This window comes from Camelus ferus, chromosome 3 (genome assembly GCF_009834535.1).
Source record: "Camelus ferus isolate YT-003-E chromosome 3, BCGSAC_Cfer_1.0, whole genome shotgun sequence".
In the NCBI taxonomy this organism is placed as follows: Eukaryota; Metazoa; Chordata; class Mammalia; order Artiodactyla; family Camelidae; genus Camelus; species Camelus ferus.
Genome location: NC_045698.1, coordinates 103568880 through 103713058, shown reverse-complemented (window position 1 = coordinate 103713058; position 144179 = coordinate 103568880). Strand labels below are relative to the sequence as shown.

The following is a 144179-nucleotide window of genomic DNA, read 5'->3' as shown; positions in this document are numbered from 1 at the left end:
TCTCAGCAACTGGAAAAATAGTGTTAGCAATGAATGAGGAAGAGAAGGCTCTGGAGGAGCAAGATTTCAGTGGAAGAACAGGAATTCAGTTTTGACACCTCAGTTTAAGATGATAAGAGGGTAGCTGAATATAGAAGCCTATAGATTATAAGAGGGTACTGAATTGGAATAAAAACTAGGGAGTCCTCAGCCTGTGGGTATTATGAGATCATCAGAGAAGTGAGAGATCCAGCTGGAGGTCAAGTAAGATTACAACTGAGTATGGAGCATTGGGTTTAGCAATATGGAGATTATTGGTGACCATGAGAAGAGGAGTTTTAATGGAGTGATAGAGAGGAAAAGATGTGATAGAAAGTTTACAAAGAAAGCCTCTACCACTTCCTTCCTCCTTGTATGGGAAAGTTGTTCTCACGTCAAGAAGGAAGTCTAATACTCCTCTCTTTGAATTTTTGTGACTTTGACCAATAGATGTAATGTCCTGGGAAATTACAATGTACCCAGGCTTCTTCAACACTTCTGTTTGGAATGTTCCTGCTTGGAACCCAGTGACCATAGTGAGAGGAACCCAAGCCACGTGGAGAGGCTATATCTCAACATTCCAGCTGATGGTCCCTGTTGATAGTCAGACAATGGTCAGCTCTGCAAATGAGGCATCATAGATGTTCAACCCAGTCCGTCTGTTAGGTGACTCCTGCCTCAGCCACTATCTGAGTACAACCATGCTGTGGGTTGGGTTCCCCAGAAAGTAGATTCTGAGATAGAGACGTTTCCTTAGGGAGTGCTCTGGGAATGAATACCTATAGAATATATGGAAGGCAAAAGTGGGAAGCAGATTGACGGAGCAGTGAAGTTCCTAAGCAATCCCATCAGAACTTCAACTGACGCTTTTAGGGAGTTCTGAGGATGGGATGGTTCCTTGTATCTGTTCCAAGTAGGGATAAAAGAGTTGTGCTTTATATGCCCTGTATTAATCGGTCCTTGGATACGGGCTATCCTGGGAAGGGTGTGAGACCCTGGGTGAGGTGATTCTCATGAACTGAGGCTTTCCCTGAAAAAGACCAACAGCTGAGGGCTGTCAGCCACACTCCCAGCAACTGCTGTAATGAGTCCTTCATTTCTGAAGCCAGATCTGATTGACATCGCAGGGATCATGACAAACTTCTTGATAGATCCCAAGGGAGAGCTGCCCAGCTGAGCCCAGTCAACCACAGAATCATGGGAGGTGACAATAAATTGTTGTGTTAAACAAGTCAGGGTCTGGGGATGAGAGCTGGTTAAGCAGTCGTGGATAACCAGAAGGGAAGGTGGAACAAGGCCTGAGCTTTGGAGCACCACGACGTTAGGAGTCCGGAGAGAGGAGGGGGAGCCAGCAGAAAGTCAGAGGAGTTACCAGCAAAGTAGGGGATAAAGCAATCTGTTGTGGCAGACTTGGCCCCGTAGACCCTCATTCCACCCCTCAGCCTCTTCCTCTTGGATCTGTATGGCAGTGGCACTGATCGCTGCAAGCTGGTTTTCCAAGATTCTCATGCTAGTTGTTTTCCAGCTGGGACTAGTTTGTGAAGGGCACTGATGGGAAATTGGAGGTAGGGAGAAAAGGGAAACCAGGGATTTTCTTTCTTTCCCTGGTTGTGGCTGTATCTCTTTCCTGGCCCCAGCTTCCACCAGACAAATCCTCCATGCTTCTAGCTTCTGCTGGATCCCTCCAGCCCATGGACTTGTCCCTCCTCTTTGTTCCTCCAGCCTAGCTTGATACTGTGTTTCTGCCGTTGCCAGTCTCTGGTTTTCTCACTTTCTCCTGTTTGACTTTTTAACTCTTTTGTCACCTCTGTTATCAAGCCCTGAATTAAATTCCTCTTGTCAAATACTAAGAATAATTTGCATATTCTTGATTAGATCCTGATTTGATTTGGTCCTGAAAGCCAAGTGAAGAAAGTATGTCAGAAAGGAAGGAGTAATTAACTCTGCAATATGCTGCCGAGAGGTCAAGGAAGCTGAGGGCTGAGAACGGATGATTAGATTTCACAAAACGGAGATCACTGGTGACATGACCAGGGGAGTTTCAATAGCGTGGTCGGCAAGAAAAAGATCACTTAGGTTAAATCAGGGACCACCTCTGCAGCTGTGGTAGGGCCAGTCCCCCGCAGGACCATCGTAGGGAAGACAGAGAATGGATGGGGGGAAATAACTACAGTATCTACTCTCACCAAGGGAGAGGCAGAAGGCTGAGACCACAAGAGGGAATTCATCTCTGTGGAAACAGCCAGCGACCAAAGTCAGGACCTTCCAGCAAATAAACTCAAGGACTCAGGTGCATGACAAAAATACATGCCAAAGCAGGAAGGTAAAGTTACTTAAGGAAAATCCAGAAATTCTGGTTAAAGCACCAGAAAAATTCAGAATCCCTTTGGGGAACAGTGACTTTCTGCTTTCCAAACTTCATTTTTGGAATTGGACAAACCAATTAACAGTATATTGTGGGTGAATTTATTGCAGGAGGTTGTGTAAGTTGATAAAATATGTTTATCTGCAATAAACTTCAGAATACAACATTTTTGAGTAGGGATTTCACTTGAGTGAAGCTTATCTGAAGAAATAATCCAAAAAAAGGAAAATGTTTAGGCATGAAGATGAATACTGAACTAATATTTATTGGAATAGAAAAGTTGGAAGCATAATTGTTTAGGAATCTGGGAATATGTAGTTAAACTATAGAGCATCCACTCAGAAGACTCATATGAAAACCGTTGAAAGTTATGATTCTATACATAAAAAATACAAATAATTTAATGCTCAGCTTTTAGGATGAAGGATGCAGCATTTATATGCAGAGCATAATTATAACTAAGTGAAAATATGCCAACACGTAGCAATGTGAGGATGGTGAGACCCTTAGTCAGCTTTCTACTCTCTTATGCTTTATTCATTGACCATGTATAATTTTTTAATAGTGGGAAAAAAACTCTTTAAAAATAAAAAAAATTCAAGTGATATGAGACAGATTATTTTCTTTGAAGAAATTCTGTATTAAGGAGACACAATAGAGATGGTTTCTTTTATTCTTAGGATAGACCATATTTTAGTTTATCAGAGCCTTAATCTGAGTTCCATTTTCTTTGGTTACTGGTGATCAGAACAATATTTAACTTGTGTCAAAGCTGCCTCCCTTTCAGCCTTTTATATCCCATTACTGAAGTGTTTAATTCACTTGTCATATCATAATACTTGAACTGACAAAATTGCTTATATGCAAATGTCTTGGCCAACTGCTGCAAGTTTCTGGGATCCTAATTACATAGATGAAAGCTTGTGTTGCATGCAAATGGATTGAAAACCTTCACAGAGAGAGGAATAAGAAAAAAATAAGCTGTAATAAAAATATCTTTAACACAATCTTTAGGAGAAAAAAATGGGGGATTGAATCCGAGATGAAATTATGTCTTTCAAATATATTACAAGCTCTCGGTCTCAAATTTGAAAGTTTCTGTCCACAAATCTCCCCATCCAGAACCAACACCCTTTTCAAACCACTCTGTTATTTCAAAACCTAAATGGATAGCTTACGAGTTATGCTTTCTTTGTATTGTTGGAGAGTGTATGCCAACAAAAGATAAGGGAGCTCTCAGACATTAAGCTCAGAAGAATGTCAATGTCAACCAGTATAGTACTTCCAGCAAACCCCAGGAACAAAGAAATATTTGGGATTCCATTGGAAATGAAGAGAATCAGACAGTTCTTTTTGCTTCTTCTTAATGTTAACCAAGAAGCATTAAGCAACATTATCTGCTTGGCTTTGATCATAACAGCAAAACATTCCAGATATCTTATGCAGACAAGGAGTAGAGGTCTAAACTTCAGTTCCCCTTACATTCCTCAAATTATTTTAAAACATGAATAAACAGTGGATATGTTGTTTTGATAACCCAAGAGATTCTAATCAGGTATATGAACTTTTTTCTCCAAAATTTAGTGTTTTTCTTTCCCTCAGGTCAGACACTATGTTTTTTCCCACTCAAAATTGTTCAGATTCCTCCTCACCCACTAATAGGTTAATGACCAGCCTAATCCATTTGAGTTTTAACAGCATCTTCAGTCAAAAACAGGGAATTGTATAGGACAATGGATATAGCATAGCTTTAAAAGCATAGACCTATGGGTCAAATTTCCTGGATTCAGATCCAGCCTTTACCACTTACTAGTTGAGTGGCCTTAGGCAAGGACCTAACCTCTTTGAGAATCATGGGTTCATTCCTGAAATAAGGATAACATGAGTATCTTTCTCCAAGGAATATTGTGAGACTAAATGAATGAATACATTTAGAGTGGCCCTTGGTGCATTGTATGTACTTAATAAAGCATTAGCTGTAATTATAATCAGCAACCTTTGTGTCCGGCTCCAGGAAATTCTTTGGAGATGATTATACCCACCCTTCAAGATAATGTGGTAGGACTGATAATTAATCTCTCTAGCTCATTTAAGTGAACATCTGGTAAAGTTTTCATTCCAAACAGTATCATTTGGAATGACTCGGCCAGACCATGACTAAATAAGGCAAACATTCTCTAATTCTACTGTATTGCTGACCAGAAATGTTTTTCCCCCTCTGCTTAGAGCCAGAGACAATGTTGAGACACGGTGGTAATTCATTTCATTTTACAGACAAGGGAGTGGTTAAGCTAAATACATGGAATCCAACTACAAATATCTGGGTAAAATATTTTTTAAGAGCAGACAATTACAACACCATTCTTATTCTCTGGGAATGTAACCACCAAATCCTGGTTATTTTGTGTAATAATTTCCCTCTTACAGAGAGAAAAGAAGGAGCCAATATAACTGATTAACAAACAGCAATCTTCATCAAAGTTGCCCGCTGCTTTGTAAAATGTAATACTTTGTCCACAAAACCTTTGTGCCCCAAGGATTCTAAAAATAGCAAAGACCTCTTTACTCCGTAAGAATAAGAGAGATGCAGAGATCTTTGAGGTTGTCTTTTGTTCAACCACCACAGTTAAGACTGATAATTTAAGAGTGAAGCAGAAAACTGACTTATTTAAGGCCGTGTGGCAAATTTAGCACAAATCTGGAACTAGGACTAGATCACCTAACTCCTAAAGTAGAACCTTTCACACCTTTCCCATGCTTCCCCAAACTCCACTGCCTGCGATTATGAATGAGAGGGTCTGGGCACCTTCACTTCCGGAGAGATATCAGTGTAGGTTTCCTCCTTCTATTGTGTTTTTTGCAAGTTGCAGCCAAAGTTCTTTTCCATCCTGACCACCTGCACACCATATGTAGCATTTTGGCACTTCAAGTTGCGGGTGTGCCAAAAAAAAATTCCAGTAAGTGATCAACATACATTGTACCTGGGATGATTCTAATGATCTATTATTGAAGACACAAAATAGATTGGGTCCTGGGCTGAATGCTTCATAGGGACGACTTGGTTGACTTCTCACAAGAACCTTATGATGTAGTTAATATTATTAACACTCGTTGACAGATGAGAAGATTGAGACTTAGCAAAGTTAAGTCAGTCGCATAAAGTCTCCCGGGTGTAAAGTATCAGAGTCTATCCACTTTGATAATCTTACCCCTCAAGCTTGTAGGTAAGTTTTTTTTTCTGTTTTGGGACTATCGCTGCCATCCACACATCTATCACTGTCTGATTGTTCTATTTCTTGCTTTAGGTTCGTATGCGTGTGCTCTAGATTTGTTGGCTTAATGCTGTTTTTTCCAGTATCTTACTTATCTAACAAGAGCTTAGATAATAGGTGCCTGGCGTTGTTCTAAGCTATATATATATCACATATATATTTATTTCATCTTTACTGCAACCAAGGGAGTTTGGTAAAATTAGTATCTTCATTTTATAGGCAAGGAAACTCAGGCATGTGTGTAACTTGCCCAAGGTCACACAGCTAGTAAAAGACAGATTGGACCATAAATTTGCATCATTTAATGTTATACTTTTTTCTCTTATTTTCTTTCTTTTTTTTTTCAAGAGCGTATTCTCAAAAGAAAATTTTAAGTAGAAATGTTCTGATAGAAGGAAGATTGGGTTGGCCCAGATTTCCCCTCAACTCTCATCCCATAAGTCATCTTTGGGGTATACCAAGGATCAGAATCTGAAAACCACTGCTTTAGACTGTAAGTCATTTTTTCTTCCTCAGTTATTTCGCATAATTATTATCTGTTCTCAACCCAAAAGAATCGTGTTGCCACAAGCAATAACTTGCGGGTGATGTTGCAACCATTTAAAAAGTGATCTTCATAAGGGCTAAGTAATAACATGGCCAGGTGGCTATACTGCAATATTGAATGGAGCAAAGGAACACAGAGCTGCAGGCATTATGTGGTCACAGCTGTATAAAAATCCACGTGTCTGTACGCCTTTGAGGGGCTGTGTTAGAGTAGTGGGGTTATGGGTGATGTTTTTCTTGTTCAAATTTCATCTGAAGCTATTCTACCACCTAAATGAAAAATGACCCCAGCAACATACCAAAACAAAGAAATATTCCTGAGAAAGGACGTATCCTTTAACCTAAAGGAAAGACTTAGTTGTAGATGAACTATCAGGATAGCCACTTTTCTCCAGATTATGTTTTTGGGATATCTGTCTCATAATGCTTACTAGCATTTGGTAGATTATGTTAAGGGTGTTGCTCTGGAAAGTTAGTCAAGAGACTGACAAATTGAATTGCGCCCATCCTCTTTAAATAGAATGTAGCAATTAAAATTATTATTCACAGTGAGTATGTTATGGCATAGAAGCATGTTCAGGTTAAATAAAAAGCAATATAATATTTAAAAGGAAAGCAAAATATAATATTGTGTGTACAGTGTGATGACAATTATAATAAGGAATAATTTAGAAAAGAAATACACCAAAATATTAAGACTGAGTTGGAGAGAAAGCAGTTGGATCATTTTCCCCCTTTCTTTTTATTTTTCTGTATTTTCCAAATGTTTTATAATAAACACAAACTATTATTATAATGTAAAAGTATAAACTGAAGTTTTAAGAAGAATTAAGAACTCTAAGTAAAAAGCAAGAGACTCAGCATCTTATTTGAGGATTCTGAGAGTAGCAGAAATTGTTCACAGTTCATTTCCCATCTACCCATCCATGAGGGATGAGAGACCGAAGAAACTGGAAGATCATTCGGTCTAAATGTAGCCCTCAGATTTCTCAAAACCGCATAGATAGCTCGTATTTTGCTCTCTAGGGTCTTAGACAAAAGTCAGGTTTCAAAAGCTTATGCACCTTGTGAAATTTTAGGAAAGAGCCTCTTCTCCAAGAAGCCATTTGTTTTTCCTTTTAAATACAGCTCAACTTCAAAGATATTACAAAAATTAGAAAAAGAAAATATTATATTGATTGCATTTTCCATTTGAGACCAACAGAAACACTTCTGTTAAGGAAACATCTGCACCATCTCAGAAACTCGCAAACCTGGCTGGTTACCAGAACCACCTGCGAAGCTTTAAACCTAATAGCAGGTGATGGGGCTCGCAGGAGACTGCGACTCAGTAGACAAGGGATGCGGGTCCTCTCTGGTTTGTTTACGCAAAGACCTGTGACTAAGCTAAAATATATTATCTTCGTGTGACCAGCCACATTCTCATTTTCTCTGGGATGTTCTGATTTTAGCCCTGAACATCCCGCATCCCAGGAAGTTCCTCAGTGCTGAGGAAACAGAGCCAGTTGGTCACCCTAAATCATCTTTGCAGACTCCTAACCAGGACATACCCTTGGATCACTTCTAGTCATTGTGCAAACACAGAGAAATGAAGGACAGAAAGAATGGAGTGAAATCTTTGAAATGTACAACTCATCTTTCTCAGACGTGAAGCCATCAAAATGGTCACATTGGAAAAAAGTAAAACCACTTAGTTTTTAAATCTTCCAGCTTCTTGGATGTTTCTCTTTCCCAATGAACATTTTACTTAAGAGACCATGATGGGGGTTCTTAGCTGTTATGACTCTATTTTAAAATGCCTCTTAGGAAAAAGCCAAAAGAATGACAGTTTTATCCAAAATGTAGGTCCAGTCCTCAACCATCATGGATAAACATTGCCTTTATTTTTGTTTCTTTCTTTTTTTTTCCTTTTTGGAGTTCCAATGGTAAGATAATGAGCTCAAACATTAACTGAAGGGCTTTCTTTCAAAGTTTGAGCTGGAATTACAGCGTCTGGGTCACTTGTTTCATCTGCTGAAGTTGGACTGGGTTGGTGTATAAATTCTTGCACTGTGTTACCCTCTTCAGCCTTTGTTCAATAACAATCTAGTTGGAGGTGTCGAGTAAGACCTCTTGAGCATCAACAATGGGAGGGGTGATGTGTGTTATCATTAGAGATTCATTCTATTATGAGAAGCACACACTGAACCATGAGAAATCACACGACTTTAAGCAAGCCGCTTACAAATGTAGTAAAGAGTGACTTTTGCCCTTTCCACATCAAATCACAGTGTGGAGGCAAAAAGACCAGTTATTGTTCAATCATTGTCCCAAATAAAGAGACACTATTTTCCTAGGAAAAGCAAAACCCTGTTATTCTTACCTTTCTCAACTCTGTGTCAAAGAGAAGGAAATTATATGGATGTTCTAAAAGATATGATTTCCTAACAAGCCCTATTGACATTCATCCCCAGTGCAGAATCTTGGGGAAAGTGGGCTTATAAAATTTTAATAGCTTTGGCTGTGCTTTCAAGTGTCTTATTTACTTTAACAACAGGCTTCCTAACCATGATCCCAGAGCAAGGAATCTGTTGCTGAATCAGTCTGTCATCGAGCTGGGGCCGAGGAAAATCTGAGGGATGGCAATGCTTTGGTGGCCAGCGCGCAGTCAGCAGGCAGTGCTGTGTAGTGGCTTTGCATACCAGTGATCGTGTTCAAATCCAGGCTCTCCCTCTTACTAACTCTGCAACCGCAGGAAAGATGTTTTACCTTTAAGCCTCCGTCCCCACCTATAAAATGGAGCAAAAATTCTAGCCCCAGAGAGCTTTTTTGCAGCTTGAATGAAATAAGCAAGGCAGCAAACACAGAGTGGGATGTGAGGTGTGTGCTGGGTGAGTGCTGGTGGCTGATGTAATTCTGTCTCTCTCATGCTCTGTGCTCCAGCCACGTGTGGTAGATTAGTTCCTACAATGAACATATTCAGTCTCGCCTGTAGGCCTTCACAGATCTCCTTGCACCTGCAGAAGCTCCCCAGCCCCTCACCTTAGTAAATCTCATCATCCTTCCTGCTCAGTTACTAGGGGAAGCCTTCCCCACTCACCTAAACCACAGGCTGGTCATAACATTTTCCTGAACTCTCCCTTTGTTTGTCAGAGCTGTCCCATAATAAGCACTTAACAAATGATAATTATTTACTAACACCATTCTTGTTGAGAAACTTACTGTCAGAAATCAAATAAATGGCAGGGGGAGGGAAAACAGCTTTACAAAAGTAATGGATTCTCCCACCTCTTGTGGCAGGTAACCAGGTTACAGCAGAAGGTATCACGCAGCATTTGCCAAACTTCAGTCATTCTTATGCTAACATCAGGATGTCTACCATATCTGCAATATTCATACTCTGCCCAGAATTTTCTTTATATTGGTTCATTTTGTTGTTGTTTAGGTCGGTCTGTTTTGAAGAAATATTAAATCACAACCCTTAATGAGAAACCAGTCTTTGGGAACCACCTACGTATTTCATCTCTCTCCTTTTCCACATCAGGAGACTGAGGCCTGGAGAAGGGAAGGAACTTTCCGCCAGTCTTTTGCCAAGTATGTCTCAATGGCATATCAACGGAGAGAATTCAGATTTCCCACTTTTTCACCCGCATCCTTTACAGTACTCCCCGCTGCCTCGTGGGAGTTTCATTCTAGACAAGTCCTGTTTTTGTGTGCCTGACACATTTGGAAGGGATTGCAGAATAATCCATACTTACTTTTGCTCATTTATAAAGCTAACTAAGGAACCACACTGGTGGTAGCTGTTTCTGGTATAAAATAACGCCCTAACCCAATGGAGTCATTTATGTTTCAGAAACCATGACTGACTGGTGACTTCCTTCCTAGCTCTTGAGATCCGCTCCAGTAGCTTCTCCCTACTTTACCAACAAGTAAAAACAATAAAGTTAATTCGAACAAACTTCATCATTGCAGTAAAGGTATTGTAATGGAAAAGCTGTTTCTTCTTTATAAAAAGCTTTATTGAGATTAACTCACATTTCATACAATTGAATTACACTATTCAGTGTTTTTAGTGTGTTCCCAGGGTTGTGCAACCATCACCACGATATAATCTTAAAAGTTTTTCCCCCTGAAAGAAACCAGCATCCATTACTAGACAATCTCCATCGCCCCACCTTCCCACTCCCCAGTCCCCTGAACACTAAGTCATCACTAATCTGCTTAATCTACTTCCTGTCTCCATGGATTTGCCTGGACTTTTCATATAAGTGGTCTCATGTAATACATGGTCTTCTGTGACTGACTTCTTTCACTTAGCATAATGTTTTCAAGGTTAGTCATGCTGTTGCATATATCAGCACGCCACTTATTTTTATAGCCAATTAATGGTCCGATGTATGAATATCCATTCATCAGTTGTTGGACATTTGGGTTTTCCACTTTATGGTATCTATGAATAACGCTGCTATAAATAGCCACGTACAAGTTTTTGTGTGGATGTATGTTTTCATTTCTCTTGGGTGTGGAATTACTGGGTCATGTGGCAGTTCTACGTAAAGCTATTGTTCTGCCTGCCCCAAATCCTTGACTCTTCCCTCTAGTAACAGTCTTTCCCACTTTCCATTTTGCTGTGTAATTTCTCCTACTTCAGCTACAGTCTTGGTGGAACTGTTAATCAGTTCATCAGAACCTGCCCTGGCCAAGGGGGGAGCATGTGATCCAAGTCCTGTCAATCAGATGCCCTCTCCCTGAAATTTGGTTCTTTGGCAGAAGGACAGTGAGGCTGAGAAAGGGAGGAACTCATTCATCACTGTCCATTCACCTTCTACATCACTTTCTACCATCTATATCTCAGGGCTGTACTTATGTTTCAACTTTTTCTTCAAGTATCATGTTATACCAAATCCTTCCAAAAAAATTCCTTGATTTTTTTTTTTCCTCTTAAGCAGGTCAAAGGCAGCTTTGTTGCTTGCATCTACCTTTAGCCACATTTTGAATACTTTCTTTGGATAAATAAAAATACATACCTATTTCTTACCCCAAACTAGTCTTTCTTTTGATGCTACACTGGACTCAGTTGACTAACTCAAATCTTTCCCCCTACCCAAGTCCATCATCCAAGAGGGAAAGGAAAAACACTCTCCATTATATGCCCTGATCCCCAAAATGTGGAATTCAAACAAGTCCTTGAATTCGCCCTGTGTTTCAAAGACAAAAATGCTTATACCAGAGCTACCAGCAGTGGTTTCTTCTTTCTTGGTCAAGTTATAATCTCAGGCTTTCACAGCAGTCTGGTCCCTACTCTTTCATGTATGTAAGGAGGATGCAGTTAAGACAAGTTAAAGGTTTTGCATACCTTCATCCTGAATTAAACCACAGGCCCACAGAAGGGTTCTTCAAATCCAGAGAATAGGTCCTGAACTCTTCTTTCCAACTGTGAAAGATAAAATGCATGGGTAATTAAAGAGATGATTTTGTCCCTGCTATTGCAATAAGGAAAATGTTCATTAATGAAGAGCATCTCAAAGGAAAAGACAGGGACCTGTGGTTTATAGAGGGAAGTAGATAAGGCATCATGCGGCAGAGTGGAGATGGGTGATAACTGAGTCATATGGGAAGGGTTGTCCTTTGAGTTTAGATTTTCCTGATACAGTAAAGCTAAGGAACACTTAGGTGAAATTCAGTGTAGTTCCTTCCTTCCTTCCTTCCTTCCTTCCTTCCTTCCTTCCTTCCTTCCTTCCTTCCTTCTTTCCTTCCTTCATTTCTTTTTTCTTCTTTCTGTATTTTTGTTCACTCAGGAAAAGTATCTTCCTTTATGCTGGGACTAGGGCTCTGGGCTTAAGACAGAGGATCCCGCTCTTAGGTTCCTGTGAAAGGAAACAGAGCTTAGTAGGTGTCTTGACCTGCATAGGCTGAGGAAGCACTTGGTTTTGAGGCAGATTCTCTTCCTCCCACTGCCTCATTCTCATCATTTGCCTTCCCATGTCACCTCCCCCTCTTGGTTTCTATGCCTTGGATCAAGATGCCATTCTGTCTGGATAGCACATCCACATTTCCCTACTACCTCTCAGGTCAGTCTAAATGCCTTTTCCACCCAGGAATTTTTCTAGATTTCAAATGAAGTATATGAGTTGGCTTTGATGGTTTCTACCTTCTACCAAGCCCCATGGCATTTCTTACAGAGAGATCTACTTTTTCTTAGTTTTATGTAAGGTGGTATCTAAAAGTAGCTTCAGGATAACCTCCAGTCCCCTCTTCCCACTGAACTGCCTCTCCTAAATGCCTCACACAGAAATTCTAACAGGTTCCCGGAGCTGAATGACTCTCTCCCTCTTTTATTTATATTCTTTAATAATCTGCCTTACTGAAATCATTTGTAAATATCAGCTCCGGTAGTATGTATCATGTGTCTTTCTCCCAGAATGCCTTTCACACCTATTGGGTGTAAGTCTTCCTGGGTTTGAGGAGCAAAAGTGAACTGTACTTATTACAGGGAAAAACTGCGCCTCAGTGGAAAACAATACCTTGTCTACAGTGCATACTTCCAGTGTTGTCTTACTCTGGTTCTATGGGAGTTACTGTTCTGAAAGCTGTGAATAACTGATAGCAAGGTAAAAGAATTCTTGTCTATAGACATGCAAATTATGTCCGGTGGAGGAGGTCCAACTGACTCTCTGCCCCCAATGTGGAAGAGTTCTGTTTAGCCTCCACTTTACATTCATTTGAATATTTCTGATCTATAAGTGTGCTTTTTTTTTTTAGTGGTGCTTTTAACACATCTCAGGTTTCCTCTTGAATGAATTAATATAACTTTTGACATGTGTTCATATTTAGATCTATATGAGAATCATAATTTTACCTTTTTTTGAAAATTATATTTTACCAAGATTGAGTGCAGTAAATTGCTCAGATCATCCAGGTTCATTGAGGAAGCGAGTTCAGGGGAAACAGAGTGTAGTAGTTAAGAATATAGGATTTGCAGTTAGACTCCCTGGATTCAAGGTGTACCCAGATCTACCACTTTTTTTTTCTCCTAAGCTCTGTGACCTTAGGTATGCTGCTTAACTTCTCTGTGCCTCAGCAAACATAACAGTACTTGTATAAGGTTGTAAGGATTACATGAGCTCCTCAATGTGTGGCATATAGTAAGGACTCAGTAAATACCAGCTTTTAATACTATGATTTAATAAGGAGACATGTAAGTAGATTCTGGGCCCCAGTAAATCTTATCAGGTTAAAAACAGCAAAAATTTTCCAATCACATGTCTTAGGTATCACAGTCACAGTTCCACGTGTAGCAGGACAAGTTGAGGTGTCAGAAAGAGGTAAAATCAAACACACTTGAGCTATCATCTGCCACCTAGTCCCACTTTACAAATGCAAATAAGGCATTAAAATGTTAGCCCTGGGATTTTCAAAACAAAGCCTCTTGGTTGACAGACAATAGGCCCTTCCTGTTTCTCTCTCTCACTTTTAGACACCACCTCTGACACCCTCCCAGGATTTCTTACCCATCTCCCCTCTGACTCAAAATAGGAAATGGGCTGGGGCACGACGATCAGGGTTATTTCTGTCTCAGGAGACCCATTTTCAAGGTACCAATTTAGAAACCCTTTCTAGCCAATTCCTGCTAATGTATTGTCTGAGACATTTTGGGGTCCTCTGTGACCTTACATTTTACCATCTCCGTTTCTGGCCAGATGATAACAAAGCTTCTTTGTAAGTATCTCTGATTGGCTGTCAGAAGGACAGAGATAAAAAAGAAGATAAAGAACCCAGAAATGGTAAGTTAGACTGAACTGGAAAGCAGCCTTTATCTTCACACACATGGCAATTTGTGAACTACACTCAGGAGGAAGAAATTTTATCTCAGGTAAACAATCAGAGTGCTGTTTGGTTCAGTTTCTTGTTTGTTTGTTTGTTTGTTTGTTTTAGGAGGAAAGTTTTTTTTTTTTAGCTGCTTTTGTTTTATCTGTATCAGAACAAACTTTTGAAGATTTTGATGCATAGTTTTAGTTTGAAGTGTCTGCTTTTCCACTATGTGATCATCTCCTTAAGTAAAAGATGAGAACCACATCGATTTTTTTTCTTCAAGTGTCAAGATTCTTAATTATGAATTCATAGACCCTTAAGAGGTCAAAATAGCTGAACATTTGAAACATATATATTTTAATAAATTCTTCTGGGGGCTTTACTTTTGTTAGCTATTTGAAAGGGCTAAAGATTAACCCAAATTTATGACTCACTGATTTAGCGGATTTTTTAAAAGATGGAGTAATGTTATCCTTTCTTCCAGTCAGTAGGCAAAACGGACAGGCAAGTGAAGAAGGGATTTTGACTCAGCCTTTGTTCTGCCTCTCCTCCAAGGCCAGCGCTTGGCTTTGAGTGAATGTAATTCAGGGATGGAGAGAGGGATTGCAGAAAGCCACAGAGTATGTGATCATTGCAATTTCACAGACTAGCAGGAGACCACTTTTCAAAATTCTCATTTATTCCGTGCCATCAAAAAATAAAGAGAATTGGGTTCATCTTTCATTTGGGAGAAGTAAGCCTTCAAGGTCAACTAGTTTAGTGAAGTGGACCAAGTTCATTCCAGTGCCAGATAATGTTCTGACTTTTTAGAATGTTTGGAGGGATTTGTTCTCTGACGAGAGTGAAAAGTCACCACATTAAGGCTATCAATGACTCATTGCAAAGGTCAGTGGGGAGAGACTATTCTCTGCCCCTAGCACAGCATAAATGGTTGAATTCATTCTCCCAGTTTCCAACCTGCTTCTGAAATGTCCTGGACTAGAGAAAGCAGAGGGGAACGGGGGATGGGGGAGCTTATTTATTGCTCAGTTTAGTTCCTCAGTAGACAGCACAGCCATATTGAAAAAGTTTTTAATCATGTATTTAGCAAGACTCAAAAAAGGAAGTTGCTTTTGATGAAGGAATTTCATATTTAGGAATCATTTACCTCTGAACAGCATCTTTAGAAGTAGACCTGGACCATCATTAGCTTTAAAAAGTTCTCCAAGTGATTCTAATGTAAAGCCAGAATTGAGAGTCATTGGTTAGAGTCAGAAAAATCTGGTTTTTCACACCGTTTCACTATAAATCACTTCAGACTCAAAGCCTGTTTCCTTATCTCTAAAGTGGGGACAGGCAACAAATAATATGTTAGACTACAATAAATATGGAAAAGGGGGAAAAAAGAAGGGCACACTCTTAAAATGATATGTTAATCCTTTCCCATCCTACAATAGACACTCTCCTCCACAAAGAGTTATAAAAGTGACAAATGTCTCATTACCATATTCAAATGTAATGAATTTTAAATGACTGGGCTTTTTAAGGTGATTAATTCTGACCAAGCACTTTTTCCTCTTGGCTGAGAGAACAATAATCATTAATTTACAGTAAGCAGGTGATTCACAGTCTACTCACACACAAGAGATTTCCTGGCCAGAGCCAGTGGGGAAGATCAAGCCATCTTGGCTGGCTGCCTGTCCTTCCATGGGATTATTATTAAGATGAAGTGTATGCCCAGCTGAGACAGTTGTCCTAATCACCATGCATCTTCTGGGGATGTTCCCCGATCCCCGCCACATGTCCTTTGTCTCCTTTCTAATAACACGAGCAACCATTTTGGAGAGCTTTCTCCCTGCCAGTCAATTTGTGCTAATGATTTTACGTACAGTATTGCATTTAACCCTCAGAACAGCTTTGTGAATGAAGTCTATTATCTCCACTTTACAGACGAGGAAATAAGCTTAGAAAGGTTAAAAACATGCCCGTGGGCACAGAGCTAATATTGAACACACAGATTTGAATTCAATTCTATCTGGCTCTTAACCATTACCCTAAATTTCTTCTTGGCCCAGCCAGATTCTGCCTTTTGTTCTAGCTCAAATCAGAGAACAAGTAACGTATCCATCTCAGAAAACCCATACTTAGTGTTTTTGTTACTATAATAACTAGCATTTTTGAAGGCTTACCAGGCATCAGGTACTTTCAATGCCTTCAGCTTTCCGTTCAGCCACCTCTTCTAGACTTTCTACACAAATTCTTAAATTTGTAAACTAATGAATTTTTTTACACATTGAAAATTATGTATATGTACTTACATATGTATATCATTATCATGTCTATTCACTTTATTTCTCACCCTCTTTGATACCTTCTTCTGCTCATAGGAAACTATCTGCACTTCCAAGAACCAGCCACGCTATCTCCTGCCTGTGGGGTTTTGCATACAGTCTTCTGCAGCATGCTCCTTCAAGTTCACTTTCCTGCTCCTTACTCATTCTTTTTTTTTTTTTTTTTTTTTTTTTTTTGAGCAAAGGTAGATTTATTCAGAGAGATACATTGAAAGGCAAGAGAAAGTCCACGAGGTGTGGGGGTTGGGTGCTCAGATTAAAAGTAGGTATACATTCCATAGACAGAATGTGGGCCATCTCCAAAGAGAGAGGGCCTCATTCTTTAGATCTTGGTTTCCCACACTCTCCAGAGATGGCTTTATGTGCCCCATGTCTGAGCTGATCTTTTCGGTAGCACTAGCGTCATATTTTCATATCCTTTACTCAAAATTTATGTCTTCTCTGTGATGTTGGGAGCTCCTATACCACAATGATTGATTCACCAGCTGTTCTTAGCAAAATGCCTGCGTATTGTAGAAACTTCGGATTTTTTTTTTTAAATTAGGGAATTCACTCCAATTTCTGTAATCTGGGCGGCACCACATGCCACATTTCAGAACCTTGCATTGCCAGCCTTCGTGAGGTGTAACTAAAAGCTATTTGGTACAGCACAGCAGGAACATGTAGACCTATTTTACTTGATCAATGACTTTCTCTTTTCTTTTTCAATTAGCTTTTCCTGAGCCATTCTCAAACTTTGCATTTAAAATTTTTTTTTAATTTTTATTTTACTTTCACTTTTATTTATTTATTTTTGTTTTTTGTTTTGGTGGGGAGGTAATTAGGTTTATTTATTTATTTATTTAATGGAGGTCCTGGGGATGGAAGCCAGGACATCATGCATGCTAAACATACACTCTACCACTAAGCTATACCTTCTCCCCTCAAACTTCGCATTTGACAGACATAGACACATTAGCTAAAATCAGTTTGTTGCAGATTTAGAAATAGGACTAGGGAGCCATTGGAGTAATTAAATTACTAGCCTCATCCAGACTTCTTTTGGTCCTTCTTGATACATGGAACACAAGTTCAGTTCTTTGGAGTTAATGTTAAAATTTAAAGCAGAGTATTTTGGCTTATAAAAAATAGCAAAGTCAAAACAGGATGCTGTACCATAGTGTACAAGATCTTTTTAAGCACCCTTTATAAAGTAAAAAAACAATCTAGAACCAGTCAGAGCGTTCTAGTGTAGGTTAGAAAAGTCCCAGGTTGCATGACTTACAATCAGTATGACCTATCACCATTTAGAACAGAGAATCCTGAGCGTTCTGGGGATTTGCTCTTTGGAAAATTCCATCAGTCGCCAAACTGTATTCAGGTGTGTGAACTGCCCTTGAAAGGACCTATGAGGTGTGGTGCTGAAAGAACAGTTCCCAGGGAAGCCTTTTCACCTACACCAGCACAGACAGGGAAGTGTGACCTGGCGATCTTCTCCAAGTTAGGAAGCACCAGCAACATGAAACAGAGAAAGAGCTTCAGTTGAGATGGTTTCTGATTAGAGATAACAAAGGATACTGTTTCTTAGAATGTGCCCTGACTGAGAGCCACCTGCCGCAGAAATACCTGGGAGATGCATGCAGATTTCTTGAATATATTCAGACTTTTGCTTATCTGTTGTCAAACTGCTGTTTAAAAAAGCTGCACCTACAAATATCCCCAGAGGTGATGAAAACATATTTTACTATGTATTTATCAGCCTGAACTCACTATAAATCAAAGGTTGACAGACTTTTGCTGTAAAGGGCCAGATAAATACTTTCAGTTTTGTGAACTGAGCAGTCCCTGTTGCAATGATTCACCCCTGCAGCTGCAGTGGGAAAGCAGCCATAGGCAATACGTAAACAGATGAGCATGACTGTTTTCCAATAATACTTAATTTATGGACTTTAAAAATTGAAACATATGATTTTCACATGTCATAAAATATTTTCTGGGTTTTTTTTCCAGCTTATTTTTATTTTTTTATTGAGATAAAAAAATCACAAAACATAAAATTCACCATTTACCCATTTTAAAGTGTATAATTCAGTACTTTTTAGTATATGTATTCACAATGGTGTGCAACCATGACCATGATGGAGTTTTTTTTTTTTTAATTGAGGTACAATTGGCATATAACATTATATTAGTTTCAGGTGCACAACAAAATGATTTGGCATTTGTATACATTGTGAAACAATCACCACAATTCTAGTTATGAATATCCATCACTGTATGTAGTTACCATTTTTTCTTTTTTTTCTTGTGTTGAGAACTTGTAAGATTTACTGTCTTAGTTTTTTTACCCCAAGTATTTAAAAATGGAGAAAACATTCTTAACTTGCATGCCACAGAAAAATAGAAATTGAGTTGGATTTGGCCCACGGTCTGCAATTTGCTGACCACTAAGATGGGTGTCATTAAGTTGGCCATAGTAATAATCACAGAAATTACTTTTGGATTGCACTTAACTTTCACAACATGGATAAAAGATAAAACTCCTGAATCTTCCCCTATGCACTTCCACCATTCCCTTCTAAAAGAAGAGAAGAAATTTTTATTTCAACTTAATGGAAAAAGCCCTGCAAGGGTTATCACCTGCAGAGGAGCTGGGAGACTTAGCCACGTGCACATAAATGAAGTTCTCAAGTCTCCAACTTCAGACCACTTCTGAGCCTCATCATGAGAACTTCTGAGGCCACCTAGAGTCGAAGGGGGCTGCTGATTCTGCAGTAGGAGCAGCTGATGGAGGCTGCCTAGCTGGGAGAATCATCTTACTGTGACCACATAGGCAAGAGTCTGCCACTGATCTACCTCACAGGATTTGGCTTCTCCAGCTCAAATATTCGTGGAGGTTCTTATTCAACTAATAACTCATGGAGATATTCCCTAAGACTTTCTCCCTAAATTTAATAAAAATTTCCATTTCACATACACTTCTACAACTATACCATTTCATCCTTACAGCAATCTTGCTGGAACCTTATAGCAACTTTGCAAAATAGATAAATCTGTTAGGTTTACTGTCCTATTGTTCAAATTGTAAAGATTCAGGCTCTCTGCCTAAGAGCCCTCTATTAGTAACTGACGCCGCCTGAAGTAGAATCCCGATTCCCTAATGCGCTCTTCCCACCGCTTCACAAGGACTCTCAAAAAATCCTGCTCAACACAGACATTTTATTTAATTCAGTATATGGTTTGTTGTCTGTTACTAGGCACTGTACTATCATTTTGTGCATTTGTGCTGATGCCTTGAATACTATAGGGCAACATTCTTTTGTTAAAATATAATTTTGAATTATGTGGTCATATCCATGTCCCTATAACCATCCTCAAATATTATACATATAGATATTTGATACTTTGAACTTATTTTGATTCTTTGATATTTTGGTGCTTAGTGTAGTCTCAAGCAGTAAGTGCTAAGTAGGGAAAGAAGTTGTATAGACATGTAAGAAATGGCTAGGCTGGCCCACTTTTCAACAACTTTCCCAATGGAATAAGAGTATTATTATGAAATCCTCACCTATTAAAGATTCTGGCCTATGTCTCTTTGTGGCAAGTAGAATTCTAAGGTGGCCCCCAACTGTCCTGCTACCCTGGTTGTATACACTTCTCTCAGTTATTTAATCAAACATTAATCTAGGTGCTGCTCTGAAAAGCTTTTTCAGATGCAATTAAGACCATTAATCAGCTGATTTTAAATTAGGGAAATTATCCTGGGTGGGCCTTGCCTAATCAGGTGACACTTGGGGGAGGAAAAAAAATCAGTCAGAAACTGAAAGCAACAGAGATTCTCCTGCTGATCTTGAAATTGCACATAGCCATGTTGTGAACTGCCTGGGAAGGGGATCACATGGTAAGGACATTAGGGTGGCCTCTAGGGGCTTGGAGTGGTCCCTGGGTGATAGTCAGCCTGGCTGGTGGACATGTAACTGCAAAGAACTGAACTCTGCCACCAGTCAATGAGCTTGGAAGGGGACCCCAAGACTGAGATGCGATCTCAGCCTTATCTGACACATTGAGTTCAACTTGGTGAGACCTGACCAGAGGTCCCAGCTAACCTCTCCCCAGATTCCTGACCCTTGAAAACTCTGAGATTAAAAAAAAAGTGTTGTTTAAGCTGCTAAATTTGTGGTAATTTGTTACAGAGCAATGGAAAACAAATACACTTTCATACAGAGAGAATGAAATGTTTCTTCAGGTGCCCATATGTATTATTTACTCTGTTATTTCACCCCCTGCCCTGCTCCCCAGTTAGACAGAATTCTGCTTATCTCATCAGCCACAGATCAAAGCTTTGCTATTGAATCACTGGTTTTCCCACAACTGTTCTCCCTTGACAACAAGAGTTCAACTCTCATCTTAAGCACACTGCAGACTCATTTAAAAACTCTCCCTTTCCGTGGTGGAAATTTGTCTCTCAATTCTAAATCTTTCTCCAAACCCTCCTTACACTCCACATTGAGATTTACTGCTCCAGCCTTCTCTTCACCTCCCAAACCACTCAGCAAGGGATGGGAAATCCATATAGTGGGAGCTGGAGGAGTTATCCCTGTCAGGAGAATTTCAGTGCTTTCCTGCAAAAGCATTGAAGTCTTCAGTAGTAGAACAGAAGTGCTAAAAAGGCTTTCAGACAGCAATATGAAGACAGGAGAAATTTTGGTAAAGGGCACATGCAGAAGTGATGGTGACATCTGAAATCATTCCTAGGAACTCATGGCTATCAGTAAGGTTAATATTGCAAAGCAGGTAGGGCGCAGTGCACACTTATTTTCCTAATCAAAAAGTTTCTCCCCTTTTATTCAGGGTCCCCCACATTCAAGCCCTGTCCAATCTTCCTGGACTTACCCATTACTAGCCTGCAGGCCCTGTGCTCTCCAGCCAAGCAGGACTGCTCACTGCTCTCCCCCGTTTCTCAGTCGGCCAGGAATGACCTCACCCATCGTCAAAATCCCACTCACTCTTTATGACTTGCGGTTTGCTTTTCAGAAGGATTTTGCTGATCTGTCATTCTCTTTTCCTCTTACGACACTTATTACAATCTAAGCAGCATTATATTTGAATACTTGTCTTATCTCCTGTATTATAAACACCCGCAACACCTTGAATATTCCCTGGCACAAAATAAGTACTCAATAAATATGTAATGAATTGAATTAATTAAAGAGACTGTTTCCCTTTTGTCACTCCAGAGGGTTCTCCTCGTCCCTTAGCTGAGGGAGAGTGGACTCGACTCAGATATTGTCTCCCCTGCATATTTTAGGACAACAAACAGGGCAGATCTTTGGATTAAAAAAAAAAAAAGAATGAATAGGCTAATTCAAGAATTCACAGTGTTTTACAAGAACAGATTTCAAAGTGGTTTCTTAGATATTATCCAATGTCTTCAAAGGTAAAAAAACAACAAGCAAGCTTAATTTCTGTACCATCAGGTATACTAGAATTTGGGAAAGAGTACACAAAGGTCTACAGAAATAGTTATATATCTAATAAAATTGAATCTGCCTTCCGCATGGGGAGTTTTCATTTATGCCTTGTCCTGAATTAAAGACTTCTCAGGATCCAGATGTAAAAAGCACTGGTAAAAATCCAAATGGTGAAATTAATCATCATTATATGATTTAAGCTTGTATTTTAATTACTGATTATTGAATTTTTCAGAAGTAATTATGTGCTTGCCAGCCAATGTCAAAAATTATATCCGTAACAGAATAATCCAGCTAACAGTATTGCATCCTCACTGTATTTTGTTTCAAGAGTAATTCCCAAGGTCTACATCCACTGGACTTATCACAATACTGTAGATGTTTTATAAATCCTATCCAAATCTTGAGTCACTCAAGTTTTTTAGTTCAATAATGAATTTTAAGTAAAAATTAAGCCATAAAATAAATTATTACATTAAAGATAAAACACTTCACTAGGTAATTAATCTACTGCTATAATTTTTGTGTAGTATTTGACCTCCAACTTTCTTTTGAAAACCCTTCTAATTTATGTACTCAAAAAATATATGTTTTTAAGAATTTAGGTTAGTCCATCTTGATATACTCCAATTATTCCTGGAAAATCAGTCAATCTTATTGCAAAAGACTGCAATATATATTTTTGTAGGTGTAAATTTTATAGCCAAAAAATTCTTTCTGATACAACTAATGATTTTGTAGTATATTATTTGAGTGTAAAGTCATATTGAATAGTTTTTGAAAAGAAATAAACACTTTAGCAAGTTAACATTGTATTTTAAATGTTATAATTCCTAGTGACCAGCCCACATTAAGAAGTATTTAAAAAGTTGTTAGACATCATATAGTCATAACTAAGTAAATTTTAATAGGAACTCTGCTTTAAAATAACCGTCTTTAAAAACTTCTGTATCATTATTTTTAGCATATTTTTATACAAAAAGTTTCACATACACATCTGACTATATCTTTGGTCTGAGATAGCTTTGGAAACCAATGTCTGAGAGGTTTTAGGATTAGAATAGGAAGTAATCTGACTTAGTTTCCCAAAATATATTTGCACTTCAGTTATGACTCAGAGTGATTAGTAATTATTAGCTAGATTTTACATACAGTTCCATCTATAATTAAAAAACAAAAATTAGATACCCTTAGCTCAACACTTGTTTATTTGTTTATCGATTGAATTGCAGAAACTGGCACCAGGCATTGAAGAAAAGAAAACAACAACATTTGTAGAGAACAGTTACAGCTTTGTATGTCACACCTCCCTTTTTTTTTTTTTTTTTAAACACCACAGCCTTTTATTCCCATTTTGTTGATGAGGGAACAGAAATAGAGCATTTATGCAATTCCCCCAAATTCTCTGAGCCCATGGTGGACCCATGATTGTGGTCTGGTTTTGTTGACTACAAATCCCAAGCCTTTGTCAAACATACCACACCCAACGTGAATACTCTGTTATTTCTTCATCAGAAATGGAAACTGGAGCTACACAATTAAACTAATTATCTCTCTACAATGTTTTCCTTCATGTTTCCAATATAAATCACTCTAAGAACTTGAAGCATTGAAGGGATCCTGTTTCCTATCCATTCATCTTAATTATGAAAGATCTGGAAGAATAAGGCGTTCCAGGGAGCTGCCTAAACAAGGAGATATTTATTAACTGAAAAATGAAATCAGACAACAGCCGTGGGATAAGAAGGCATCTCTGATGCATTTGTGTTTTCTGAATCTATATGTAGCAGTAAAATTCTCAATGAAAGAACTATTCACCGTGTTTCCAATTTTTCTCTCCCGTATCTCTGAGTGTATCTGTCATTCATACTCTTGCCTGTCAGCTATTTATGTTGGAGCCAGGATGTTCCCTAGTCTTGTGGAGCCAGCAAATTTCTGTCTGGACTAAAAGGAGCTTCTCTTTTTAGACTGTCATTTTATTTGACTGTCTTTCTTTGTACATTACTTAGTTTAGGCTCAAGGGAAAGCTGAAATAAAGTCATCTTTTTATGTGCTAAACGTACATTTCATGTCTGGGGTCCTTGAGCCACTCAAGGTATGATAATATTTCCAATAAGAGCAAAATGGTTGTTTTTTGAGCCTGTTTCTAACAGAGTTAGTATTGATTGTTTCAGAAACCCAGCCATCTGAAGACACCCACCTTCTGTTAGAGTTTGAGCTGGGTATTTTCTGCCCTCATACATGAATTCTGATTGCCTTTATTTTAGCAGAAGATACCCTAATGTTATTCTGCAAACCTTGGTTTTTTAGGAGTGAGGGGCTTCTGTCTACTATCCCTGACCAATGGGTACTTTTAAAAGAAAGTAATTAAACTAAGACAGTATAAGACAGTAGTTTCTTTGATAAGAAAAAGAGTTTAAAAAATTTTTTTATTTTTTGTTGGGGAAAGTAATGAGTTTTTTTGTTGTTTTTTAATGGCAGTACTGGGGATTGAACCTGGGACCTCGTGCATGCTAAGCACGTGCTCTACCACAGAGGTATACCCTCCCCCACATAAGCCTTAATTAAAGGATCAGGTTCCAACAGATAGCAGACCCTAGAAGAGTAAGAGAGATTACTAGAGATCAGTGGTTCTTTTTCTGTTGGAGGAAGAGACACCTAGGGCACTGCGACTCCACTATGGTTTATTGCTTAAAAAATGTAATTAAAATATGATGAAAAGTAAGCATTTACAGATTCTAGACAGTGAGTACATAGGCACTTGTTAAATTACCTTCTGCTTTTCTGTAGTTTTGAAATATTCATTGAAAAGGAAGGGAGGGAGGGAGAGAGAAACAAAGGATTCATTCCTGTTACATTTTTCTCTGCATGGCAAAAGGTAAGGGAGGATTATTTTCATTCTAAGTAATCAGAATAAGATTGTTACAACAATAATGTAAAACCAGTGAGATTCCTTTCGTAAATGAGCAAAAAAACAAAGAGTAACTGGGAAAAAAATAAAATAAGTACATTTTTTAAAACCTTGGAAACACATGATGAAGCATTGTGGCTGGTTTTACCCAGGCTGGACAGGTTCTAAGTTTTGTCTGTTTGTTTTTTTCTGTCTCATCCTTTAACTGGATTTTATGTCTGGCCCAGACTTCGAGATTTTCATTGAGAGGATTAAGTTGTACCTGTGGGCCCTCATCAAGGAAGCCAGAGAATTAGAGCATTTGAAGTGAGCTCTGTTTCATTTTAGTCAGCAGCTACTTCCATATGTCTCCTTCACACTCAAGGCAGAAGAAAAGTCTGCGATTGAAAATGCCTTTCAAGTGTTTGAGAACAGTAATTTTGAGAGCAGTAACATTACAGAGAGATGCTTTATGTCTAAAATGGGGAAGGCAACCCCAACAACTCCCCACAAGTGAGGTGATTATGTCTTGTCTTATTAACTAATCCTTTGGTGGAAAGGATTTGCCTGGAGGACATTTTATAAAGCCCTCATTTCACACCCTCATCATTTTCTCATCATTTTCTCACTTAGCTATCCAACTGCTGGGAGGCTTTGCATGAGGTGACAACTTGACTCTGATGAGGAACCTAATTTTCCTTTATTTTTGGTTTTCATCTTAGATAATAGGTCTTCATAACAGAGCGCTAACAGCTTTGAAAATTCTCCATCAGCAATTGTCAACATGCTCAATATGTGCATTTTCATCTGAAATAACATCCTGGACACACATTTAAAAATAACAAACTATAGTTATAAAAAGTTAACTCACACTTATTATAGAGATTTTGAGATTTTGGAAAATAGAGGAATGTTTGAAAGAAGAAACTAAAAGGTACTTGATCCTGCAACTTATCCTTTATTAATATTTTTACATATATCCTTATCGTTTCCCCCTAAACGTATAGATTCATGAAATAGCAGGAATTTTTTTTTTTTTTGGATACAGTTGGGATTACTAAAAATACTTTATAAGCTGGCTTTAATATGAATACTTTGGTCATCAAATATTGAGGTGAAACCGAGTTGTGATCTGTCAGGAAAATTTTTAGAGTGTGATGGAGGTATATTGGAAATTGCAGTCATTTTTAGACATATATACAGACATTATTACAGTGTCAATTTGTTCCTTAAAACCCTGCAAAGCTAAAGTTACAGGGCATGGTCAAGCTCATTATTACAAACCCTCTGTGATATAACTGATATATGTAAATATACTCTGAGGAGTCTGTTTCTGTTTTGTAAATAAGTTCATTTGTCTTTTTTAATATTCCACATGTAAGTAATGTCATATGGTATTATTATTTCTCTTTCTGACTTACATCACTTAGAATGACAATCTCCAGGTCCACCTATGTTGCCGCAAATGGCATTATTTTATTCTTTTTTATGGCTGAGTAGTATTCCATTGTATAAATATACCACAGCTTTATCCAGCTATCTGTTGATGAACATTTAGGTTGTTCCATGTCTTGGCTATTGTAAGTGGTGCTGCTATGAACATTGGGGTGCATGTGCCTTTTCAAATTAAAGTTTTCTCTGTATATATGCTCAGGAGTGGGATTGCTGGATCATAGAGTAAATCTATTTTTAGTTTTTTGAGGAATCTCCATGCTGTTTTCCATACTGGCTGCACCAAACTACATTCCCACCAACAGTGTGGGAGGGTTCCCTTTTCTCTACACCCTCTCCAGCATTTATCATTTGCGGACTTTTGAATGATGGCCATTCTGACTGGCGTGAGATGATACCTCATTGTAGTTTTGATTTGCATTTCTCTGATAATTAATGATATTGATCATTTTTTCATGTGCCTGTTGGCCATTTGTATGTCTTTACGGGAGAACTGCTTGTTGTAGGTCTTCTGCCCATTTTTGGATTGGTTTTTTTTAGTTTGTTTGTTTGTTATTAAGTTGTATAAACTGTTTATATATTCTAGAAATTAAGCCTTGTCAGTCTCATCTTTTGCAAATATTTTCTGTCATTCTGTAGGTTTTGTTTTGCTTATGGTTTCCTTTATTGTGCAAAAGCTTATAAGTTTAATTAGGTCCCATTTGTTTGTTTTTGCTTTTATTTCCATTGCCTGGGTAGGCTGCCCTAGGAGAACACTGCTAAGATTTATGTCAGATAATGTTTTGCCTATGTTTTCTTCTAAGAGGTTTACAGTGTCTTGTCTAATGTTTAAGGCAACAAACTTATGGTTACCTGTGGGGGAAGGGGATGGGAAGGGATAAATTGGGAGTTCAAGATTTGCAGATACTAACTACTATATATAAAATAGATAAACAATGAGTTTATACTGTATAGCACAGGAAACTATATTCAATCTCTTGTAGTAACCTATAATGAAAAAGAATATAAATACAAATATATGTATGTATTTGTATGACTGAACTATTATGCTGTACACCAGAAATTGACACAACATTGGAAACTGACCATACTTCAGTTAAAAATAAAATAAAATAAATATACTCTGAGAAAATGGTAGACTGATGGTTATTGAGCACCTACTGTGTGTCAGGCAGAGTGCTGAATATTTTGCAAAGATTGTCCCATTCATATACTGCATTTATTGGGTGAAAAATGAGATGTCTAACGTGTGTACTTACAAAGTAGGAAAGAGATAATGTAAGCTCAAAACCCTGCACTTCAAAGAAGGAAAAGACAGAGGGTGGGTTTTGATCAGAAATACTTAAATTCACCTGAGTCAAGATAAACTGCATAACTCCTCTATTTCCTCCTTGTTTTGAGCATGGAGGCACAGCCTTAGTGTGTATTCAAACTTTATCTTCTGTTGGGTAGATTTTTGCCTTACAAGAATGCAGTGCAATGTACTTTGCATAAGAGAGAGCCTGGGCGCCTGCTGTATTGGGATTGCTCTGCGCATGCTTACTGCTGAGGAGTCTCTGCCTTCCTCTTTCTTATCAGTAGGTAATAGAAGATGCCTCTGGAGTACATTTCCCTAAAGTTATGATCGGATATGCACTGGGCTCACAACACAAGCCATCTCAATGCAAAGTGGCAAGTCATTTGCTACAGAGTTACAGGAAATGCAAATTTGACCTGGTGTGTGACAAGTTGAAAGCTCTATTTTGTTGCTCATGTTATAGAAACAGCACACGGTTTTGGATAACTTTTTCACTGGGAGGTGACCTAAGATGGCCATAGACATCATGCTGCTCTTACGTTTGTGACTGTCCTAAGTAAGATATCCCCTGCCTTAGTGGGGAGAGAGGTGAGAAAATCGGCATGTGTTGATGGAAGTAATGCCTTTGCTAGGAGGACACTGGTAAGAAATTTCCTTTTTAAATTAATTAAATTTTAAAAATTGAATTATTGTCATTTTACAACGTGTTAATTTCTGGACTACTGTATAGTGATTCATATATATATATTCCTTTTCATATTCTTTTCCATTATAAACCATTACAGGGCATTGAATAGAGCTCCCTATACTATACAGTAGGACTTTGTTTATCTATTTTATACATAGTAGTTAGTATCTGAAAATCCCAAACTCCCAGTTTATCCCTTCACCCACCCTTTTCCTCACAGGTAACCATAAATTTGTTTTCTATGTTTTATGAATAAATAAGTTCATTTATGTCATTTTTTTAGATTATGTCATTTTTTAGATTCCACATATAAGTAATATCATATGCTATTTTTCTTTCTCTTTCTGGCTTACTTCACCTCGTATGACAATATCCAGGTCCATCCATGTTGCTGCAAATGGCATTATTTTCTTTATTATGGTATTCCATTGTGTGTGTGTGTATATATATACATACACACATATATAAAACAACTTCTTTATCCAATCATCTGTCTATGGACATCTAAGTTGCTTGGTAGGATATTTCTTTATGTTTGTATTTACCTTAAAGTTAACCTCTGCCCAAGAACAGCTGGAGGCACTTAGAATAATCTCCTTTGTTAACATCTTACTTTTGGTCTCCCCTTATGTTATCTCTTTGGAGCCTTAGAGCAGAACTCTGTCAAGGGGCAGTTTTTAAGATCAGTGGCTCTGAATTAGCTAGTAGAGGATTTAAATTCTAACTTGGAGTGCCAGCTGTGATACTTTGGGCAAGGAACTTAACTTGCCTAGGCCTCGTTTTCTCCACTGGTAAAATGAGACAAATAATCACACCCAATTTATGGGGTTGTCATGAAGGCTAAGGCAGTGCAGATGGAATTCGCAGGACAAAGTCTTACTCAAGGAATGAAGTCCTTAATAATCCTGTTAGGTGGGTCAGACAAATACGAAGGAGAAAGACATCCAGAAGTTAAGTAAGTTGCCTGGCCCAAGTAAACATGGTTGTAGAGCTGGAGTCAGATTAGCCATTCCTATTTCAGTCTTTGTTGAAAGGCTGCTATGCTTTCTTCATCAAACACATGTGTGTCTATGCAGCTGTTGACTCTTAAACATGATGTTTTGTTAACAAATATAATTACGAAGCATCTACAGTGTAACAGAGTGGTGACGCAATGTGGCTGTACCAGCAGGGCTCCTCTACACTTGTGCGCCCACACGCGGGAGCACATACAAGCCTGCATCTTCGGTCAGAATGTGCTCCAACCCTTGGACTCTTTGCACGTATCTTGCTTCTAGTTATGATTCTGTCATAAGTTGGGCGTTTACTCAGAGCCTTAGCTTCTTTGCTAGGAAAATAATGGTACCTGACTTGTAGTGTTTTTTTAAGATTAATCAAGACACTGTATGGAAGTCCTTAGCACTGAGCCTGGCACAGAATAAAATCCTAAGTCTCAGCGAATATCTTTATTGTTGCCCTTGCTGGTGGTGCCGGGGCCAGTGGTATTTACAGAAAGTCAAAGGGGGAAAGACTTGAAGTCTTTCCTGACCAGTCAATTAAAAAGTGGGCTATCTTATTTTCTTCATAGCTCTTGTGACTATCTGACTTGACCCATCTTATTTACTGTCCGTTCCCATCCCACCTAGAATTATGTTCTGCAGAGGAGGGAACCCACGACATCGATGGCCATATATAGTAAATGTCTCCCTAACAGTCTGTAAATGATTAATGACTGGAGGAGAGGTTAAGAGCAATGGGAAAGAGGAGGGAAGAACCTAGAGGAGCAAACAGAGAGGGAATGGCCTGTTTTACTGTCTTCTCACATGAATTTCTGGGTCCATCCCCAACCAGCATTGGTTTAAAAGGAGCAGCTGCCCAGAGGAAGTCAGCTTAAGAAATCACGAGTAATTTTGTTAAAGCAGAGGCAGTTTTGCAAGTGCCTTTCTCCTCACTGGGGTTAAGTATAACTTGTGTCAATATTCTTGTCTTTGTCAGGTCAACTTCCATCCCTCAAACCTCCAAGGCTGTCACAGACCTGTCACTGAGATCCCATTTTCCAATAGCAATTCCCCCCGAGACTGGAGTTCAGAGTTTCAGTTCATCAACTTCGGTGCAGATGCCTTCAGAGAATGTGTCTCTGTACACAGAGAAGCCAGCTCCGGGGCATTAAAGGAATTCATACGTATGTGTTAAACAGTTACACTAATGAGTGGCACACAGCAACCTCACTATAAATGTTCCCTGTTGTCACTGTTATTACTATGATTGTTATCCCTTCATTCAAAAAGGATTTTTGGACGTTAACTTATATGTCTCTAGATGTTCTAGACTCAAGATATTCAAGGGTAAACTCAGCAGACCAGGTACCTGCCTTCATGGAGCTTATGTAGTAGGGAATTCAGAAAATGAAGTTGAGTATGTCTGTTGGGCAGACCAGTTAATGACTGGACTACCTCAATGGGTGATTGTAGACTATACTTTCCGTGGTGGGGACATGTCCCCAACTGCCTTGGTTACCACTCCAGTATCTCCTGAAGAGCACAGTAGGCACCCAGTTCATGTTGGATGTCTAAATAAATGCATGAGTGAATTTCCGAGAGGGGTGGGTTTAAGGTGGGCATCACAGGTTCTGGGTTTAGGCTGTGTGTGCAAATGCGACACAGGCCCTGCACTTTGCGGACTCTGTTTACGAGGCAAAGTCCGGCTTCGAGTGTATGTGGCTGGATGTGGGGAAGAGGATGAGGTAGTGAGAGCATGCCTATGCATGTGGAAAACCTGTGTGTGTGTCAGGCAACAGGAAAGGCAAAGTCTTTGGTTGTACATTTTGGAGGTAAATCTGGACTTGTGTGTGTGGCCATGTGTAGGGTTCTGACCTCAGTATGTCAGGCATCAGCCAGGGGGTTGTTGTATGAGGACAGGGTATTAAGAGTACTTTGCAAGGCCTGTCTGTGATCTGCAATGTAATTGTGTATGAGGCAACTGTGTATACGTATGAAGGGTGGGTAAAAAGCAAAGTCTAGGGTGGTATACAGGAAGTAAGAGTGGGTTTAAGTGTGTGAGTCAATTATAGGCTTTTGTGATGGTCAGTGAAGTAAGAGGGTCTGTGTGTGTGTGTGTGTGTGTGTGTAAACCAATAATCCATTATAGTTCATTATGTGAGGGTGCAGGTTTGCGAGGCAGATTCTAGAACGGGGAGCAACTGTGAGACAAGTCTAAGATTAGGATGAGACAAGTCTGGGATTATGGGTAAACAAAGTCTAGGACTGTGAGTCTGGTAAATCTGAGTTTGTGTGTGTGTGTGTGTGTTGTTATAAATCAGGAAGGACTTGGCTTTGAAATCAACCCACCTGAGCGAACAAGGTTTCCATGCCTGAGCAGGGCAGAGAGATTTGTGTTCGTGAGGCCAACTCGGGAGTTGGTGTGGGGAAAGCAGGCTTTGTGCGCACGTGTGAGTGAGGCAAGTTCTCTGAGTGTGAATTGGGGGTTGTTGGGCGAGCGGGAAGAGTGTGTGTGCGCGCGCGCGCGCGTGTGTGTGTGTGTGTGTGTGTGTGTGTGTTTGTGTGCGCGCGCGCACGCGCGCGCGACGGCGCCAAGTTGGATTTCTCCTTTGATGGGCAACAGGGATGCGTGATCGCGGCAGGACACCTTAGGGTCCGGGCGCGCTGGGTGGTGCGGCCCGCGGGGCGGGCGGAACTCGCCGCCGCTCCGGCCCCTGCGCCGCGCTCGCTGGCTGGGGGCTCGCCGGGACTGGCAGGAACCGGAGCAGCACTGCCGCCTCTGGCGCGAAGGCTCAGGCGCCTCCTCCCGCCCCAGTCACTGTGGCTCGGCGCGCGCTGCCGGCAGCTGCCCTTTCCGCCTCTCGGGAAGAGGACCCGCGGGCCGCGGTCGCCATCCAAGCATGGCCTCGGGCCGCAGAGGCTGGGACAGCTCCCACGAAGATGATCTGCCCGTGTACCTGGCCCGGCCGGGCACCACCGACCAGGTCCCGCGGCAGAAGTACGGCGGCATGTTCTGCAACGTGGAGGGCGCCTTCGAGAGCAAGACGCTGGATTTCGATGCCCTGAGCGTGGGGCAGCGGGGCGCGAAGACTCCCCGGAGCAGCCAGGGCAGCGGCCGCGGCTCGGGGGGCCGCCCCGGGGCGGAGGGGGACACCCCACGCCGGGGCCCAGGCCGGGAGGAGAGCCGGGAGCCCGCGCCCGCATCGCCCGCGCCCGCCGGCGTGGAGATCCGGAGCGCCACCGGCAAGGAGGTTTTGCAGAACCTCGGGCCCAAGGACAAGGTAAGGGGGCTCCGGTCCCTTCTCCGCTGCCCTCGGTCCCTTCCCAGCCCGGGGCCCTGTGGCCCGGGCACAACTTTCTCCCGCTCACTTTGCACTGGGATGGAGGACTAGGGGGAGGAAAAGGGAACCCTCCGCTGAGTGCACTGAGACCTCCCAGCCCAGAGCTGCATGCCTGCAGCATCTTCGTGCGTGCGGGGCCAGGGTGCCTGGGCCCCCCCGCCTCCCTGCCGCACCCCCGGGCCATCGATTCTCAGTGGGTGTGTCAAAGCCGTTAGCCCAGGAAGAAGAGTGATTTCCAGCCCTTCTCTCAGTCTGAGTATCTACCAGCACGATTTTCTTGGTCTCCCCTCTGACCCCAGATTAAATCTCAACTTGGGTCAAGGGGGCAGAGGGCTAACTGGTGCTGGAAAATGGGGTCATTTCCACAGTACCCGGATGAAAGTGCAGGCTGGGCCGTCTCACTCTTCAAACATCAGGTCTGCCCCTGAAACTTTTGGGTGTGGAGCCAGTAGACTAAACACCCGAATCTCCATGCCTCTCTTCTGTCCTAGGTCAACATTTCACATCTGTGTTTGTAAAATGTATATTTGTGTAGGTAGTTCGGCCCCATACTGGGTACCACGGGGATCCTGCCATCTCTGGAAGAGTATTGTTGTATTTTTGAAAACAGGGGAGCGTGTTAAGCGTGCACATTACACTCGCACGAGCTACAAGTTCCCTGCTGCTCTTCCATGTGCCAAAGCCAATTTCTTCTGTATGTATGTTTTTGAGAAACTCATGTCATATTGAGCTGACTTAAGATGTGGCACTGAAATCCAGCCTGCCCTCATTTATTTGTTTATTTCATAGAACATGGAGACCATAGTTCAGAAGATTTAGGGCCTGGGCAGGGTTGGAGTATTAAGAGTTCAAACGGTCGCTTTTGAGTTGGGGAACAGTAGTAATTAGATACCTCACCCTTGTCTAGATAATGACTGCAAAATCTATCTGCATATATTATACTAATATATTATGAATACTACTGCTAATAATATTATGAATGATAACCTGAAATGGAAATGTTTGCCTCAGAGCAATTACAGTTAAAGCTTCCCTTCAGATGTTTTTCCATTAAAATGCAATGAGCCAATCAAAGGACAGCACATCTCTGCACTATTTGATTTTTGGAAGTTTTTTTTTTTTAAACAAAGCTTTCTTTAACTATTGATAACAACAGGGAAAGGACTGAAATTAGTACTGTTTAAAGGTGCCTTGGGGAACTTGGTCAGTGTGCCCTAGAGTCACTGATTTAGTTTGTGATTTTCACATCATCCTTAGAGTATGGGATTCCTCTAGGCCCTGCTCAAATACCCTTTTAGGGAATACTGCTGATATTTTGGAAAGGGTTTCCCAACTGAAGAATGGCCTTAGGGAAAGGTTATTGGTTCTCTTTAGGTCTGACTTTGGTAAGTATTGAAATGTTCCCTTCCTGACTCTCAGGGGTGGGAGAAGTGATGGAAGAGGTCGGTAACAATTGCTGTGAGTCAGTGCTATTCCCTTTGCTGGAACACCCCTGATGTAAGCCAGATAATATGCCTGCTTTGCAAGATTTAAGAATGGTAACTAGAGAAAGGGAAAATGTTCCTCCTTTAAACCCAACAATTCTCTCGTTTTCCTTCCTTTTGCAAACCCTATACTTTGGGCTCCTAATTGAAAAATAATAATATAACGTAAGCATCAGCAGGATTTCTGGTGCTACATGGTTATTTCTAAGTTCGGGCTTGCTGTTGGCTTCATTCAGGCCATGTTATTTTCTCTAATTTGGTTGACTCATGCTGTTAGAAGAGACAGCCGAGGTTATCTACTTCTGAACTTGATTATCCTTGAGAATAAGGATGTGTGTTCAGATTTATCTTTGTGGCTGAAATGCCTGGTGTGTTGGAGGTGCTGGATGAAAGTTTGATACATTAAACCTCCTTAATGAAGCCCATCTTTTTTGCTACATAGATGCAAAATCATCATTTGGCCTCTGTTTAAACACTGCCATTTTCAGGGAGCTCACTACTTCAGGAAGCAATTTTGGATGACTTTCCGTTAAAAAAAAAATTAAATAAAGCCCAAATCTGTTTGCCTATAATTTATACAAACTGTTCTTAGTTCTGACCACTGGAAATATATGAATAATTATGTTTCCTTACTCTGAGTTATTTTAATGAGTTTCAGCACGTGGGCTCGTGAATCTGTCAGAAAAGGTGAGGTAATGCCACAGTAACAAACAGTCCCCAAATCTCAATGGCTTAATCAAACAATAACAGTTTATTTTTTGCTCCTGCTTCTTGTCCATCATGGATCTGCAGGGCAGCTCTGCTCATCATTGTCCCTCAGAGACTTAGATTGATGGAGATTCCATGTCCTCACATCCATGGTGGGAACAGCATGTGGCGAATTGCACACAGACTCCTAAACTCCCACACTAGTCATGAGTATGATTTATGCTCATATTTCATGGGCCAGAGCCAATCATTAGACCATGTCCAACTTTAGAAAAATTGAGAGAGTGCAATCTTACTGTGATCGTGTAAGACAGTGGTTAGAAATATTTGAGAAATAGCTTTAATATCTCTCCCAGATCTGGGGATGGATTACTGGGATGAAAACTGGCTCAACTCTTACAAATTATATGACCATAAATGTGTAACTGATTCTCTGCACCTCAGTTTTCTCTTTTGCAAAATGCAGATAACAGTGACTACTTTGTACAGGGTACTCAATACATGTTAGTTATTATTACTCTTTGATTTTTACTGCCCTTCATATGTTTTCAGGGCAATTATCACATTCTCCCTAAAATTCTCTTTTTTAGCCTTATTCCTAGCTTCTTCAGCTCTGCCTTGTATGAGCCTTTAGCCATTTGGGTTTGCTTTTTAGGTTATACTATATTTTGTAAATATCCTTCTGAAACTGTGGTGCCCAGAACTGAAAACAGTGTTAGAGATGAGATACAGCTGTGGCAGAGTGCATTAGGCTAGTTACTTTCCGTGATTTTTACACAACATATGCTTCTGTAGTAAAGATTACAGATAATAATTCAGCAATCCATGTCCTGCTATTGTCTCCGTAGTAAACTTCATGTCATTCAAGCCTTTAGAAACTTTTCCACATAAGTCAGGATATCTACATACTATGCTGGTACCATTGAACTTAAAACAAAACCAAAAGGAAAAAAAAAATACTTTAACTGTAAGATTCTATTTTTTGTCCTTCTATAATATTCCTTACCATCTTAGCTCATCTTTCTATTATCATGATAATGTTGAAGCTTAATTCTGTGATACAATGTCCCTTACCCCAGCTTTGGACTGTCTGCAGATTTGATAATAAGTATCTCTTTTTGAGCACTTTCCTTGTTCCTGACATAAATATATATATATATTTTTTTTTTTTTCCTTTTTTCTCTCACAGAAAATGATTTTAAGGAAATTGAAACCCAGAGAATCTAAGTGTTTAGCCCCAAATCACATGGATAGTAAGTGGGGAGGCAGAATTCAAACTGATTTTTGTGATTCCAGAGGCCATCCTTTTTCTAAACTGGGAGGTTGCTTCATTATTTTAATTCAGTGAGCCTGACCATTGTCTGTTCCTGACATATTACTATAATATAGAGCAAGGACAGATCTTCCCTCCACACCTAAGAGAACTTCCTCCTCTCCCTGCCAGCCCTTTATTCAGGATGCTTGGTGATCAGTTTTGCTCAGTCTTTAAGAAACAGTTGCTACAAAATCTTTATTCTTCCAATTTGATTCCAAAGCTATCAAAAGAGTTGTGTTAAATATCATGATACAATTAAAACATGCTTTGTCTCTAGCATGCCTAGTTATTAATTCCCACCTTAAGAAAATGAATTTAGTTAATAAACGAATAAATTGTGAAGGGGTTAAATAACAAAAGTGTTGGCACAATAAAAATGTAAAAAAATGTCACTGAATTATCTTCCAAATGCCAAGTGCCAAGTTTGAGGTGTCACTGGGTGTGGTTGAGGTATCTATTGTGGTTCTGGACCTATTTGTAAACACCTTGTTAAATGACGTATTTACATTTTTTTTTCTCATGATAGGCACTCATATTGCCAAAGTTCTCCACACAACTTTTTGTTTATAATGTTTTGACAGTCAGTACATAAAAAAGCAATTGTAAGTGAAAAGTAAATATTTTTTCACCATTTGTCGAGCTGGTTTCTATGCATGCAGAATTTTTCCAGCAGAGAGGAAATTACTAAAGGGAAGAGAATTATGATATGTGGTCTGCCAAGAGCAAATAATTCTGCAAAGACTCTATCATCCAGTGAAAACAAAGTAATGACATCATGGTTACATGGGTCCATTGATAACTGCCTTTTGGGAGCTGGAGATCATCTCTAGTTCCCTGTTTCTCACATGGGCCACTTCTGTGCAAGATGTTTGTGTGTGAAATCAGCAGGGCTTCTGGGTCTCGGAGGAGAGAATTTGAAACAGATGAGATGTGGCTCTTACTTTTTTACCGTTTGCCATTAGTCTTTTTTCTTTTCTTTTTTTTTTGTCCTAGGCGATGATTTTCAAAATGATTCAGAGAAATCAAAGTTTTCCTCCTTACCCTAGACAAGAGAAGACAGCTGGCGATAGATTCTAGGCTTGTAAAAGCCTCTCTAGTCATCAGAATCCAAACCCCACAGTGTCAGTGAATTTTACAAGGCTGCTCTGACAAACTAAAGTGTGCACTCAGGCTAGGAGAAAACAACTCTTACTTACCTGGCCCTTGGGCCACACTTGAATCTGGGAGTATATTTACTTAGCCAAACTTGGAAGTGTTTGAAACCATTCAGAACTTTAGTTTAGTTTGACAGGAGGCATTTGAGGAACATAAAAAAAAAAATGTGCCTTCTAAGTAATGCTGTGATTGGCAGAGTTCCCTCCAAGTAATGGTTCCTGGAGACAGGGTTTTTGCTGACAGCTCTTGTAAGTAATGTTTTAGAAGGCTGGAGGACGGTCTGTGATGCTTTCCTGAGTGATTTCTGTAGCTGATTCTCTGTATGATTAGGGTCCACTGGGCATTATCCCTACAAATAATGTTCCTGTGAGACAGTGGATAACGCTTCCTAGGAAGAGGAGATCTGGCCGAGGAGAATGCAATCCGTAACTGGAAGTTCAGCCCTCCTTTTGCAAGAGGAGGTCGAAGGTCCATTTGGGTGGGGAAGCACTTTTTAAAAATTAAACTTTTAGGGAAATGTAATGTTAAAATGTATCTGCACTCTTTACATGGACTCACATAGCATTCAAAACACAGTTCTACTCTGTCAAAACACAGAGATGAGGCAGAAAAAAAGACAAGTGGATAAAGCATTAGCTTCCTTTAACCAGCTAGATCTAAATTGTAGGCAAGTTACCTCCTTTCTGAGTTTTAGTTTCCTCTTTTCTAAAATGAAGGGGCTGGACCAGATGGTCACTGCTGTGGTGGTCTGTAAGCTTTTCTGATGGTACACCTTCATGCAAAAATTTTTTGAGCATGCTCCCTTTCTATATATGTGTATATATACATATATGTACACAGCACATGTATAATTACATATATGTATATATTACATAATATGTGCGTATATATACATACATCTCTGTGTATATATATGTATATACATTCATATGTATACACATGCACATATATAAAAATTACATATATAAATGGTGTAATATCCTATGACATAAAATACAAAGAAAAAGTACAAATTAGAAAAGAAGCAATATCATCATGAATACAAATATAAATCCTACTTTTTTTTTCTTGTATCCTGGTGGCACATCCCGCCGACCCAGTTGGTGAGTGCTTGTATTTCTAGGATCTTTGGAACAAAGCCACACCAGTCAGTGGTTCTAATATAGCCACTAAAGAGTTCATTGTCAGTCTGAGTTCCTCATGGACATACCCACCTTTGTGGACTGGTGTCTAAGAGAAAAGTTCAGAACTGTTGAAGGCTTGTGAGGAGGCTGCAGACTGGATGCTAGTTAGTGCTCAGTGTTTTCCTTCCAGATGTATATGTGGGTTTGGGCCAGTGAAGTGTGGACAACAAGGGTCCCCATAAAGATAACGAGGAGTCCCCAAATCTCCCTTCATGCACTAATTTTCTCTTTTCCCTTTTATTCAAAAATATTTACTAATCACCAGCTATGTAGGCACACAATCAAAGACTCATATTGAAGGAACAAAGGTGAACCCAATAGATAAGCATTAGGGAAACATAAACTGCCTTTCTTTATAATCTTTCAGAGAAAACGGCCATTAACACAATAGTGTATTTTTTTACTCCAAAACAGAAGTGGGAATATGCAGTATTCTCTGTTTTTAAACTGTTTTTTCCCACCACTTTTAAAAACATTTAATAAACTGTATTTTTGAGAGCAGTTTTAGGTTCGTAGCATAACTGAGTGGAAAGTATAGAGATTTCCCATGTATTTCCCACCTCCACGCTTGCATAGCCTCCTCCATTATCAGCATCCTCCACCAGAGTGGTGCTTTGTCACAATTGGTGAACCTGCGTTGGCACATTGTTACCCAAAGTCCAGAGTTTACACTAGGGTTCAGTCTTGGTGTTGTACATGCTGTGGACTTTGACAAATGTATAATGACACGTATCCACCATTATAGTATCATACAGAGTATTTTCACTGCCCTGAAAATCCTTTGTGCTTTGCGTATTCATCCCTCCCTTTCTTCTGACCCCCGGCATCTACACATCTTAGTACTGCTCTACAGTTTTGCCTTTTCCAGGAATCGTATAACATCTAACCTTTTCCAGGAATCGTATAACATCTAACCTTTTCCAGGAATCGTATAATATCTAACCTTTTCCAGGAATCATATAATATCTAACCTTTTCAGAGGGCCTTCTTTTACTCAGTAATATGCATTTGGTAAACCAAATACATCTTTTCATAGTTTAATAACTCATTTCTTTTTAGCACTGCATATTCCAGCGTCTAGATTGACTACAGTTTTTTTGTCCATTCACTTACTAAAGGACATTTTGATTGCGTCCAAGTTTTGGCAATTACGACTAAAGCTGTTGTAAACATTCATTTACAGCTTTTTTTTTTTTTTTGTGGCCATAAATTTGCAATTTGTTTGGATAAGTTGAGTGTGATTGCTGGATCATATGGTAAGAGTATGTTTAGTTTTGTAAGAAATCTCCATACTGTCTTCCAAAGTGGCTGTAACATTTTGCATTCCCAGCCTCAGTGAGTGAGAGTTTCTGTTGCTCTACATCCTCACCAGCATTTGGTGTTGTCATTGTTTCAGATTTTGGCTGTTCTAATAGTGTGTAGTGGTATTTCATTGTTGTTTAATTTGCAATTCCCTAATGACATACAGTGTTGGACATGTTTTCATATGCTTACTTGTCATCTGTATGTCTTCTTGTGAGGTGTCTGTTCAGGTCTTTTGCCCACTTTTAGATTGGGTTGTTCATTTTTTTATTGTTTGTTGTTTTAAGAATTCTTCCTTTGTATATTTTGAATAACAATCCTTTATCACGTGTGTCTCTTGCAAGTATTTTCTCCCAGTCTGTGCCTTGTCCTTTGATTCTCTTGACATTTTTTTTTTCTTTTTTGTGGAGAAGTCTTTAATTTTAATCAAGTCCAGCTTACCCATTATTTCTGTCATGAATTGTACCTTTGATGTTGTACCCAAAAAGTCATTGCCATACCCAAGGTCATCTAGGTTTTCTTCTATCTTATCTTCTAAGGGTATATAGTTTTGCATTTTACATTTAAGTTTGTGATCCATTTTGAGTTAAATTTTGTGACAGATGTAAGATCTGGATTCATTTTGTTGCATGTGAATATCTGGTTGTTCCAGCACCATTTGTTCAAAAAAAAAAACTGTCTTTGCTCCATTGTATTGCCTTTGCTCCTTTGTTGAAGATCAGTTGACTATATTTATATGGATCTTTTTCTAGGCTCTCTATTCTGATCCATTAATCTATTTGTTTATCCATTTACCAAAACCATACTGTCTTGATAACTGAAGCTTTATATTAAATCTTGAACTTGGATCGTGTTCGTTCCTTAGAGTTTCTCACCATTAGGTCTTCAGATTGTCCATTGCTTCTTGTGTGGGTTTTAACAGATTGTGTCTTTCAAGGAATTAGTCCATTTCATTTGGGTTATCAAATTTATGGGAATAGAGTTTTTTTGTAATATTTCTTTATTATCCTTTTAATGTGCATGGGAATCTCTAGAGATGTCCCTTCTCTTATTTCTGATATAAATAATTCATGTCTTCTCTTTTTTTCTTAGTTATCCTGCCTAGATGCTTATCAATTTTACTGATCTTTTTGAAAAACCAGCTTTTGGTTTAATTTTCTTTATTGCTTTTTTCTTATCAATTTAATTGATTTAGGTTCTAATTTTTATTTTATCTTTTCTTTCACTTACTTTGGATCTAGTTTGTCTTCCTTTTCTAGTTTCCTAAGATGGAAGCTTAGACTGTTGATTTTAAATCTTTCTTCTTTTCTAATATATACATTCAATGTTACAAGTTTTCCTCTAAGCATTGCTTTAATTGCATCCCACAGATTTTGATATGTTGTCTTTTCACTTTTATTTAGATCAAAATATTTTAAAATTTCTTTGGAGATTTCTTTTTTGACCCATGTGTTATTTAGAAGGATGTTGTTTAACCTCCAAGTATTCTGGAGATTTTCCAGCTATCTTCCTCTTTTTGATTTCTAGTTTAATTGTTTTGTGGTCTGAACAGATATTAATGTGATTTCTTTTCTTTTAAATTTGTTAAAGCATGTTTTGTAGCCCAGAATATGATCTATCTTGGTGAATGTTCTATGTGAGCTTGAGAAGAATGTATAGTCTTTTGTTGGATGAAACAATCTGTAGATACCAGTTATGTCTACTTTATTGATAGTGCTGTTGAATTTAACTGTGTCCTTATTTTCTGCCTGCTGGATTTGTCCATTTTTGATAGAAGGATATTAAAATCTCCAAGTATAATAGAGGATTTATCTATTTCTCCAATTCTATCACATTTTGCCTTAAATATTCTATTTTTAGGCACATATACATTAAGAATTATTGTGCCTTCCTGGAGAATTGACCCTTTTATCACTATGTAATGCCCTTCTTAATTACTGATAACTTTTCTACTTTGAAGTCTGCTCTATCTGAAATTAATACAGCTACTCCTGCTTTCTTTTAATTAGTGTTAACATGGTATGTTTTTCTCCATCCACTTTTAGTTTGTATGTACCCTTATATCTAAAGTTGGTTTCTTGTAGACAGCGTATAGCTGGGTTATATTTTTTTTATCAACTCTGACAGTCTTTGTCTTTTAATTGGTACATTTATTTAGACCATTGATATTCAGAGTGATTATTGATGTATTGGGTTAATATTTACTCAATTTGTAAATGTTTTCTACTTGTTGTTCTTGTTCTTATTTTTGTCTTCCTTTCTTTTCCTGCCTTTTTTGATTTTAATTGAGGATTTTATACGATTCCATTGTCTCTCCTTTCTTAGCATTATCAATTATACGTCTTTGGTACTTTTTTATTGTTTGCCCCTGATTTTGTGATATACATTTACAACGAATCCAAGTCTACTTTTCAAATAACACTGTACTGCTTCACAGGTAGTGCAAGTCTCGTTAATAACAAAATAGTCCCAATTCCTCCCTCCTGTCCCTTGTATCATTGCTATTATTCACTTCACTTATGTGTAAGCCTAAATAAGTCAATAAATAATTGACTGCATTTTTCCTATTATTATTTTGAACAAACTGTGAACATATTAGGTCAATTAAAAATAAGAAAATTAAGTTTATTTTATCTTCACTTGATCCTTATCTAGTGTTCTTCCCTTCTTTATGTAGATCCAAATTTCTGACATATATCATTTTCCTTCTCTCTGAAGAACTTTTAACATTTCTCAGAAGGCAGATCTGCTGCCAACAAATTCCCTCAATTTTCCTTTGTCTGAGGAAGTTTTTATTTTCTCCTTCACTTTTGAAGGATATTTCACAAGGTCAGAGTTGTAGGCTGTTTGTTTTTTTCCCCTCTCAACACTTTAAATATTGTACTCCATTCTCTTCTTGCTTCCTTTGTTTCTGAGAAGTCTGATGTAACTCTTACCTTTGTACCTCTATAGGTAAGGTGTTTCCCCTCTCTTCAGCTTCTTTCAAGATTTTTTTCCTTTATCTCAACTTTGAATATGATATGCTTAGCTGTAGGGGTTTTGCTGTTGTTTGTTTTTGGCTTAGCATTCTGTGAGCTTCCTGGATTTGTGGTTTGGTGTCTAACCTTAATTTGGGGGAAATTCTCAGTCATTCTTTTTTTTTAAAATTGAGGTATAGGCAGCTTACAATGTTGTGTCAATTTCTTGTATACAGCATAATAGTTCAGTCATATATATACACAAGTATATTCATTTTCTTATTCTTTTTCATTATAGGTTATTACAAGATACTGAATAGAGTTCCCTGTGCTATGCAGTAGAAACTTGTTTATCTGTTTTACATAAATAAAATAGTATCGGCAAATCTCGAACTCACAATTTATCAGTCGTTATTTCTTTAAATATTGCTTCTGTTTCTTTTCCTCCTGATAGTCCCATGTGTGCACATTACACTTTTTGTAGTTGTCCCAAAGTTCTTGGATATTCTGGTTTTTTTCCAGTCTTTCTTTCTCTTTTCTCACTTTTGGAAGTTTCTTTTATTGTAAGTGCAAATTCAGAGCAGCTTTCCTCGGTTGCATCTAGTCTTCTAAGGAGCCCATCAAAGGCATTCTTCATTTCTGTTACAATGTTTTTGATCGCTAGCATTTTTCTGATTTATTTGTTAGGATTTCCGTCTCTCTGCTTACATTGTCTATCTGTTCTTGCATGCTTCTGCTTTTTCCATTGAAACCCTTAACGTATTAATCATAGTTTTTCTAAACCCCTGGTCTGGTAATTCCAACATTCCTGCCATATCTGACTCTGTTTCTGATGCTCATTCAAATCTCTTCACACTGTGTTTTTTTTTTGCCTTTCAGTATGCCTTGTTATTTTTTGTTGAAAGCTAGACACAATGTACTGAGCAAAAGGAGCTCCAGTAAACAGACCTTTATTAACTTGGGGGTAAGATGTGGACAGAGGGGAAGCATTCTGTAGTGCTATGATTAGGTCCCAGTCTTTGGGTAAATCTGTGCCTCTAAACTGTGAACTTCACCAACATCTTAATCCTTCCTTGACACCCAGTAGGATGTTTGGAGGGGGCTGGAGTTGTATATTTTCCTTCTAGAGGTGGCTAGTGCAGGGTATTGCCTCCTCTCCACCCCCCCCCCCCAGGTAGGTTAGGCTCTGATGAAACCCCAGCAGGTTGGGCTCTGGTAAAATGGTTTCTTCTGAAGGCTGGACTCTTTAAGAAGAACAGAGGCCCTGATGTGTTTCACAATGGTTCCTCTTCCCCTCTCGCTGCCAGAAGCAGCAGAGGATTTTTCTCTGATGTTCCCTGTGAGGTCCAGGTAGGGCTCTTGGAGCTAAAAGGTGCAGAACTATGAGGGCCCTCTGATAACTGGGTAAGTGGGCTCCCCTGGGGCGTTTACTTCTCTGTTGTCCACGCTGCGCCTCCAGCTACTGTCAGTCCCAGTTCAGGTTTTCCTGCCTCAGCACTGGTTCCTGTGGGAACAAACGTTTGCTTCTGATTTTCTGTTCAGGTTGGTTGTGATTCTTCTCTGTATTCACTTGTCTGTTTCTCCACTTTGGGGGGCAGTGGTTTTCCCTGTGTCCTCCCCGTTCTCCTGGGTCTCAGAGTTGTTGGTTTGTTGGTTTGCTCAGCTTTTTACTTGTGGTTAGGATGGCGTGGAGACTTCTTAGCTCCTTACGTGATGGACCAGGAACCCTAAACTATTCTATTAAACTTAAGTTACTATGGCATCTTTAGAGCACCAACAGTTTTCCAAAATATAATTTACAATAGCTGTCTAGTACTCTGTTGTGAGACACCACCCATTTAATAATGTACTCCCTTTAATTGGGCATTTATTTTACTTTTACTTCCTCTTCTTCTGCTGTTGTAAATAAGGAAGGGGTAGACCTCCTTCTAGCCAAATCTTTTTGTGTATTCATTTCGTTACCATTTCTCAGTGGAAAATTCCCAGCAATGGCCACCTGTGATTGGTCATTTTCAAGCTGCAGGAACATTGAGCGTGGGATGGTTGTTTCCTATGTGAAACTTCACAGGCAGGGCCCTACAGTGTGTAAAGCCAGGGAAGTGTTTTGTGTAAATTTTATAAGAAAGATGGGCACAGCCTGGACCATATTGCTCAACAGCAGATGAGATTAAGGGGCTGCAAGAGTCCGGTAAATGGGGACAAGGAAAAAGACAAGGGAAGAAGATTTTAAGCCTTAACTGGAGAGAAAAACATAGGAAGAAAGATAAATTTGTAAAAGGAAATCCGCTAAAAGAACAGATTTTTTTTTCTCTACCAAAGTAATTCCCACCATAATAATCTCTGGGAATTTTACTTTTCCTTGGGTTTAGGTGCACAAATACCAATTTCAAGATGTGTTCTAATGAAAAGCCCCATTTGTGGAGTACCACTTTATGCAAGGCACTGCTGTCTCTATTCCTCACAATAACTCTACATAATAGGTATGAAATCTGCAGAGTCTGGAAGAGAGACTGGATCTCAGAGCAGGTACTTGACTTCCTATAGTCAGGCAACTGAAAATGGACAGTCAGGATTTAAGCTCTAGGAGTAGGATGGTCTGATTGCTTTTTCTATACTATTTTGCTGTTCTCCTTACATCCAGTGGCAGGTAAACTTTGGAATTGAGTGTCCAGAGCCTAGAACTGGCTTGGTTGAGAGGATTATCTAAAAGAAAAGGTCTTCTGGGAGGTGAAGGGATGGGGCTTCCAGAATTAAAATAGGAAAGCAGAGTTTGGTCAAGTCCAAAAGTGAACTCAGTGGCTAAAACAGAAAATATTGGAAAATAGGAGGCCCTGGAAAGGGACAGGAAATAGAGCAAGGGAAGGAAAAAATAGAAAGGGACGCTGGTAGTTGTCATGAAATACCTCAAATGCTTGATAATTATTTGTATTGGGTGCTGTGGCTTGCTAGTTGGTTGACCTGATTTAAAGGCATCTGCTAAGGGCAGATGGTTTTCGAAAGATGGTGGCTGAAATGGAGCTCAGATCCAGGCCTGCAGGACCCCAGAGCCCACACACCACCATTAAAGACAGTCTCTTTGGAGGGCAGAATCACTTGGTTTATTTCCAAGAAGCTAGACTATGTCCATAGAGAAAAGATACAGTGCTTACATGGAATTGAAAGTGGGCGGGGGAGGGGCTGTTTTCCTCTGACTCCATCCTGTCACGTAGAAATAAATAAAGCCAATGAAATGGAAAGTTGTGTGATAAATGGATACTGAGTGAGACGGAAAAAAAATACAGTTGATGGATGATGGTATTTCACACAGTTGGTAAGAAGGGAAAACCTTCCCAGAGAGATAGGAAGCCAGTGAGATTACAGGTGAGGAGTGGGGAGTTTCAAGTGGAGGTGATTTGAAATGAAGGCAGTATCTGGCAATGCTTGGTTTTGGCTAAGAGTTTGCAAATAAAGGCTGAGGCATCCCTCAGTTGTCTACAGCAGGAGTCTGTAAAAGTCCAGATAGTTAATATCTTAGGCTTTTCAGGCTATAAGGTATCTGTCCCAAGTACTAAATGCCATGCAACAAAGCCATCCACAGACCATATGTAAATGAATGGGTGTGGCTGTGTACCAATAAAACCTTATTTGCAAAATCAGGTGGTGCCCTGGATTTGATCCAAGAGCAAGAGTTTGCTGATCCCTGATCTTGAATACAAGAAGGGGCAGGTGTGTGTGTGTGTGCGCGCGTGTGTGTGTTTGCATGTGTGATGGAATGGCAGAGTGAGTCATGGCCACTTGTCAATATGAAAAGATTTAGAATTTGATGTAGATATGGGAACTATGCAAGATAATCTAAAAGGCTCAGAAACTCCCCTCCCCTTTTCAGGATGTCTGAGGTTGGAGGAGGATATTAAAAGTAAATTCATATATGGCAATGAAGGGGTGAACAATGCAAGATATTTTAGAGAATGAAATAAGAAGTGGAGGCAAGGCTTTGTCAAGAACAGAGACTGGGGAAAGGGGGAGGTTGCCGAGGGTAACCTGGATGTGACAATGGGAAAGAAAGAAAGAAAGGCAGTCCAAGCTATTAGAAAGGAGGAGGTCAAGCTCTGCTGGGGTGCTAAGATAAAGGAGAGGTGCCAAGACAGCAAAGAGCTTGGAGCTACAAAGAGGAGAGGGGACAGTGGACAAGACTTCTTGGAGATGTTACCAGAACATGACACTATTAAGTGAACAGGGAGAAGGCAAAACTCACTCACTCTTAAGACATGTCAACAGATTAAAAATGAGGAGCTTTGAGGGCTAACATATTGGCTTGTCCAATAAAAGTGCGATTAGGAATTTTCAGAGGAAGGGTGTGATTGGGTGGGTGTTTATTACCTTTTGGAAGATGCGTGCTCACTGTTCAGGAAATCTGACTTCTGGGTGGGGAGCTCAGCTGTGGCTGGTTCCACTGGAGGGAGAGTCGGTGGCTCTCTACTCACTCTTTCCTTCATTGATTCTTTCATCCTTTCACGGGTCCAACAAATATTTACTGAGAGTCCACCATGAGCTCTTCAGGGTCACCAGCAATCAGGGAGATCTGTTGGGTATGTGAAGGGATATCGTTGTGGACGAAGGGATGGCAGCTTCAAAAGTGAGTGCTCAGAAGAAGGCACTGGTTGTGCATTAGACCAGAGGAGGGAGAGGGCAGGAGATGGCTTTTCATGGAAAGATTTCTCCATCCCAAGACAGGTCCATCCAACTAGAGGGTAGAGTCTCAGAGGCAGAAGCAGTTTCAACGATCATTTTGTCTCTTTCGCTTTATAAATAGGAAAATTGAGACCTCAAGAGGGGATTAAGGATGAAAAATAAAATTTATTGAGTGCTTATTTTATGCCAGGCACTGTTTTTTTAATACAGTAGTAAGATATACAAAACATAAAGTTCACCATTTTTAACCATTTTAAAGTGCATTTCTGTGGTAGTAAGTACATTTACAATGTTGTACAATCATCACCACTATCGAGGTCTAAATCATTTCATCCCCCTAAAGGGAAACTCTGTCCCCTTAAGCAGTCACCACCTCCCCAACCCCCACTCCCTCCAGACCTTGGCAACCACTGATCTGCTTTCTGTCTGTGTAGATTTGCCTATTCTGGACGTTTCATAGAAATGGAGGCTCTTTGGGTCTGGCTTCTTTCACTGAGTGTGTTTTCAGGACTCATTTGTGTTGGAGCCTCCATCAGTACTCTGTTCTTTCTGTGGCTGGATCCTGTTCCCTTGTATGGATATACTGCACTTTGTTTTTTCATCCACCAGCTGATGGACATTTGGGTTGTTTCGACTTTTTGGCTGTTGTGACCAGTGCTGTGCCAGGCGCTTTGTAAAACACTTTGCACTTAGTAATTTAATTCTTTTCACAGAAACCTCGGAGGCAGGTTTTCTAATGACAGCTATTTTACAAGTGAGGAAAGAGAGATCAGGTCGTGTGCCCGAGTCACACACTTAGAAGAAGGGGGTTGGGAGGGTGGAAGTAAAACCCAGATTTCCTGTTTCCCTGGCCAGCACTCTTCCCACGCTACCCACGAGCTCAGCTGCAAGGGCAGGACCCGCCACATGCTCCTGAGGACGCTGCCTCCCTGGCCGTCACAGTCACGTGGGCTCAGTGTATTTGCTATAAATGAGGTGCATTAGACTCCTCTGCTGAAGAATACACAGAAAACGAAGGAAGGACTAGAGATCATTTATAAGAAGTCATTCTTTACTTTAATATTAAATATATAGGACAACTGATTCAATAGCAGGACATAAATAATTTATGGCCTATTCAAAGGGCAGAATACATAGCACCATTAAGAACAATACTGTGGAAGCCTGCTGGCATGAGAAAGTGTTCCTGGTTCCTCAGCCCTCTGAAGGAAGGCACTATCCACTCCTTGGGTAGGAAGACAGGCTCACAGAGGTTCCATAACCTGCAGGAGCTCAAACAGCTTGCAAAGCCAGAATTCTGTCTGAATCCTCAAACCCACCCTCTCAGCCACAACAAAAAAATTAAACAGAAATTTAACAAAATCTTAGCCATGGGAGAGTGGATTATACTTGTATTTTAGTCTATTTTTTCAGAACACTTTCCGCATTGCCTCCTGGGACCCCACATTGCTTTTGAAATTGAATGAGAGCATCTTGTTCAAGTCAACCTCAAATCAACCTCTTTTACTAAGTAAAAGATAGAACCTCTCATGGAAGAAAATAAGGGGCACCAACAAAAGCGAGGGATCTCGGTGCTGGCGAGAAACCCTCAGTGGAGGTCCTGTTGTATGGTTGCTTTATCTTCTCCACATTTGGGAACTATTAGTGAATGTTGACCACCCCTTTTTCCTAAATAAGCATTTCTATGTCCCCATTCCTTGCAAAGCTCTTCTGATGATTTGAGAAGCCGTTAATAAACCACACCAAATCATCCACTGTTGTCACCTGGTCTTGGTTGCCATGGTGGAAATTGGAAGCATTCGGTTTCTTAAGTTATGACCCTCAGTTCTCTAACCTCGATCTAAAATTAAAAAAAAATTTTTTTTCGGAATTATTTTTCTTGTGAGAACTTTTTAAGATCTATTGTCTTAGCAACTTTGAAATCTACAGTGTAGTATTATTAACTGTAGTCACCATGCTGTACATTACATCCTCAGGACCTGTTTATTTTATAAGTGGGAGAAGTTTGTACCTTTTGACCCCCTTCACCCACTCCTCCCACCCCCATAACCACCAGTTTCTGAATCTATGAGCTTTTTCCCCCCCTTTTTTTTAGATTCCATGTATAAATGAGATCCTCATTTCTAGTTCCTGCCAGTGAGCACTTGCTTGGGGCCTGATTTTTATCTTCTCTATGTCATCTCCACACAGGATTTGAGAAATAACCTTTCTTCACATTGTTAATACAAGAACAATATTAGTTTGTTACTGTTTGTTACTGTGGGTAGTTAGGAAAAACTAGTTATTGTTGCTAAGGACTTAGGTTGTTGATACTTAATTCCAAATTTCCCCTTTCAAGTCCGTCTCTCAGTCAGTCAGCAGTGATGTGTCTCTACAATAGCTACAATATTGTCATCATTTCCATAGAAACCGTCCATAAAGCTGCAAACACTGGATTACCCCCTCCCTGCAGGCAGAGGCAGGAAGGCCAGATGGTCTGTGAAGGGGAAAAGGCCCTCGATGGGACATAAATCACTTGATGCAGGGGTTGTGAGGGGGAAGGTGGGGGGATGGGTGGGGTTTGACAAAGGGGGAGGGGGTGGGGGGGGAGGAAACCACGTTAGGAGGAAGACTGTGTTGGGTGCAGTCTTTGCCACCGGGTGAAATTCCCAAATGAAGTGGCCAGCCGTGCGGGCTTCTTTCCAGGGCTGGTGTCTGGGCCTGGTTATTTGCTTGTAACCAGACGCTGAGGAAGCTGGAGACAGAGATTTCTTCCTGTGTGGGCTGCTGACTTCCCTGGTCGACAGCTGCAGACAGACAGACAGACAGACAGAAGGCCCTGGTCAGCTCCTGTGTGTGTGAAGATAGGGATTCTGTACTTCTGTGGTGTGTAATGCCATCCCGGTGTGCCAGGCTGGACCCTTCATAGGGATCTCTCTTTGGACCTTCACGGCATCACGAAGGGGATGATATTATTATTCCCATTTTACAGGTGGGGTAATTGGGCTTCTCTCACTCCCTCTCCTTCAGATCTCAGCTTCATCTTGAGGGTTTCTAGGGACCTTTCATGAGCCCTTGAAACCAGATGAGGTACACCTGTATGCTCCCTAATGCACCTCTATTTGATCCTTATCAGTTTGTGTTATAAATTCTTATTTACTCCTTTCCCACTAGCCTGGAATCCCTGAGGGCAGGGCCCTTCCACAGTGATTATCTCATAATTGGTGCTCAATACGTATTTTTGAATGAATGAATGAGATAGTTTCAGTAACTTAATCAAAATTTGTCTTTTTTACATTTGTATACCTGGCAATTAGCACAGTCTCTCATTTGTAATAAAACCTCATTAAATATTTGAATGAAATGGTGAATAAATGAACATCAGCTAACTCTTTACACAGTGTCTCCAGGAGTCACACCAAGCTTTTCTGACTTCAGGTGCTGTGTTGCATTAGCTGATAGAAGAGGTCATTGTCGTGTTAGGCCAGGCAATTCAAAGTGCTTGACTTCCTGCCAGCATCCTGGTCCTGTCTGCTTTTAGAAGCTCATCTTATTATATAACAGCTCTTACACTTATCTGAAGCCACCCTCAGCCTGGTGGAAAGAACATTTGTCTGACCGCCAAGAGACTAAGGGTGAGACATGGTTCTCCATTACTTACTGTATAAATTTGGCCAAATCCCTTGGACGTTCTGGGCCTTAGTTCCTCTATTTTTAAAATAAAATGTTAGTTTGAGTTAAATTTGAGATTTTCTAGTAGCATACCTCTTCTTTTAGGGAAAAAAAAAGTAATCTTATCCATAAACCCAATGAAAGTGGAGCCGCATGGATAGAGGCCTTCCCCAGCTTCAGTGGGAGGTCTGTCCCACCTCCCCTCTGGGCAGCCTCTGAGGAAGGTCACTGGGCAATGAAGTCTCTGGTCAACACAGGTAGGGACCCATAAGAATAGATTATGTTCAGGGCTCCTCTCCTTCTGAAGTTCAAGAATTCTAGAAACACGGGCACTGAGCCCCACAATCTATGTAGTCAGTCCTGGGCCGATGGTATGTCCCACCTGTCCTTACCAATACGCCTTGTGTTGGAGACTTGGGGGTCTTCTGATTTTTGGACTCATAACTGCCACTGCCCCAAAGGGTATTACCATTGAGCAAGTCAGTTCATGTCTCTGAGCCAGTTTCCTTCACTACACATTGGGGCAGGTATTCCTTCATGGTTGGGTTTTATGAGACTTACAGTGACAACTACCATTTACTGTGTAAATGACGAAGTTCTTAGCAAATTTTGTTGGGAGAGGCGACGCACCGTGGGCTTTGGGTATCCCTGCGTGTTCTTGCTAGTTATCCCCCAAATGCAAGGCTCTGAGGGCTCTTTACTGGGATCATTTCTCATGGTTTATGTTTTCAGAGCGCGAGCTTGGGACATGAGGTAACGTTTCCCCCAGACAAAGAGTAGTCTGACTTCAGCTTCTTGTTAAAGTGGTGAATCCCCCAAGCACAGTGTTCTCCACAGCACAGCCCACTGTGTGTGCAGGCATCCATGATGGGCTGTCTGCATCGTCCCTGTGAGGCTTGGGAGGCGTGAGCCATCAATGAAAACCAACATGAAACTGGCTAATGCTTTTGTTATGAGTAATAGCGTCTTTGTCTCTGACCCAGGAGTCTCCTGTCTTCTGCCAGCATGCATGAAACAGTAACAAGCCAACTTGTTAGTTGTGAGCAGGACAAACTCTCAGACCCTACACAGTTCTTGACATGTTATATATGTATTATATGACATTCATTAAATGATCACCATAACCATATGCAGTGGGTAGTCTGAGTAATCACAGTTCATAGATAACAAAACGAAGTTTCACAACAAAGTTCAGTAACTCTCCAGAGATCATACAGCTATTTCATGGCAGGACCAAGATTAAACTAATGTCTGCCTTACTCCAAAGGCAGTTCCATTACATTAACTGTAATGTACTTCCTTTCTGAATCATATGATATGAATCATTTGAAGTAATGGCTATGAAATCCCTCCCAAATGCTCAAGGATTATATACATATGTTATTATTATTAATGAAAATATAATGATGATGTGAGCACTAAGAAATTGATTCATTTCAACACATTTGTATTGATTATCTCCTATGGCCCCAGTTTCCTGTATCAGATAAAGCCGCCTATTTAACTTTTGGGGGTTTTTTGGGGGGTGAGGGTAAGGTAATTAGGTTTGTTTATTTGTTTACTTAAATGGAGGTACTGGGGATTGAACCCAGGACATTGTGCGTGCTAAGCATGCACTCTACCACTGAGCTACACCCTCCCCCAATAAGCCACCTATAAATTGCTGTGGAGAACCTGGGGTTAGTAATCACCGTGCTGCTTACTAGCTGTGTGACATTGGACAGATAGTCCACATCTTTTTTTTCAGTCATAAAGATAGACACCATCATAGCTAGTTCAGAAAGAAGGGATTTAATACAGAGAATTGAGAATACACATGTTGGAAGCTGCCAGAGCAAAAAGGAACATAGCAGTTAATTTAGAGATAGTTAGTGGAAGTACCAGCCACCCAAGGCTGAGGGAACAGAGAGGTAGGGCTGCCCAGATGGTGGTGCTCACAGCTGCTCCCCTGCAGGGCTGGCGCTCAGAGTTCCGAGGAGGGATCTCCCCTTGGCTGCTCCCGATGCCCTTGAGAGGGTGTAGCAGCACACACTACTGTGTATAAAATAGACAAACAGGAAGTCCTACTGTATAGCACAGAGAACTATATTCAATATCTTATAATAACCTATATGGAAAAGAATCTGGAAAAAAATGTATATGTATAACTGAATTACTTTGCTGTACCCCTGAAACGTAAGTCAACTGTACTTCAATACAAAAATTCTAAGCAAACAAAGTAAAGTGAGAGAAGCCGGAGGTTGCAGACTGCAGCTACGGGAGGGATGCTGCAGGGAAAGAGAAGCAGGAAAGAAGTTCTGTTTCCCTCTTCTTTACTTTCGCTTTTCCATTTTCTGCCTTCTGTTTTTTTAATTTAATAGGAAACTAGCTGGTTACGGGTCCTGGGTGATGCAGTTTGCAGAGGTCTGGCTGTGTAGAGATTAGAGGGTACAGACTGTGAAAGGATGGACTTGGGGCCGAGGAACAGTAGGCAAGTAGCAGACACAATTGCCGTCCCTGGGTCCCCTGTCTGTAAAATGGGGATGATGTCTATCTCACTGTATTCCTTTGGCGGATTAAAGGAAATAACCACTCAGTTGCTTGAGACTGATTGTAAGTGCCCAATAAGTGTAAGCTTTTACTGCTCTGATTATGCTAAGCTTGCTTGAGGAATAATCTGCCACCTTTGCCTGTGTTCCAGGGGGGCTTGGGTGTTGTGCTTGCTTCAGGGATTATCAGGCCAGCTGGGAAGCTGACTTTCCTAAACCCCATGTAGAGAACAGGCTTCAGAACTCAGCAGTTGCCCTTGAGAGTCAAGATGGGAACCCTCCCCCCAGAGGCGTTTAATTAGCTGCTTGTCAGAATGGTGTTGAGAGATGCAGTGGCTGTCTGAGATTGGATCTGTGGTTGCTCTGATGTGGGTTTCTCAGTTTCCTTCATTTGTCATCCTGCTTCCTCTCTTTCTCAACATAAAGGCCCCCTCGCCTTTCACTTCTCTCTCTTTCAACCCTTGCTTCAGACAAGATAAAATGTCCTTGGCTGAGGCAGCAAGATTTGCACGCCACCCAGCTCCTCCTCTGCTTGAGCTTCCTGCTGGAGCAGCCTCTCACAGTGCGCCGCCTGCTCAAGTTTCAGCAACATAGCCTGCTAATTAGGGATTTCGATTGTGTAGAAACAACCAGTGTGCAAATCCCTGCACCATGTTTTATTAACTCTCTGACCGTGGGCAGATCACCTCTCTGAGCCTCAGTTTCCTCATCTGAGATGAGCGTGGGAATTGTATGTATATGTCTTGGGGTCGTTGGAAAAATCAAAGAAGGTAGTTCGTGTAAAGCCCTAAACCCAGCATGCCTCACGTTTCACAAATCCTTAGTATACGGTAACTATTATGACTGCCTATCTGCACTTTTTTTTCCTTTTATAAATTCCTGAAATACTCAGAGATGAATTTATTTAATCCACAAAGGTTTGTTGGTCACCTGTGAGGTGCCAGATACTGTGCAGATAATTTGGCGATCCAGAAATGAGCAAGATGCAAACCTGACTTGGTGAAAATAGAATAGAGTTCTGCCTTTAAGGTGCAAACATTTTGGGAAGGGGCTGGTCATGTTCACAACACACTTGCAGTACAGGGTGATCAGCGTTACAATAGGGATATGCACATGGGGCCACAGGGGCTAAGGGACAGATGGGAGACTGAACCTGGGCTTGGGGGATAGGGAAGGCTTCCCATGGTCCCAGGGCACACTTGTGTTATCCTGGCCAAATATGCATGTATGGTACAGTGATGGGAAATTTATGGGGGGGGGGTGTGTGTGTGTGTTGGTGGAAGGACTGGGCGTTGGGGTGACTGGGGGTGTTTCCAGGCCACTGATCTGTAAAAGAGAAAGCATAGCATGCATAAGAACTGGAAATCCTGTAGATAGTAGGGGAATCAATTTGGCAAAAGTCAATGTCAGAGAGGTCTGCCAGGGCCAAATTACACAGAACCTTACAGAGCATGTGCTGGACCACAGATCCTGGGAGCCTTCTTGCATTCTCTTTTCTGCCTCCTTTCCAAAATTGCCATCTGTGTCTCAGACCACACTTAAATCTTATGACCTTTGTCTAACCAACAATCAGTTATCTTCTTTCTTGCTAAGACAGTCCTAATGTTGTTGAGGGGGACAGTGTGCCCAGCTTGGAAAACCTCCATTTTCCAGCCTCCCTTACAGATGGAGATACACATAGCTGAATGTTAGTCCTCACTAACACTGCTGTGTACAACCTGGAGATACAATGAAAATAAAAAGTCAGAGTGTGTATTGAAAAGATCTGTGACCCTCTTCTAACAGACCAGTAATTAAAGAAGAAACATTTGAAACTTTGAGAGATGCCCTATCTTACAGAGTGCATAACCCAGGATAAATCCTTTATGAAAAACATTTTTATAAGAGCAGTAATTAAAACGGGAGCTCAAAATGGTAGGACACAAGAGACATGAATTCTGGTTCCAGCTCTAAAAAGTCTAATTGTGATTCTGAATGAGCCATTAACTGTCAAATAATACAACTCCCTAGGAAGATGGAAATAAAGTCTCTCCTGCAGTATTATGGTGAAGATCAAAAGAAACATGGTAATAATAATACCACTAGCTAATATTCATTGAGTGTTTCCTGTATTTCAGGCAGTGTTCTAAGCATATTAATGTATCATTTCACTTAAAACAGAACATTATAATAATCTATGAATGCTGCCATTTTATAGATACATGAAATGAGGCAGAGAGACTGAATCACTTGCCCAAAGTCAGAGAGCTTCTAGTGGGAGGGGTCAGGGTTAGAATCTCTGCCATCTGACTCCAGAGCCCGAGAGAGATCACATTCTTAAGACTAATCTCATCATGTGGTAGAGATTTTGAAAAGCTGTATACTACATACAAAAGGAAGATTGTTATCACTTCCACAAGTGACTTGCATGGATCACTGAGGCTCAGAATAGATAAAATATGCTAAAACTCATCTTGTACTGGGTGGTGCTCGATATTTCTTTAAAGATGCCAGGGGTCTTTCAAAATCTGACATATTTTCAGAATCAAAGTTGTCTCGTAGACCATCTTTCTTTCCCTCTGCTTGCCTTTAACATCTTTGACTTTGAGTTCTGCAATTTTAGTAAAAGTGTTTCTTTGAACACAACGTATTTTTTGAATCTGAGAATTCACATGTTCCGACAATTCCAGAAATGTCTTAGCCATTATTTTTGGAGTATAGCCTCTCTCCATTCCCTCCCCTTTTATATCTGGAATGGCTGTTAATTATCGGGAGCCATCTCACTCATGTCTAGGTCTCTTAACCTGTCTATTTTATTTTCCGTTTCTTTTCTTTCTTCACAGTTAGAGTTATTTGATCACATTTACATTCTCACAAGCTTCCTCTTCAGATGTATTTAATGTGTGTCTAACTGTCCATTAAGTGTTTAATTTCACTGGCTGTTTTTTTCATTTCCAAAAGGTATATGCCCTTCCCCCTTCTTAAAATCTGCATTTTCTGTTTGGATAATGTCTGATTCTGATCCTGTAGTTAACTGTTATTTTTTACTGAGAATTTCATCATCTTAAACATACTGATTTTTATTGTATCTGATTATTCTATTGTATGAAGTTTTCAGGGGACTTACTATACTTATTGTGTCTTCTCAGTCTTGCTCATGATAGATTATGTTCTTAATGTGTTTTGTAATTTCTAATTGTGAGCTCATGTTAGGTGATGCTTTTTCTGGAAGAGCCTACTGAACCTGGGTCCAGGGTATCTCTTTTGAGTGGATTTGCTTTTGCCAGATGCCTCAGTGCTTTCTTTGCCATGATCATTTTTAATGTTAATACCCCACTTTAAGAATTCCTCTGATTTAAAATAAAATCTAAACCTGTGTGAAGATCCTCTCATTGTTTCAAATTCTAATGAGGTTTGCCCCTCAATACCCCATAGAGAGAATGGACCAAGGCAAAAAAGCGCCCTGTCATCATCCTTTATTAATAAAAAGATTTTCCTAGTTTACCTTTTTCATGACAGAACCAAAATTTATGTGGGGCCTCTGTTCCAATCTCTCCCTCTTTGGTGAGGACCAAACAGACTCCTTTCTTATTGTCCCAGAGCTTTAAAATCCAACCCCTTGGTTACGAAGATGGGCAAATTCCCATAAGGCAGCCAACATGTCAGCTCTTCTGCTTACTTCTGTTTGCAGTTCCTATGTTTTTACCCCTAACTGTGCATTTATATATTTTATATTGGAAAGGTTAGGTTATCACATCTACTGTATTTCTGTCCTCATCATTATGAACACCAATTATTTTATGGTTTTAAAAAACTGTCCTTTGACTTGACCCTGGATAACTGAAAGTTTGTATTAATTCTGATAAGATCAACTTGTTTCTTCCTTTGTTATGCGATTGAGGGACTCATTGGTGTTAGGAATTAATTTTCTGTGCCAAAATTATAGATTAATTCAAATCCTTAATTTAATTTTGAATTTCAAGATGGGATTTATGACCACGTGTAGCTGTATCAGTTCCAGCTGTATCCCACCACTCACTTGGCTCTATGAGCTTGGTCAAGTAACAGAGATTCATTGTGTCTCCTTTTTGTCTTTGTAAAAAGGGCCATAATAATAGTATTAATCTCAGCAGCTTGTTATGAGAATTACGTAATGGATGTAAAACATTTAGAAAAAGTCTTGGGACGTAGCACTTAGTAATTACACTGGTCATTGTTCTTACTGTTACTATCTGTAGAAGTGGTATAATAATCATATAGTCATTTCTGAGGATGTGTTCATTGGTGCTACTTTGTGTTCACGCTACTTTGTGTTCATGGCTTTAATCCAAGTAAATTAACTTCAGATTTTTTTTTCACTCTGATTTTCCTGTCTAAAACCTTTAGGAGTGTTTTCAAGAGTTTGAGTCATCGTTCTCATTATGGTAACATGTTAAGGCAATCCTTGATGTGGGATTTCTTCTGTAATTTCTAATTACTTAGATCTTTCCACCCTTCCTAAGGAATTTTTTACTTATTCTTTAATTTAGCTTGTATTTCTGAACTAGCTTTGAGGCTCTGCTTTGTTCCAGGTGTTCTTTCCATTCCGTTTAATAATTTTTTCCATTTTGAGCCATTTATCTTGTGAGTTAGGTCTTTCTGGCTAGTCTTTAACAATAATGATCAAGTTGCATCAATCCTAAGAATTATCTCAAAAATATACATGCAGGCTTTCAGGTAAGAGTATCTTCTTCAGAACTCATTTTGACTTTCCTTTTGAAATGCCATTATTTTAACTTTATCTCTTGAAATGATTATAGGTTCACTGGAAGTTGCAAAAAATGGTACGTAGAGTTCTTTGAATGAAGTTCTTTTGCTCAGCTTTCATCAGTGGTCACATCTTATATAACAGAAGTACAATACCAAAACCAGAAAACTAACGTTGGTACAGTAATGTTCACTAGGTGGTAGGGACTCATTCACATTTCACTCTGTGTGTGTGTGTGTGGTTCTATGCAGTTTTTACTCCATGCATATTCATATAATTATCATGATGCAAAATACAGAATTGTTCCGTCACTACAAAGGAACTCCCTCTGGCTACCACTGTATTGTCTACCTAACTCATTCCTGTCCCCTGGCAACCACCAATCTATTTTCTAACTCTATAGTTTTGTCATTTTGAGGATGTATTGCATAGTATGTCATTTTATGAAATTATTTTTGTTCATTAGTTATAATGCCCTTAAGATCCATGCTAGTTTTTCATCTATCAATAATTTGACCCTTTTTATTGATGTGTAGTATTGAATCATGTGGATGTACCAGGCTTTATTTATCCCTTCACCTATTGAAGGACATTTGGGTTGTTTCTACGTTTTGGCTATGAGGACTAGAACTGCTATGAACATTCCCATACAAGTTTTTGTAGGAACATTGTTTTCATTTTTTTAGGATAAATGCCCAAGAGGACAGTTGCCAAGTTGAATAGTTAATGCATGCTTAGTTTTTTTTTTTTTTTAATTGAAATATAGTTGACATACAATGTGATGTTAATACGTATGTAGTCTTTTAGGAAACTGCCATATTAGTTCCTGGAGGGACTGTACATTCCAGTAACAGTGTATGAGAGGACTCCCACTTTTGATACAATGATATTTACTCCTTTAAGAAACCTCTGAAAATCCAGATTTTAAAAAATAAAAGACTTTTCTGGTGGTGAAAACGTTCTCCACTTAGATTGGGGTAATGGATGTTCAACTCAGTATACTAAAATATACTAAAAAACCCACTGAATTGGATACCTAATTTTTTTTATTCAAGTATAGTCAGTTTACAATGTTGTGTCAGTTTCTGGTGTCAAGCATGATTCACTCATACTTATGCATACATGTATTGCTTTTCCTATTCTTTTTCATTAGAGGTTACTACAGGATACTGAATATAGTTCCCTGTGCTATACAGTATAAGCTTGTTTGAATTGGGTACTTTAAATGGTGAACTTCATGGTGTATGAGTTATATCTCAATGAAGATGATAAAAAAATAAAAGGGTATTACAAAAAGAGTTCTAATTATATTACAAAAAAATCTTACCCCTTCACTAAATTTCTAGCACTTAATAAGAATTTACCAAATGTCAGGCATTACATGTAATGCTTTACAGTATATACATCAACTCCTGACCCGTCTACTATGTCATTTAACCATTGCCAACATCTGCATCCTTTTCTGTAGTAAAATTACCTCCCTTTGTGAGGTTTAAATGAAATAATGCATATAAAAGGATTTAGAATGCTGCCTGTCTACTATCATCATCCTCATTATTACATTCATGAAAAGACATTTTCCTCTTAGCAGTTCATGACTGCCCGGTAACAGTGTTACGAGAAAGTGAACCATGTATATGAATAAAAGATGACATATTTTCCCATTGAATGTCCAGGAGGACAAGGGAGACAGCTGACACTTACTGAGCACCCACTCTGCAGCAGGCACTATGTTTACTAGTCACTGTTCTGCACATTTAATCCAAACATTGCTCTGTGACAGCAGTAGTACTGTCCCCACATAATAGAAGAGGAAACAATGCAAGAAGCTTAAGAAAAATTTCCAGTTTTATAGATTTACCAGTCTCATAAAAGCAAGTATTTGATGTAACCAGGTTCGAAAACCTGGTCTGTGTCCCAAGTTCATGTTTTTCTACTTTTCCAGATAAAAGGAATTGATATAAATTAGACTTTTCTTCCAACACTGCGATTAACTGAGGGTATTGAAGTCCTTGTAGCTTTTTCTCTCCTCTTTATCCAGAAACTAATATTTAGCATGTCTGAGGTTGTTGGTCTTTAAAATATTTAAAATACATTTTTGGAAGAAATATGAAGATCCTTATGAGAGTTCAGAAAGAGCCCCAAGGTTTCATTTAACCTGAATTTCCAACTTTTTTTTTTGGAGCTTGAATCAAAGTGAGAATGTAAAAAAGCAGAACTGCTGGTGGGAAAGCTCATGGTCAGAAACGCTCAAGAAGAAGTGAGATTCCAAAATGGCAAAGCACCCCCTACCCAACTTAAGTAAAAAACAAAAAAAGGAATTCCAAGCTAAGAAGGGAAGAAAATTGTTTGCAATAATATGGCAGCGAAACCTTTTCTCAGGGTTATTCACCCATGGATTAGTCTTTGTGTCCTTTCTCTTTCTTCTCCAAACTCCTTTCTCTTTAGAAAATGCCAAGTGTTGTAATGGAAGCAAAGACAGGGACTGTCATGTCAGCCAGTTTATGGAGGAAAAACAACAGAGAGAAGTTGCTGCTTTGTAGTGAGCCTCAGAGACTGTGCCTTAGGTTTGTGGAGGAACTTGGCTGCAGGTTTCTACTGGAAAGAAACAAGGATTTGGAATTTCACTTGGAAAACTTAGGTCTTCTTGATTTCTGGATCAACACAGGAGTGGAATCCCAGTGAGCGCTCTTGCGTTAATGTGAGACAAATCTTTGGATAAGAACCCACTGATTGATTCCCAGGGCTTTAAGTGTCCAGCTTCATGTGCTGGCATATTACAACTTATTTTATTTTCCTTTATTTTATTTATTTTTGTATGAGCAGGAGAAACAAAATCTGGTTTCCGTATGATTGAAAAAACAAAACCGAACAGTCTTGGGTTGGGTTAGGAAGTTCTCTGAACCATGAAAGATGACCTCAAAACTGGCTGAAAAACCCAACAAGAATGAAAAATAGCATGTTGTGATTTCCAGAAGGATGCTGGCGAGATCGGCCTCAGACGCATTTCATTTTGCATTGTTATTAATGGCTTGGAAAGAGGCTGTAAACCCATTATGGCAATTATATCTGCAGATGAGGGTAAATGGAATGGCATTATAGACACTAGTGAGGAAGAGACATAGTACAGAGCAACCTAGAGAGATTAGAAATTTGGACAGGAAATGAACAAATGAGATCAGCCTGGGAAAGTAGAAACATGCATCTGGAGAAATAAATAATTTGAAAAAGAGAGAGGTACTTAAGGGAAGGGTCATGCTTGGAAAGCAACAATGGTAAATAGGCTTTTGAGCAGATATCAGTCTTGGGTGTTTGTGACATGATGGAAAAATAATACTAAGGTCTGGTGTTTAGATGGCCTTTTGGAGTGTATTCTTTTCAGACAAGGGCATTTCCATTATCTCATTTGATCTTGGCCCAGAGAGGTTGAAAGCAAATAATTTATTCTCCATTAAAGAGATAAGGAGAGATTAGGTGAATTGCTTAAGGTCAAACAATTGGTTCATAAGATAAACTCTGCTAAGACTTGGGTCTCTTCACTCCCTTATTTTTTTTCTCTTTTCACTATTACACCTTGTCATTATATTTTGGATCTCAGAATAGTAACTGCGTCTGGTTCAGTAGTCTACTCATCTCTCTCTGATATTGTGCACAATTTTATTTCACCTGAGACTGAGCTTTGATAAGGGCATGAACCCCACCTTCCCCCCCACCCCTATATTTCTGGGATGAAGGAGGCAGTCTGTAATGGATGGTGGATCTCTGGATTAGGATCTCTAAGGGTGTCACAACTTGAGGGTTAGGGGTGGGCAAACCAGATGACTTCTCTAGTATGTGTTTCAGCTGTAGGACTGTGTGGGTTGATTGCTTATGGTCTCATGGAACTGCTCTCTTTGAAGATCAAAAAAAAAAAAAAAAAGAAAGAAAAAAAAAAGAATGAAGCTAGTGCAAATAGACAATCAAAGACAGAGACCCAGAAGCCTGAGAGCTGGCAGGGGAAGGGGAGACATCTCGGCACAATTACGTGTGACACCCGGACTGTGAACACTTATTAGCATATGGCGAGCAGGCTGATTTATGTTGTCAAGGATCACCTTTGCAAAACTTACCTCCATTTCGTCTCTTTGAGTGCCTATCTTAATGACTATCATTTTTTTCTTTCCCTTGGTAGAGCTGTGTGAGTTTCAGGGCATCCTCATCTGCCCTTTTATGTGGGCTTCAGGCAGGAATCACTAGATGTCTTTTGTGGTTCTGCCAAGGTCACAACGGCCCCCTTTTCTCTGAGCAGTGCCTCTGTATCCACATGCGTGGGCTCCTTGCAGCCATGTTTATGTCCTGATTCCTCCATCCCTTCTTCAAGGGTAATTGGATTGTAGGGTAACAGTGGACTCAAACAGAGCCAGCTTTTTCCAATTGGGAGTTGGAACCAAGAGATACTCCTTTTATTCTCTCAATGTGATGAGAACAAAGAAATACAGAGTGACAAATGTTTAGAAAAAATATGTAGATAATGTAAATAGAGGCTAGTGAATGACCATGACGCCCCAGAAGGTGAAAGAGACAGAAGCTGACATATCTCGATTCCAGCCTGGCTGGATGCTTACACATGAGTCTTTTTAATACAGTACCCACCCCCAACCTCTGCCCACCAGCTTTTAAAAATTGTTTTGCTAAGATTGTCTTTAACTTCTAGACAAGATGTTTTCACCAAGGGTTAACTGAATTGATACCCTGTTAACATGCAAATGAGCCTATCCAAAACATCCTCCACCGCAGCCAACCCGTTGGCCCTTCAGGATTCTGCTCCAAGTAGGGTTTACATTTGGTTTGAGTTTGTGCATGTATGTGTGTGTGCATGCATGTATATAGGTAGGTTGGTATGTATTCATCTGAGGCAATTATCTTAAGACACATCTCATGAGTGCCTTTACCTGTGTGCTGGGTCCTGTGCTGGCAGTGGGGATACTGTAGTGAATAGTCAGAGCCCTGCCCTCAAGGAGCCCTACCCTCATCCTTTTGAGAATCTGAAGATGAAGATGGCCAAGAAAACAGGTAGTCGTTACGTAGACTGTCAGCGCAGTGCTGGAAGTTGGCAGAGGCTCAGGGAAGCACCAGGGGTCCCTGGATAGGTGTCAGGGAAAGCTTCCTGGAAGAGAGAGTGCCTGAACTGAGTCTTCGAGGAGTGTTTGGAGATTCCCAGGTTAAGAAGAGGGACGATGATTTCAGGGGGAAGGTACAACACGGACAAGCACTTGGAGGCAAGAAACAACATGATGTGAGAGGAACTCCTGGTTCCTAGGGTCACGGGAACATAAAGTACATCTGGAGTGAGGGGAGATGAAGCCACAGAGATGAGCATAGGGGCCACGTGTGGGGAGTTTTGTTCATCATATGAGGAATCTTAGGCTTAACCTGAGAGTGCTGGGGAGTGGTTGGAGACTCCCACACAGGTAAATGAGGAGGTGATATTTCAGATGAGACCAGAATGATAAGAAGGGCCCAGACTGGCTGAGGTTGATCCAGGCAGAGGGAGCAGACAGTGCAAAAGCACAAGGTCTATAAGGCTGTAGTTTCTGGTTAAAGACCAGGTGAAGCGAGGTATCACCAGCCGAGCTACTAAACGTGGGAGACAGTGCAGAAGGTTCTGGAATCTATGTTGAGTGTTCCTGTCTCTCTAGGAATTAGATTGTAAGACGGAGTAACGTGCAGAAGGTTTTCTGTGGGTTGCTCTTGAGATCAGCACCAGTGGACGGGAAGGGAAAGGAAGGAGAAGAAGCAGAATTGGGTGGAGGGAGAACGCAGCCCCAACCACTGACCCTGCTGGGAGGTCTGCAGAGAGGATGAACCTTCAGCTCTGACCCGAGTGGGACTAAGAGGGCCAGGCCTCAACTCTTCATTGGTTTCATTGGATGTGGGCCACCCTGCAAAGCAATGCCATCTTGGGCAAGGTGGACCACCTCAGCTGAAGCCACGTGCAAAGGGGGCTGACAAATGAGAGATTCTGCTGGTGGCCCTCGAGTAGCTGGGATCATAAGCCCTTTACTCCCGAAGGGGGATCTGGGTGGTCACCACAGGGTCCACTGCAGTGGGGTGGGGGTGCCTGTGGCTCACTCAGGTGGAGACGCCCTCTATGCTGTTGGATGAATGAGCTTGCAGCTGAGACAAGAGGTCTGGCCTGAGATAAGGGTTGGGACGCAGTATCACATCAATGATGAGAATGCTTGACCTGTATGGAGTCATGCACCCTTTTGAGAATCTGAAGAAAACTAGAGATTCACCCTCCCCAGGAAAAAATATGCCCAAATAATTATATACCCACAGAATTTGTTCGGCTTTCTTTGGTCTGGGTTCACTCCCTAACACTCTGTATCCTGGGCAACATCATGCAATGTTTTAATTGATCAGATTAATCAGTCCAGTGTCTTGGAGCATTCACAGGCTATTAGATACTGTCCCTTACTTCACCTAATCCTCTTTCCATTAAGTTAACCATATCACCCCATTTTACAGAGGAGGAGACTGAGTTTAGATGAACTTGTCCAGGGCACTATTGTTAGTGGGCACCACATGGCTTAGAACTGCAGTCTGTGTGACGAGCGGAGTTGGATTCCATTTCTGAGCTCTGTAGAGGGCTCTCTGTGTGCCCACTTGGGCACACTCAGGGTAACAGTGATTCTTGCCAAGTGGGGAGAAAAACCAGCGGCCCCAGGGACCAGTCAAGCAGGTTTCTGGATACCAACCTCCAGCAGCCATCAAGGTACAGAGACTGACTGTTGGGGAAGGAGAATACACTGCTGGCATCAGGCAGACGGCTCCAGAGTGCAGGCTGGGGGGCCGCTGGCCAAGGCTTCCAGGGTCGAGTTAGCTTGAGGGCAGCCCAATGGTCAGAGGAGTTTTGGCGGGGGCGGTGGGGGGAGCACTGCCAGTCCCTCGCTCTGTCCCTGGTGATGGGCAGTTGGCTGCCTCAGATATTTTTCTCTTGTGTGGATGTTGTTATGGAGAATAGAGAGCCTCCCTGTGTTCTCAAGTTCATTGGCTACTTAGTTTCTATCTTACTTGAAAAAAAAAAGTCATATGAGTGTTATTAGCTCTGTCCTTCCAAGAGTCTTTACCACCTTTTTATACTAGTGAATGAGATGTCAGTTAGCAAGACCATAGTAAATTTGTCATGAGAGTTAACGAGTCAAATCAGCCTTCTGTGGCAAACATAGTTTCTACCCTTATCTGAGTAGGATCTTTTAAGGCAAACTTTGTGTCCTTGTCCCTTAAATCTACTCCTATAGGTGATTTCCAGGGCTCCTGTACGGAAAAAGAAAGTGGTCCACATTTTAACTAGTTTTAATTAAAGCTGAATCAGAGATGTGTGGGTGTTTATAATAATTATTTTCCATAGTGGCATTAGCTTTAAACTCTCACTATAAGGGAACCACTGTTCTATTAACCATGTTGTTATATGTTATTTTTCGTCATGCAGCAGAGATTCCCCATGAAATGTACAAACCCAGCAGGTGTCAATAACAAAATGTGTTATCTCTGTCCTGAGCAATACTTGGAGTTTTTGGAGGTCACTGCCAATTATTTGTGGCTATAAAGTGATGAAAACAGCAGTTGGTTAGTCTTTAAACTATGCATTAATTAATTCTGGGTGTCTTTTTGGAAGATGCTCAGTATCCCATACTGTTAAGTCCAGAAAGTCCTTATCTGCTTTGGTAGATGATCACAGCAGGGAGGCAGGATTAGGATTTGACTGAGTCCTTGGTTGGTCAGGGGTTCTCTATGTTTTATCCTCACTGTTACAGGACCTATTCTTCTAATCATGCTATGCCGTAATGACACACGTCAGCAACTCCTTTTAAATGAATCAGTTCCTCTTTGTCCTCTGACCCTTTCTTTCATGTTTGTGTCAGCATATCCATATATTTTGCTGACCCATTTTACAGATGAGGCAAGCTCAGGTTTTCAGGCTCATTCCAAAGTCAACTTATTTGAAATGAATTTGGAAAATCTAAGTTTTCCTCTATTTCAGTCTCAGTTTCCTGCCTCTTATGTTCACTGTCTCCAACAAAACAAAACAAAACAAAACAAAACAAAACAAAACAAAACCAAACCATGAGTACCTGGACCTTCAATAGTAACCAAGTGTTCTGCCTGGGGCCGGGTCAGTGATGCTGGGCATCTCAAGGTCTGAAATCCAGCATTTCTCTTGGGATCAGTGCACACAGGTGACTCATCCTACAAAGAAGTGCTCCTTTGTTGACATACCAGTGATGTGAGAGAAGCCTGTTTCCACTCCCCACTCTTGAGGGAGTTTGCTCAGGGACACCTGGGACTAGACCCTCAGGCATATGTCTCTGCCATTCCTCCTCTGAAACAACAGCGAGCCAGCCAGAGGCTGATGGGGCCCTACGGCCCCAGAGCATTTGCTACAGCCGAGTACAGGAAACGGGAGGGAAAAAACACAAAAGACGTGCAGCCAGAGTCCCTTCCTGGAGACGGATGGGAAACCTGGAAAATATAAACTGAGGTTGCAGCCTTGCACTTGGGGGTTGGCTTGTTATTTTGAGCCTCCATCCAAGAGTGAGTCTCACATCCCCCCTCTGGGGGGTGAACTGCTGCTCTGGACCCAGAGAGGTCTGAATCCAATCACATGTGTTTCCATTCAGCCCAAAGGTGAAGCTGACTGCACTTAACCAGAGATCCAGCAGCTCCAGCCCACGCTCTCAAACTGGCTTTCAATACAGGGTCAGGCTGTTCTGAGATTCAGCCCTGTGCTTTAGGGCCCAGTTGGGGTGGGCTGGGGAGGAGGTAATAGTTTCCTGGAGATAACTCACTGCTCTCTCAGTTCCGAATAGGCACCAAAGTCGGCTTCGAGATACAGAATTTCTAATGCCTGAATAATTCAGTCTCCAAGTGGTCTGATAAAAGAAATTCAGGTGACTGTAAGCCACGCAGGTGGCCTAAAAACATGGAAGCCGACGCTATATGAAGGAAGAGGGGGCAGCAGACATTATGGTTCATTGGGAAATATGTGTTCTGTCCAGTAACTCTAGCTGGTGGGCACCAAGGTGTATCTATGAGCCTAGACTTCCCAAGTTTTCCAATTTTAAAGAAATCTAAATTTGAGTATGAAATGTATACATTTAAAAATCTTGCCTAAATAAAAAAAAGTCTCCCCATATAGATATAAAGCAGCCTCACTGTTGCAGGTTGGGGTTCCTGGAAAGCAGATGCCGAGAAGAATAAGATGCAAGAAATTTATTAGGGGGTGTTCTTAGGATCGACATCGGGGGAAAGGAAAGAAAGGGAAGGACTGGGCAGAGGAGGGTGTTGATCTGTAATGTGGTCGTAACAAAGCCTTCAGCTGACCCAGCAGCCCTGAGACTGGGGTAACCCACTACAGCTGTGACCCTTTTGTGCCTCGGAGGCCAGGCCTTTATGAAGTCACATTGATGACGACTGGAACGGCGTGTCCCGACGGGTGTGTACCTTCGAAAAGGAAGGTGTTGAGAGCGCCTGGGGGCTGAGCCCTTCCGTCCTGAGCTGGGAGCTGGGTGGAGCTTTATGTGTCTGTGCAGACCCCTCCTTGCCCCGCTCAGAGTCACTGCTTTGTGTAATTTCTGGGAGCAAAACCTCCAGGATCCATCTGAGCCTCTTCTCTTGGGGGTCTTAGGGCTTCTTTTCCCAAAGCGGGTCTTAGGGCCACAATAATACCCATTGTTGTCCTCTACTAGCCATTCTAGACCACACCTTTGCTGGTCCGGGTGCTTTCCTTGGTGTTGAGATGTGGCTCTGCATCTCTCGGGTGGGAGATCCTGGTCACCACGTCCATCTCAGGATATGGCTGGTGTACTTGTTCATTTACCATCAAGATCAGGCAAGACTGTACCTGAAAGAACCCAGGTGAATCATTCGCATGTCCTCCGTACTCCTCCCTGCCCCCCGCTCTGCAACAGCAGCCCCATCTTCTCCTGATAAACAGGGTCCTACCAAGAAGGACACCAACTCTCCTTGCCTCTTTGGTCCCTGGGCTCAGAGACCAAGGTGCCCTGTAGCAACGTAGCATACCGTTCAGTAGGGCTCCTGCTGTGTCCCCTGGTAGAAGCCTTTGCCCTTTAGGGACAAGATACGAACCCACCCAGAGTTGCAGGAAACACACGTTTCCCAGCTGGGTCTCTGGGCGTGAAGGTAAAAGGGGTCACTCCTGCTTCTTCCCCTTGGTTCTCGGATCCCTGTGTTCTTCCCCTTGAAACACAGCACCATGTAAAGGGCACTGATTGACAATGTACAGCGCATTCTGGAGGATGTTGTATCTTTGCAAGGAATCGTCACTAATTGGTGCTTCAGTTGTGCCTTCAGTAGGCTCTTCCACCACTCAGGATGGCAGCTTCAGGGTGATGTGGTATCTGATGTAACTAGTGGATCCCGTGGTCCTCTGGCCTTTCCTGTATCTCACTTGCTGTTTAAACAAGTCCCTTGGTCTGATGTGATGCTATGTGGGATCCCATGCCAGTGCATCAAACACTCAAATAGTGTTGACTGTGAGGCCATAGCAGCGGAAGATGCAAATCCATACCTAGAATATGTGTTCATTTCCGTAAAAATGAGTCATTGTGCCTTCCAGTGTGAAAGGGGTCTCAGGTAGTCCACTTGTCCACCCAGTGGCTGTGTGTATCTTTGAGGGATGGTGCCATATTGGGGAGGAAGTATTGGTCTCTGTTGTCGGCAGGATGGATGTTTGACAGCACCAGTAGCTGGATCTGTACTGGTGAGTGGGGTGTTGGTTCCTTGCATAGCCTCTATCCCTGTCACCATGTCGTGTCGACTCCATCCAGATGCCTACTGTGCCAGCATTGGGGTGGGTGATGATGGAGGGTGACTGAAGTCAGCTGCCTGAGTCATTTTGTCTACCTCTTTGTTAAGTGCCTCTCCTACGATGGTTGCTCTCTGGAGGGCATCAAGCTATAATATCTTCATTCTTTATGCCCACTCCTGTAGGTCTACCGTATTCTTCTAGCTAAGCCCTCCTTTCCCTTAGTCTTTCATCTTTCTCCTTACTGCCAAGAACACTTCAACACTATATATAATCTTGAGCCACTTTTCTTTCAAAGTGGATGCTTAAGTGCATTGTTTGAAGCTCTGGCCAGTTGGGAAGAGATCTGTTGACCGTTGTCTTTCAGTGCCGCCCCTGAGTGGGACTGTCAAGTGGTCACGGCCTATTTTCAGGTTGATCTATGGACCAAGCCAACCCAACCGGAAGTTAGGCTCGGGTGTTTTCCTCCTCCGTCAGCTGATCACAGGTGTGTGCTCACAGAAGGGAACTGGAGCAGCAGTAGTGCATGACGTGGGAGGTCGGAGCGCCCCTTCGGGTACTTTACTTGTGCCTTGCAGCCCTTCTCATGGTTAGTTGGTGCTTGGCCCAACTGATCTTATGACTCGGTGGGTCTGCCAGAACCCAGCTGATGATGGACGTGTCTGGCTGCTTGGACGCTTCATGACGCTGGTCAGGCCTTCCATCTCTCCCAGGGTCCAGCAGCACTCAAGGACCTATTTTTCAAATAGTGCCCAATTCTTTGGCTCTGGAGCCCCAGGAGTGTAAACTGTGATACTCCTGGTGGGACTTCACGACCTTCCCGTGGTGACTTTTCCCACCACAGATACTTCCATTGCTGTAGCATCTATTGGGTCTTTTGGCTAAAGGGACAGGGCTGTTTATGCTGCATCCTGGATCTGCTGCAAAGCCCTTTTCTGCTCCAGTCACCACTCAGAACTGACAGCCTTTCATGTATAAATGCTGTAAAAGTATTTCCAGATATGGATAAGTTGTCTCTAAAGTCTGATGGACCTCCCAGGCTTTATGCTTCCTTCTTTGCAAGGGATTTGCCCCATGCAATAGTCTGTCCTTTACTTGAGAGGCAGTGTTGTGACCTGCCCATATCCACTGGACTTTTAAAATTTTACAGGTGTCAGGCCCCTGCATCTTTGTAGACTTTATTTTCTACTCTTAAAAAGTTCATGTATCCTTCATGAATGCTCTAGGGTTCATGGATCCAACCAAAGCCTTCAATATGCTTGTCACTGCATGCTCATTTTGTCAGATTTGTGTGATGTCACCAAAAGAATGTCCTAATGGGATGTTCTTCAAGATGTCCGGACAGTCTAGATCTTTTGAGACAGTATTGTGATGGAAGGATAGTAATTGCCCCCACCTGATTTCTGCCACCTGCCTTTTGTTTCAGAGTCCTCGGTGAGCCTTGTTCTATGGCTTACTTTCTATCATTAATCTTGACCTAAAAAAAAGGTTACGTAATAGTTGCTAAATTTATGCATGCATCATCGAATAAAGGAATGAAATAAAATTTCATCATTTGTGAATTTATACCAAGTCCCGAGTTCAGCCCTCATCACTCCTCAAAAAGCATCCAATTTCAGCTCCCTGGTTTTCTTTAATGGGTATTTCAACTGAATGGCACGTACAAAAATGGTTTTAGTCAGAAAGGGAGCTAGTCCTATAGGGAATTGAATGGACATAAGGCTCTACCCACAGCTGACCCTAAATACTGCAAATCAAAATGTTTTACCCTGGAATGCCTTCTTTCCCAATTTCATGCACACTCATAGCTGTGGGAACCTGGGATTTGTTGCTGGAAAGCGGCACGCAGCAAGAACTTTGGGAAGGCAAAGCCCTCTCAAAATTTCTGAAGTTCAAGTAAATGAATCAGATTGTAATATCTCTGTGATCTTCAAGGCAAAATGGTCACGATTTCTTTTTATGTTAGTGTGAATGTAACCTCACCTGTGTGTCTAACATGTGCTGGGAGACGGAGATAAACACATAGTAATCCATCCCTGCCTCCCATCCTTACTGCCTAACCCCAGCCAGCGTGGCCATTCCAGGGGCTTTGGAATGAGCTGCCATCAGAGCTTTTGGAGAAGGTCAGAGGCCTTCAGAATCGTCCTCCACTGAGGAAATGCATGAGAAACTCCATGCAGCAAGAAGCAGGTTTGCATACCTTGCTCATGCTGATATAAGTTTGATTTGGGAATAGGCTGTGGGAATACTTTGCTGTGGCTCTCAATTTTTTTTTTTTCTTTTTGGCTTATGTGTTTCGAGGGTAGGATTTTTTGTCAGGTTATTTCTGTGTATCTAATATGTAAACATCTAATAATAGCAGGTGAATCACCGCTTTGATTTTCGTTCTGTGATACTGGAAGTATATGACTAAGATTTCCTTTGTTTGAAAGGTAGGTAAAATGAATGGACCCAAATGACTTAATGGGCAGTTCTGAGATTAAATGTTCATTCATTCACATTAGAACAGCCTATATATTTCACAAAGGCCCGGTATGTGGCTTTTGCCCTTGCAAAATGCTTCTGTATTTCTTTGGGGTCTGTGTTTTTCTTCATCCTTCAAATCTGGATCAGGGGGAAATGCTTTCCCATATTAATTTAGCAAAATATAAATTTGTTTTTTAAAAAGTAGAACATATTTTTAATAGTCAAAACTATGTAAATGGCTAAGCACTTATTTTAGATGTTTCGGAGGTTACAAGGAAGACAATATTCTTGGCTTTTCCCTCTATTCAATTTTTTTCCCCCATTGATGCTACTCTATTCCAAGCCTCATGAAAGAGCTGGAGACGACTGAGATGAATAAGACATGGTCCCTGACACACACGAGTTCAGCAAATAATTATCAGAACATTAAAAATAATGGTAGGAATAGCTGCCATCTAGTTAACTTTGTGCTAAGAGCTTTATATGAATAATCTTACTTAATCTTCCATATATTCACTATCCTTTCCTCCCCTATACGTCTCTGCCCTCCCTTCTCTCTTAGTCAGCTTAGATCCCATGCTTTAGCCTCAACTCCCTTGGGTTTCTTTCTCCCTTCTCAGCACTCACCTAGCGAAACCCTTGTTAAATTCCACACGCTGCCTCCTCCCTGCTGCATGTATGCGTAGAAGAACAGCCACAGCCAGGCTTACGGGACGCTCTTTAAATTCATGACCACGACCTACAGGGAATCTTTGGGGTTGCCAGGTAATCACACCGTATTTCTCTAGTCTCTTTGCTCTCTTAAAAAATGATTTCATACCAACTCCTCCCTCCTCTAACTTCTGACACCTTCTCTCCCACACTGTCGTAGCTAATGGCAGAGAAAACAGACATAGTCAGAAGAGAGCTTTGGTAAACTTCCTCCATGAAATTTCCCAGTCTCCGTGCCAACATACTCTTCCCCTGAGTTCCTTGGGGAGGAACGGTCCTTGCTCCTTGCTAAGGGCAAGCCCTCTGTTTGAACACTAGGTGTCACCTGTGTTGTCTGTTCAAGAACCATACCCCAATTGTCCCATTTCTCTCCTGCAGCGTGAAGTTTCCTCTTCTTACTGAATCAGCCCGTTGTCATAAACCATGCCATTTCTCTCATAGATTCCACTTTCTCTGCTAGTTCTTGCTGTGTATCCCCTTCCCTGTCTACCATAAAATCCCCTGAAAGAGTTGCTGTACTAGGTGTTTCCAAATTCCACTACGATTTTCTCTTGGAAACACTCCAATCAGATTTCACCCCCCACAGCTTCATTAAGACGGCTCTAGTGCTCATACCCATTTAGTAGCTACTCAGGAAATATTACTGGAATAATTTAATACTTGTTCAGAAAAAAACAGCCACTGTGCGGTGGGCATGAAGATAGTCATTTTATAGGTGCTCTGTTCAAGGTCCTCAGTGATTTCATGCCCTGATGAATTCTCAGTTCCCACCGTCCTGAACCTTTGAACAGCATGTAACAAAGTGAACCCTTTCTCTTCCTGGAAATCATTCCATTTCTTGCCCTTCACAACACTATGCTTTCATAGGGTCCCCACACTCTCACTGACCACTGTCTCTGCGGCTTTGTCCGGTGGCTTCTTTCCCCTCAGGATACTGAGAGTCACCTCGCAGCTCCATCTCCACTCACTTCCTTGGTCAGTCAACCAGCATGGCTACTTTAAACCATACCAGCAGGCTGACAACCTCCAAATTTGTGTCTCTGGCCAGCTCCCCCCTTAGCTGCCTAACCTTGCATATCTACCTCCTTGTGCAGCACTTCACTTGGATGTTTAATAGGAAATGTCCACAAACATATTCCTGACTTCCCCCCCAAATTCCATTTCTCCCACAGTTTTCCTTATCTCACCTTCGTCTATTGAGTTGCTTAGTGTAATCTCTGATTCCTCTTTTTTCTGATAGCCCAGTCAAATCCATCAGCAAAGATTGTTGGCTTTACCTTGAATGATAGACAACATCTGACCATTTCTTACTGCTTCCATGGTTACCGTTTGGTCCCAGTGACCACCATCTCACCTGGCCTTCTGTGACCCCGATATGGAAAATTCCAGCCCATTCCTCAAGACACTGGAAGGACTCTGACTTTCACTGCCCCATCCCTGCTTTATTTATCCCCAGTGCACTTGCCATTATATACTTTAATTTTTCACTCTTGATTTCTGCCTTCCTTAGAATGAAAGCTTCAAAAGGGCAGGGGTTTCATCTGTTTTATTCAAATATTTGTATCCCTAGTGCCTAGATACCCATAATAGGCACTCAATAAATATGAGTTGAATGAATTAATAAATCATCACAAAAACACTGTAAGGTAGGTAGTAAGATGTTCATTTTAGAGATGAAATAACCAAGGCTCAGAAAGCTGAAATAATCTGCTGAAGTTCATGGAAGTAGGAAATGGATAATGGGAATGTGGACTGAGGTCCCTCTACTCCAAGGTCCACATCTTTAAACAGAACACCGTTCTGGGTTCTAGTCCACAGTTTTTCTTCTGAACATAATTATCTTTTTTTTTTTTTTTAAAGAAATTCTTTAACAAGGCTCTTATCTTCTCTTACGCTTGGACGGCAGCTCCTTTCAAAGTCACAGCTCTCTAATCACTGCTCAGGTACCAAATCTATTCTCCTGAGCCATTCTTGAGTCCATTTGTTGCCTTGGAATTGTGACTGGATCATATTAGTAAAGTGATTCCTCACCATCTTGAATTCACTTGCTCTGAAACCTAGAATCACGAAACTCTAAGAAGCCTTAGAGAATCAAATATAGATTTTTTAAAAAAAATAATGATAATGATTATTTATTTATTTTTAATTGAAGTACAGTCAGTTACAATATGTCAATTTCTGGTGTACAGCATAATGTCCCAGTCATGCATGTACATACATATATTTGTTTTCATATTCTCTTTCATTAAGGTTATTAGAAGATACTGAATATAGTTTCCTGTGCTATACAGAAGAAATTTTTTAATATATTTTTTATATAGTAGTTAATATTTGCAAATCTTGAACCCCCAAATTTATCCCTTCCCACCCCCTTTCCCCCAGTAACCATAAGATTGTTTACTATGTCTGCGAGTCTGTTTCTGTTTTATAGATGAGTTAGATATTCTTGATTCTGGATTCTAATCACATGCCCTTTAATTACAGGAAAGTTCTTATTCCCTCTATTTACTCTTTCTTCAGACAGTTTAAAATGCTCTTCCATTCACTCACCTAATAATTATTGACCAACTCCTATGGGCAAAACCCTGTTTCACACACTCAGGACATGGGAGTAGATAAAACAGACACATTCCCTGCCCTCAAGGAGCTTAGATTCTAGTGATGAGGAGGATAATAGTAATAAATTAATGTGCCACGTGGTGAAAAGGACTATGAAGATAAATAAAACAAAGAAGGGGGCCTAACAAGTGATAGATGGTGCTCTTCTGTTTTTTGTTTGTTTTGGGGGGATTATGTTTATTTGTTTGTTCAGTGGAGGCACTGGGGATTGAACCCAGGACCTCATGCATGCTAGGCATGTGCTCTCCTACTGAGCTATACACTTTCCCCGAGATGGTACTCTTCTGAATAAGTGTATAAAGGAAACTCCTTAAGATCTGGGATATTATTATTGTTGTTATTATTGTTCACCTCTGTAGCACTAGTACTTAGAAAAATAAGAAGTACACACAGGCTAAATACCGTGTGAATATTGTGAGAATGAATGAATGAACGAATGACTGATGGCAAAGAAGAGAGCCCGATTAGGAGGCTACTGCAGTGGTCCGGGGAGTAGCGGTTGGTGTCTAGACACAGAGAGAAGCTTTGCAGATGAAGACAAGGGGTCACAGTGTGGTTGTATTTAAAAGACAGAACCAGTAGTAGTTCCTGACAGAAGGGATATGGAGTGCAAACTGGATTAGATTGAAGGAGGTAAGGCCAGGTTTGGATGCTGCCAAACCTGTGGCCTGAGCAACTAGAATACAGTAGCCTTGACCAAGGTGTGGAGGTCTATGGATGTGGTAGATTTGGTAGCCAAAATTAATTTTCTTTGGGACCATAAATTAAATCTCTCTGTGTCTCCCTGTCCCTCTCTCATAGTTTCCTGAGATACCCAAAGCCAAGTACTGCCGTGTATCCAAGGAAAACCATTCAGAGTCATTCTACTGTGGAAAACAGCCATGCTGGTTTCACTCCTCACTCTCTTGGCCAGACACAGAGGCATCCTGTGTCGAACGCTGCCTTTCTTCTTATTCCTTGAATAAGAAAGGCACAGCCAAGGAAGGCTTTTTTCCTTCAGACTCTTCTTAGACACTTGATTTTGATTTAAGAAAGAGAAAGATAATTGAAGGGGATGAAAGAGGGGAGAATGGTGTTTGCTGGACATTTCTGCTGATGGCAACAGCTTGAACCGATTAGCTGGTTATTATGCATTCCTGTGCAGGGCTTCTCAGCAGTCTGATCCAGAGAAACACATCACAAGTCCTATTCTGCATGGCTTCTTGCATGCAAAACTGACCTCAAAGAGATTAACCAAGTCTTGTAATTTGAAACAATAGACACACAAAATCATCAAGTGATCAAAAATGTGGTATAAATCTATTTAGTAGGCAGTGTTCTGGATTATAATGACAGGAATAGAGGAGATCATTAGGATGCAAGAAAGACAAAAACCAAAGGACAAACCCATGAAATGCAAAAAAAGAAGGCAGTAGTATTTCTTTAGGATGTAAATGTCCCCTACATATTTTTGCTTTTCTTAAGGAGAACTTGTAAGATTCCTTCAAACAAGTTTGGGGAAGTAAAATCTATGGGAAGGATTCAGAGAGACCTCTGCAGTGTTGCATAGTATGTAGTTAATTCTCTTTTTACTCAATTCTAAATATAATCCTGCTCATTTGCATGCCAGTCCCTAGAATGCTTTGTAATTTCACAACTCTTGGCCAGTGCTCTTAAAGCACTTATGCTTTTAAGAACAAAGCGAAATGCTTAGGGCGTGCCTTTGATTTAGTCTTTTTTCCCCCTGTGCTTTTTGCTAACGTACAGGGAGGTGACCTCTGCTTGGCATTCATCCTCCAAGCGACAGTATCACAGAAATGAAGTGGAGAATGCTGTGTGCTTTTTCTGTGAAGACTGCATTTCAGTCCAGTTACCCATGAATAACCGGCTGCTTGGATTAACTCACTCGAGCAGGAGTGTTTAGGAGGGCCTAGCCTGCCCTTTGCTTATGTGACCAGGCTGGTTCATTTCAGGTTTAAGGAATGCCCAAGCTGGAGTGTTCTGAACCCTCTTTCTGTGGCTGCTTTATATAGCTTCTCTATTGCAAAGGAAGCCTTCAAGTTAATGAAAAGATGTCCTGAAGTGTGATTAGTGGCCTGCCTTACAGAAACGTGAATTCAAGATCTCTAGCACAGACCTAGTCATGCTCAGTGACATCTACAGAATTTATCTTAGGGGAGGATTCGCTCCACAGGGGGTGGTGTGGTCACTGGAGACTTGTCCTGAGAGGTTTGTATAATTTTGCATGGCAAGCCATTTTCGTTGTCATTGTTGTTATTCAATTGGTGTATTTGGGGTTTTTTTTTTTTCCAGGAGAGTTGAGGAAGGTCCCCTATCCGACATCCCTCAGCCCCCAGCCACAGTGACTCTTGGCCGTTTAATTGAAGCTGGTAGCAAAAAGCTAGTATGTTCCAGCGCCGAAAGGTCACGTTTTTTGCTCCTAATAGCATACTGACCTTTGTCTATCAGCCCTACCTGAAGTAGACTGGGGGCTGTGAACAGCGCACATCGGACCACTCACAACATCGACGGCTGCGCAGTAGCCGGCCAGGGCTTTTGCTTTTTCACTACAGGTGTTTTCTACTCTTTACTTACCGAGCAGTGTTACCGCTCGTTCTTCGATTCTGAGAGCCAGGCAGTGAAGTTCCTTTAAAACACATTATTTTGAGAATTATTTTTACAGTACAGAGAACGGTTGATATTAGCGGACACCGTGCCCCCTCGCAGTCCTCCGAGAGTGAGTGGGTTGTTTCACGTTTTCTGATCCGCATTTTCATGGTCTCAGGCTCGCAGCGGCCGGCCAGGCTGCCCAAAGTCTGACCCGTCCTCGGCTTTCTGAGGGATCGCGCCGGCTGTTTATACACCCAGCGACCAGCCGAGGCGGCGCCCAGGCTCCTCTTAACAAAGGCGGCGGCCGCCGCATCCAGCCCGCGCGGTGGCCCAGGAGAGCGGGTTCCGGGAGGGAAATCCGGAGCGGACTCCTTCCCGAAATCAGGGGAGGGAAGGTGGCAAATCCGACCTAGGGCTTCTCGGAGGCGTGGGCGCTTTCCTGGGCTTGGCCCCCGGGGCCAGGAGGGCGACGCTGGTGCTTCTCTCCGGACACCGGGGACTGCAGCATCCCCGCCCCGAACAGTCCCTCGCGCCCCCTGGTGGCGGTGGAACGACCTGGCTCCGCCGCACTCGCAAGTCATCAAAAAAAAAAAAAAAAAAAAAAAGGAAAAAAAAGTGGGTGAGGCAGATGCAAAGAGGAAAATCAATAGGGATAAGAGAGAAGAGGGAGGAGTCGCGGATCAGCCATTCTTGTCTTACGGGGTCCCAGCTGGCAGCGCAAGAGAAAAAAAAAGCTCGGGCGTGAACGCGAGTGGAGGAGGGTGTGTGCGACGGGGGGGTCGGGGGTGAAAGGGGGACCAGGGAGATTTACTATTGTCTCTGGCAGCCGCCGCCGGAGCCCGGGAGGGGGGCGGAGGCGAGAGGAGGCGGCGGTCGCGGCCAGCGCACCATTCGCTCCACCTGATCTCGGGGCGCTGTGCGCTGAGGAAGGCGCGGGCGAGAGGGAGCAGAAGAAGGAGGGAGGGAGGCAGCTGCTGCAGCCACCGCCGCCACCATGTCCTACCAAGGCAAGAAGAACATCCCGCGGATCACGGTGAGTCGGGCGTCGCTGCCTCTGGGTCTCGATAGCTTGCTTGCTGCGGGCTGTGCCGCGGGCGGGGGCGGCTTGGATCCCGCCCGCTTCCCCAGGCGGGTCCCCGGAGATGGACGAGGACCCCGGGTCCAGGGGGGTGGAGAGCGGCGGTCAGTCCAGCCGGCGCGGCGGGGCGCCACCCAGACCGATCGACCCTGGCGTTTGGGGAAAACAAAACAAAGAGGAAACCCAAACAGTGGCGCGGAGAACTTTGGATTATTTATCTTCCTTTTCCACCTCCCCGTAGTTCACAAATAACACAGGGCTCTTGGCCCTCCCTGGACCCCCGCGCCACCTGGGGTGTGCGTGTGTGCTGCCCCAGGCGAGGTGTGCTTTTTGTAGAAGATTCCTTTTTGCCTGGCAGGGTATACAGAGGTGACACCTTTTCCTAGGGGTACTTGGTAGCCCGACCGCGCCCCTCTGCGAGCTCCAGTCCCGTGGATCTGTCCCGGCGCCACGAGGGTGATGGGTGCCAGGACCATCCGTCCTCACCTTGATCCCCTCTTGCTTGCATTTACCCCAGTTCATATTTCTGTGCGTCATACTCGGGACTGGGCAGCTAACGTGGCTGTAGTGAGAATGACCAACTTTTTTTGCTCTCCATGCGTTTCACATTTCTGTTGTCATTTCTCCCCCTCATCCCAAGAAAAGCCTGGGTTTTTAGAGCAGATTTTCGTGGCCGTGCCCGGCGCACGCTGTGTGCATGCCGTGTCCAACTGCCATTGTGTGCAAAACCGAGCCCCCTGCGGGTGTCAGATGCGCTGAGCGGGCGCCTAGGGCGGGGCGGAGAGGGGACAAGCCATTATCAGGTACAGAAGCCGCATCTTCGCGGGCATCCAGCAAGCAGCTCTCGTGGCAAAATACTGCGCCCGGGTCCGGGATTCCTCCCGGATGTGCTGAAATGATGCCCCGAATGGACAGACGACAGGCTGAAATGGGCTTTTTTTTTTTTTTTTTTTTTTTAAAGGGCAAAGCAACACAACAAAACCACTGACATTTGTTGGCTGAGCACGAAGCAGTGCTGTTGTGCTTTGTAGTGAATGGTGTGTGTGTGTAGTGGGGGAATGGGTGGCTACTCCATCTTTGCAAGACGAACAAAGAAAGTGATCAGCTGGCCCCTGGGAGGCTCCGCAGCTGCCCTAGAGCAGCGCTGTACCTGCAACTGTAGTCCATTTGCCCGAATCCACTAGGTTTTGCTGTGGGTGTGAGTCTGTTGGCACTTGTTCTGTTAGGCTTGAAACAACCTGTGTACATTTGCAGTTGCTCTGCAGGACCTTCTCCTCTGTAGGCAGGAGGAAGCAATTCTTGCCTCTAGTGCACTTTATTGTGTCAATTGGTTAATTTTTACTGCAGCATCTTGCCTTTTTCATGCACCTGAGCTTCTCCTGACACAAATGTGCCCCACCCCACCTGCAGCCCACCTGGTCCCAGGGAAAGAACACTCCCCAGGGGAATAGAATTGGAATGAGTAGGGATCCTTTTGCCAGGTAGAGGCATTGGGTTTAAACCTATCCTCCTTTATCACTACCTGATATCGTTGACTTTACATTATTATGAAGACATAGTGGGTCTTTTATAATTCACAGTATTTTCTTAGTGCCAGTTGTCTTTGCAAAGAGCTGTGGATGGTATCTTTTTTTTTTTTTTTTAAGGCTGATTGGGACAAACCTCAGCTTTTGTACTTATTTCCCTAACTGAGGAGGGATGAACCTCAGCTCTCATGCTGTTTCTTGTGGAAGGTATGCTGCATATATGTGTTTGCTTTACATCCAGTGTACATTTGCCAGTTCTGTTTGGGATAAGCAGAGAATAGATTATTTTTCTCTTCCCGTTCTGGAGACTACAATGGTTTTTCTTATGGATTCAGCCTCTGATACAGTATTGAGGGCCACACCCATTCTTCTAGGTATCACTTAAGCCACCTTTAAGGAAAGATACAGAAATTTAGCCTTTATGGTAACTGTCTCAGAAGCCCCAGTAAATGTGGCTGTGCCCTAATCCCAGGGCCAGGTTTGCAGGGGGTTCCCTTTTGTTCCTGCCTGGATGCTCTTCCCTGGGGTGCGTCCTTCATTTTCAGTGTGGCTTCCATCCTTTCTCTGTGTGTGGGGCGTGGTGCTGCATAGCAGCCTCTGCCTTGAGGGAGGCTGTGTCTCCTGCAGCTGTGATGGAAATGGATAGTGGCTGTGAATTTCTTCAAGCCAGCCTGCCTTGCATTCATTGTTGAGAGGGATGTGGGATAGTGGAGGCAGAGGGGTACGGTAGGAGGCGGGTGTTGGTCTTTGGGGGCAAGGAATCCATTTGTAGATTTTTCTCACGCTTTGTGTTTGTATTTCCATGAACAAGGATTCTAGTTTAGAACAAACTATCGTAATTTTTGAACATTTGCATGTCTATAGATGATTACGGTTATCTACAGATTACAAGGGGTGAGATACCTTTCCTCGATATAGGTAAAAACAAAAATGTGGACACAGATCTCCATATATAGAAAATATGGTTAATGATTTAAATATAACATATATCCCCTACTGTCAATTCTAGTGCCTTGTTAAAAATGGTAAGATTATAGAATTGGAGTTGTTTCTTCTCTATATTCTTTTCTGTGAAGGCTGCCCCACCCAGTAGCTAAAATGTCACTGTAATCTGAGGACTGATGGGGGCAGTCTTTCTTGCTGAATACCTTTGCCTTTGCAGGCACCGTCCTCTCCCACAATTTGGGGGACACAGTAGGATTTTGTTTGTTTGCTGTCTTTTTTTGCTTTTCCTTCCACCTCTTTTTGCTGCTCTCCTGAGAGTGAAACCTTCCTACTACCCCCTCCTACCCCCTCATACCCCATGTTTCTTGGTTTCCTGGAAGGGAGTATTTCTCTGTTGCTGGTAGAATTGGCTGGGGCTTTCCCTGGGATTAGTTCAAGTCTCAGATCTCATTGTTGCTTCTCAGGTCATTTACCTATATGAGCTGCCTGTCCGAGCCCAGCACCAGCTTATGCTTCTAAATGTCAAGAGACGGCAGCTGGGGTGGTCCAGCCAATCAGAGCAGGGACCTGGTGTGGTCACCCTCCTCTGTCTCCTCTGTCCAGCACAGTGCCTGGTACATAGATGCCTAATGAGGATGTTAAATCAATAAAGGAATGAAAAATTGTTCCTAAAGAGAACAGCTCACACCTGCTGAGTGTTTTATTTTGTGTCGGGTATTGTGCTATGTGCCTTACAAGCGTTGTCTCATTTAATCCTCAGATCAACACTATCTGAGAGGCACTATAGTTATCCCAATTGTATAGATTTTGTTTTTCTCTGCCTGGGGTCAGAGATATAATTATTGTCAGAAGCAAGACTCAAATCCACGCACCTGACTGAAATCCAAACGCACGTCCCTCATTGCCACCCCCCTCTTGGTGGCTCTGCTCCTACCATCGTGATGTTAGCCGGGCAAATGGTTTAGAGGAAAGACTCACACTGTCTCTATTTTTTGTAGGACCTGTGAAACTTGTTCTTCCTGCCACTTTTTCTTTTTGTTTTTTGTTGTTTGAATGATGGTCAACTGTGCGTAATATCTTTTGACTGCCTCCCTGATAATTTAAACTTTTATTTCATTCTAGGTAATATTATTGAAGAAATCATGGTTTGATTGTGGAGGATAGCTTTACTCTAGCATACATCAATTTAAAGACATTAATGGTAAAATGAAATTGTTCATCTTTACACCTTCTAAAATCATCTCCGGCATCCCCCCACCCCCCAAGTGGTGCACAGACCTCAGGAGTCAGTGATTCTTTGAGACTGGACTTTTGTGGGCATCAGGGATTTGATATGTGGATGGTTTGGTCTGATCTAGCCTCAGGAAATCCTTCTCTCTTTGGGTTTCTGTTGGAATCATTCATTGTTTCCAGATCTCCGGGCCAAGAGATTCCATAACATGGTCTGCCTTACTTTTTATGCTGAATAAACTAAGCAACAATTTGGGGGATGGTAGTTCATCATCCCAGCTCTGCAGGTGGGAAGTTTGGGTAGTTACCCTCATTGTTTTCATCTGAAGTAAGCTACAACTTAGACCTGCAAGGGAGGGTAGAGATCTCACACTCAGGTTCTAGTGCTGGGCATGTATTCTTTTATGAGGGTCTCTGCAAAAACCTACTTTAGAGTTAAGGACATTGAGACAGAGACAGTTGAAGTCAGTTAGCCAGAGTTACACAGCGAGAATCTCGGGCAGAGCTGCAAATCACACCCATGTCTTGTCTGCCTTCACAGCCTCAGCTGCCTCCCAGAGGCACCTGCAGTGGAGAGTTTGAAAGGTGTGGATAAAGACCTCCAGAATTCCCTCTAGGAGACAAATCATGGAGAACTGACTTTTTGCAAATACTGACTGGATTGCTGTAAATACTGTCTTGCAGCTAATGCATTTTTGCTGCATTGGAGGTTGTGGTGTATGTGTGTGATGTTTGAGAATTGCTGGAAGATACATCCTCGGTCTGGAACATAACCTGGAGAGTTGGGTCCAGGGGACATAGTCAGGATGCTGTGATCTCATTTGAAGGATGTGATTGTGGGCTTTGTGGATGCCCTGGGAATTTTTTATTGGAGAGGGGACATGCAGGAGCCACATGAACTGGAAGAACACTCAGATCTCTGCGCAGTTGAGCACAGGGCCTTGAACTAGACTAGGTCCTGGGGAAGGGATGAGTGCAACTCCATCCCTGGATCTGTGCCTTCCTTTTGCTTCAATAGGCGTCACTATGGACTGGGGACAAATATTAGGAGATGGAGGACTAGAGCTGGGGAGACCAAAAGAAGAGATGTCACCCAAAGCCCCCTCTCTCCATGTAAGGCATCGTGGAAGGGAAATTTCAGAGAAAAGACAAAGGAAAAAATATCAAAGGAATGGGAAGCATCTTAGATACCTGATCATGGAAAATCTCAGCTCAAGCCCTGCCTGGGGTGTTCATTCATTATATTTTGAACAGGGATGTGGTGATTCCCAGCCAGGTGATTCCCCTTTCTCAAACACTAGCAAACTGCCTCAAGTGGAGAAAGAACTCTGACTAGCAGTAGCTAAGACGGAGCCAGCTGGGCACGTGAGGGAATTCCGGAGAAATAGATTTCCTGAGAGAATTCAAGTCGATGTAATAGAATTGTCAGTTTATAAATAAAAATTCTCCCTCCTTATCTCACCGGGCTACTGAAAGGCTCAAATGAGGTAGGACTGCGGACAGTGGTCTCTGAACTCCAGATGTATTCAAGATAGGAAACAGTGATTTATTTATAAAATCTTCGCTACTTTGGAGTGTGGAAATGAATAAAGGAGGACTTGATGAAGGTCTGGAGTAGAAAGAGACTACTTGGGAATCAATTTTTTAATGCATATTTTAAAAGCCAACAAAAATGAACACAGTGTTACATTAAAAACCCTTCTTTGTTTCCTGCTTTAGTTATGTTACTGTGTTGCTCAGAATCATGCCTGTCATTCATGTCTGACGGGCCCACAGAGGCCATAGACTACCTTTGGACTTTGATACAGAGACTCTTCCAACCTAAATAAAGGACAATTTCCTTATTTAGTTCAACTATATTGCTTTCAGTCCTGTTCAGCTTCTGGCCTAGACTGATGTGGGTTTTGGATACCCTTTCTGGCAATTTTTTCACAACTCCCTGTTGAATGGCTTTTTCTCTGTCCTTTCTGCTCAGTTGGAAAAAAATAAAATTAAACTTGAAAAAGAACCAAAAAACTCTTTGGATCCTAAAGGGCTCTCTGTTCTTTACCCATTGACATATTTTGTAGAAATACTGATATCTGCTTATTACATTTGAAAATTTACAAAATGTTTACAACAGTAAGTAGATGAGTGCGCTTCTCTTTGACTAAATCAATGCTTCTAATCTCAAGGGGACTGGAAATGTGAATATGCCATCACCTCCCGGGATGGATGCTAATGGGAGGACTGGACTGCCCCCTGGCCACTCTCTCTTCAAGTCAGTCCTCTTTTTACCCCCCATTTTCTGCAGCCAGAAGGAAACCAGTGAGAAAGACCCTGGGCAACCCAGAGAAATAGGCTCCTCTGTTTTCAGACTCTTCTGCTGTGAAATCCTTTTCATCAAATTCAGTATGTATCTATTTCAATATATGAAATAGACTAAAAAATGTGATGAAATAGGATGAGCTCCTCAGCTTTGCCTCTTCTTTGGCCCTAGTCTGTGTGTGGAATCCAGTTCTCTTGAGGAACATTTCTTCTGTTCACTAAATTATAGGGGACCCCATGCTTAAAGAGATGGGACTAAGCATAGTGCAGCTATTATTTATTGCTACCATTTATTGAGAGCCTTGGCACAAATGACATAGGTTCTCTCATTTGACTGACAACAACTCCGAGAGCTACAGTGACTAACTGTCATTTTGCATCCTGGCTAGAGGTTCAGAGAGATTAAGTAACTTGACCAAAATCACACAGCTGCAAAAGCAAGATCCTGGGATTGATCCCTCCAGACGTGAGTTAATTACACAGGTAGGAAAGCAGTAATTCCTTATCAACAGGTGACTGTCCCCACCCCCTCACCTCCAGCTAGCCACACCTCACACATGGGGCCAGTGTTCATAGGCTGGAAGGGGTGGGAACAGTCAGGCCAAACCTGTCCCATCACCAGTGGAACAACTGAGTGCATGTCCTCCACATCGCGGTTCGTGCCTTGCCTTGCCAGCTGTCCTAACTGGCTCCTGGCTCTTACCCAGGAGCATGTGTGAGTGCAGGGTGGAAGCTCAGATGCTGTTTTTTTTGCCTTGCATAAGTGTGGATCTGGCCCGGAGCCCCTTCTCACTCTCCATCCCTGTCCTCTGCCCAGATGTAGAAGGAGCCAGGCTCTCTGTTCTCATTCAGCCAAGCAGAGAAACCCAGGACACACCCAGCACTCTAAGCCAGATGGGGGAGCTCCACTCTAGAATGGTCCAGGAGCCTGTGGGGACATCCAGAATTCAAGGGCACGTTTCTCTTGGCTAAATTAGTCTATTTCTTTTTTCCTATGGAAGTGCTGGACACTGAGCTATGGAGGATATGGAGGATAAAGTGAGATTTTATTTTTAAAGAGAGGGGTTCCTCTGCCTAGTAGAGCAAAGGCGCCCCCTTGTTTTGTGATGCAGGGAAAGGAAGAGAGCCCTGGATGGAGTGTCGGCACATTGTGGTCCAGGCCTGCCCTTGCTTCTAATTTATGTGTGACTCTGGGCAAACCCTTAATATCCTTCTCCAATTCTGCATCAGATGAGGGCATTGAACTGGATGATCCCCAAGTCCCTGCCAGTGCAAATGACCCTGTGAGCCTTTATTTTGCCTTCTGTTTTCTCCTGAGATCATTGTCAGCCCTCTACACTTGGTTCCAGATCCACAGAGAGGAGTTCTAATCCCTCCCTGGGACGGAAGAGAGCACAGTGAGGACATGGATGAGGGCAGTAGTTGTTGGCTTAAACGCAGCGGGACTGGCCCACATCTGTGTTGGATAGAACGGTCTTTGGTTGTTTTTTCACCCTTAAAATCCCAGGCTTTTTCTCATTCAGAGAGTATACTTGATTAAGACTCATTCAGAGAGTAGACTCTGTCCCAGGGAGCAGCAGGATAATGATGATTGATAGGTCTTTTTCTTAGCAGAGCTTGAGTATTAATTCAAAAGAGTATTATTAAACTGGTACTGTGATTCATTTGCTGGCACATACATTGTCTCTTCTGGATAAAGCTACCATTGAGAAGGGCACAAAGGCGACAATTGCCCTGAGTCTAGACTGGTCAGACCAACACGCGAAGCACCAGGGAGCAGCTCCGAGTCTACATATGGCCCCCAAGCTCTTGTCACTTGCTCTTGCCAATATCTGAAATGCAATGGCTCCCATCCAATGGGAATAACCTCCCCTCAAAGGCCAAATAATGCCACGGACACTCCATGAGGTAGGGATGGGGTTTTTTTTCTGTCATTATCACTGATCTCCAGCACTGTGTCTTTGGCATCTTTGGCAGGCACACGAAGCTCTCTGTAAATGTTTGTTGAATGGATGGATGCATTGATTTAACACTTACTTTGCAGAGATAATTTCAAGCGAGAAGATGATCAGAATGCACATGTATTTTTGCTTGTACATCATCTTCCCTTTCGCTGACAACTTTCTAGAATATTAGCTTTGAAGAGATAAGGTGTGTCTCTAAGAACCCAGCACAGGCTCTCCGGGCCGAGAGAAATACAACAGCACTTGAGCAGAACCAGGAGCGTTAACTGTGGTCCAGGACCTGAGTGGGGTCGATGTACTAGGGAGTCCATCCATCCCTTGTACTTCTTTCTTCTCAGGCCCCCCTTCCTCTCCTTCCAATTCCGCATCTGGCCTCATTCTCAGCCTGTTTCGGGGGCTACCTGGGTACTTCTTAACTTGCAGACAGATCTGTCGTTTCTCTTACTGAAAATGATTTAAAAGAATTAATATAGACCTTTGTGTCTTCTTTTAAAGAGGGAAAATTACATGACAGTTTGAACCAGGAACTAACCTAGATCTTCACTGAAGCCTCTTTCTGCCTTTGCGGGAACCCACAGGTCATTCCAGGTGTCAGCAGCCAGTAGACAGGTTGGTCTGCGTTCGTCCAGCAAACCCCACCTTTCAGAAGGTTTGGCCAAGGAGCAGCCTGTAGTTCTTTGTCATTCCTCAGGCTGGGTTGGCCATTTTTGAATGGAATGTTTTTATGCTTGTGTGTATGTATTTTCCAGTTACAAAAAAAAAAAAAAAAAAAAGTGATGAGTGTAGAAAAATTTACCAAAAAGCCAACAAAACAAGGACATTAAAAATAAGCGCCCATGAAATTTTTTCAGCTGATAGGCATTGGAAAGTTTGACTACATCTATCTAGAGTTTTTTCTTACTACTGTGTATGTTGTTTATTAAAATGGTCCCCCATATTTGCTGTTTCATACTCCATAATGTATTATGACATCTTTCCCCGCTTTAAATTTTCTTTCAGAACATAATTTGAAATACCTACGTATTACCCCAGTGCTTCAAAAAAATCCCATTTTGCTTGAATTTTTTGGTTGTTCATGATATTAACAGTACAAATGAGATGGTAGGTTTGTTTTCAGTTTGGCTGGGTTTTTTTTAACTGAAGTTAAATTACATTAAATTAAATTTAGCTACCCCAGGGTGAGGAGTTGAGTAACTTGCCCCAAAACTGCTCAGTTTTTGAGTCTTGGACTCTGATTTGAGTCCTAGTGTCTTTTTTAAAAAGTTACTTTTATTTATTTGGGGGGGAGGGTGGTAATTGGGTTTATTTATTTTAATGGAGGCACTGGGGGTTGAACCAGGACCTTGTGCATACTAGGCAGGCACTCTACCACCAAGCTGTACCCTCACCTTAGAGTCCTAGTGTCTTTAATCTTACTTCTGTATTCTTGTCATCACTCCACGAGCTCCAGCAGTTTTGCTGTTTTCCTTGGGAAATTCTGCTTTCGCTCTTTGTTTTCTTCTGCTCTTAAGTGAGCACCTTTGTTTTCTCCCCGCCACCCTTGCCTGCCTCCCTGTCTTGCTGAGGCTGTTGCCATCTGTGAGGTGCACAGTGTCTTAGGACTGAAAGCTACACAGCTGGAGAGGAAGTATGCCTGCTCCTCCCTCCACCCTCCCCATGTCCTTAATGACTTAACCTATAAGCTTGGGAGCTGGTTTTAATTTTACATTTTCTGTGTGTATACGTGTTTCTTTTAAAAAAAGTTTTTCCCACTTAATTCTTTCAAGGAGACCTTTATTTGAAATTGTACCCTCTTTCCCTCCAAGCCAATCCCTGCCCCAAATCTTGATGAGATTACTTTGTTTGGGGATATTGATAAATTCATAGCGAGGTTTCTGGATTAGCCAAATAAATTGGTTTAAATTATGGCCTTACAGAGAGAGAGGGCTTTAAACAACTTGAATAGTTTTCAAGCAATTGACCATAAGCCTCTGCGTCTAGAAAATTCATCCTAGGTTTATTCATACAGAGAAGGTATGATTTTGTTATGCTGTGTTTTGTTTTGATTTCGGTTACTTCATTGCACACTCGGTCTCAGATTCTTTGATGTGAGAAATCATGGGGAAAACTTAGCTTTGCTTGGTTAAGGGCAGGATGAGAAATAAGGGATCCATTATTCCAAGCCTCTCATTTTAATGATTAAGAAAATGTGGGCCAGAAAGGGCAGATAATTTGCCCAAGGTCACACAGCAAATTCTTTTTTTAAAAAATGAGGCAAAGGACTCATTTCCCTTGCTCTGGTTCAGTGCTAGTCTCATATTTTTTTTTTTTTTTGAAGGGGAGAATGTGAGGGGGAGTGTGTTATGGGCAGATTTGTCCACTCAAAATGCATGTTTCGAGGTCCCCCCAGGATCTCAGCAGGTGACTATATTTAGGGGTAGGGTTTTTAAAGAGGTGGTTAAGTTAAATGAAGCCATTAAAGTGGGCCCTGATCCAGTTTCAGCCTCTGGAACTGTGAAAAAATAGATTTCTGTTGTTTAAGCCACCCAATCTCTGACACTTTGGTATGGCAGCCTTAGCAAACTAACACCAGAGGAAGGGAAGAACAAAGGCATTCGAAATTCAGAACTTCAAACTTGGGAAGTTCTCCATGAACTGAAATGGGAAACCCAGATAATTATTACTACTTCTAAGAAATAATGCTGTGCCAAAGCCCATACTAACTTGATTTGGAATCATAGTTTTGTATGTGGCATCTCATTTCATGCTTGTAACATGCCTGAAGTATAGTTATTATTAGCTCCACTTTGCAGATGAGGAAGCAGGCTCAGAAAGTTAACTCATCGAAAGTTACGTATTTATGGGCTAAGTGATTGAGTTAGGTCCAAATTCACCTCTTTGTCTGACTTTAAAACTGTCACTTACTACACTGAAGTCAACCCACACTGTTTAGTAACCATTGTTACCAAGTTGCTTAAAGTTAGGAAGAGAAAAAAATGTCCTCTGAAGTCTCAGTGGCCTGGAATCCACTTAAATGATTGAACAGGAACTATTTGGCCCCTGATTTTAGGATAAAAATAGAGATCTGGGAAGTTTGAAAAGATAGTGAAGGTATTCGAGTTTCACTACAAAGGTTTCCCGGTGGCTTATACCTTCACACGTCAAAATGGACAACTTCACATAATGAAGAATTAACAGTCATAGTGATGGACCCCAGGCCCTCAGGAAATCTGAGCTGTCGGAGGAGAGTCAGTTACCCACAGCAGGTCACACTTGCTGAAGCAGGAAACCAGACCCGTGCCTCTGCAACATGAGTGGATGTGGAAGCTCTCTGTGCCAGAGTTTTACAAATACCTATTTTAGAAGTATTTTTAACAATAAGACCTGATAAATATGCAACAGCCAAAAAAAAAAAAAATCAAATGAGCTTGAGCTGCTGGTAAAACCTCTTGTTGTGACAGAGGAAATAGGAGGTGCTGTAGATGTTGACTGTGGGGGGCTCCGTTGCGCCTGCGTCCTCCGTGTTTGAGGATCGTGTGGTCTGTCATCGCTTAAATGTATGAGTTCAACCTACTTGGACTTCATTAGTAAGAAGACACAAGCAGATTGAGAGGTGGCTGGGCTTTGTTCTCAGCAGATGGTGGGGTTAAGGCCCAGCTCAGCGTGTGCTAGCTGTGCAACTGTGTGGGCTCTGCCTTTAGAACAGACTCTTAATCCAGCCACTTGTCACCACTTTTCACCCCTGCCACCACCACCTGAGCTCAAGCCTCTGTCACCTAACTGCATGAACCCAGCAACGGTCTCAGTGCTTCCACTTTGCCAACCATAAGGTCATTTCTCCATGCATAAGCTGAGTGATCCTTTAACAATGTAAATTAGGTCAAGTCACTCCCCGGCTCAAAAATCTGTTGCACTTGGGATAAAACCCAGACCACGGTGCTCAAGGGTCCCCATGGCCTGGCCCTGACTGTCTCTCTGGACTCCTGCCACTGCCGCCCAGTGACTTGGCATCAGTCGGCCTCCCTTCTTGCCCTCCCTTGAACCTGACATGTTCATCTCCAGCTCAGAGCTTCTGTACTTGGGGCGCCTCGGAATGGGGAGTGGTCGTTTCTTTACCTGCGGAGCTCAGTTCAGCTGACAGCTTCCTAGACGTGCCTTCTTTGAAAACCTAATCGGAAGCAGTCCCTGACCCTCTTCTAAGCCTCCACCATCCCCTCACCCTCTTTCTAAATGTCACTCATCATTGTTGGAACTACACTACCGATTTAGTGTCTGACTTATTCTTTGCTGTTTCAACTCCTACAGTTGCAGTGGCAGGGAATCTGTTTTGTTTATTCTTGTATCCCTAGGACTGTGAATGGGGGCATTTACAAATGTTAAATGAAGGAATGAATGGATAAATAAACAAATGAAAAGGCATGCTGTCCCTTTATTTCATTTTTGATTTATTTTTTGTTTGTTTTTGCTTTGGGGGGGGTAATTAGGTTTACTTATTTATTTTAATTGAGGCACTGGGGATTGAACCCAGGACCTCCTGCGTGCTAAGCACAAACTCTACCCCTTGAGCTATACCTCCCCCGTTTACTTTAAACTAATGTGCTTGCCCTGGGCTAAGTGGTCTGGAGAGAACAGGTGTCAAGGAAACTGTGTTATCAGAAGGCTACTAAACTCTCTGCCCTATGGTGATAGGGACTGTCTGTCTCCTTCTCCCCTCTGTCACCGCGGCCTAGCTCAGTCTAACTTCAAGTGAATGAAATGATCAATGAAAGATGAAAAGACTTCGGGTAACAGACACAAGCGATAGCACATAGATGAACACCTGCTGCGTCTGAGGTGACTTCTAACTTGTTTGCTCTTTTTTTAGACACAATTTAACACATGTCACCGTGCACATCTTAGTCTGGTATGCAGCAAACCCCTGCAATTGTCAACTTTAGTAGCCCCGGCACTTTTGGAAACGTTTCTAAGCAGAGACATGTCGTAAAAGAATGGGCTACTTCGGAACTATTCCAAAAGATTATTCTCCTGGTGTTAGAATCATAGAATGGGAAATAGTGATCCTTGGGAAGGGAAGAGTGTAACTCATGACTTTGTAGGTAGGGATGAAGTCCGTGGGCCTTCAGGCACAGGGAATCGATCCCTGTGGTGTGGGCGTGGCATTTGTGAATAGAAAGCAGTCTTGAATATATTCCAGGAGGTGCCTATTGGGTGAAGCCTTTGATCTTTGTTGAAGGTGAAGAAACCTTTTGTTATAGGATTAATGCCCCCGCCTCCACTAGTCTCATTTCTGAGTTCTATAATTTTCAAGAGGTGTCTCAGTTGGATTTCAAGGGTTCACTTCACTCAAAGTCTCCCTAATCTGAAGTCCTTGTTCTCAGAGCACCTACAGTTTTCTCTGTCAGTAAACTTGGAGAAGTTTGGGGCCCAAGAGTCAAAAATCGTCACTGCTTTAGTAACCACCTGTCTATCAAATGGAAGCAGAGGTATGGATATGCAGGTTCCTAGGCTGACAGAAGACTGGGACCCAGAGAATCCGTCGTCACCGTTACCTGCTTCTTGTGTCAAGAAAGAGCCAGAAGAAAGAGAATTCCCCATATTCCTTTTTAAGAATTATGTCTGGGTTCTTCTAGGAAGGGAGTTAAGGCACATATATAAACTGAAAAGAAATGAAAAATCAAGCTACTTTTCAAAATAGAGGAGAGAGTTGGTAGGTGTCCTAGTGAAAGGCGCTGAGAAGATGTGAGTCCGATTTTAAAGACGTGCATTTCTTGAGCACCTCCTATGCACCAGAGTTTGGGCTTTCTCCTGACCACGGTCCTTTGGGGCCGGTACTGTTTTCCTCATTTTATAGCTAAGTGTGTGATGCCAAAGCCCTTCTCTTTTTCACCATCCCAGCTGGCTGCTCTGGCACTGATTCACCACTTGGATCCTTTAGCTGCAAAGAGACTGATGAGGCCCTTTTGCTCGTTGTCCTGGACAGACCCAACCTCTGATGTCTGGACTCCATGGAAGAGCAAACTGGGGCCATCTCTGCTCTTTGAAATGGTCCCTTCCTCCCATGCTGTCTCTCCAAGAGCCCTTTCCGCAGCCTTGTGGTGTGAGCTGGAACATGGCAGCTGCATGTTCTCAACACATCCACCACGGGCCAGTTTTAGGAAGCTGCAGAAACCAGTGGTTGTGTGCTGAGAACCGCAAACCCTGGGCGGCCCCTGCCAGTTTTCAAAGTACAAGGTCAGACTTGGAGCAGAATCCCTGTGGCCTCCACAAATAGATGGGGAGCAATTGCCTGTCATTTGAAGGTGCCGCTCACACATTCCAAGACCCAAGCCCTCATTCCTCCTCTGGGAATTGCATTCTGGCTGGCTTTCAGATTTAGTGAAAGAGTTTCTTGTTTCTGAGAAGCAAGAGGGTGGGAATTCACTAGGCTTCCCTGTTATTCGAAAGGCCCAGCCAAGCCAGCTGCCAGGCACAAGTGAGCAAAGAAGAGAGCTACTTCTGAAAGAGGGGCATGGGTCCCACTCAGTGGACAGCAGCCCAGAGGGGTGAAGTGTCTTGCCCGTGGTCACAGAGCTATGACCAGAATCCAGGTCCCTCCTATTCTTCGTTGCCTTTCATTTGGTATATCCATCTCAGTGTGGCCTTAATTCAGCGCCATCCATCAGCATCTGACCATTCTCTCAATCACAGGCCCCCATTTCTATCTATGTGCTGTGTGGCTAACCAGCATCTCAAAATTCTTATTCATACTCACACCCCAACTTTGTGACTCTCCTTTCTGTCTTCCTTTTTTTTTTTTAGTGCTTCTATTTCTTTTTTTATAATATCACTGTATTTTAATTTTATTTATTACTATTTTGGGGGGGGTGGGGGCGATAATTAGGTTTATTTACTTACATATTTATTTGATGGAGGTACTTGGAATTGAACCCAGGACCTCGTGCGTGCTAGGCACACACTCTACCACTGAGCTATACCTTCCCCTTCTTTCTTTTTTTATTTTTAAAAATTGAAGTATAATTGATTTACAATGTCTTGTTAGTTTCAGATGTACACACACATATATAACTATTCTTTTTCAGATTCTTTTTTACTGTAGGTTATTACAAGGTATTGAATATAGTTCCCTGTGCTGTAAGTAGGTCCTTGTTGTTTATCTGTTTTATATATAGTACTGTTTATCTGTTAATCCCAAACTCCTAAATTATCCCTCCCCTCCTTCCCCTTTGGTAACCATAAGTTAGTTTTTTATGTCTATGCGTCTTTCTGTTTTGTAAATAAGTTCATTTGTGTCTTTTTTTTTTTTTTTTTAAGATTCCGTATATAGGTGATATCATATGATATTTGCCTTTGTCTGGCTTGCTTCACTTTGTGTGATAATCTCTGGGTCCATCCATCTGTTCTCTATTTTTGTTAATGGGTCCTTCCTGGCCATCCTGCCTGGAAGCTGCGTTCACCTTTGGCATGTCCCTTTCTGTTTCCCCGCAGTTTCCCTCGGCTGTGCGCCATACACATTCTGATCCACACTCTTGCTGTCACCTGGCCCAGAGCAGTCTCCTTATTGTTCTTTTCCTTTTTTCAAAAAAAATTCTTTATTAAATCCCTTTTAAAAGTTATGAAATGGCATATGCATTGTGCAACTAGCAAAATAATAGAGACATAAATTAATTAAGGAAATAAGAAATACAGGAGAGAGAGACAGAGGTCAAGTCCTCTTCCCTCCTCCCTCTGCCTCCCTCCTTCCTGCCTCACCGCATGTTGATAATTTGGTGCACATTCTTCCGGACCTTTCTCCTGCGCACACAAAAACAGAATAGACGTATTTGCATATAGTATTTTTCGTTTGCTTTTCCGAGAATAGTGTCGTGTTTTGCACATTGGTCTGCACTTTACTCATTTTATGTATTTCAGTTTTACATGTTCAAGATACAGCTTTAACCTGTGTCAAAGGTAGCTGCCCAGCAATCCACAGTGTGGCTGTGTTGCAGTTAATTAAATCCTGCCCTGTGTTTGGATATTCAGGGACTGGGCTAGATGTTTCCTGTTTGCCTCTCCAGCCACCCTCTCCACGTTTTTCTGCCCCCCTCCATAACCTGGACCTGTCTGTGCTGCACTGATACATCCTTTGCCCTTGGGCTCCTGGCTGGATTTAGTTCACGTGGCACCACTAGGAGATTGGAGGGAGGGCGGGCAGTGAAGCCAGGATCTCCCCCCACCCCCGATTCCTTTCTGCTGGGTTACAGTGGAGTGGCTGCGTGCCTCTGCTGGAGGTCCCAGGTCCTGGCAAGGCGCCCTCTCCACTCGGCTGCCCTCTTCAGCCTCCTTGAGCGCAGAGGTGAGATGGCTCCCTGCTGTTTAGTGGGCCCTGGATGCTGTACATCCATTTAATCTCCCTAAATCCTGCCCACTCTTTGTTAAATAATCCCTTTGTTAAACTCTCTTTAATAATCCAGTCTGAGGATTCCATCTGTCTCCCGGCATCTTCAGCTGTAAAGGTTGTTTCTTTTTTTTTCCCCTGCCACTTGTTACTACGTTCTGACTCCTTCTGTCCTTTATCTCCAGCATGGCCATTCTGTCAGCTTTTTTTTTTTTAAACCCTGAGATTGTATTTCACTCATTTCCTTAAAATCCTTCCAGAGCTCCCCAGGACCCATGGGGTAAAGGGCAAACCTGATAACTAGCCATTGTTTGCATCCCCTGTTCCAGGATCTTAAGCATCAGGGACCCCACCCATTTCCAAAGTTTCCCCCTGAAATGCATTTCTTGAATTGGTATATTTAGTTTTCCCAATGACTGCTTATGTGATGCCAGACCCTGTGCCAACCCCCTTAAGCTTCCATGTCTTCTTCAACTTATGGGGGATAATAGCAGATAATTCATTTCATTGAGGGTTAGTAGAACAGAATGTACGTAAAGCTTCTAAGGAGTTTCTGGCATGTAAGAAACTTTCAGTAAATGCCAGTTATGAAAGCATGGCTCCCCACTCTCATCAGAATTGCCTTTGGCCATACCTGTCTGTCCAGGTCAGCCATTTTCTCAAGACCCACCTCGACAAATCTCTGTAGACCCTTTGATTTCTACCAGAGAATTTTCCTCCCATTTCTCTCTCTCTTAATTAATAAACTTTGCTTTTCAGAGCACTTTTAGATTTATAGAAAAATTGAGCAGAAAGCACTGAGAGCCCCCATATGCTCACTCCCTTCACCCTAAACTTTCCTCTTTTATTAACATGTTGGTGTGATAGACATTTGTTACAACTGATGTACCCACATCGATAGGTTATTAACAAGAAGTCCACAGTTTTACATTAAGATTCGCTTTTCTTTTGGTCACTTCTTTGAGTTTTGACTAGTGCATAATGCCTTGTATCCACCATTAGAGTATCTTATAAAATCATTTCACTGCCCTGAAAACCCTCAGTGCTCTGACTGTTGGCTTGTTCACCCCCAACTCCCCACTGCCCCAGACCACTGATCACTTTACGTCAATAATTTTACCCTCTCTTTCTACTTCACCTTACTCTTTGTGTTCATGGCTTATTTTTCCTACTGTTTTGTCTTTGTCTTCGCGTACACCGAACATCTCCATAGCCAGCAGTCACACAAGTGTACATTTCAGCAATGAATTATTAAACCTCTTCATCCCTGGACTCAAAGCCTGGTTGTAATTTCAGGCACTCCTTTTAATGAAATGGGCGCTGGGCTTTTGCACAGGCTGTTGGGCTAATGGGACACAGGATCCCTGTAGAACGTGGCTGGACCCAGTTTCCTAGTCTGTGTGTGGACAGAGAGCTTTTACCCACAGCACATGAAACTGGGGCCTAAAAGGAACAATGCAAAACAAACCCCCAAATAATAAAACACAAACCTGATATATAAATCCAGACCAAAGATGGCCATGAATCAGATCGCTGAAGCACTGACTTTTCTTCAGTCTATGTTCTGATTCACACTCTGGCTCTGAGCAACACACTTCTCAGGCGCCCTATATATAACAGTAATAGCTCCCTTACATTGGTACTGCAATTTGGATTCACCTTTAATGGGACATCTATGTAATCAGAGCGATAAAGTGGAGGTGGGAGCACGATAGTGGAATTAGCAGTGGTAGTGATATTTGTCATGCCTGCCACTTAGGGATCTTTTTCTAAGTGCCCAAGCCTGCATCCTGCTGTTTAATTCTCACAGTAGCCCTGAGAGGTAGGCGTTATTTTCTGTACTTTACAGACACATGAATGGGTCTTTCTGGAGAGCTATACCTTCACTCAGCTGAGGAAGCTGAGGCCCAGAGATGGATCAAGTCACTTGCCCAAAATCACACCATATGTGAGCAGCAGAGATGCTGATGCAGCTCTGACTTCCAGACTCCCTTGGGTGGTACCTAAATTCTGAATGGCTGAATGTGGAAACATGGTAGTAAATGCAACTAAATTTTTAAGCTGTGATACGAAAGACATAGTTCTCTTACTTTTTCCAGGACTATAAACATCATATTCTTTCAATCAGTATGGAAACTTAAAATAAATGTAGCCCAAATAGCAGAGGCAGAGGCCTGTCCCCTTGTCCTGTGAAGCATAGTTCACATCCATGTCCCATCCTGAGGTGGTGGAAATCCACAGCCCCTCCCAGTGTTTTCTGGAATGGTTGTGGGCCCCAGCCTGCTTTGAACCTTGAACTCTCAATCATGCCTCACCTTGCTTGGTTCTGCTTTGCCAACTTAGGTTGAAAACTTGCCCTATTTTTCTTGACTCACTGTCCCCATCAAAAAAAAAAAAAATTTATGGCTGGTTTCCATCCAGGCAGCCACTTTTCCATTTTTCCCTCCTAAGAGCCCAGTTAAAGATGTAGCCAGTGTTTTTCTGTTATCCAGATTTGGCACTTCCTATTTAAAAAAAATTTTTTTAACAACTTTATTGTGGTGTATTTTATGTACAGTAGACTACACATATTTCAGATGTACAATTTGATGAATTTTGATAGATGTAGACACCCATGAAACCACCACACAATCAACATAGCTAACATTTCCATCACTGCCCAAGCGGTACAAATTTCAAATTTCCAATTTATCCCTTCCCATCTCCTTTACCCTCTGGTAACCATAAATTTGTTCTCTATGACTGTAAGTCTATTTCTGTTTTGTAAATAAGTTCATTTGTGTCTTTTTTTTTTTGATTACACATGTAAGTGATGTCATATGGTATTTTTCTTTCTCTTTCTGGCTTACTTTACTTAGAATGACAATCTTCAGGTCCATCCATGTTGCTGCAAATGGTATCATTTTATTCTTTTTAATGGCTGAGTAGTATTCCATTATACACGCACGCACGCACACATATACACATATATACACATGCACACACCCATCTATCTTCTTTATCCAGTCATGTATTGATGGACATTTATGTTGTTTCCATGTCCTGTTTTCTGATCAGGCGTCTGTGCTCTCACACTAGACTTACCACGGCCTGCCTCCCTCCCCCACATCCCCAGCCTTCTGACCCAGTGATCCTCCATGATCCCCAGTGACTTCCTCCCTCACTGTGTTGCCCAGTACCTGGGAGGTCCCTGTGCCTCTGCTTGGGGCCCTGTTCTTATTTCTGACAAGCCTGGGTCAGCCCCTGTTGGCCCGGGTCAGCCCCTGTTGGCCCAGGTCAGCCCATGTTTCAAGTGCAGGGTTGCTCTTCCTGCTGCTACGTTAGATCATTCTAGGTGGTTCTGGAAGAGGGCACTAAATGACACTGAACCACAGTGTGAAGACTTTGGTCCCCTTTGTAATTCTTTTTCTAACCTTCTGAAGAGATCCAGGAAGAAGTCTCAGGGTGGTGCTGGTCTGTCTTGAACACCGCCTGACGCTTGGTAATCTTCTTTCTAACAGAGGTAGCAGATCTGGGCTCATCTTTCAGAACCCATCCTTCGGAGGGCAGCAGGATGTAGCCAGAATTTCATGATGTTTTTACTGTATTCATTCGTAGGCTTGCTGTCTGGTTTTGGTAAGTGATACTGGCTTAGAATTTATGGGAGTGAGACAGCGTTTGCCCTTAAAATACATTTATGTAAGGATAATATTAAATAAATAGCAGTACAGGTTGTATCAGGATATGTCTGAGATCATGGAAATAGGGTAATAGTGACTGAGGCCTGGGCTTCCCCGGCCCAGCTGACCTTCCTGCTTGAGGGTGGGGTGTGGCTCTGTGGCTCCTTCTGACTGGCCCACCCATCCCATCCCCACCGTCTGGTTCCTGGCCTGGGTATCCATTTATGCTTATCTGTGTCTGGAACCCTGTAGAAGATTGGGAGCCGGTTATCAGGCCCTGGGATTAAGATGCCATCCACACTTCATGCCCCTACTCCAGTCTGACCCTGGGCAGGCCACATGGCTTGTCTGGCCCTTTGATAATTACATCTTCAGAACGGTTAACGTGAGGTTCTGCGGTGGAGGGGGATGCACACGGGCTTTGATGTTCCCGTGCAGAAGACTGAGCAGCCGCCCTGCCCTGCTTAATACTCTCCTTGGCTCCTGCTTTCTCTGCATTACTGCTTCTCCCACCTCGTGTTCTGTCCTTCCAGAGCCAAACCAAACTCACCAACGAAAAGGAACACAGTGCTTGCCATTTGAGGTGAATTCTGCTTAGGGGGCTGTGTTTTGAAGGGGATGCCCCAGGTTAACCTGCGTGGTGCACCCTAGATCGTCAGCCTGGGTGATGAGAGGAAGGAGAAATGTCTTTGAGACTCATCTGTAGCCGTTCAGGGGCTTGGGAACAGCCACCCTGTACAACAATGCCTGGTTTCAGTAAAGACTCAGAGCCAAGATGCTGCATTGCTCTTGGAGAAGTCTTATTGTCTCCCTGACCTGAACTCTTTCTCTCTGTCTCAGTGGCCCATTTGTCACTGAGGAGCCTAAAAACATCCATGCATTGGGCAGGGAGAGTGAGTTTGGGGGCAGGTTTAAGCCCTCGCCACCCATTCCCCATTTCTGCAGGAAAAGACCGAGTAGATGGTTATCTCCTCTCAGAGGGTTATTTCTAGAGGAAGGATGACCTGGGGGGCCCTGGGAACTTGCCCAGTGGGAGTGGGTTTAAAAGAAGAAGTCTTGGCTGAACTCTCGGCTGCTGGTTGCTGGAGCTGAGAGCAGTTGCCGAGGGTTGGCTGGGGACTGGTGTCTCTGGAATTCCCTTTATGACAAGGTCTGTTCAATTTTGATTAACATAAGTGTTCAACTTCCAGAATTTAAGTTCAGTCATGATGGTCCAGAGAATAATCACGATGCTGGCTCATGGGAACTAAGCATGTCTAGTTTGCCCAGAAGAATTCAGCCCTTTACATACAGGTTCCCCGTAATCCTAACCAGCACCCTGAGAGAAAGATGTCATTGTCCCCCATGTCACAGATAGGGTGGCTGAAGTCATTTGTCCAAACACAGGTAGTGTTAATGCCAGAATTCAAGCTCGTGTCTGTGTGTCTCACCCAAGGTTGCATACTTAACAGCAGCAGTGGCGTGAGAACACTGGTCTCCTCAGAACCTACTCAGTACCTTTTCCCAAACACCATGCTGCGTCCACTGGTACTCTCTTAGAGAGCCTGCTCTCTCTCTTTCAGTGATGCTGCTTTGGGGAAGAAAACAACAAAATTCCATCCATGTAGTCTGTCCATCCTGATGTATTCTTAAGAGTGGGAGTGTTTTTAGGGAGTCAAATCTAATTACCCAGATGGGGTGTCTTTTAAATAACCACCTGTGCCTTCATCTGGATTTTTAAAAGGGTGTGGAGTCCCCACTGAGGGTCAGAGTCTCTTCTTTGTGATTTGAACACAGGTAATAAAAGATATGGTTTTGGAAGACTCCTTCTCCAGTGTGCATCCTCTTTTTTCTCTTCCTAGGATTAGAGTTCTTATTCTGAGCTGCTGGGATGTCTGCAGAGTATAAACAGATGTGCCTTAAGTACTGTTCTGGGGCTGAGTTTATTGGCTGGGAAGAAACCCTTGGAGGACTCTGGTTTCTCTGGGAGCCATAGTCTTATTAGCTCAGGTAGACGGAGGGAGTAATTTGAATTCTGGAAGGTGAAGACTAGGTGAGGAAGACTAATCTGGGAACCAGCATCTCCAACAGGCTTGGGTTCCAGATTCTGTCCTTTCATTCTCTATTCTAGTTTGAATCACAGCCGTTCTTAACAGCATCCCTTGTTATAAGTTTATTTCTTCCTCCCTCTTCTTCCCCCATCTCTGTCTCTATCTTTTCTCCCTCTTCCTTCCATCTTTCCTTTGTTTCTGTCTGTCTCTCTTCTCTCTTTTTTTTCTCCCAAACTGCTGATTTTTTATAGTTGATTTTTCTGATTATTTACCATACTCTAGTGAAGGAAAAAAGGTTGGTCTTCAGCAAACTTCAAGGACCCCTGCTACCCTGGACTGCAGATCTGGTCCCTTTGTGAGTGGCGTTAACACGTTCAGGCCATAAGGGGCGGGTGCAATGCACCAGTTTTGTTAATAGTGGCTTACAAGTTATTGGATTCCTTAAGTTATCTACCGCAGAGAACTGGTCAGCAGTTTTAGCACTGGGACTGTCAGATTCAGTGTCCAACAGAGAGGAGAGTCCTGTCAGAAAGAGCCACTTGGCATAAGGCTCAGGGTCTGTTGCTACTGTGGCCTCAGGTGGAAATCAGTCTGGTGCCAAGAGGTAGATGCCACCAGACTGCCAAGACCTGGATTTACTTCCAACTGGAACTGATGTCCTCTGTCACTTGGAGGAAGTCATCTGTCTCTGTGTACATCTCCCCCTTTGGAAAATGGGAGCAGTAGTCCCTGTCTAGTATGTTTCTTAATTTAAGGCTTTTTACAAAAATTTAAAGTGCTGTAAATGCGTAGAATAAATATAACTAATATTTAAAGGTGTTTACTACACTGTTAGTGTGTTAGCTATTGTATAGACACGTGTCTGCATGCTCATTTTCCTCTCTTCATCCCTTGCATTTATTCCTGGCAGCCACCCTGTGAGGTGAGCTCGGTATTATTATCTACTCAGAGCTAATAAAAAAAAAGTGAAGTTCTGAGAGGTTAAGTCCTAAGTCAAGATCACACACCTGGTTAAGGGTTCTGCCTGATTCTCCCAGTAGTGGGAGGACCCAGCTGGACCCAAGCTTGCCAGCTGGTACTCCCGGTACCCCGCCAAGGCTGCAAGACGGGGTTGTACCCAGCCGTGGTGGCTGTGCAGGACCTCAGGCAGCCAGAGTCCTTGACCTGTGGCTTCAGGCTCTGGATAGCTTCATCTTGGGCTCCACATGCCCTCCAGATTACCCCTGTGTGCTCTGGAAGTATCGTTGTTCTTTACATACATCGTTGCATGACAGACATGGTAGGCTCCGGTCTAGACCACTTCTCCTCTTCCAGCATCCTCTCACGGGTACCTGGGGTCCTCAGCTGCCGAGAACAGAAAGCAAAGAGCCCCACACAGCCGCAGTCTCTGACCTTCCTAACTTTGTCGAGGGTGACTCGTAACCAGAGCTGTCAGATTTGTTCCTCTCGTTGGTGTTTGACTGTACATAGCACGTGTTACTCGCTCAGGCTGGTCCATGACTTCACAGACAGGCACGTCCTGTAACCAGGGAGGTCCGGTTTTATGTGGCCTGGGACTGGTCAGCCATTGAGTCATTCTTCAGCACCCAGTCCAAGACTTGCCTTTCAGATGCTTCTGTGTCTGATGACAGTTTGCCTAAACTGCCCTGTGTAGTGGAAACCACGTGCCTGGAAGGAGCTAAAATGAATAAGAAGCACTTTTATTAACCACTTTAACGAAAGTAAGGGGGACAGGCTGAGGGCTCTTAGGAGCAGCATTTGCTTGAGCTCTGTGAGTCGTGGTTTTGAAATCTCTGCTCTGCCTGATGAAAGCAAATAGTAATATTAATACCGTAGTCCATAGAGTAGGGGTCTTATTCCCAACTCTGAAATCTCCTCCAAGCCTCTACTTCATCTGTGTGCTCCATTTGTTCAGATTTCTGACGATGGAGCCAGAGAACTTTATTGAATTCGCATCTGAACAATTTTGAATGACGCCACCTCAATGATGTTCATTCCACTCAGTCACCTCTTACTATCCCCCCAATGTACCTGGGGCCTGAGGTAGCTTTTGCCCCTTTGCTGACATTTGGTGCTTCTTGAGGGAAGTGATGCCCCACTGTGGCTCAGGCTTGGATGTCCCTGGGTAAGAGGCTGGTCGTATTTCAGAGCTGGGCTCAGTTCAGGCAGTAACTGGCCCGTTTCCAGAACCCACCCAGCTTACGTCAGCTCTTCGCTAGAAAGGTAAAGAACTTCAGGAGAGCACTGAGCTTTGAGAGGGAACTCTTCCAGTGACCAAGATTGTTAAGATTATCAAGCTCCTGCTGGAGAAGCTTCTGTCGCCTTCACAAACTGTGTCTGGGGCAGTGGTCCCTGGTGCTGGTCTGACTTGGTGCTGGGCTGGCTGATGGCTGCATAAGAGCCATTTAAAGAGCTTAGAAAATACACATTTGTTGGCCTACAGCAGGGCCTGGGAATCTGCATTTTTCTCATATGCCCCCTAGCTTGGGAAGCATAGTCCTAGGACAGCCTCATATAATTTTGCAATTACTTTAAAAATGGTAGATTACAGTAGCCTTCAATTAAAAATTGTTTTTTTTCTTAGAAGTCCAATTTTCTGACACATGATATTCTGACTTAGGTGGCCTTTCCATCACATTGTTATAATACAACCTCCTATGTCCCTCCCTTCACCCATGCATTTGGCCAATGTTTAACAGCTATCTAAGACAGACCACAGGAACTAAGGTAAAAAAAGATCCAAAGACATAAAAAAGAATGAAATAATGCCATTTGCAGCAACACGGATGGATCTAGAGATTATCATATTAAGTGAAGTAAATCAGACAAAGACAAATATGGTATCACTTATATGTGGAATCTAAAAAAATAAAAAAAGATACAAATGAACTTAGGTACAAATTGGAAATAGACTCACAGACAGAGAAAACAAACTATGGTTACCAAAGAGAAAAGGGCAGGGGAGGGATAAAGTAGGAGTTTGGGATTAACAGATACACATGACTGTATATAAAATAGATAGAAAACAAGGACCTACTGTACAGCACAGGGAACTATATTCAATACCTTGTAATAACCTGTAATGGGAAAGAATCTGAAAAAGAATATATATATGTATTACTGAAGCACTTTACTGTACACCTGAACTAACACAACATTGTAAGTGAACTTCACTTCAATAAAAATTTTTTTAAATGGGGAAAAAAGATCTAAAGACACATGGCTCTAAGGCTAAAGTATTCTCTGGTCTAGCCAGGAGACAGCTGAACAGTAAGCTAGCTACTGTAGAACAGTGTAATGAGCTACCCTGCAGTGGGAGCAGGTGGAATTTGCTGGAAAGTCAGGTAGTGCCTCCCAGGGGGAAACCCTTCGCCTGAAGCTTGCCAGAGGAGGGGATGGTTGTCAGATGCCAGGGGAACCTAGGAGAAGGCAGAGAGAACAGCTTTGTAGAGGTTAGTGGAGCACCTGATATGTGGCCAGAACTATGTTTCTTAGTTTTGGCACCGTATAAAATCCGAGGCAGTAAGTGACAGAAGCCGGGGTGGACATACTGATGGAGGCCACCTCATGAGGGGCTGGGAGACCACGTGAGGTGGGAGTTTGTATCTGATCTCATTAGCACATCTTCTTTGCCACATATGTGGCGTTTTTTTCTAAACACCTCACGGAGCTGTATTTTTTTTTTAAAATCCTACCCCCTGACAATACGGCATGATGAAATTTCTTATTCTTACGCAATACCTTGGAAGCAAGCGAGACTAAGTGGTAATTGGCTATATCCCCAGTGGAGTCTTAGCTTCAATTCTCATTTTTCGTGCCCTGTTCATGCTCTTTGATTTCTGAAGCCAGAAGTCAGCCTGTATGTGGGGCTTCCTTCCCCATAAAACCTAGGTTCCTTTTCAAAGCCCTACCTCACCAATGTCATCTCATGCCTCTTCCCTCCTTGGCCTCTAAGCTCCCTCTGCACTGATCTTTCTCAGGCTTACGAAGAAACAAATCTTCTTCCTACCTCAGGGCCTTTGCAGAAGCAAGAGGTGAAATTCCAGGATAATTTGAATTAGGGGCAAACAAGAAAAACTGGGTCCCCAACAGATACACTCAGCTCAAAAACTGAGTGCCCGGAGCACACAGACGTCTTAAGAAAATGGTTCCTGCTAAACTTCTAAAACAGTGACCTGGGGGGTAGGGTATAGCTCAAGTGGTAGAGCGCATGCTTAGCATGCATGAGGTCCTGGGTTCAATCCCCAATACCTCCTCCAAAAATTAAATAAACCTAATTACCCCCTACCCGTGAAGATAAAATAAAAAAATAAATAAAATGATATGATAGTAAATAAATAAAATGTTAAAAAATAAAATAAATAAAGCAATGACTTGGGAGAACCTCGGTGACCACTCTTCTGGCTGTGAGAATGACTCCTGTTTTCCTTCTTTTCTAGAGTGACCGTCTTCTGATCAAGGGAGGCAGAATCGTCAACGATGATCAGTCCTTCTATGCTGATATTTACATGGAAGATGGCTTAATAAAGTACGTATATAGAACCCTTGATTTTATATTTTGGATCTTCCTTAGAGGCTCAGAAAGAAACTTGCTTCTCTTTTGCTGACAAGACCATTGTTTCTATATATCTTATTTCTCCTTCTCCTTAAAAATGAGTCTTTATCTTAGCCCTTCAGTCTAGATGCACAGCATCCCTTAAAGTGGGAGCTAGACTTAGTTCACTTGGGTTGCCTGAATGGAGTGAAAAAAATCTCAAATCAGTCCCCCAAACGAGGCTAAGGACCAGCGGCGTTGATGGACACTCTGTGCATCCTGGAAAAGTGGGAGATGTGACCTTAAGGCTACTGAAAAATGTCCACAGATTACCGTACCCTAAAAATAGAAGGTCTAGCGTGGTAGGTACCAGAGGAGTTCTAAGAGTTCTAATTAGGATAAGTGATTTAGGAGTATGCAGAAAGGAGAAATCCCTTCGGAGGAAGGTTTTCGGGTGGAGAGGGTATTTCAGCCGAACTTTGACTTGGGGAGGACCTAGATGGGCAGAGCACAGCTAGGACATACCTTCCAGGCAAGATTTCCAATTAGGAAATATTATTGGAATTATATTCCAATGTAATTATATTATAATCATATATAAACTATATTTACATATATTTATATATTGTATTAATTACATTTATATAATTATTTAATTATAATTATACAATTATAATTATTGGAGTATAATTATATTGGATGTATATAGGGATATATAATTACTTTACAAAATGGTTTGCTATTGGATGCCTGTAAGCAGCATAGCCAGGTAGGCTTTATGTGCAGCTTCCTTACATCGTGAACTGTAAGAAAAGGTTTGATTTACACATAGCCCTTCATCACATAAAGCAGGGGCCTTCCTCATCCTGATAAGATAGTGTATAAGACTGGTATATCCCAACCCACCCTAATCGCCATCCCCAGCCTCGTTCCATTTTGTTTTGATATTAATCCACTTCATTGGCTAGCTTAAAATTCTGGTGATAGGCGATTGCTTACTTGTCTTTGAAAACTTGGCTTAGATGTAACTTTTCTGCGGGTGCAAATCTAGGCTAGCTTCCCCTTCGGTGAGCTTTCAAAACACCCCGTGCTTTTGTCAATCATAGCAATTCGGACACTATTTGGTGCCCTTGGGAGCAAGGACCGTCTCTTGTTCTTCCCCACATCTGCAGTGTTTAACCCAGTACTGAGCATCGAGAGACTTGTGTCAGAGCTGCGTTTTATTGAGTTTATAGTACGTGCTGGGTACTGGTAAATGTTTTACATGCGCTGTCTCATTTAATCTGCCAGCCGTCCTAGGAAGTAAGCACTCTGATTACCCTCTTTTCAGAGGAGGGTAGAGGGAAAGAGGAACAGAAAGTAAATAACTTGCTAAAGGTCAACATTTTAATCAAATACATTGAATGAATGAGTGAGTGAGTGAATGAACAAACAAATGCAAGAATGAAGATATTCATGTTTAGTTCCCTTGCCGATTTGCATAAATACTTTTTTCATATTAGAAGTAAGAAAAATGAAGGGGAGGGTATAGCTCAGTGATAAGAGTGCATGCACAAAGTCTAGGGTTCAATCCCCAGTGCCTCCATTAAAAAAAAACCAAGAAGTAGGAAAAATGAAAATATCACACAAGCCAACTAATACAAAACAATACTTTCTTCAAAATAGAAGCCACAATTAATTTTATTTTTTTTCTTTTATGAAAAAGTAATTGTATACAGTCTGCTCTCTTTGGAGGCAGGACATTCCTTCATTTAGACATCTTCAGAGTTAGGAAAAAAATTAATACCTAAAGCTTCTTCCTCATTCCAGAGTTCACGTCAGGCATCACCAACTGATCCTAGCACTTTTCACAGCTGAGCCTTAAATACAGGCTCAGAGTCTGTCTTCATGCAGTGATTCGGGCACCTACCACCACAGTTGAATATGTACACTGAATCTTCTTTGCCATCTCTGTTAAAACAGACTGGAAGGCCACTTGCCTAGGATGTTACAGAAGGAATTTAACCATCAGATGTGTGTGTCGGTAGTGGAGAGAAGGGTATATAAATTTACACGAACTTCGTCTAATCCTATAATTTTATATGTCTCCAGCAACATTCTTAACTCACGGAGCATAAACATAGAAATAATTTCCTCCAGTTTTTACAGAGTCGTTTGCCTGTGAGTGTTTATGGGACGCCTGCTGTGTGCACCGCATTTGTCCTCAGGCATTGGACGCACACTGCGTCACATGCTGTGGTGGATATCACTGGGACCCAAATCACTGTGCTCTCTCCCCCCCCAGGACTTTGCAGTCTTTTAGGCGAACTGAGAGATCTGTCCATGCAAAGCACGTGGCATTACCAGATAGTATCAGCATCAAATATTGAATTAGTAGAATAGGTGAGGTCCAGAGGAGGGAGAGGGCTATTTGAGATTAGGATGGTTATTAATTATAATAGCTGGTGTTTATTGACTTTTTATGTGCCTAATAATGTTCTATAGGCTTAACACATAGTAACATTTAATCTACACAATAGAAGTATGCAGGAGGCATTTTTATTACATTTTACAGATGAAGGAATTGAGACATGGTGAGGTTAAGTAACTCGGCTGAAGTCACAGAGCTAGTCATTAGCAGAGCCAAGATTTTGAATCCAGACAGCCCACATCCAGGGCAGAGCCACACTCTCAATTATTAGACCTGGCTGTCAGTAGAAACTTGACCAAGGAGGGGAGCTGGAAGCTAAGCCTTCAAGGATTAATGTGACGTTGATTGGGTCAGTGGGGAAAAGGGGGAAGGCATTTCTATTTCAGACGGGGTATTATACTAGTTGTGACTGGGTGGAAAGGCACATACACAGACATACGCAAGCCAGGCAACTCCTCAAGCCTTGGTTCTCAGTTTCCCTCAGGGGTGAATCAGTGAGGGAGGAAAGTGGAACACACCGGCCAGGAGCTGGGCTAGGTGGAGTTACAGTCAAGGCTGTGTTTCTTCCCACAGTGTGTTTTGAACTGTGGTGGTTTTGGAATGGCCCAGGTGTGGTGTGGTAAGGTAGAGCTCTTAGAGACGTCAGGGAAGCTTACTGTTAGTTGTGGGACTTGGATTTGTCAGGCTGGGGTAGACTTCTTACTGCCCCATGAGAGTGTCTTTCTCAGCTGGGTATGAACAAAAGGGGTTGTTCATGCCCCTGGCAGTGGGGTACAGGTATCCCCAAGGCAGGAGATGTTTCATGAGAACATAGATCCTTATGAATCGTAAGTCTACGTGGAATTCACTGGATGTTTAAATCAAGGTTGTGAAATTGCATATCAAACAAGCAGCACTGGATGGTCTGTGAGGTGACACTGTACTAGGGGTAGGTATATTTATCCTTTGCCCCATGTAGTGTGCCCTTGGCATGGTCATCAGCTTCCTCCCCACCCCAGTCTCCTCCTCTCTTCCTCCCTGTGATGCTCTGAAGCTTCCTGGGTGAAGCTGTGTCTGGTGGACTTTGTCATAATTACCTTCCTTGGCTTTAAGCTTCCACCAAGATACTGACCAGACAAAAGCAGCTGGTGTGGGCATCTGCATCTTTGACATCCTGTTTAAAAATCTGCCTTCGGCTGTGACTGATGGACAAACTATCAGGGAAGGATGGAATTGGGAGTGAAGACTGAGGTGCGAAATCCCCCGGACAGATTCCTTTTGTTGTTAGGAGCAAGATGAACCCACCTAGAGGTGAGCCAGGTTCACACACCTGTTCTTGTAAAATTCATTACCTCCTTCAGTCTCTCCTAGCAGATCATTATTTTACTCTCTTTCAGTTCTATTGCAGATGTTCTTCCTCACTCTAGAATAAAGAACAAAATGCAAAAGATAATAAAAATACTTATTAAAAATATTAATTACATACCCTGTGTTCTAGACACTGTCACACCACTGGGGTTACAGCACTCAGCCAGGACATTTGATACCAGATACCAGATTGTTTTGTGTCTGTAAAAGTTGATTTCTGGGTGGACCTGGCGATTATCAGCCTAAGTGAAGTGAGTCAGTCAGAGAAAGACAAACATATGATATCACTTAAATGTGGAATCTAAAAAAAGAAAAAAAAAAAAGACAAATGAGCTTATTTGCAAAACAGAAAGAGACTCACAGACATAGAAAACAAACTTATGGTTACCAAAGGGGAAAGGCAGAGAGGGATAAAGTAGGAGTTTGGGATTAGCAGATGCACACTACTATATGCAGAACAGATAAACAATAAGGACCCACTGTATATATAGCATAGGGTATTATATTCAATATCTTGCAATTAAAAAATTGTTACTTTGTAGTAACCTGTAGTGAAAAGAAAATGAAAACAAATATGTGTATGTATATGTGTGACTGAAACACTATGCTGTGCACCAGAAATTGACACAGCATTGTAAACTGACTATACGTCAATAAAAAATAAAATGTTAATAATACTCAGTGAAAGGGTTGAAAATACTGACATCAGTATGGAAAGCCGGGTAGCAAGTGGAAGAAAGTGTTAATAGGCTAAATGCTCATCTTTTAATACAGGAAATAAAAAAGTCTAAAGATTAAAAAAACCTGTTTTCTGTGATTGTATGTGTACCTGTCTTTATTTGGTTCTAGATTGCTAGGCTGCGAATCACTGGCAAGGATTGCTTTGATAAACACATTTAAAATCCTTGTATTACTATGTTTGTCTTGGAAGTCTTTCGTTCCTTTAAATTGCCAGTCATTTCATTGTCTCACCAGACAAATTGGAGACAATCTGATTGTCCCTGGAGGAGTGAAGACCATAGAGGCCAATGGGAAGATGGTGATTCCCGGAGGCATGGACGTCCACACCCACTTCCAGATGCCATACAAGGGAATGACCACAGTGGATGACTTCTTCCAGGGGACTAAGGCTGCCTTAGCCGGGGGCACCACCATGATCAGTAAGTCCCCCGACGTTGCACACTCGTGTGAAGTGTGCTTGCGGTCCCACGAAGAGAGTAACCAACGAGTTGACCACAGTGCTCTCTGTTGATAACTGGTACACTTCCCTCAGTTTCCTTTAGAGACTTTCTGGCTGACGGGACCCGGGACAAGCAGGTTAAAGTGAGGGCATTGGTGGCTCCTGTAACTGCACAGAGAGGTTCATGAGGCTTATGATCAAGAAGTCAGCTGCCCTCTCGTCTGCCTTGGAGCAGCGGCTGGGTGTGCTGTGGGCAGGGAATCAGCATTTATCATCTCTGGGCCAGTCCCTGGGGAAAGTGGCCCTAAAAAGTTGTGGATCGTGGGCAAAAAGTTGTTTCAGAACTTCCAGCTCGGGCCTGAGGCAGGAGGGGGCAGCGAGCGCAGGCAGAGCGCTGCGACTGGGGCTAGAAGCATCCGGGAGAACATGAGGATGGACACTTGTGATTCTTGAGAACTCTTAGGAGGCTTCAATGGTGGTTAGTGGTGTCTGATCTAGGCTGGTATTTTGACCAATTCATAGCTTTAAGATTAGGCAAGCTGTGAGGTTCTTTCCCTTATTTTGTTTTGTTTTTTGGTGACTTTTGCAATTCCTAAGAACCCTAGGGAGTTGCATGCCATTGGATTACTGACAGATAGCATTCCAGGGTGGTCCTTCCTGTCCCAGAGGAATCTGGATGAATTGGCTCCCATCCCAGCCCTGGCCCCCAGTGCTCCTGCTGACCACCATATATATCCACGCGAGGACTCAGAACAGCCTGAGCTGTGGACTTATTTGCTGTCTTTTGCTTCCTTTTGACGGGAGCACTGGCAGAGTAGGGCTAAGCTCACTGGATGTAGAAACCAGGACAATTGCATCAGGGCCATAAAAGGTGCAATTCTGGGAGACCAGAGCTTTTCTCTAGCCAGAGGGAGGGAGGGAGCCAGCTGACTTCTCAGCAGCCGCCTGCCCACGACAGCCCTGGTGTGGTTCCAGGCATCAGTAACACAGAGCCATGCCTCTGCTTTCCGATAAGTGCACTGGGGCTGCTGGTGCTCAAAGGCTGAGGAAATGAGTGGTCTTGGCCCGGCTTTCTGCCGTCTGGCCGAGGAGCTGGACCTGTTCCGGATCCCGGGCATGTGCATTAGGCTTGGGCTTCTGCGCTAGGGAGGGAGCAGGAGGGAAGTCGGGATTCCACGTGGCAAGATAAGGAAGGCATTCAGTGAGCCACAGAAGTGACATGTCCTTCAAAGATAATTTAAAAAAAAACCCTAGCTACAGAAAAAGCAAAGAAAATTCAGAAATCCCACCTCAATCTTACAGTTTGGCTATCAATTTTTTTTCTATTTAACATGATGAACATACTACCATTTTCACCAAATAACACGTCATGGATGTCTTTCTGTCGTTTATTTTTATTCTACCAAATTCACAATAGACCCCTAACATCCATTTAATGGAATTACCACAGCGTGTGTATGTAACCAAACTTCCCTGTTGTAAAAGACTGTGTTCCGGTTTTTCACTGATGTCAGTGTATAAATCGTGGCCAACATCTTGAAAATCCATATTTTGTATCCAGTCCTGTTTATGCTTTTAGGAAGAATTTGTAGGCATGAAAATGTCAAGCTATTTGATACACATTTCAAAACCGTCCAGGAAAGTTGACCAATTCACACTTTCTCTCCACAGCGGCCATGGGAACAATGAAAGTGTAACTTTTGCCTTATCCTCCCCAACGCTGTTGGTGTAAATGTTACTATTTTTAAAAATATTCTGCACCATTGCAGGTGCTGCAAGAGTAAGGTGGGGCCGCAAAGGAACTGTATTCTTGATAAAGCATTCACGTGGAAATAAGATCTATGGGCCCAGGGTCAGAGTCAGTTAACTGATACCAGCTCTCTCCTTGGGCAGTAACCACGAGGATGTCACTCTCTTGTGCCCCTGATGTAACTTTAAAGCCCCCCCTTCTGCCCGTAAAAGGGAGTCCGACTTCAGTCACCAGCAGCGACGCCCGTAGTACTGGTATTAACGGCACACGTAGATGCTCATCTATTGATAGCCGACGTTTATTGAGCGCTTACTGTGTGTTAGGCATCAGGTGAAGCACTTTCCATGCATTTTCTCACGTAACCTCTTAACACACTTAGAGGGAAGACACTATTTCTCCCCACCCCCCACCCCACTTGATGCCCATTTTAAGGATGAGAAAACCGAGGCTTTGAGAAGCTAGTAATTTGCCCAAGAACACATAGCCGAGTGGCAGTTGAATCATCAGCAACCTTGAAACTGCCTGGGAACCCTTCCTAAGGTTAATCCTGTGCTCAGGAAAAAGATCCTTTGCCCTCGTAGCCGAGCAAGCAGGAGCAGACCTGCGCAAAGCACACCAAGGGCCGTGTCAGTGAGTCACCCGTGCGGGGCCTCTGTTGTGCAGTTGACCACGTGGTGCCCGAGCCCGAGTCCAGCCTGACGGAGGCCTACGAGAAGTGGCGGGAGTGGGCCGACGGCAAGAGCTGCTGTGACTACTCCTTGCATGTGGACATCACCCACTGGAACGACCGCGTCAAGCAGGAGGTGCAGAGCCTCATCAAGGACAGAGGTGAGCCGGGCTGCCGTCGTCCCTTCCCCCTCGCCCGTCCTTCCTACACCACGCACTCATCCGGTCACTGCTCCTTGCTGGGAGCCCGGGACCTTGCGTGTGAGTGTAGGGTGCCCCTGGGGTCCAGGTGCTTTATCTCTGTTTATGCCATCCTGCACATTCCTACGGGGTCCCCATGAGATGGGGCTATTCTCCTTCCAGATGGAGAACCTGGGGCTCAGAGTAAGTAACCCGGGATCGTGCAGCTAGGAAGCAGCAAGTCTACCCAGAGTCCCTGCCATGCTGCCCAGTGTCCAGGGGCGGCCCTGAGCTCAGTAGAGGCTGACATGTCACACGAGGTCTCACAGCCAGTATATGTGAGATTAGAAATTTCTAACCTCTATCATTTTCATTCCAAAGATCCAACCGTTGCTATTAATGTAACAACAGCATCCTCGGAAAAGCAGAAGACAGTGGGAGCAAAGGTGTGTCGTACTCCAGCTAGGAGCTTAGGGCATGAAAAGAGTGTGTGTGTGTCCTCTTCCTGAGTACACAACTTAGGTTCCAACCACTGTCTTTTTAGATTTTTCTCTGCTCTCCTTTCTATGTTCTGATCGCTGTTTCTCTCTCTCAGACACACACACACACACACACACACACACCCCCACCCATATGTGCACCCAGACATGCGACATGCTCTGCATCCCAGGGCAGCCTGGAGGACTCAGGGAAGTATAAGGAATGGCTCCTGCCAAGTGTCCATGGAAGAAGGAATCAGGCCAGTGAAGAGCAACAGGATCAATGCCACAAGACGCAGAGTATTATTACAATAGGAATATTTTAAGACTAATTATGCTGTAATGCAAGTTCTAGTACTATGATACAAGTACTAATACTATAATAATAATTATAATACTCCTTATTATAACACTAATTTTATAATACGATTATCAGAGAGCAGTCTCGTTCAAACACCAGGAGTGCAGTGGAGGCAGGGTGCTCAGGGTTCGGGGGGGAAGGATGACCTCCCAGACAATGAATTCTCCTTCCCACCCCTCTCTACACCCCACAGGCTCTGCCCCGTCCTCCCTGATTCAGTGTGAGATTAACCTCTCCCTTCTTTCTTGTGTCCCCTCTCACACTGGGCACCTCAACTGGGGTAGAAAATTGAATGGCTCTAACACCCCTGCCCTTCTGAACGGCCTGGGTCATTCCCCGGATGACACAGAGGCTCGGGGGAAGGGCGGTGTTGGGAACAGCTGCCCCAAGTTGAGCCTTTCTGGGTAAGGAAGTTCTCAAATTACCATCCACTTTTGGCGTGGAAGCCTGTGGGCTGAGATGGCCCTAATGGTTGGAGACCAAAATTACCCTCCTTTCCTCAAAATGATCGTCTGTTCCCCTGTCTCACCGATTTCTGTAAATTACTCTGTTAATAGTATATGTGGGGGGAGAAAGTAAATGGCTTGTTCCTTATAACCCTGCTGACTTAGATATTTGAGCACAAGGTGAACCTTGACTTCTGCCCAGCAGCTCTGTCGCTTCCCCGAGGACAGAAGCTCGGTCTCAGTTCTCCCTCAGCCCCAACCCCCCACCCAGGCCCAGTGTAGAGCAGATGCTCACAAACTGTGACCCCCGGAGGTCAGCCGTGTGCCAGGCCCAGTGCTGAGAGCTCTGCATGTGTTATCTCACTGAAGGTGTCCAACCACCTGACGAAGCAGGCTAGTGTTATTTTTCCATTTTACAGGTGGGGGAACTGAGGCTCATGAAGTTATGTGGTCTAAGCTTACTACCCCGGCATGGGGTGCCCCCCACTAGCCTGCACCCTGTGGGTACGCGACACATGTGCTGGGGTGATTCTCGGTGCTGGGTCTTACCCTTAAGCAGTATTGAAGCTGGTTGGCCCTCTGGAATGGGGGATGGTGGAGATGGGAGGCAGGAAAGAGAGGCAGAAGAAGAGACCATTCTGCTCTGACGTTGTGGGATTTGTCGATTTTACGGGGTGAAGGACGAAACAGAAAATCTCTCTTGGAGAGTGGGAAGCATCCGCATTGCACTGGGCGGCAGCCTGCGATACACTCGGGGCCCCGGGGGGCGATGCAATAGGATCGGACGCAGCAGGGTGGTGATAATGTTGTCTTCCTTCCCGTCTCTCTCGCAGGGGTGAACTCCTTCATGGTTTACATGGCCTACAAGGATTTGTATCAAGTGTCCAACACAGAGGTAACGGCCCTTCGCTGTGTGGTGTGGGGTATCAGGTTGGCTTTCCTCTTGTTTCTGGTGACCTTGGCTCTTTGAACCTGAGTCACGGTGGTGAGTGTGGGAGGATGATGGGCAAGAGTGTTTCTTGAAGTCCTCGTGGTCCACACTACATTTTAAATAAGGGAACGGGCAGGGTGCCCGTGGCAAGGCAGACAGGGAGCTAGAATTTCCACTGGAGCAGCTTTCTCAAAAGGACAAGAGGAAGGGCTTATCTAAATCTCCATCTACCGTGCACGCTCCACACCCCTCGTGCACTCAGTCGGAGTGTGAGTGCTCAGCCTTATGGGATTGAGGTGGGTCTTCTGCCTTTTGGGGGAATCGTACCAGCTTGGCTCCGACTTACCCTACAGAATTCATGGGGTGTGTTTATTTTAGACAAATCTCATCTTTTCAGAAGAAATAGAAAAAATTAATTCCCATAACTCCTGGCTAGGAGATAAAGGGACATCTGCCTTGAGAGGCTAAGAGATGGAGGTTTCAGCTTTTGAGTGAGCTCATGGCCAGGCTGCAGTGGCTTTCAGAAGTGTGTGTTAAGAAGGATTCTGAAGTTCTATCTGAGCTCACAGGGCAATAATTCCATTTCAAATGTGTGCAGGAGGCAGAGTAGAGGGCTCAGTAGTACTTTGTTAGCTGTGTGCCCTGTCTGCCTAGGAGACACGAGAGGGTCCTGATATAGACACTTTCCTAGGGTTCCTTCAGACTAGCACTCCACTCTGGTCCTACATGTTTTAGTCTATATTTCTGCCCTGGTCACTTATTTCCTCTGGTCCATCCCATTTGTTTTAGTTCTGGCTCTAGTCATTGGCCCTTGCATGAGATTGCTAAAAGCACCGCGTTTTGTGAAGGTGACAGACTCATTTCTGTTTCAGCTCTATGAGATCTTCACCTGTCTGGGAGAGCTGGGAGCCATCGCTCAGGTGCACGCTGAGAATGGGGATATCATTGCCCAGGTAATAACGGCGCAGCTCCCTGGAGTGCACTCTGTGCTCGCGCGAGGGTCTGCATCCCATTTATTTTCTCATTTCTTCAGTGTTGCCCGGGTTCTCTGGATGTGCGAGGCCCCGTTATAAGTACTCTGTTAAAAACAGAACCTGCCCTCAAGGACCTCATGGTCTAGGAGGATGCAAAATGATGGCAAACAGAGACAAGCGAGGGAGAGAGGGAAGATGCTTTAAATGGAGCAGTCTGGCATTCTGGGGAGTTAGAAGAGGCATCTTGCAAAAGGAGGTTTTCAAACTGGGACATTTAGTGGGAGAGCATCGCTGATTCAGTTTTGAAAATGAATCTAAGCTACATGACATTCTCCGTCTTAAAGAAAAACCCTAAAGCGGCATTTCTTAGAAGCCGGAAATGTGACCCAGGACTGCGAAACTCCTGGCCTTAGGTAATAAAGAATTCAGGTCTTGTGGGGATCAGACGTCCTGCTGGCTTCCTTGAAATCATATTGAGAAACCTGAGGAAAGAGTGGTGACAGCGAGGGCCCCGAGGCCCAAATTGACTATTTGTAAGGAAGCAGAAAGCTCTTCTCTCTCCATCTCCTGGGTTGCTTAATGGACTAGGTGCGCAGATGTGTCTTCTCCAGGATTTGGTTTATCGCAGAAGCACGCAGGATTGGCCTCTGCTAGGAGGAGGCAGCCAGCAGAATGTCGGCTCTCTTAGTCCATTTGATGACATTCATAGCAAGAACCCATTATTCATTCTTTCAATGAGTATTTCCTGAGCGCCTTGTGCCAGACATGAGTCTACAGAGGTACCCCAAAACAAGTGCTTTCCATGGCTCTCCAATACTCAGGATGTACCTTCATTGTAGAAGTTGTCCGGGGCTTGGCCAATGTGGTTGGCAGGGTTGTGGGTACATGATGAGGCTGACCCTCATCTCAAACCCGTCGGCTTCGAACCCCAGGTCTCACGTGGTGAGCCCTGACTGCGGTGAGCCAGGCCCTGGTCCAGGCTCTCGTGTGTTCCCATCTCTTCTTCACCCCGCCCTTTCGAGATGCCTCCCATCCTCCTCGGTTGATCCATGAGAACATCGAGGCTCTGAAGGATAAGGTCACTGGCCCAGGGATCACAGCCAGGACCTGGGAGAACAGAACCTTAGCGTCTAAGGTGATATGTTTCCGTGGGCATCTTTACCCAGAGATGGTGCGTCAAAGACCCTGGGCCCCGCCGGTTCAGCTGCAGGCTCCCGGAGAGGCGGCGCTCCAGCTGTGCAGCTCCAGCTGTTACAGGTTTTCAGACTCTAAATGTTGTCTCCCTAGTGGAGGAGGTGAGCTGAGTGGCTGAATGTGCAGTTTTCGTGCGCTTATGACCAAGGAGGTTAATTAGTTAGGCCCCTGACAGCCTTCTCCCACGTCCGGATAATGAAATCATTTCCCAAAGAGGGTCCAAATGCCTTCCTCCCACGGGAGGCGTCCCGGTGCGGTGGAGCTGTCACTCCTCCGCTTTCTGCAAGGTTTCAGTGTAGCAGTCAGACGCCCTTGCCCTCCCTCCAGATGCCCTAACAGCCACACTGCCTGCATCCTCACCCTAGACTCTATGGAGGCCAGCGGGCTCAAGCTCACAGCCCTTTTCCAGCTTCCTCTCCTGGCCCCTTAGGACGGAAGTGTATCTGGTTTTCCCCACCCCCAACCTCTCCCTACCTTGGAAAGCTCTGTTCTCAGGAAAAGAGTAAGAGCGTTTTTCCATTTGGATGAGTTTCTTGTGTGTGTGTATTAAATTCAGCTCAAGCTGAAAGATTTTGTCACCTTGTTTAAATGAAGGCAGGTGCTGTAACTCGGAGTTTCTTGATGTGCTTTATGCAGAGTGACTAAAGAGTGACAAGGGACATTTTCAAAAATTTCAAGCTGGCAGGGCAGTCTGATAGCACAGCATCTTTAGCCATTCATCTAACAGATAGCTACTGAGTGCCTACGCTGTGCTAAGCCTTGGAGAGGGGAGGTGAAAAAGATGGAGTTCTTTTCCTCATGGAGCAAACGGAATTGTGCCGTGACCCAAATTGATGGAATTACTGTGGTGATCAGTGCTCACACCTCCCTTACCCATGTCACGGGGCATCTGTGGGTCTTTACTGCCCCATTCTTAATCTTCCAGCTGTAGGGACATCATAGCCTTAAGAACAGACCTTCCCAACATGAGCCTTGCGCTAGAATCACCCATGGAGCTTAATGAACAATCCCTAAGCTTCTACAAGTTCCGGAAATCCTGATTCGGGAGGTCAGAGTCGAGCTTGGTCAAGTGTACTTTGGAAAAGTTGCCCTGGTGATTTGAATGTGCTCGGAGACCCACTGCTCGAGTGAGTGTCATCCTGTGTGTGGTCCCCGCGCTTTTCAACAAGAGAGTGTCATGTCAGACAGAAGGCACTTTAACTGAACACCAACCCTTGTGTGACTTCAGCTGGCAGTTCAGAGTGGAAGCTTACCCGAGTTTGGAAGAAATTATATTTAATCCAAGCTTCGATACGTGGAGCAGGAGGAATGAAAAGTGGAGGCGCTTTGCTGGAAGTATCAGCCTTTTGTCAAGCTCTGTGGAGCTGAGGCAGTGACCATTCAGCTTCTTGTGGTTGCAGTACAGACGTCTTCCTCCCCCTCCTTTAAAAATTTACATAATTAAAAACAAACCAACAACAACAAAAGAGTTCCTCTTTTCCAGAGAATCCCTTCCTTTTGAAACATCTCATAGTTTCCAAGTGAGACAAGGCCTGGTTCAGCTCACCCGCCTTCATCTCCAGAAACCCCGGCACGAGGTTCCTAGGAACTGGCCTCGCTGCTTGAGCGTGAAGCCTGCAGAACTGTAGATCTGGGACTGAGGATGTGTGCCAAGTCCCATTAGCCCCCGTGGGCGTTCCCAGCCCAACCACCTGCTTCTTCCAGAAAGCTGGCCCGATCTGAGGAATTGAGCCATCAGCCACGAGGAATTAGACAGATCACCACATCTGCAACCTAGTTACACAGAATTTGACCAAAGGGCTAATTCAGGTGATGCTGCTTAGAGGCCTTATTTAGTCTGGTTAAATTCTGAATCTACTTACTAAAGCCAGGCATTTACGGCATGAAAAAGCCTTGAGGGCCTTATTAAAATGCAGAATCCTAGAGTTTTGCCTTAAATATTCTAATTTGATAGGCCTGGATAGGGCCAGACATCGCCACTGTTAGAAAAGCAGCCCTGGGAATTCAGATGCAGCCAGTGGATCAGACTTTGGGAAACAGAGTGGGAAACTGTAAGCTCTGTGAAGTCAGGGGCCTCATTGCCCTAGTTCAAGTACTTAACTTAGGGCCCAGCACGAAGCAGGTACTCGGTACGTTTTGTGGGATGAATGGGTTTTAAAATGTGTGAATGAATAAACAGATGAGTTAAGCAAGTGTACTTTCAGAAGTATCTGCCTCTGAAGGAAATGAAAAATGAGTGAACTGGTGTGACTTCTGATGTGGAATGTAGGAAAAAAATTGATATTCTGACAGAATGTCATCCTTTTAATAAAAAGCCACCCTTAAATGCTCCTTTCCTCTTTCAGTTAAGATTCTCCCCTGTTTTGCAATTCCAGTTACAGGATTAACAAATGTTTGACATTCACATTTCATTCATTTTTTTCCCCTTGAATGCATCTTTAGATGAGAATATACCAGTGTGACTTTTCCAAACCTCAGTTGAGTTCATCTAAAAGCTCTCTGTCTTCTTTTCTTATTCTAGGAGCAAACCCGGATGTTGGAAATGGGGATAACTGGCCCAGAAGGCCACGTGCTGAGCAGACCAGAGGAGGTAATTTGCAGGGGGCTGGGGTGGGGGAGGGGTGCAGGGCAAGAAGCTGTCACGATGGGGGCGTTCTTGGTTCGCAGCATCTTCCGGGAGACCTCCGTTATCTCAGTCCTCAGCAGCCTGGCTTCCAGCCCACTGCTCATTTTACATCGCAGTGTTTGGGTTCAGCATCCCATTTCTTGGCACACACATGCACAGCTTAACACACCTTGCTGCAAGGTGGTGGGACCCTTTGAATACCAGGCAGGCATTGGAATGTTTCTTCCAGAAGTCACATCTGATGGACCCAACTCAAGGCCTCTGAAAAAATTAGAAAGAAATGGAAGGGAAACGCTTACTTCTGACCCCCAGTCTCTTTAAAGAGAATCCAAGTTGGAGGGCACTGCATGCTTAGTAGGAGCGGTAAATATCTAAGTCCTTCTTTAGTCACCAGGAATCTCAGAGACATTCCTGTCTGTTCCCTTAATCCATATGATATTTGAAGCCCTGCAAAATATCAGCTGTATCTCTGGGAGGCTGAATAGGTTTGTCATAGGCACGCCATCCACTGATTGGTGTGAGGTGACAGTGACACCCAGGTATGGAAGTTTTGCCCACGTGTGAGATGAACGCTGGTGAGTATCTGTGCTGAGCAACTTAGGTACGAATGAACGGTCACTAGTGGCTGATGCCATGTGTCTGGGATGTCAGCAGCCTCGGCGGCTGGCACAGGCACAGAGCTGGGGGCCGGCTGCCCGCATGGCTGGGAGCACAGTGGCTTTGGGAGACCAGCCTGGGTCTGGCACCTGGAGCAAATTCCAGACCCTCCGTGCCAGCAAAGCAAACCCTTTCCTGTTCTCATCCCAAGCACCACACTCTGCAGCAGGTAGAAGCAGCAGCCAGAACCAGAAATGACAGTCTTCCCGTTGCCCCCTCCATGTTAGGATCTTTTTAAAAATGAAAATGTAATGTGCATAGAGAAAAGTCGTCCTACCATAAAGGCACAGTGACTTTCCCAAAGTAAGCACACTGTGTAACTAGCTCCCAGATGGAGAAACAGGACATCGTCAGCACCCCAGCACCCCAGACTCCATTGTGTTAAATGATATTTTTGTTGCTGGTTGAAATGATGTATCATTTTGTCCCCAAGGGTACAGTCACAGCAGTCCTGCAAAGTCTGTCTCCTTAATGCCTTCCGTGGAATACTTGCTTCTACCTAGTACTGCGCTCGTTGCATTTAGCAGAGAGAAACATTCTCCTTGCCCCAGTCTGAGTAGTGGGTGTTATTATGTGGAGCAGCTGGAGCTCAGAGGGATGAAGACACTGGCCCTCAGTTCGAAGGACTGGAAAGCTGTTTACCCGGTGTGAGTCGGCCAGGGTGATCAGCACTGTTTGTGAAACTTCTCTGAAATGCCGGTCACTGTAGAGATGTGCTGGCAAGATAGATTTCTTCGTCGGCAGCCAGGGGATTTCTGAGCAAAGTCTATTTTTGTCCCTTGGTTTGTTTTTCCAACCCCCCCACCCCACTCCTCCCTGTTCCCGTCTCCTTTTTAGTAAAAAGCCTCTCAGCTACAGATCTCGACAACCCTGGAAGCCCTTTTGGGTGAAGTTGGAGGGTGATGTAACCTTCCAAAGATAGTCATGTTGTCAAGGTGCTTAAAACCCTGCGGGGGGTGGGCAGAATGAGATCAGATGGGACAGGACTGTGGTCACGGGGCAGCTGGAGTGATCAGCATAGGTAGAAAGAGGGAGGAGTGGGCACAGGATGGGTAGCCCCTCTTTGGTTAAAGCACACCCAGATAGCATCCTGAGTGATGCTGTGCAGAGAGCTGAAGCAGAGGCATGGAGACGGCCACTGAGCATCTGGGTGCCTCAGGAAGGTGGCCTGCATTCACCTGTGCTCGGTCCAGGGTCTCGCCACGTGGAACGTAGCACAACCTGAGGGACGTCTGCTGGACCAGCCCAGTTCTTCAGAGCCACACCCATCAAGGGCAGCGACTGGTTTGCGTTATACAAACATTGGGCATCTCTCTGCAAGCTGTTTTTGGTATTTTTAAAAGGGTTGGGCTGCATAGCTAACCCAGAGTGTCACACCCATCCAAAAAGGAACTGTTGCTGATTGAAAGGAAAAATGCCAGCGTGTCTGCTTTGCGCTGACTAATTGAGGCTTTAGGTAGAAATGCAGGCTGTTTCCCTCTGGTCAGAAGCTGTCATCAGCAATAAGACTAGTAGCTAGCCTTCAAGGAACACTCGCCTTGTCCCGGGATGGGCTAATTGCCTTGCAAGGATTAAGTCACTTAATCCTCTCAGTGGCCCTATGTGTCCGGTCTTGTTATTACCCTCACTTTACAGACAAGGAAACTAAGCCTTTGGGAGGTTGTGGAACATCTCTGAGATCACCCAGCTTTTAAGTGGCAGAGCCAGAACTCAGACCCAGGTCATGAGCAAAGCTGAGCTTTAAGATCTTGCTTTGTTAATGAAGTAAATGAAAACTCATTATTTCTTTAAAAAGATTTTTTTATTGCAATGTAGTTTATTTACAATGTTGTGTTGGTTTCTGGTATACAGCATAGTGATTCAGTTATACACATATATTATTTTTCATATTCCTTTTCATTAAAGGCCATTACAAGGTATTGAATATAGTTCCCTGTGCTATACAGTAGGACCTTGTAGTTTATTTTGTATATAGTAGTTTGTATCTGCTGGTCCCGAACTCCTAATTTATCCGTCCCCTCTGCCCTTTCACCTTTGGTAACCATAAGTTTGTTCTCTATGTCTGTGAGTATGTTTCTGTTTTTTAAAAAGTTCACTTGTGTCATTTTTTTTTAAGATTCCACATTCATTATTTCTTACTTATTAAATTCAGTGGGGTTGGTTAACATATTAAAAAACAGGCATTCCACACTAGGGGGGCTGAGGGATATGGATAACGGAAGAAGTCTTTGTGCTGAGAAGTCTGGGAATTATTAGTGTCAGAAATGCCTGCTGGGACTAACCAACCGCTGACCACCCATTGCTGCGGGAAAGGACTGAATGCCTAATTGCTTTTACCAGTTATTTTATACATATTGGCATTGGGATTGTGTTTTGCCAGAGATTCTGCCCTGGACAGACTTGGGGGGCAAAGGCTTCCATCACCTGTAGCTTTTGTGATGATCACAGGGAGAGGAGCGAATAGACCAAGGGAAAACTAGCTACGTTGATGCAGTGCCCACTCTGGCCAGGCGCTGCTCCCCCACAGCAGCCCCCTGCTGCCCTCTCCTGATCTCCACTTCCCAGGTGAGGGGCAGAGGCACTGGGAAGCCAAGCAAAGCATCACAGCTGGAAAGCTGCAGATCTGAGCTCTGGATCCCTGGCGTCTAACTCCAGATCCTCTGTGCGGCACTGTGTTCTCAGTTTGTGGAGGCAGCAGGGTGGCATTCTGGGAGGCTCATGCTCCCCTTGACTCCCAGGGGCTTGTTTTTGCAGCTGGAAGCTGAGGCTGTGTTCCGTGCCATCACCATCGCCAGCCAAACCAACTGTCCTCTCTACGTCACGAAGGTCATGAGCAAGAGCGCGGCCGACCTCATCTCGCAAGCCAGGAAAAAAGGTGATTCGTGCACCCAAGACTTTGGAGCCCTCATTTTTTTTGGTTCCTCTCCTTGGCTGTCCTCTGTAAATGGTGCCTATTTTGCTCAATGGCTTGCTCTCTGGGAAGCCCTTCATCTGTGTTAGCCCATTGGATCCTTTCTGCATCTTGTGGGGCCCTGGGATTTCCTCTAGTGGTCTTCCTGAGATGACATGGCTTGAAGCAGTTCTTTGGCGACTTGGCACGTCTTTTTTTCCCTTTGTTTCATCTTACATTGTCAGTTCACATTATCTGAGCTTTCTAAATGGGCATGTTAGTCAGGATTTTATTGGCTGCAGCAATCAAAGATCCAACTCAAACTGACTTTAACGAACATGTAAATTATTGGTTGAAGGTGTTTCAGGCATGGCTGGATCAAGGGGTCTAAACAATAATATTAGGGCTCCATCACTCTTACTCCTTTCTGGACTCTGCTTTCCTCTCTGTTGGCTTTATTGTCAGTTTGGTGACAAGAATAAATGCCTAGAGCTCCTGTTGTCCCCCACACTTGGTAGGGGCATCTTTTCCAACAGCTCAAGCAGAAGTCCCCAGGAGGACTCTGATTGCCTTGGCTTGGGTCATGGGCGCCTCCCTGAACTAGTATCTGCTCTGGGAATGGTGGAATTGATTGGCTGGGGTTGAGGGCAGAGTGCAGGGATGGGGTCCCACCCCTGAGCCACACAGGTTAGCACAGGTTATTTTAGAAAAGGTGTTGAATGAGTCTCCCGAGGACAACCATTGGCATGGCCTTCATGACCGAGGCTCTGTCCTCACAGTCTTCTGACTTCTGCGTCTTTCCTCCATTGCTGTTAACTCCGGCGTCCTTTGCTCACCTCCTGCTCGGCGAAAGTTCACCCTCATTTCAAAGCTTTCTTTTCTGCTTTCCATTCTTGTCCTCCATGGCACACTCATGGGCTCCATCGTGAACAGAGTGTGGTGGAGACCCAGAGGTGCAGGGCTCTGTGTTTGGTTGGAAGAGAGGAGTGAGTGGGCTCAGCTGTCCGATTGTTACCACTGTGTGCAGGGGCAGAGGCCCAGGAGGAGTGATTCATTTACCACATTCAGAACTGGTCTGTAGAAGTCCACGTGTGACTGACTGGGGTGCCTAAAAATAGTTCCAGCTGACTGACCCTGAGTGTTCGGCTGCCTGGCCTCCTGGCAAAGGGGACCCTTTTCTTATGGGAGGGGAGTCTTCCTAATTATCCCAACAGGCTTGCTAGCTGGCTGATTCTGGGGCACCTCCTGCCTCACCCTGCTCCCAGTAAGCCTGCTGTCTTCTCTCAGCTTTTAAATGTCTCCAAAAGACATGGTGTGGTTGCTCCACTGGGTGTGAGTCATCCCGAAAGAAGCAGGAAAGCAGCCCAGTGCTCCTTATCCATTCTTGGAGAAGGGAAAAAAGAAAGAAAAACGGAAAAGGAAAAGGTGTCCCCATGACCACCGACCAGATTCACCCTCTGGTGCCTTCTGCTGATGGCTGCATCCTGCCTGGGACCCTTTCTCCAATGACTGGGGCTCAAAGATAGAGTGCTTCCATTATATGCTGGGGTTTAAACTTCGTGTAGAAAGATTCCTCACCCCGAGCCTCCTGGCTCATGACTCTGGCACAGAGAACTGGTGCAGCTGTGTCCCCAGGGTGGAAGGGAGGCATTGTTTTAGTGATTTACAAAAATAAGCCAAAACAAGGGCTGCTGAGATCGAAGCCAGTAAACATCTTGAGAACTGTCATTCTCAGGCAAAGAGTCAGTAGCATTCAGAGCGGGAAGACAGAGTCTGGCGGGGTTTACTCTTCCCTCCTGACGAGGGTACCATTTCAGCCCCAGGTGTTTAATCCCCAGGTGTTCATTGGCACCTCTGCATGGCTGCTCAGAACCAATCTCAGGAATTACAATTTACTGAGGACCAACTGGATGTCCTGCACTGAGAGATAATTTGTTCTTGTGTAGAATTCACCAAGAACCCTGAGAGGTTGGCATTTATTGTCACCATTTTTCAGATGAGGAAACCGAAGTCCGTCCTGTCCAGGAATCTCCTGGCCGGGAGAGCTTGTATTCAAACCCAACTGTGTAATTACAATCCTTGCCTATTCTAGTCCTCGATCTAAAGATAGTCCGAAGGGAGAGTTCTTCCACTTTTAAGGTTGTATTTCTCTTACTAGTACCTGAGTGCTTGTTTTAACTTTCATTCTTCTTTTTAAATTGAAGTCTAGTCAGTTTACAATGTTGTGTCAGTTTCAGGTGTACAGCGTAATGTTTCAGTCACACATATACATGTATTCCTTTCTATATTCTTTTTCATTATAGGTTACTACAAGATATTGAATATAGTTCCCTGTGCTGTACAGTTGAAACTTGTTTATCTGTTTTATATATAGTAGTTAATAGGGCCTAATTAAACTTGTAAGCTTTTGCACAGCAAAGGAAACTATGAACAGAACAAAAAGATAACCTGTGGAACGAGAGAAAATATTTGCAAATGATGGGACTGACAAGGGCTTAGTTTCCAGAATGTACAAACAACTCATACAAGTAAATAACAAAAAAGCAAACAACCCAATCCAAAAATGGGCAGAAGACGTAAATAAGCATTTCTCCAGTGAAGACATACAAATGTCTTAACTTTTATGTCTTCATTTCTTTGTGCTCTCGTATGCTTTGGTTTGGTCAGTATTTTTGGACAGCCCTTGAAATTCTCATTAGCCATGTGTATAACCTTTTCACTGTTGCTCCAAAGAGCAGGACTGTCCTATGTGAATCATTGCCGTTGCTTTCTTCTTTTGCCCAAGGCAGGCATTATAAATCAATTGTGAGTCTAATAGGGTGATCAGAAGCACGTGTAGAATTCTCCCTGACACAGAAATCCAGGCAACCAAAACCAACTGATTGAAGTTGAAACAAGCCAAATCCTGAAATCCTGGCCAGAAAGCCTTAAACTTTGTCTTCATGGGAGACTTGAATGGGGAAGACAGCGGGCCAACCTGAAGAAGCCCAGGACTGCCCCGGAATCTTTAGCCCAATTCTGGCCCAGAGAAGCTTGGTACCAACCCACCTTCTATACGATAGCATTTTCCTTCTGTATCTCTATTCTTTAAGAAGCTCAGCTTAGATCAGTGTATTTCCTAGTATCCTTCCTCCCCTCTCCTTGGGCATTTAAGCCCCTCATTCCAGACAGAGTCCAGGAAGCTAGCCTCATCTTTGCTGTGTCCCAGGTTGTTGGGTGTCCACGAGCAAATTATTCGTGGCCTTAAGTTAAGGAGTAACAAACATGATGGAAGAGGTCATGAGGCCTGTCATCGGCAGGAACAGGTTTTACTTTGTGGAACCAAAGCATCTCCTTGCAGAAGCAGGATTTAACAGTTCCCAGTGACGTGGGCTCCTATAATGGGAAGGAGTGGGAAATGAAAGGAAATCACATTTATTTAGCATCTCTTTTGGGCCAGACACTTTGTATATGCCATATCCTTTCATTTTCACAAAGCTGAGAAGTAGAAGTCATCTTATTTCATCAGTTCCAGGACCAATTTATTCCACATTTTAACATTTTTGAAATGAGGATCAATCTTAAATCAAAGTATATATATTTTTCTTTTGCCTCAAATTTTAATTTGCCTCCAAATTTGACAGTGATTCTGCATCTTACAACCAGTGGCTTCTGCAGAATATAAAATTGTTCCCATTTCGCAGATAGAAAAGCAGAGGCTTAGAAAAGGTGGGAACATGGACTTGAACCCAGGCCTCCCTGACGCCAGAGCCACAGCCTTGAGTAGGCTCGGGCCATGAATATCTAAGCCAAGCCCAGGGCAGCACATACATGATACAGACTCACTGGCTGTCTCCCACCCCTTCCAGGAAATGTGGTCTTTGGTGAGCCCATCACCGCCAGCCTTGGCACGGATGGAACCCATTACTGGAGCAAGAACTGGGCCAAGGCGGCTGCATTTGTGACGTCCCCACCTCTGAGTCCTGACCCGACTACTCCTGACTACATCAATTCCTTGCTGGCCAGGTTGGTGCAGAATGACAAACAGCAGGCATTGCATGGAGATACCTTAGGGCCGATGAGACGAGGACTGGAGCCAGTCATCCATCAGCTAGCTCAGTGTCTGCAGTGAGGGAGACGCATCGCCAGTTCCCCTGCAGTGCTGAGCACGGATAACAGGCTCTTCCCCGTCACATTATAAAAGATACTACAGTAATCATATTATTAATGGCAATAGCAGTTAAGGCATACTGTGTGCCAAGCACTAGAGTGACATTCCACATGTGACCTCATTGTTCCTTGTAACAACTGTGAGTGCGGGACTATCACCATTTTACAGATTGAGCAGCTGAGTGTCAGGGAGATGAAATCATTTGCCGAATTTTGACCAGCTGGTCATGATGACGCCCAACCAGAATTCGAGGGAGACGCGTTCGCTGCTGCCCTCTGTGGATAAGTCCCGTCACTCATTTGGGTCCTTTTTATTTTGTTACACGAGATGATCTACTCCCACCCCCTCCTTTTCCAGATGGGGTCACTGAGGCCCGGAGAGGGGAGGAGGTGCACCCAAGTTCACACAGTGGGCGAGAGGGAGAGGAAAGGTTCCCAGCTCAAGTCGCGGCACTTCACATGCTCACACTAGACCCTCGGTCCTGCACCCCCGGGGCGACCTCTAGCCTCCCTGATCACATAGAGCTTTTCTCCTTTGTCAGTGGGGACCTGCAGCTCTCTGGGAGCGCCCACTGCACCTTCAGCACTGCCCAGAAAGCCATCGGGAAGGACAACTTCACAGCCATCCCCGAGGGCACCAACGGTGTGGAGGAGCGAATGTCTGTCATCTGGGACAAGGCGGTGGTAAGGATGGAGGTCATGGGAGGGCAGCCAAGGCCAGATCAGAGCCAGTGGGGGTGCTGGGCGTGCAGATGAGGCTTCATCCCTGCCGAGGTGTCTCTAGACCCCGGTGGCTTGGGTGGTTTGGGAGTATACCTTGTCCAGTGATGAACTTGGAGGTCTGGGATTCTGAGGAGGCCTCCTCTAGATTGTTAAGGACTAGGAACTAGACACACAGAGCCTTCATCTGATGGCAAGAATGATCTGTACTTAGAATAACAGTGTATTAAATCTTTCTGTTTGGAGGGTTTTATCATCTCTTTTGAAAAGGATGGCTATAAGCCTTTGAAAGGAGAAGAGATGTAAGATTGCTCACCAAGGATGCTTTGCACTGGAGTGTGTGATCATCCAGGCTGTACAAGTGATTATCTATCAGCGTCTTCTAGTAAAGTGGCCTGGTTTTCTTTTCTTCATCTACACAGTGTAATCCACCAAGTTCCCCTTTTCTCCTTGGCTCCCAGGAAACTGAAAACTAGATCTTACCCAAGCTTTCTGTTTTGAGAAGAGGGAAAGTATAACTGCTTTTGTCTCTTTTCTTACATACTTAGATTTTGCCATTTTTTACACTGTTACATATTTATGAATGTATGTATGTGTTTACCTTGGCACTATCTGGAACTGTTAAAAAATAATACGTATTTTAAAATTACCAACGTGACACATGCTCAATAAAGAACATCTGGAAACCACAGAAAAGTATACACACAAAAGAAAAAATGTCACGCATAATCCCAAACCCAGCTATAACCACTGTTACCATTTGGGTGAGGTTCTTCCATATTTATCCTGTGCCCATGCAAATACAAACACAGTTTCTAAAATATGGACTCATGATCATATTTTACTATGATCTTTCTATAATCCTTTCTGAAATTAGAAGAGATAAATAAGTAAGTAAATGTACTTACATTTCCTGGGAAAAAAAGGCATATTTCCAGAGCAGTAACTTCCATCTTAAGCCATGCGTTTAACCATTTTGCCTGGGTGATCACATCAGCTTGCCGATTCTGTAGCTTGCTGGGTGGCTTCTGTGCTCACCACCAGAGGTGACTCTTTGTAGTTCTGGGCCTTTGTGTTCATCCGGCTCTGAGCTCAGAAGCCCTAGACTGATGATTGTGTGTGTGTGTGTGTGTGTGTGTGTGTGTGTGTGTGTGTGTGTGTGTTTCAACAGGCCACGGGGAAGATGGATGAAAACCAGTTTGTGGCCGTGACAAGCACAAATGCTGCCAAGATCTTCAACCTGTATCCCCGCAAGGGAAGAATATCTGTGGGTTCTGATAGTGACCTGGTGATCTGGGATCCAGATGCTGTCAAGATTGTCTCTGCCAAGAACCACCAGTCGGTAAGACCTGAGCGGGCGGGCGTGGAGCCGAGTGGAGAATGTGGGCAGGGAACGTGGTCAGGAGAGATGTGTGTTGCTGGTGAACAACAGTCAAGCAAGATGGTGTTGAATAGTCAGGCAAGGATGTGTTGTGATAACGAACCATCCCAAATTCCCAGTGACTTAAAACCTCAGCAGTTCATTTCTCTTTCCCAAAGGGGTGAGCAGAGGAGAGGGGCCCATCACAGTCACTCAGGGACTGGGGCTGATAAAAGCATCATCTCTACACGGGCTTCTGTGACTACTGAGGCCAAGGTTTCAGGACGTGGCCAGTAGTGCACTGGCTCCGAAAGTCTCCCGAGACGTCACTTCCTCTCACACTGCCTTGGCCAGAGCCAGCCCTGTCACCATACCTGACTCCAGGGGGGCAGGAAGCACACGGATACCTCATGCCTAGAAAGGGAAAGAATGGGGGAAAATTGCTAAGCATTTCTGATGACCTCCCCATGAGGAGTTTTATGTGGAAGATGATAGTTAAAGTCCAGAAAGGGCTTAATAATACCTGTTAGTAAAAATAGTGTTTTTCAGACAGTTATGTTTCGGGCACTGTGCTTTTAATTCATTGAATCTTTGTAACAGCTTTCACCAGATAGACACAATTATTGTCCATTTTATAGATAAGGAAATGGAGATGCAGAGAGATGAAGTAGTTTATGCAGCCAGCAAGTGGTAAAGCTAGGATTCAAAGCCAGACAACTTGACTCCAAAGTGATGTCCTTAACCACTTTGCAGTAATGCCTTGCACTTACTGAATAAAAGAAGGAGGTTGGGAGAGAGCCCATTTGGGGTGGCAGTGACCTTTGCTTAAACATTGTGTCATATCCCACCATTTAGCTTTGAGCTAGTGAGGACTTGTGTCATGTGACCCATCCACCCAGTACAAGACGCAAATACACCATCCCTGAGAGTTATCCAGCTTCTCTTTGAACACCGCCAGTGACAAAAATTCACTTCCACGTGAGGACCTTACTAAAGACTGGCTGATTCCCTTGGCTAGGAAGTCCGCTCTTAGCGAGCGCCTGTCTCCTGGGCCTCGACCCACTGAAAGATCGCAGATGCTCTGCAAGCTTTTGCTCGGTTTACCTGGTGAATCAGTTCCCAGTGACGCTGAAGGCAGGATCCCAAGCACAGGGAACTGCCCTCCTCTTTCTCTCCCTACTACGCCATCACAGACGCTTTCCCCTTGCCTGTCTCTAGGCTGCAGAGTATAACATCTTTGAAGGGATGGAGCTGCGCGGGGCTCCGCTGGTGGTCATCTGCCAGGGCAAGATCATGCTGGAGGACGGCAACCTGCACGTGACCCAGGGGGCTGGCCGCTTCATCCCCTGCAGCCCGTTCTCGGACTATGTCTACAAGCGCATTAAAGCCCGGAGGAAGGTGAGGAGGAGGCGGCGCCCAGAGGTCGGGGGAGGGGCTTTGTGTCCTATCCTCCCAAAGAATTTCACAGCCGCCATCTCTCCCAGATGGATAATCACACGGATTTAATGGACTATATATAAAAAGGGGTTTCAAAACCCTTTTTGGCTAAAGAAGGATGTTTTTCAAATGATTTCCCCTCATTTTTAGAGTGCTTTTCTTTAAAATAATTGAACATTTTAATAATTCAAATAATGTCTGTATAGATTTTTTAAAAAACTACATTACTCTTTTAAGGCTTATAGTGAGAATTAGCACACCTGTCCCATCCCATGTCTGTCTGGTGTTGCTCCATCAGGGCAAATGTTTACAGCTCTTTTAGCTGATTCTGTGGTTCAGATGAAATCTTACTTATGTCCCTGATTTTACAGATAAGTAAGTAGCTGCACACACACAGGTGTATATGTATATGTACATGTCTACCTCCCTGCCTCCCTCCACATTACAGACAGAGTAGCTCTAGTTTGATAGAGGGGTAAGAACCAGTACTCTGTCTTTTCAGCTCCCTCTCCCGTCCCCACAACCAATCTCCAGGTCACCTTCCTGTAGGGAAGCCTTGGGGCTCCTCAGAGCAGGATTTGACCAGCCCTGGGACTGTGGAATTTGAGTCCTGGTCCTGACCTCTTCAGTTAGAGGAGATACAGTCATCCATGCACATGGGATGGAGGAGAGGGTGGGGAGAGGAGGAGGAAGGGGCTCACTTGGTAAGTCCCTGTGGGCCAGGCCAGAGGAAACAGCTCATGCCCACCTGTGTGCGTGGACCCACCCTAGTCCCCCTGCAGCGCGCTTTCCCTGGGAATTGGTCTCTGAGAGGGAGATTTTCACGCAGGAGGGTCCCTGGGGATTGCTCAGGCTCACCCCTTGTGGCAAAATGAAGGAGGCAAGACAGGGCAGAGGGAGAAGTTGGGCTGGGATGCAGTTGTAACGAAGGTCCCAGCTAGTCCTTAGCTGGCTGGTCCTTGAAAAGAGTCTGGGCTTTATCTTCACTCTTTCCTCCCAGACCCCAACCTCTACACTAGTCTTTGGATATGGGCTAACCCCCTGGCAGAGGGTAGGGTTTTGGGCCAGGCGGCTCTCTTCATCCCAAGGCAGTTCTTGGGTGGGACTCCATTGAGACTTTCCAACTGTCAGCCCTTTAGCAGCTGGGAGAAGGGGTCTTTAGATGGTGGTGATGGGGTTCGGGGTTGGAGACAGGAAGTGGGTGCACACTACACTGTCCCTTAGAGAGAGGCTCACAGGCACTCAATGCATAAGTGCCCCTCCTGACTCCCAGACCCCAGTGAGCCCACTAAGTGGTCGTCTAGCCTCTGTGTGGACCTTTGCAACATGGGAGGGCCTCCCCATCTCATGAAGCAGGTGCCCAGCCCTACCCATGAGAACCAACTTCTTTATTTTTGTCTCTTTTTGTTTTCAAGTCTGATGGAAAGTGAACAGATAATCCAATCAGTTATAAAAGCCAAAGTGGAGGATTCAAGAATGATGATGGCGATATAAGCATACATTGAAATAAGTTATTCAGAATTCTGAGACGCTAGATACTGTGGTGCACATAGCCCCAGCATGATGTGATCGTGGTTGTCCAGTGATTGAGCTCAGATCTTGGGAGTCCCTTATAATTCCAGATGTGGGGTTACAGAGGCAGTAGTTGAGTAGAAACCAGAGAACCCATATCCCCCAGAGTTCAGTGGGGGATAGCGGCCATGTCCATAACCCCCAGAGGAGAGCGAACTTCGTTCTACTGGTCTGCCTCTGAAGCCACTCAAGTCGCTCCCTTGTGCTCTGGGCACCTGCACAGCATGTGCTCAACCCCTCTCTGAGCAGCTGCATGTTCCCAAAGTCAGCAGTCCTTTAGTCTACATATCCCTGCGGCCTTCCGCTGTTCGTTCATGACAGTGCTCTCAGTCCCTGCACCATCCTTGACCCTGTGTGCATGATCATTTTAAAGGCAGGCCGTGTGGATTCAAATTCCACACTCCCGTTTTGGTCTAAGAGAAGAGAATGAAACTCAGACGTCCCATTTTTCAGCTCTTCATTTCCATTCATGTGGCTTAGCTTCTGGACCCCAAGAAATGCTGATGAAATACAGTTACTGGTCACGGTTGTGGGGGAGATACAGGTAGAGTCATCATCCCACCTGAATCATTAGCATCTGCAAAGCATCTGAGCTTTGCCTCTGTGCCTGTACCTGAGTCACTAAGAGGAGAAGGAAGGCTCAGTGGCCGACTTCCCTGGAGCCTTACAGTGAGCCGTCCTGTGCTGTCAGGCTCCTCTGGTGGTGTGTGCTCCTGGCCCCACCCCTGGTGGACGTTATGTACTGAACATACCACTTCCTTGGGTGATCTTGCAGCATTTGTGTAATAGCCTGTGAGCCCCTTTAGGGGAAGCACCCTATTCCGTGTGACCCTAAGCTCTGGTCACACCAGGCCTGGCACAGAGCATGCGCTTGGGTGATGTTGCTGGCAGGCTCCTCTGTCCCAGGGCAAGTGCACAGCCACAGCTGGAGCCGGTGGGTCAGACCCACTGACTGAGGACACTCGTTTTGAGGCTGCCAATTCCGATCTGTGCTGAGGAGCCCGAGGATGTAGCTCCCATGGGAGGGTATCCTTGCCGGCACTTAGAACCTCATCTCAGACTGCTACGCCTCCCACCCGCTATGCTCCAGCCACTCAGGTGGTTCTTCCATTTGGTTATGTTTAGTTGGTTGTGTTAATTTCCTCTGCTGGGAACGCTGCCATCCACGCCACTCCTCTGCATCCCTCAGCCTCTTCCCTCCCTCCACCCCGGCCCCTCAACAATCTCCCTTGATCCTTAAGGTAGAAGCTCATCTGTTTAGAGAAGCCTTTACCTGCCACCTCCATTATCACTCTATCAACACCACACTTCATTTATTTTATACCACTTCTTTCCTTAAAATACCTTTTTTCCAGTTTTATTGAGATATAACTGACATACAGCAGTGTGGAAGTTGGAGGTGTGCAGCATGATAATTTGACTTAACTTCATGGAATGATTACTGCATGAGTTCAGGGAACGTCTGTCATCTCACATAGATACATTAAGTAGAAAAAATATTTTCTTCCTTGTAATGAGAACTGAGGATTTACACGCTTAACAACTTTCATATGTAAGGCACAGGAGTGTTAATTATCTTTATCATGTTGTAACTTACGTCCCTAGGAAAAGGAACATGGTGGTTGTTTTCTGTTTCTCACCACACACACTTAATTCCGTGACACATCTGTGCTGCCTAGAGCAGACCCTTGACTGTGTAAGGAGTAAACAGCGCCGCCTTTCTCTGCGCAGATGGCGGACCTGCACGCGGTGCCCAGGGGCATGTATGACGGGCCGGTGTTCGACCTGACCACCACGCCCAAGGGGGGCACCCCCGCCGGCTCCACCCGGGGCTCTCCCACGCGGCCCACCCCGCCCGTGAGGAACCTCCATCAGTCGGGCTTTAGCCTGTCAGGTGAGTCGGACAAGCTGATGGTGACCCTTAGTGAGAAGGAGGGGACAAGGAAGGACGGTGAAGATCAGACGCTGCAGGCTGGTGGGGATCCCGGGAGATAACTGGGGCCACAAGCAGGAAGGTTTACTGAACCAAGGAGGAGCCCTGGTGAGAAAGTAAGCCAAGGTTCAGGTAGGTTAAAGATCAGGTTTAAATGCTGGTCAGTTCTGCTTAGAGATCAAACCAAACCTGGCGGAGGTGGGGTGGAGGTGGAGGGCGGGGTGGAGGTGGAGGGCGGGGTGGAGGTGGAGGGTGGAGGGCGGGGCGGGGCGGGGCAGGGCGGGGCTGGGCAGGATGGGATGGTGTCCCTATAAATCTAGCATGATTTTCTGCATTAGACTGAGAGCTGTGCAGTATGTTGTGTTTCCTTTGTTTGCCCAGGTTAATAGCTCAGGTTATTTTTATGCTCAAATTGCAATAGTTTCTTCTAACCTAGGGTTTTAATTATATTCTCCCCTTCCTTGTAATAATAATGCTAGCAGTATCTCCCATTGATGAACATTTACTGCGGGTTCACTATATCATTAATGTTGTCTTTAAGAACTATCTGATGTGAATAGAAAATATTCAGTTGCTTCACAACCAGTCATCTTAAAACGGGGGGGAAAAGTGTAGGTTTGCATTTCTATGATGAAAATTTCAAAGTGAGGGAAACCAGTTGACAAGAAGAGGAAGAGCTATGTAAAGGGGCAAAAACGGTGTTTGGGGGAGAGAAGAGAAGTAAGAAATGGGAGAAATAGGGAAGTGGGGAGGAAAAGACGTTATGGGGGACACAGTGGAGTGAGATAAAGGAAAAGTGCTAGAAGTTGAGGTGACATCAGAGATCACGTAAGCCAGTTGCCAGAAATTTTTCAGTGCTGTTGCCTTTTGTCATTGCTCCCTGGCTACCCTAAACTTTTTTTTTTTTTTGGCTCCTTTCTGAAAGGACATGAGCATATAGCAGTGTTTCCTTTTAGCTGTGGCCCCAGGATGATGGTCATCACTCCAATTTGTGAGACCCTGGGCAAGTTGCCAGACCTCCCACAGCCTCAGTCACCTGCTCTGCAAAATGGGGTAACACCAGTACCTCCCGCAAAGCAGGCTGATGAGGACTGAATGAGGTGATCTGAGAAGCACTTAAAACATTGCTCGTCACCGTGAATGTGAGCTGCTGTTTTTCATAGCGTTACTCTTTTTCTTACTATCATTGTGATGATGCCGAGAGTCCAGTGAAATCCAGCAAGAACCTGACTTTTACTGGCAAAGTGTTGTTTTCAGGAAGGTGGGTATGGAAAGTCTGGAATACTGGGCAGACTGGAATGGGAGTTTCTTGGGAGATGAGCAAGACACTTAATATCTCACACTCTTCAAATTAATCCAGTTTCTCTCTTGTCCACCCCACCCCCCTCCTTTTTTTTCTCCCAGGCACCCAAGTGGATGAGGGGGTCCGCTCGGCCAGCAAGCGCATCGTGGCGCCCCCCGGAGGCCGTTCTAACATCACATCCCTGAGTTAAGCGACCCCCCTCCCCAAAGAGAGGGGCAGAAGCAAGAAGAGATTCTTTTGAAGCCAAAATGGTACACCAATATTTAAGAAGGAAAGCGAATCCAAACAGTTTCGATCTAAAGAATCAACAAGCCTCAAGCCTTATGTTTCTCCAATGTTAAGCTCGCTTGCCTAGCTTTACGAATATTGCTTTGTTTTCTGTTTATGCATAGCCTTGATTTGTTTGCCGCCCCTCCTCCCATTTACAATGCATGCAATCAGACAGGCCACTAAGGTAAAAGAGTCTGCTATATAGTGTTGAGAGCGTGTGTAGTGCTGCATCTTACGACAAGGGGACCGACGAAGCTGGGACGTCAGGAAAATGAACAAAGGGGATGCCGGTCATTTGGGGTGCGCGGGTGGTGGGAGCCGAGAACCAGGCGGAGCTCGGAGGGGCTAGGGTAGGGTGTGTACGGGGGAGGCGGGTGGGTGAGCATAGGGGTCTCGTGTATTGTGTTGATGAAGTGCGTGTATTTCCGCGGAAGATGGCCCCTCTGGGCAGCCGTCACGCCATCACGGTCCCCCCGGGGTCTGCGGAGAAGACGGGAGACCCTCGGGTTCCAGAATTCATCACGTCCCCTCCTAGCAGGTTTTATTCCGTGGAACATTTTATTAAAACACCAAAACCCAATCGTTGCTTCCACCTGCTTGGTCTGCCGGTGGTGTTTGGTCGGGCCTCTTTTTCAGTGTTGCTTTCAAATACTTCTCTTTTCTTGGGCTGGGAAGGAAGAGGAGAGAGAGAAAGAACTTTCTCTTGCGCCTGCCCTCCCTGCCTCTTTGGTGCTCTTAAAAGGCAGCAGCTGGGAGCACAGCACGGGCCCAGGGGGAGGGGGAAGGGCAGCCGCGCTTAAATGACGCCTCCCACCAAACACGTGCTGGTGCTGGAGACCGCCCTCACCTCTCCCTGCAAACCGAGACAGGCAGGCGCACTTGGCGTCACCGAGTTGGGGCTGGAGCTGAGATGGGCTTCTCTGGCCAGTGGTGAGTGATTCTCTTGATTTCCCAAGACCCAGGCGCCTCCATGATGAAATAGGATTTGTTGTTCTTACTGTTGAAAATTTGTTTTCTTGCGTGTTCCCTAACTTTTATTACTAATAGGGAACCTCAGTTTATACGGGAGTCCAGCAGGGATGTGGGAAAGCCAGTCTGGAGCAGAGGGAGTACATTCTGTGGCCTTGGTTCTGTTTCTCAATTCTGAACATCTGTTTCCCCTTCCCTTAGCATATCCTTTGGGAGAACTTTTTGTTTCAGTCCCAGAATCTCCCCAAACCTCCAGGTGAGTGGAAGGGACGGGCAGCCTTCCCGACATGATGCGTAAAGGACTTCAGCTTAAAGCGTTAGCATCCATATTGTCTGTCAGGCCTGAATGTCCAATTCCCTGTACTACCACTTCCGAAAAGGCAGTTTTGGAGCAAGTTCTGTGAGCCTGGTGAGGATCTGTAGAGCCAGACGCCCATATGCAGGAAAAATATATTCAACCTGGGATCAGACTTCTGAGCTCAGGGGATCCGGCTGGTGGATCCTGTAACCCTGTGTACTAAGTACTTTCAAGAAAAAAACAGCTCTGAAACACCTTTCAAGTGCTGAGGAGAAGCTGCTACCTCTGCAGGTTTTAGTAAGTTGAGGATCAGAGAAAAGGGAACACGTAGCTAGAAAGGAATTTGGGAATAGCCAGAATTTCCCTAGGAAGCTAATTTCTGTTCTAATCATGAAAATGATGATTTCCCCTCATAAAAGGAGTCTTGGCTGTTTTTAAGGCTTTTTCATGGTGCCTTTATTTTAAAGGGAACTTAAGTGAAGGAGAGGATGTTACTCTTCATTTATAAATGAAAGATTTGGGGGCCTATGAATTACAGTTTTGCAGGCAGAGGGAGCTACTCAGATCCAAAGCACCTGTGTATATACCTCACTGGCTGGGCTGTGCTTCAGAATATGTTGCAGTACCAGCCACAACCACCAGAGGGAGGAAAAGGCACGTAAAGTACTCTTGTCCGAGCACCCATCATCGCGTGTCGTCTGCTGCTCTTACCCAGCCTCCGAGTCCAGCTCATCTTCCCATGACCTCTCTGCGCCATGAAAATAAATGGGCCGCGTTTCACGACCACATTGGTTGCCCTTGGGACTTCTGAATGGCACGTTCAGCCAGAACTTTATATTCTACATATTCTCCATGCTGTAGGGACAACCCCTACATGCCTTCATGATGGGCAACGTTACCCAGGAAGTCTCCCTTTCTTCACTTACTGTCAGGCACTTTCTAAGCATGGAAGTTCCTGAGAATTTCAAGAAAACTCCCCCTATTTTCTTGACTGTGATTTCTGGTTCCTTGTTACTTAAGTTAAAGTTTATATTCCAATGTGCCCTATTCTGTGAGACCCATCAGAGAGCCCTAGACAAAGGGTTTAGGAAGAGACCGTGGCGGCGAGTCACAGCCCTCTTGGAATTCCCTGGCATCTCACCCGGCGGTGGGGGGGCACGCATCTTCCGTCAGCCCCGAGCTTCCTTCTGCTGTCTCATCTCTTGGCCTGGCCCCACTCTGAATGCCCTGCCTTCCCCCTAAACCTTCTCACGTTGTTCCAACCCCAGCTGGCAGTCACCTGGGAGGGCCACCGTCTTGGGTAGCTGAGAAGGTAATAGTTGAACTGTTCCATCAGCCACCCCTCTTGAGATCTTTCTAAGTTTTCTAGAGATGGCGGGGTTGTAGTTATCCCCAAAATGGGTTTCCTCAAAGTCCAGTCAGCCTTTGGCCTTTTTCTTCATGATTCCACCCACAGAGTCATGCTCTGCTCCAAGGCCTCGATCCCAAGCCTGGACTTGGTTCACCCTGAGGAAGCCCTTCCCAACAGCTTCCTGCCACAAGCTTCCCAGGCCGTTCCCCTGGAGAACTCCAGCTCGAGTCCCCACGTCCACCTGGGCTGTCCCGGGCAGCCAGCATTCCTTGTAAGTTCCCTTCTTGGAGATGGTGTGTGGGTGTTCAGTCCTGTGTCTGGTGAATATGGACAGACGGTAATCTCCCCGTGATCTGTGGTAGCTGTGAGGTGGCTCTGAAGCGTGAAGAGCTCTTTGGTTTGAACCGTGAAAAAAAACCTGTGTCTTGAGTTTAGCTGAGATTAAGAAGAAAAAAAAATTCATCAAGTGACTGTTACTGTAAACCTGGTTATTAAAATAACTATGAAACTGCAGCTGTCGTCCTCAAGCCTCCTTCCGTGTGTGACGTGCCCTTCTTCCTAAACTGTGACAGTTGCACGACAGAACTGACAGGGTTAGTAAGAGGGGCGGCTCTGATGCAAACAGTTACGCTGAGAAAATCTGGGGACTTTCTGTCTTTTCAGTTCAGCTTGAGTTTTGGCCTCAGAGTTAGATGACCATTATTGAAACTGTGGGAAATAACTAGAATTATTTTTAATGAGTCGTCAAATTTAGTATTGATGTAAAAAATCATTGCCATTTGGGATAAATCTAGTTGAGTACAGAACAGATCCTGAAGTCTTTGTTTTTGGTCATCTCCTTAAAGTGCTTTCTGCTTCTTCCTAAAAGCCTGGACTTTGGGAAAATTCAAACTAAGCATGTTCCAAAGTATATTCTTTAGCAGACTGTTTCTAAGCAGTCTAATGAGTGTGGAAAAGGATGATTTACTATGTCTGCTCCTCTGAGAGATTTAAAGTACATTTTCTCAAGTTAAAGGATCTGTTTTGTAAGTCTTTCAATATTTGTCTAGCTCACAGTTATCAAGCTTTTTTTGACTACTGAACCGTTCTGTATCATCTTTTAAACTTTCCACTAGACCTGTTAAGACTAAACCCTTTTGGGGTTAACACTCCTGGATCCAGTTACAATTGATGTGGGACATTTTTCTTTGCAAATGTTAGACTCGTGTAGGCAAAGACAGTTTTTTGGAAAGGGTTTTTTAAAGTCTGGTGTTTTAAAGTCTGGTGTAACTGAGAACTTGAGGGATAGATTTGGGTAGACTTAAGCATAGCTGGATGGAGAACATTGTTTCTTTCCATCTCTGAGCCCTGCTTGCCTTTAGTAAGTGCCTCGCTCTTGGGAAAGCTCTTTCCAGGTAGGAGCAAAACTGGCCATCAGCATCTCCAGGCTTGCATTTTACCTACTTAGCAACTTCAGGGGGAGAGAGGCTCCCTCAGCAGTGCCAGCCAAGGAGGCTGATTCTGATTGGTCCAGCTTGGTCACATGCTCACCACTGTCCTAGTCGCTGTGGCCCTGGAGATGGGGCTAATTGGCCACACCTGGGCACATGCCCCACCCCTGAGCCACTGAACCACGTGGACTCTTAATGCAAATTAAGTCAATCTGATCCCAGCAGAAGAGGACGTGGATGGTGGGCAGGCAAAAAGAGCAGGTGGCCACGGCTCCAGTCGCAAGCCTGCAGAGCACGAGTGCTTTGCTCAGCAAAGTATCTGCATGTAGTTTGGGGCAGGCAGAGAAGGGGATCAGGGGTGGTCATTTCTGACAAATTGTTTTTCTGCGTGAACCCCCCTTGGTTTGGCAGCACAATGCTGTCAGTACAGGAGCACAGAAACCGCCTCAGATGCTGCTCTGAGCATATGAAGAATTATTTCAGTTTGACCCCAGTTTTGGTGATTAATAAGCTTTGGCCCGTGGTCTCCTTTTGTGACTCAAACTTAGAATGGACGAAACACCTCTCTGCTCGGGACCAGGGTGGCAGCCGAGCCCTGCTTAGGGTTAGCGTGGTGTTAAGGGCGTGGTCAGTGCTTGAAAAGAGCTCAGCCTGCAGGGCTCTCAAGGAGATGAAGCAGTTTTTAAGCTGGTGAATCTCACACGTTGACTTCCACACTTCTGCGGTCTGGAGGTATTCAGGGCTGAGTCACGGCAGCCGGTGGGGAGTGAGAACATGGAATAGGAACAACAAGGTCTGTCTGGTTTCAAAGAGCTTTTCGGATCAATGTTGCTACCATCAAGCTATCACTCGGGGAACACCAACCGTGAGCAGGAAATGGAATGACAGGGCCAGAGCAACCTGCAGAAACGAGATCACATCCTTAGGGCTGACATTCCTCAGAACGGAAAGAGGTCTAGAGGGCGCTGAGAACATGACAGGAAACTTAACGTGACCTGGACAACAAAACACTCAGCGTGCAGGACTTCAGAGCCCCCGAGACCCACAAGTACCTATCACCAGACTCAGCTGGCCTGCTGGCTGCTAAGCTATTGTGGGTCCAAGAGGCGGTGAGGTGGTTGGAAGTTCCCTTGATTCTCTCCTAAAGAAGTTGTTCTGGCTGCAAGAGTACAGAGCTGTCGTTACCCTCCTGTCCCAGGTTATGGGCCTTGGAATACCCACCTGCTGCTTGTGTGCGCGAAACAGGACAGGACCAAGACGTTGAGGGCTAGGAAAGCGGAGTGCTGCAAAACAGGTGCGTGGACTGCCGTGGCCTTCAGGTCACGGTGAGAGGGCAGATCCAGGATTCTGGGCTGTGCTTCCTTAGGTGTGAATACTAGAGGGGTCAGGATTTCAGTTTTCTTACGTTGTTTCAGCTGGACTGTGATGCATTGCGTTCTTGAACAGTTGACACCAGCTTGTCTCTTGTCTTCTTCACAGCAAGAAGTGGTGACTTTGGGAACCCATAACCCTACCCCTAGGGGACATGATTTTACACACACACACACACACAAAACGCTGACAAAGAAGGGTCAGTGGCTCACTGTGTACAGAAGACGCTTTAATACACGCAGGCGCAATGACAGCTCAGCAGAAGCACGTATTTCCCATCCAAGGGCTGCCCGTTCGCAACAGCACACATAACTGGAGTTTGGATTTTTCACATCACTGTTTTGTTTGTATGACACATTGAGATTGTAAGAAACAGGAATCACAGGCAGACAGAGTTTCTAGGGAACAGGGATTTGTGTCGACAGAATGCAAACACCAAAACAACTCAGCTGTGTTCTTCGTGCTTTTCATTCAGCTTTTGAAGCATTAAAGCCGTCGCATTACTGCATCAGCCAAAAGCAGCAACACTAGTCCCTGTGAGCTCTGTGACCCACTCTTTCTCCCCGTGTTAATTATTCATCCGTACAGTCTAGAAAAACCATGACGATAGTCTAGTTGTTTCTGTCCCATCAGAAGCAGCCTAACCACTCAGTAGTTAAATTACTCTAATTAATTGAGCAATGCTGTGTGCAGTTTGACATTGATTCCTGCCCCAGCAATGCCCTCGGCTAAAACCAGTGCTGCCATCTGGGCTGGAGGCCATTCGCAGAGTATTACCTTCCATGGAGTTTGGGTCATGGTCAGGGTCCCAGGGCCACCCCACCACCCATTTGCAGTCCCTGTGAATGCGCGGGGGTGGGCGGCCCCACTGCAGCGCCAGAGCATTTGAACCAGGAAGCTCCTGGTCTTCAAAACCTGCTCAGACTTTTCAGATGCTCCACACAGGTAAAGGAGGGAGCTGTTAGGAGAGAGAGTTTCCAGAAATACCAGACAAAAGGATGTAAGAACCACCCTGTTTTCTAAAATTCTTAGCCCCGAGCCTTGGTTGTCATAAGCCTTGGTGAGTTATGTTCCACCCAGCGGGGTAGTAAATTTTAGCCCAAGTTGCAGCATTAACCAAAGGATCTGATTTCGACAACTAGCAATCACAGTAAGGATTTAGGGATCCTTTTATTTTTTAGAAAAATTTTTGTCCTGCTGCCCAAAATGTCCAGTGGTGGGAGGTGCTTAGAATCAGCTGTTCTCCACCGACAGCTGTAATGATGCAGCTTTTCTAACTTGAAACAAACACATTGTGGGTCTGTGGTCTGATTAGGACTGGAAATCACTCTTCTCTCTGAGGCTGTGCTCTGTCAGTGCACCCATGGTTCCTGAAAACCCGTAAAGGTGCCTTAGACATAGAAGCAGGTCATTGGAAGTAGAAACTAGGGATTCAACCTACAGAGGCTGTATTGGGTTCCTATCCCATTATAAACTGGAGATGTGAAACAGAGCAGAGGATTAACTCCCATCCCAGTGGAGATCCTACCAATCCCACTGCACTTGGGTGTTTCCTAAAGTCTCTCCTTTGGGATGATACATACAAGGTCATAGCAAGAGGAGGAGCCAGATGTCTGTCTGGAGCGATGAGTCAACAGCACATCAGAGCTTGAATTGAAACAAATGAAAGACGGAAGTTGGTTAACACACAAGTGGCCACTGACACTCCTGGTTACCAGCCCGGAGCAGGATCTGGTCACCTCCTTATAGCTCTTCTCAACCCATCCCTCCACTTTGGGAAATTGAGTCAGAGTATATACTGTTTGGAGGAAAATCAGCACAGACAAATAATGCAAGAGAAATGTAGAGAAAAGGAATTAAACAACACAAGAGCTGGTGTTTACTTCTTAACAAAAATATGGTTACTCTTAAAGAGGCACTGTTTCACAGCTCTTCAAGGCCAGAAGCTCTGGGCCTATGAGTTGAGCGAGGAGAAAACCATAAATGCTGAGTTAAAGTTCCGCACTGGTTTTCTCCCCCTTTTTGGTTGCCCCACTGCAACCTCCCTTCTGGGAAAGTCCTTTGTAGCTGGCGGCCGCTTCTGTTACTTCTGCCCATTTCCACCTGGCTGGTTTCTCAACTGGGTGCCAGTCTGGTCTCCTGTGTTGCCAGCTGACTGCCATCTCGGTGAGGCCCGTCCTCTGCATAAGTAAGGATGAGGTGAGGTGATCTGAGTGGCCAAGAGTCAGCCCCTCCTTGTCCCCGTTCATTCTGGACCACTCAGCAGCACCTGCAGGTTGCCAAGAAGAGTTTCTCTGCAAAGATCTGGGCATCAGGGGAGTGGAGTGAACATGCCTCACTTGGGTGAATTAAACTTTGTGTTCAGCAAATACATAAATAAAACAGAAAGAAAAAGAGTGAATATCAAGCCGATTTTAAATAAGCAATCCTGCCCGCCACCCTCGTCGTAAGTGCAAGTCAGTACTGCTGCTCCCTTAGTCAGCCTCCATGACCTTGGACCTCTCAGAGGTGTGCGGAATCCGTGGTTCCAGGTATGGGTCCAGTCTCTGTAAGTGTGTACAATCTCTTCATCATTTTAGTTCACCTGGAGTCAGCCAAAAATGAGACCATACATTAAAGACATAACGAACCCCCCAAAATGACCCATTTCATTAGCCAAGGGTCTCGTGATACTGGGCTTCTTTCAGAAAAGATACTCACTCTATGTTATGTATAATTAAAAGGATTTTTCAAGGGTAAATTTTACTATGGTCCCAAATTCCCCTCATGCTCTAACTTAGACTGTAACTCCTGGGTAAGGTACACCCTCGGTGTACTACAGGGCGGCCATGCTTTCAGCGTGGTGATATTCTTTTCTGATCCTCTCCAGACACAGGTCTCTGACAGTCTTAAGGGGACAACTAGCTCTCAAGAAACATGCTTCTAGAAGAAGGCAAATGGTGTGCTAATAAATATTCCACAACTGGCTTGCTCAGAAGGGGAAAGAAAAAAGCCCTGATTGGT

General features: G+C 43.5%; 1 protein-coding gene across 2 annotated transcripts; it reads left to right on the top strand.

Annotated features, from left to right (window-relative positions):
- The first annotated feature begins 31948 nt into the window (after positions 1-31948).
- Positions 31949-138888, top strand: DPYSL3 (dihydropyrimidinase like 3). Of its 2 annotated transcripts, none has more exons than XM_006191587.3 (14): positions 31949-32360; positions 104828-104916; positions 109655-109839; positions 112273-112437; positions 114575-114636; positions 115545-115625; positions 119362-119430; positions 122878-122998; positions 126862-127018; positions 127705-127846; positions 129054-129224; positions 130461-130640; positions 133983-134145; positions 135589-138888. In XM_006191587.3, exons 1-14 carry the CDS (start codon positions 31980-31982, stop codon positions 135675-135677), a joined length of 2055 nt encoding a protein of 684 aa, XP_006191649.2. In that variant the 5' UTR covers positions 31949-31979; the 3' UTR covers positions 135678-138888. The 2 variants fall into 2 exon arrangements, with proteins under 2 accessions (XP_006191649.2, XP_006191648.1); XM_006191586.3 differs by lacking the exon at positions 31949-32360 and adding an exon at positions 78089-78329.
- Positions 138889-144179: the final 5291 nt, after the last annotated feature.

What these genes read in the sequence shown, in the direction of transcription:
- DPYSL3 (XM_006191587.3), top strand. Translation starts at nt 31,980, where the DNA reads ATGGCCTCGGGCCGCAGAGGCTGGGACAGCTCCCACGAAGATGATCTG. An exon ending in ATGGAAGATGGCTTAATAAA is followed by an intron (nt 104,917 to 109,654) that starts GTACGTATATAG and finishes TTGTCTCACCAG; the next exon opens with ACAAATTGGAGACAATCTGA. An exon ending in GTCGGGCTTTAGCCTGTCAG is followed by an intron (nt 134,146 to 135,588) that starts GTGAGTCGGACA and finishes TTTTTCTCCCAG; the next exon opens with GCACCCAAGTGGATGAGGGG.